The sequence below is a fragment of the Scomber scombrus genome, chromosome 1, assembly GCF_963691925.1.
Source record: "Scomber scombrus chromosome 1, fScoSco1.1, whole genome shotgun sequence".
Taxonomy (NCBI): domain Eukaryota; kingdom Metazoa; phylum Chordata; class Actinopteri; order Scombriformes; family Scombridae; genus Scomber; species Scomber scombrus.
Window position 1 is genome coordinate 2,221,373 of NC_084970.1, and position 124,313 is coordinate 2,345,685.

The 124,313-nt window shown below is 39.4% G+C and overlaps 9 protein-coding genes across 15 annotated transcripts in view; 3 read left to right on the forward strand and 6 right to left on the reverse strand.

The window, feature by feature from the left end:
- Positions 1-25,968: 25,968 nt before the first annotated feature.
- Positions 25,969-26,151, forward strand: LOC133999966 (cortexin domain-containing 1 protein-like). Its single transcript, XM_062439319.1, has one exon. The coding sequence runs from the start codon at positions 25,969-25,971 to the stop codon at positions 26,149-26,151; it is 183 nt and encodes a 60-aa protein (XP_062295303.1).
- Positions 26,152-44,670: 18,519 nt separating this feature from the next.
- Positions 44,671-61,157, reverse strand: fah (fumarylacetoacetate hydrolase (fumarylacetoacetase)). Its single transcript, XM_062419272.1, has 14 exons — positions 61,012-61,157; positions 60,378-60,488; positions 59,459-59,580; positions 58,816-58,865; positions 57,070-57,160; positions 56,052-56,149; positions 55,858-55,910; positions 55,529-55,628; positions 48,176-48,306; positions 47,370-47,445; positions 46,898-46,944; positions 45,896-45,997; positions 45,189-45,306; positions 44,671-44,993 (listed from the first exon to the last, which is right to left on the reverse strand). The coding sequence occupies exons 1-14, from the start codon at positions 61,090-61,092 to the stop codon at positions 44,917-44,919; spliced, it is 1,257 nt and encodes a 418-aa protein (XP_062275256.1). The 5' UTR covers positions 61,093-61,157; the 3' UTR covers positions 44,671-44,916.
- A 583-nt stretch (positions 61,158-61,740) lies between these two features.
- Positions 61,741-67,923, reverse strand: zfand6 (zinc finger, AN1-type domain 6). Of its 2 annotated transcripts, none has more exons than XM_062443307.1 (6): positions 67,859-67,923; positions 65,911-66,068; positions 64,594-64,696; positions 64,411-64,490; positions 62,876-62,974; positions 61,741-62,353 (listed from the first exon to the last, which is right to left on the reverse strand). In XM_062443307.1, the coding sequence occupies exons 2-6, from the start codon at positions 66,059-66,061 to the stop codon at positions 62,205-62,207; spliced, it is 582 nt and encodes a 193-aa protein (XP_062299291.1). In that variant the 5' UTR covers positions 66,062-66,068; positions 67,859-67,923; the 3' UTR covers positions 61,741-62,204. The 2 variants fall into 2 exon arrangements, with proteins under 2 accessions (XP_062299291.1, XP_062299272.1); XM_062443288.1 differs by having other exon boundaries at positions 65,893-66,068.
- A 1,606-nt stretch (positions 67,924-69,529) lies between these two features.
- On the forward strand, positions 69,530-72,640 carry mthfs (5,10-methenyltetrahydrofolate synthetase (5-formyltetrahydrofolate cyclo-ligase)). The gene is made up of 3 exons (XM_062420013.1): positions 69,530-69,727; positions 71,151-71,415; positions 71,522-72,640. The coding sequence occupies exons 1-3, from the start codon at positions 69,617-69,619 to the stop codon at positions 71,746-71,748; spliced, it is 603 nt and encodes a 200-aa protein (XP_062275997.1). The 5' UTR covers positions 69,530-69,616; the 3' UTR covers positions 71,749-72,640.
- An 840-nt stretch (positions 72,641-73,480) lies between these two features.
- Positions 73,481-77,826, reverse strand: mtfmt (mitochondrial methionyl-tRNA formyltransferase). Its single transcript, XM_062416539.1, has 9 exons — positions 77,558-77,826; positions 75,711-75,908; positions 75,394-75,516; positions 75,208-75,310; positions 75,052-75,127; positions 74,870-74,961; positions 74,695-74,773; positions 74,228-74,301; positions 73,481-73,951 (listed from the first exon to the last, which is right to left on the reverse strand). The coding sequence occupies exons 1-9, from the start codon at positions 77,716-77,718 to the stop codon at positions 73,772-73,774; spliced, it is 1,086 nt and encodes a 361-aa protein (XP_062272523.1). The 5' UTR covers positions 77,719-77,826; the 3' UTR covers positions 73,481-73,771.
- Positions 77,827-78,092: 266 nt separating this feature from the next.
- Positions 78,093-88,444, reverse strand: gpt2 (glutamic pyruvate transaminase (alanine aminotransferase) 2). The gene is made up of 11 exons (XM_062419140.1): positions 88,047-88,444; positions 86,979-87,068; positions 84,401-84,509; positions 84,061-84,194; positions 83,517-83,760; positions 82,912-82,991; positions 81,815-81,951; positions 81,142-81,316; positions 80,714-80,869; positions 79,336-79,448; positions 78,093-78,675 (listed from the first exon to the last, which is right to left on the reverse strand). Exons 1-11 carry the CDS (start codon positions 88,338-88,340, stop codon positions 78,504-78,506), a joined length of 1,704 nt encoding a protein of 567 aa, XP_062275124.1. The 5' UTR covers positions 88,341-88,444; the 3' UTR covers positions 78,093-78,503.
- A 6,098-nt stretch (positions 88,445-94,542) lies between these two features.
- Positions 94,543-102,459, reverse strand: c1h16orf87 (chromosome 1 C16orf87 homolog). The gene is made up of 4 exons (XM_062417271.1): positions 102,161-102,459; positions 98,481-98,580; positions 96,305-96,484; positions 94,543-95,041 (listed from the first exon to the last, which is right to left on the reverse strand). Exons 1-4 carry the CDS (start codon positions 102,224-102,226, stop codon positions 94,923-94,925), a joined length of 465 nt encoding a protein of 154 aa, XP_062273255.1. The 5' UTR covers positions 102,227-102,459; the 3' UTR covers positions 94,543-94,922.
- A 1,629-nt stretch (positions 102,460-104,088) lies between these two features.
- vps35 (VPS35 retromer complex component) lies at positions 104,089-120,294 on the reverse strand. The gene is made up of 17 exons (XM_062418909.1): positions 120,227-120,294; positions 118,317-118,415; positions 114,412-114,508; positions 114,036-114,159; positions 112,968-113,150; positions 112,449-112,668; positions 112,124-112,207; positions 111,167-111,276; positions 110,760-110,856; positions 110,412-110,560; positions 109,263-109,470; positions 108,081-108,236; positions 107,560-107,682; positions 107,287-107,466; positions 106,721-106,960; positions 106,223-106,366; positions 104,089-105,604 (listed from the first exon to the last, which is right to left on the reverse strand). Exons 1-17 carry the CDS (start codon positions 120,227-120,229, stop codon positions 105,425-105,427), a joined length of 2,397 nt encoding a protein of 798 aa, XP_062274893.1. The 5' UTR covers positions 120,230-120,294; the 3' UTR covers positions 104,089-105,424.
- Positions 120,295-123,821: 3,527 nt separating this feature from the next.
- The window catches only part of celf1 (cugbp, Elav-like family member 1), a 38,548-nt gene continuing 38,056 nt past the window's right edge, over positions 123,822-124,313 (forward strand). For 5 of the 6 annotated variants that reach the window (XR_009925172.1, XR_009925173.1, XM_062419165.1 and 2 more), the window contains exon 1: positions 123,822-123,995. The gene's annotated coding sequence lies outside the window, so the exon portion shown is untranslated. The remainder of the gene's footprint in view (positions 123,996-124,313) is intronic. The other variant, XM_062419188.1, reaches the window with a different exon arrangement.

The window sequence follows — 124,313 nt, forward strand, 5'->3', positions numbered from 1 at the left end:
TGTGTTGTTAACTCCCAGTGTATGTATGTGGTGTGCTATTTCCTTTCTGTGTCAGATCGTCTTGTCAGATTAGTGTCAGCGTTCCAGCGTCTGTTTTTCTCAGTGCTTATTCCTAGCGTCGTTGACCAGTTTTGTTTTTCGACTTCTGAGTTTTTGCCCAGTGTGTTTGTACCTCTGCACTGTTAATTGGATTTTCTGTTTTTTTGAATTTTGGACTGATTAAACGACTTGAGAACTCTTCTTCCTTGTGTCCCTGTCTTTGCATTCTGAGTCCACCTGGTCTGTGCCTGATACACACACACACACACACACACACACAGTGATACAGTCTTACTTTGGGAATGCAGAAGTGGGAGTGTTGAGGTAAAATATTCACTCAATTTCAGTTAAACTGGCATTTCAAAAATGTAAAAATATTACTGACACGTCCCCTGTGGCACTTTTAATCACCAGTAGCTCTATGGAGCTGTGTCTTTATGTCTGTGTCCCAATTTCAGCTCTTGTGCATGAGGATGCACCTGCATGTGAGTGATACAACATAAATTACTGCCAAATCATCAAAAGTAAATGCCCAAACCCAACCCTTACCTTAAACTTAATTTTTAAAAAGGGTAACGTCACAAAAAAGGAAAAGAAAAAAGAAAATAAGTAAAGCAAAAAATAAGACTAAGCTGGGTGTGCAATTCAACACCATGAAACATACTGTTGCATCACTAGTACTCTAAATTAAAACACATTTTCAAGGAAGAGGTGAGTGGTCCATTGTGGATCCAGGGTGTCTATCAAATTGAGCAAGATGGTCTAAGAATGGCTGCCAAGCCTTGTAGAACTTCTTGAGATTGTCCGTCATGTCATATCAGACTTTCTGATGAGGATTCTGTCTCATCTCTCCCCTCCTTTGGGATTCATGAAATGTTAGCCTCATACAAGGAGCTTGGAAAAGTCATGAGTTTCAAATGAGTGATTAACTTTTCAACCAACTTTTCAGGGAATTTCTTATACAATTCTATTCCAAAACCGTCTGGGCCCGCATTCTTACCATTGGCAAAGGTTTTTATAGCATCTAGAATCTTTTGAGTGGTGATGTCAGCATGAATCGCTTCACACGAGGCATCACTCAATTTAGGTGGATTAACATTTTCAAGCCAGGCAGTGACATCCCCCTTAGCTTTTGATGTATATAATCGTTGATGATATTCACTGAAGCGGTTGGTCCCATACCTGGTCAGACAATATGTTAATGTATTCATACTCATATATTCTGCAAGGTGTTAGAGTTAGCAGAAGATTTATAGGCAGTTTCTAATTGTGTTAGTTTTTTTTCAATCTCTAAGAGGCGCTTTTTCTTTTCATTTCTCATTGACGTTTCAAAAGAGATACTATGTCCTCTAATCACAGCCTTAAAGGCTTCCCACAAGATGGAGTCTGTAATCTCGCGATTATCATTGGTTTCCAAGAATCTTGGAAGAAACGAACTGATAGAATAAGGAATCAGAGAGGAGCGAAGGATGGAAGCGACAGCTATACTGCTGTTTCTTATGGTTAAGGTCAAGTACCAGTGAGATCGGAGAATGATCAGAGATTAGAATATTATGAGGGGGAGACCACATTTGATATCAAGTTGGAGTCGAGTAGAAAACAATCGATTCTTGAAAGAGATTTATGCCTCTGTGAGAAAAAAGAATAATCCCTGTTTGTGGGGTGTTGAAGCCTCCATATGTCAACTAGATGTGTGGATGACATTAAATTGTTTCCGATTGTGGAGGCTGCAGATGGTAACTGTTTTTTTTGGGCTGATCTATCCAGGAAGTTGTCAAGCACACAATTGAAGTACTTGCTGAAAAAGTTTGGGTCATCAAGATTTGGACCATATACATTCAAAAGTGTGACGTGATATGAATAAATGTAGGCTGTCACCAAGATATATCTACCATTTGGGTCACACACAGTAGAAACATCAAAATTGCCACTCCACGGGCTTTACTGGAGAATGTGGACTGGAAAATTTGATTAACCCAACTGCATCTAAGAAATTTTGCTCTCATGGGCTTAATATGAGTTTCCTGCAGGAATATAATGTCTGCAGAGAGGGACTTCAAATAGGAGAAAACTTTTGCCCGTTTGATTGCATGCCCCAATCCACAGACATTCCAACTAGTAAAAGTGATGCCACCACCTCTTAGATAGATAGATTACTTTATTAATCCCTGAGGGGAAATTTAAAATATTAAAGCAACAATACATGGCACAAGATTGAAGAAAGTTTGAAGAAAGACTAGGATGCATATGTAGGTACAGTGATGTTGATAACAGCATAAGGAAAGCAGAATAAAACAGACAGCATCAAGAAATTGTTCAACTTGGTCATGCGGTGGTCATAGCTGTAGCTAGCCTCTTCTATCTCAGTAATACGGTTTCTGAGACTCACTAAAGATACTTGGGTGGATGCGAGAGTCATCTCTAATGTGTCGAATCCATCAGTCATTGTTTTGTTCATACTCCGTATTGCCAAAAGGATGCTGTTTGACTCTGCATCGGTCCCCTTGCCCACCTCGAGGTCTGCCATGATATGTTCTGTTAGCTCAGATGGCGGTTGAACTTCAGTCTCATTTGGTCCTTGGTCCAGTGGCTTTCTGCGATATGTCTTTGGTTTTGGCATCTTGCCGCTTTTAACAGTAGGTTAATTTATCAGGTAAACTGGCGATTTTCAAATGAAATACAGAGTTGTTTTTAGAACATGGAGAGGAGCTCCGGAAAATCACGTCTACTCCATCTGGCCCCTAAGGGTTAACCTAACCTAACTTTATTCTTAAAACCAAGTTTGAACTCTCAAATTGCCCTTTGAAATTGTGAGGACTGGCTGAAATGGGTTCTCTCAAAGATAGAAACACACACGCGCGCACACACACACACATACATTACAGTTAACATGAAGTCACACTGCCTTGGCTGAGGAAAACTCCAGATTTCCATTTATATTTTAGAGTTTCAATTGTAGTCCATCACATTCAGAATCCCCCACCAATAAATTGCTGAAACAATAAAACTCTTCATAACGTGGTTGAGCGGGCAGGCAGCAAGACCGATGAGGCGTTTCTAGTGAAGTATGTGTGGAGAAAATCCTTCCTCCAGAAAACATTACAGTGAAAATGAATTTTATATTTACTATCTATCATGATGTCGGTAGAGGTAGAAGCATCATTTTAAACTTAATTTTAATCCAGTGTAACAGGTGCAATTTGTATGCTGGGATGTAGATAAGAGAAGTCGTCAATTGCCAGCAACTAGTCAGAGAATAAATCAAGGTCTTAACAACAAAGTACAATGTTTTCTTGATATTTGGGCAGATAGGAGCTTCTTCAGGATCTTCTTCACTGTGTCAGTCTATGTGTGTGTGTGTGTGTGTGTGTGTGTGTGTGTGTGTGTGTGTGTGTGTGTGTGTGTGTGTGTGTGTGTCTTACTGCATGTCACAAAGCCTCAAGTCATGGTAGGTGCTGCTTGGGAAATACACTTATTAGCTTCCTTTTTGAGAATTAGACAAAAAGATCAATACCAATCTCATGCCTTTAATTATGGAGCTAAAGCCCAGCGGCAGTAAGCCTATAGTTTAGCATTAAGGCTAGAAGAATGAGCTAACAGCTGGCCTGTCTTTGTCTGTCTTGTTTATTTAATCTGTACAAAAAGAGAAATGTAGCACTCCTGTGCAGCCACATTTATCCTCTTTATGCCTGTCACTGCTCCTGGCTGTTGTTCAAGTAGTTCCAGTAAACAACAAAAAAAAAACAACATAAATCATAATTTTACATTTCTGTTTGTGTACAGAGTAAACAAACCTGATGCATACTAATTAATTATCTTTAGAGTGTTGGTAGCCATATTTTAACAACTTTTTTAATTCCCTAGCTGTTTCCCCTGCTTCCAGTCTTTATGCTAATGTAGCAAATTATGGATATTATAAGATATTAAAAATAGCTCTCGTAACAAGGGCACCACCGGAAAACTTAATTGGTTGTTTGATTAACCAATAAATCAATAAATCATAATATTTAATAAATCAATACATTTCTGAATCATTCAAATATGTAAAGTTCATGGCTCTACGGTTCAATAGATCCCCTGTATCACTTCAAAGAATAGACATACACCATTGATTGAGTTTTATGGATTTTATTAACTACATACTACTAATAAATGATGTATAAATAAATGTAATGACAAACTTGCAATACAATATGAATTCAACAGATTGTTACTCGATATAGTGGCATGAATGAAAGATGATGGTGAATGATGAATTTAAATGAAGGATATGTAATTATGTGGAAACTAAGAAAACGTTTTACTTTTAAAGAAAATTTGAATTACTCGATCTGACATCAACCCTTGATGAAAGCAATAATTTGGATCCTACTTTTATCCATGGATGGCCTCAGCTGTCCGTCCTTCAGAACCACGCGTACACCAAGTGGAAGATCTCAGAGAGCGTCGCAGGTCCGGGCGGGGTGCTGTGAGGATGGTCATGTTCGGCTGGCCTTCTGTCAGACTGCCTGGTCCGGTGGTTGTCTGCTAGCAGACTTTGTCCCTCTCGATTATGATGAGTCGTAGGGTTGACAGACGTTTATCTGCCGAAAAGCTCTCTAAGGTTGATGAAAGATGGAGGAAAAAGTCCAATTTAACTAGTTCACTGTTTAATAACTTTGTGGAGAGATCTCAGCACTGGCCACACATTAAAATCCTCAAAAAGGGTCAAAAACAGGCTGAATTTAAAACTTCATGACGTGTTTACTTAAAGGGCCTTTTCTCTGTACGTTTGCTGACAAAAGTTACAAGGTTACAAAAACTTAAGAAAACTAAGTTAAAGAATAACTAAAGATTAAAATAATAAGATAAGGTGACTAAGGTAAGAATGTGTGAGGTGAAGAAAAGAAAAGATGGACAAAGCAAAACCTGAAACAACACAAAGCCAAGTCAAGTCAAGCATAGCCGGTTTCGGAGGGGTGCAGCTGGGTTTTGTCCTGGGGAGGGCTTGTGTGTCAGCCAATCAGATTCATCACAGCTACTTTGAGGATCTAATTTCCAGCTTTTTACCGCAAAACTTTTCATCATCATCATTCATTCAGTATTTAATCCTGATTATAAAATGCATACTATAACATAGTAACACAGAACACAGGATGTATCATTCTGCAAAGCAGCATAATAAATATGGCAGTGCCATACTGGCACTTTTTTCCATAACTTTAATTAAGTAATTAAATTGAAGTTGTTCTCTTATTTTGCTCAGACAGTGTTTATTTGGAAAGCCATGTTGCATTTATGTATGCATCCAGTGGGTCCTCACAATAACATTAGGCATAATGTGTTAATTCAGCAATAGGAGATATGTTATGTTGTGACCTAATAGTTTTGGTGTAAAAAGCCTGCTTATATCGGTATCGGGTGATATCGGTATCGGAAATAATATACCATAATGTAAACATAACACTTTCTCATATTAAGTAAACATTCTCATACCAACATTTGTGTTTATGAAAGGAGAAAGTATAATGACAATTCTTCAAATACCCATTTATCTGTGATTTTTGTTTGTATTTTCTTTTTCCACTGACATTCTGTCATTTTTCCATTGTTTGGAGGTTAGTCACACCAAGACTACCGTTGACCATGTCTCCATGACACAGCACTGCAAAGTAATATAAGTAGCTACCTTACTTGTTGGAGGTGTGCTGGTCTTCTGCAGTTCTGCAGCTCTCAACATCATCATCAATGTGGCTGTTTCTGCTTGTACTTTTCCTCCCTGCATTATTTCTAACGGATCCACTCAAAAAGAGCTTCAAATATCTTCGTCTTGTTATTTCGACCAGTTTTAGTTCTGCTTACAAAGCTCTGATAATTCAATCAGTAACACATTCAATTTCTTGTAAATTCCGCTAAGACTGACTATTAGAGGCAGAGGCTGATGGTTCCTTATCTAGTATAAGATAACTACGGAGTAGTTTTTTTTAAAATTGTGATCATGCAAACCTACTGTAGTGGAGTCCAAAATAAAAAATATAGCTCTGGAAATGAGCACAATATGCTACTTTCAACTGCCCCCAATGAAATGAACCCTGAAAAAATGTACCCATAGTTCAATCTAATGGCTTCAATAATTCATAGTGTTTTAGAAGACATGTAATCATTTCATTCTATTTCTGTGATAATGGCTTTTTTTTTCTATGGAAAAAAAGTTTTACTTTTTCTTGATATTTGAGTTGGCTTTTGGTTTTGGTCCTTGTGTCTTTCTACCAGCTGTGTATTAAGATGTGTTACTCTGTCTTTACTCAATATCTTGGTTGCCAGTTATTTTTTCTGTCTTTTGTCTTTGTTCACCGTGTCTGGTGATAGCAAGAGTTGGACTGGGTCCGACAGTAACAACAGTACTTCACAGTGCAGTTGTACCTCATAGATCTTTGATCAAACTGTGCCATTTCCTTGAGCACAAGATGACTGCAGTTTATTTTTTGCAACTGGATATCTATATGATGCCTCTGGCTTATCTTCACGTTGTTGTTGTTGTTGTCTATGTGTGTTCTTACTCTCAAAAAGCCCTCAGTATGATTCACACAAATGCGTTGAACTTCTGGTGGACATAAAACTCCTGAAACACACAAAAGGCTCTCTGTGTTTGATTTGTCTGTTCTGGGCTACTGTAGAAACATGGCGGTGCAACATGATGCACTCCTTATGTTTATATAAAGGGTTCATTAAGGTAACAAAAGCACGACAATTCTTATTTTCGGGTGATTATACATTAATTAAAATGCTTTTGAATACAATATATTCCATTTCTACAAAGTGCGTTCAACTAGATGCCACTAAATTCTACACACTTCACCTTTAACAGATTATTTAAGAGAATCAGGGTGGCTATGTTAGCTAAGTACAACACCACAAATGTCTTAAAGAAGAGACTGTCTGAAAACATCCCCATTTGCAGGGTTTGAAAGTTACTTGAAATGTAATAGGTTACAGATTACTAGTTACTCTATTTAAAATATAATAAGTAATGTAACTATTTCAATGACTTCATCATAGTAATGTAACTTATTACATTTGATGACTTTTCTAATGTTCTAACCAATGTTTCCAGCTGTTAGGGTAAGTGTTCAGCTGTTTTTCATGGATACTGAACTAATTAAATTACGTAGCGCTGTTACATGGAACTACACTGCCAACACTGCCCATTTGTATAATTTATGTGTTTCGTCCTTTCACCGTGCCTTTGCGTGGTAACTAATATCAATTAAAACACATATGCTTACCAGTATTTATATAACCATTTGTACAATTAGAACACCTAACTCTACCTCAACCAATCTGAAAGTCCCCCTCCACATACAAATGTATTTATATTTTTAATGTTTTATTTCTTGCTCCTACAATTGAATGTTAAAGCTTCACTGTGCAGAATGATTTCACCTTCTGACCAGCCACGCACCTATCAGAGTCAGAATGAATGGTGCTACTTGCAGCAGTGTGGACATTTTAGTGACAGTTTGTATCAGAGGCCAGGCATGGGAGCTATAAAGCTGTGCACCTTCAGACAGCAGACCTCCCTGTAGCTCTCTTATCTCATCTGTACTCTTGGTGGACTGGAGTATTATAGTCTTTTCACTGTAACTTGGTCTGTGGGAATTACAGGACCCGACTCCTTTTTTTCCCCCAGCTACCACTTCAGTGCTGGGGGAAGAAAAGAGAGAGGGAGTGAAAGGCCAATTCCTGTAGTGCAGAGCAAACGGGGGGGGGGGGGGGGGGGGGGGGTGGTTGAATGGGAATGGGACACCAGTCCTGCTTAAGTTTTTCTCTCTTCCCATCTGGCTCTACTCAACACAACAAAAAACAATGACTGTGGCAGTTACAGCAGATGTGGGCTCTGTCTCTTGCCCTATGCCTTTTACTTTCTTATTCACATTGACACTTATCCCCTTATTATTATTATTATTATTAACTAAACTTCAAATTAACACAGGGGATGTAGCTGAAGTCAATCATTTCCTACCTTTTTATCTAAAGAATATTGAGTAACACATATTAGTCATCATGCCACCATCACACAGCCCCTTGCATTATTTTGATTCAGGGTTTTCAGTTTGAATGCAGGTTGATGGTTTGATGAAGTAATTATTGAAGATAATTCTGTAAGGTTGACAGGAGAAAAACAGTCTCAATATGTATCAGGTCTTACATCTCTTTCATATGGCGCTTTTCACTACACCGTTCCAGCACGACTCGCCTCGACTCGCCTCGGTTCTTTTTGCGTTTCCACTAGGGAAAGTACCTGGTACCTGGTCCTTTTTTAGTACCTGCTCTGGTGAGGTTCCAAGCGAGCCAAGCCGGTACTAAAATGTGACGTCGACACACTGCTGGCTGCTGATTGGTAGTTGTCGCTGGAAGCGTCATGAGCCGTCCCACACAAGAATCAAACCCAGCATTTTTAAATACCGGCAGCAGCGTTACCATAGTTACATCCATACGGCTCAATTTTCTTGCTTTGTGTGGTGACAGAAAGCCTCATACAGCAGCAAGTACACCACTGCCTCAATGTCCTCCATTGTTTATGTGTTTTGTGTCGCGTATAAAACGAAGTCACGGCAGTTTCGCGGAGCCGTGCTATGACGACCCCGCCCACGTTGAGTAGGTACTTTTTTGTAATGGAAAAGGAACCGTGCCGAGGCGAGGCGAGTCGTGCTGAAACTGTGTAGTGGAAAAGCGCCATAAATGTCCTGTGTTTGTGGATAAATTGGTACCTAATGAGGGCAGGAGACAATTCATTTGGTCTCTAATAGTTAGACTCTTATCATTAAAGAAACTCTTGAGGTCATCGCTTCTGAGAGTTATACAAATACATGGATCAACAGTGTTATGACTCTTTGTCAGCTTGGTCAAAGTGCTAAGAAAAATCCTTTAAATCCTGTATTAATGATGAGTAATATTACAGAGGGCCTTCCTATATATTAAAACTTGTCAGACTAAGTGAGTCTCCTACACTTTGTTGGAACACCATATTCTTTCAAGTTGTGTGATGTTTACTTGCGGGTTTGTGAGTTATACACAAAGCCAACGTCTTTTTTAAAATAGAGATGGAATCTACAGTCATTTACAGTGAGTCTGCAGGCAGCACTACCAACAATATGATCAATCTGGGAGAGACTCAAATCTGAATAAGAGTCCTTTGTTGTATTGAGACATGGTGTTGAATTCAGTGCTGATGGAATTACTTCCTTAAATTTAGTTACAGCACTATCAGACGTACATCTAGTGAAGACGTGTTTGTCTAATGGAATGTAGTCCAGTAATAAGAATTCAAGTTATTAAATAATGGTCTGATAAAAAAAAGGATTTTGAATTTCAATAGCATGTGTCAGAAGAAGGTCGAGGGTGTGGTTAAAACAGTGAGTGAGAGAAGCTAATTGAATCTAATGAGGTAAACACAGTCCTAAGGCTATCGTTAGACGTCCACATGAATATTAAAGTCACCTACTATAATTACTTGATCAGTACTGAGGACTAAATTCGATTAAAAAAAACTCTGAGAATTCACATAAAGGTTCAACGTACAGGCCAGCAGGACGGTACACTGTTGCAAGAAAACTGGCTGTAAAGTTTTCCAGGTTGGTGGTGAAAAACCCTTTTGAAGAACTTTTGAAAGAATTATAATTGAGTTTAAGTCTAAGGTTGATTTTTAGGCTTGAGTTTAAAATGGCTGCAACTCCACCTCCTCGGCTGGTGTCTCAAGGAATGGGAGTATTAATATGACTGGGAGGAGTGGATTCATTTAGACTGACATATTCTTCCTGACACAGCCAAGTTTCAGTAAGACAGAATAAGTCAATATAATGATCTAAGATCAGATCATTCAGTAATACGGTTTCAGCTGACAGAGATCTAGGGCCCCATCCTGTGCTCGGCACACAGTGGATGGCTGGCGTGACGCATGTGTCTTTGTTAGTTTCAGACTGACGCAGTTGTCATTTTCTCGGTCTGTGCACCCATGGGCGTGTTGGTCTCAAAATGAAGTGAGGTCAGGCGCATTGGTAGCGCGTTGCTATTTTGAGGAAGAGGAAAGCGATTGCTACTGACAAAAAAAACCAACCCATGTCTGAAGTCACTGGAGCATATTTCACTGTTATTTTAAGAGCATTATTAAGATTTTACACTCTGCCTGTTACACACACAGGGACAGGCAGCGGCACACAAACATACAAAGAAAACCCAGAAAGTATTACATCAACATCATATAGGTTAGTCTTAATATGTATCAGATTTAATTCATTGTAAAAATAAGAGATTAAATGAGAATGAGCTTTCCACTATTGTGTATGTTTGTTAGTGGGGGGGTCAGCACCTTGGAGAGTGCCGCTGTGAACAGTCCTAACAACTGTATGAAGGGTTAACATGATTAAAACAGTTTTGAACCATATTTAACACATATTTTTGAGATGACATGGATCAGGTTTACATACTTTCAACAATTAAAACCCTGATGAGTTTACCTGTTACTACATGACTGAACAACATGATTTGAAGAGAACCAAAGTTGTAATTAAAAGATAAATAAACGAAAATAAAACACCACGATGTCTGTGTGGTGTGCAGCTGCATGCACAGTGACCTGACGGAGGAGACGTGAAAATATACAGCACAGATTGAGTTGTTGGTGTTTTTGTGGAGAATGGATCTCAGTACAACGTCTGCTTCTGGAGGAAAGACGCTCCGCTTCCACTTAATGATTTCATCAACAAGAAAATCATCTGAACATCTGTGGTTAAAACATCTGTATTAATCTGTTAATGAATGTGGGTGATTCTTACAGAGTCTGTTATCCTCCACTGGTTATACTGTAGGACTGATATGTTGATAAATCTAAAGCCTCTGAGATGCTGCACAGAGCACAGTGACATTACACACAGCTGTTCACTGTTTATGAAATCAGCTGATGACACCAGGCTGCTGCAGTATCACCACACACACCTTTATACTCATCAGACCGGTCACACTCAGAAAAATTTGACCATTGGTTACTTGTAAGGTAACAAAGTGACAATTAATATAATTGAATAGATTTTCATTGCTACAAATGTGATTAATAATATTGACTAAATTAACTAAATTTAAACAAAATAAATAAATACAAGATGGGTTTCTGGACAACAACTGTCTTTGACACAGAGGAAATAAGATATATTAGACTTTAGATACACACACACAGTACTTTTGAGTAGATCAGTTCATTGTTGGTTTGGATCCTAAAATAAGATTAGTTTACAATAACACCAACCTTATCCTTTAGAATGTTCATTTGATGTAAAGACTTTTGTTAAGTTGGCATTTTAATCTAGTTTATTATCACCAATCAGGGAGAGCATTTAGCACTTCTCTTATTTACCATGATCTGATAATAAATGGCATCTGGAAAACATCCCTAACAAATCTATCCTCTTCATCAGATAGTCTCCACTATCAGATACCAATTCTGTTCTATTGACATATTTATTTATTTATTTTGATTAGATGTGTTATGTGTTTATATTGATTGTAGTTGCTACATCTTATTGATACTACTGGCCCACAAAGATCAATCTGTCAGTCTTACTCTCCTCTTGTAAACCCTTTCTCTTTTCTCGTCAGTATTCCAAGCCAGAGAGGACATATTTCCATATTTCCCTCTCCGCTTTTCACTAAGCCTCTCTTTCCTGTGCCTCTCCCTTTTACTCCCTGACCCACCCCCCCACCCCCACCCCCACCCCCACCCCGCTTTATTTCTTTTCCTTTCCTCGGGCTGGCAGATGGGCTGTGATGAATGGGTGCGCTGGCCACAAACTTTCACCTCTATCACAAGAGAACAAGAGGAGAGGCGGGGCCCTTGGAGAATACTGCAGCACCCAAAGGACTCTAGACCACATTTCTATATCACTAAAAACCATTTTGTTTATTTCTCCTAACAAAGGTTCATGCTCTGAAAAGTTCATTCTAAAACACTATTCAAAAATGTATAGTTTACTGTATTATAATATAATATAATAATTATAATATATTGTGCACTTACAATTTATACTACATTTCTACATGTCTACAACATAAAATGCTACTTACATGTTAATGCATTAAGGCAATGAATATAATATAGTGCACATTATAATATATAGCCTAACAGGTATTCTTAGTCACTCTGATTACATTTTGCTGATAAGGACACAGAGGTCAAATCCTCAATATTGTTTCAGGAAAATTTAAGATCTTGAGGACCAGTCCTACATTTTAAGTCAAAGTGCACATTACGTTTTTTTTTTAATTCTGCAACTGCATTAACGTTTGCTGGATTGTGGTCATTTGCTGGTCATTTCTGGCAGGTAAGCACCTTCTTTAGATCAGTGGTCAAATACAGGTCCACTCATAAAAACACAACTCCATAGGGCAACTAGTGATCCAAAAAAAAGGTAGAAAAAAGCAAGTCCCCTTTAATAAATGTAATTAATGTAAAAATTAGAAAATGTATAAATTAATTGTAAAGAATCTTAATTAAGTCAAGGTAAGTTTAGAGTTGTGTGTGTGTGTGTGTGTGTGTGTGTGTGTGTGTGTGTGTGTGTGTGTGTGTGTGTGTGTGTGTGTGTGTGTGTGTGTGTGTGTTTTTAAGGTGAAGGACTCAGTGTGATCGCAGTGTGTTAATCACTCCAGTCAATTATAGCAGGGCTGTTAGTTGGGTGTCACAGTAAATTACAGCTTAAGTGATAAGACAGACACACGGCATTTATCTCAGTCCACAGCACTCAACTTCACTCGCTCATTCTGTCTCTCTCTCTTCTCCAGATCCTACCACCAAATTGACTTTCTACTTCACAATCTCACCTCAGCTTGGGGGTACATGCATCAGCACATTTTCAAGGTTGACAATGAAATGCTCACATTGAATCACAAGGGGGGGGGGGGGGGGGGCATCAACTTATGTTGGCTGGGGTGCTTCAAACTTCAAAGATCAAGGCATGTGAAGCTCAACACTTGCAATTCTACTTCAAAGTTATGACAGATGAATTTTGCATTTACAGTAAACCGTGTGAAGCCCACACTAAAAGGTTTTAAAAGCTTTGATCATAGGACATACTGTACATCAAGTTGTAAAAATGACCCAATTGCAGCAGTTAAGCATGTTTTACTGCTCTTAATGAGGTGAATCCTAACAGTTTCAAGGATGGACTGCCTGTTGCCATCAACTATAGGCCAGTTCATAGTTTCCTTGTCCATGTGATGTATATTATGCCCCTTTGCAGATGTCTGCATACTGACCAAATGTGTATATGTGCAGATTGTACCCAGTACAGACTATTCTCATTTAAGTATATGGCTGCAAATTGTATTTATTTTTCTTATTGTCAAAAAATGTAATTAATTATGAAGTGATCAAGCCAGGCATTGTGTGTGGATCAAAAGTCTGATATATATCTTATTCCTCTGTCCCAATGACTGTTGTTGTCCAAAAATGATTTAAAACATGTCAGTGAGTTTGGGCTTGTTAGTTTTGAGTCTCTGGAGAGTAGTTCTGTGTAAAGCAGAGACCACTCGTCCACTTGCAATTTTCAGGTCGCCCTCTGATTTTCTGATGCACATGTGTGGAACGCTTCTGTGTAATTGTCGTTTGTATAGAGGAGCATGAACATCTGGATGTCCTTCTACAAGTCTGCAGCTTTAGACGGCTGTAGATATTATATAATATGATGTAACATATAATTAATATAAAATTGTCCTAATTGTTCATATCTTCAGTTCTGGAAGAAGTATACATATCCTTTACTTAGGTAGAAGTAGCAATACAACTATGTGAAATGACACCATTAAAAGTAAAATGATTGCATTCAAAATGTTAAGTAAAGGGGTTTTTTAAAGTGTTATTTGTAAAAAATCTTTAAGGTGCATGCAAGGCTAGTGTGCGAGTTATATAGTGCATTGATTCATTGTGTATAGGCATGTTCCACAACTGCTTATTTCAATTCAAATACAGTACAAATAATACAGTTATTATCATCACTTCCCACTCCCTGCTGTGCTGAACATTCTACATTCCCATAATAATCTATTCCACATGAGATGGCTAATTGAACTAATGTGTGTGTCCCTGCCACATCAAACCCCTTGTTAGATGATACCTCTGTGCTGTGTCTGCAGGTTCTTCATTGAAGACGACTGCTGTCAGAAACCAGGTTTAGAACACGAGAGACTGAACCAAAACAGTAAAACCCAAAAGAATGCTCTGTAGAGCTGTGGAGAAGTGGAGATGAATCTTTGTTGATTCATCACAATGACTGATACCCTTGATCGATTGTTAGGATGGTTGGCAACACAGAGTCACTGAGGGTTAGTTCAGTGTAGCTGGGTTGAGCTGGCACTCTGAGTGAGAACAGAGTAGAACTAGGAAAGAGAATAATCATTTTCTTACCCAGCCAAAAGTGTTTTGTGCCAAGTCTATAAGTCACTGTACATCTCCCATGTGTCCCTGCCTAGTGATTTGCTGAATCACTGCATCATGAAGCCCATTCATCAGTTTAATTAGAAGTCTATAGACGAGCCATTACCATTGATCACCACACGACACGAGAGCAGCTCCATCACTCTTCTGACTTTTTCTTTTTCTTGTGCATACCATACATTTCTAACTCTGTCTCTGACTATTAGTGAACTGCATTCACTGCACTGAATTGTTTTTTTGTGACAGCGAGCAGTCTGATGCTGAGGGGAAACTCACGGACATGTAGAGTAATATATTTCTGAGTCTTTACTGGCAGTGGTGATAGAGACAGTCTATCCTGCAGCTTATCCTAATACTGGTCCCACACAGCCAACTGGCTCTGCCAAACCTGGATTTTCCCATCCAGTGATGAGAACGTTCAAGTGGAAGAGACACAGTTTATGTCAAACAGCCAATCAATCAATCTATTGAGACTTTTAAAAAGGGACTTAAAACATTTAAAACTTTTCTTTTTAAGATATTATTATTATTTTTATATACTGTTGATTCTCCTCGGAAAATTAGGTTGTTGCAGCGGCAAAAATTATATATATATATTTATATATTGAGCAAGTTATAAAATATAACACACAATTAGAATATATACAAAAGCAATAGATTAAAGCACTGCCGCTTCAAAGCTAGAGGGTTCTGGGTTTGAACCTAGCAGACGGCTGCAGCTCTTCTGTGTGGAGTTTGCATGTTCTCCCCGCGCCTGCATGGGCTCTCTCTGGGTTCTTTGGCTTTCTCCCACAGACCAATGGTCAGTCTAAATTGCCTCTACGCTTTAATGTGAGTTTGTTTGTTATAAGTTGTCTATATATGTTAGCCCTGTGATTGACTGGCGACTTGTCCAGGGTGTACCCTGCCTCGCACCCAAGGTTAGCTGAGATAAGCTCCAATTAAGCAGTAAAGAAAATGAATGCATAATTATAAACATTATATACACTCAGGCCAGCTGACAGTCTTGCCTGGGCCCGGGACGAGATAATCTTAGATGGGCCCCCACGCACCCGGATCTCTCCTTTTCCCTTGCTCTTCCTCTCCTCTTCTCTTCCTCTCCTCAGTGTTGGGGAAGCTACTTTGCAAGCATAGCTTGTAAAACTAAATGTAGTTCAGCCTGACAGTAGTTTGAACAAACTACATTTCTACCCCTGGAGAAATGTAGTTTGTAAAACTACAGCTAAAAAAGAAGCTTTAGCAACTACTTATACTCATTATACTCATTTAACTCAGCGTTAAATAAATCAACATGTGGTGTATATGAAACTAAATATAATAGCCTACAAAAAATTCACATGCCAGCAGAAATATGCCTCTCAACTCAGTATTATTTTTTTTAAAGAAAAAAAGCTGGTCAACATACTGTAGGTTCACCATAGACATGTTGGGTAATATAAAGAGAAAATGAAAATCCTACCCCAATACCCACATGTAAATCAGAAATGTAAATCAGTCTACAAAAAATGTAATAAAAACCCCAAAGAGGTAGACATATTCTAGATCGGTGTGTCTTCAACAACAATGTTGGCTTGTCATGACATGATTCATGCCTTTTATCAAAAAGAGTTCTGGAACACAATAATGGTAAAATAAAAATTATATCATATAGGTCTTTTTTTAATAAAAAATATTTCATGTGCAGGTGGTCGAGTGGTTAGAGCACATGCTATATACGCTGCTAAATAAAGGCGTCTATGCCAACAAAATCTTTAAAAAAAAAATAATAATATATCATGTTATTGACCAAAATTGTAGTTTGTAAATTGAGTAGTTTAACTACAAAAAATGACCCAAAAAGTAGTTGAAATACTTGACGCAGCACAACATATCCCGCATCACTCTCTCTGTCACCTGACTGCAGCTGGCTCTCTCCTCTCTGACGGAGCTACCAAACTCAACTGTTTCTGTCAAAGATAACGTGTTGTGTCAGGTTTTTATACAAGCTAATGGACGTTAACATTAGAGCTGACCGATAAGCTGCCGGTAAACGTTGGCTGCGCTGTTTCTTACCTTGCTCTACGTTGACTTTACTAGTTCCAGCTTCACCGTCACCACCTTTTTTTAAATATTTGTTTAGAAAATCTCTAAGGCCTGTATTTTCTTCTTCTTCTCTTCTTCTCTTTTCTTTACTTTTCTGAGCACCGGACTTGTGCTGACCGGACATTTTTAGCGTACTGAACTTCAAATGACAACATCAAATTTTGATTAGTGGCCAAACCATTTTTGTGTTGGGGGTGGGGGGGGTTCTTGACCACTATTTCAAGAGCAATTAGGAAGAAAACAATTAAAAGCTTTTATGTAACTCAAATATTACACATTTTTTCCACAAATAGGCCTATTTTGAGAAATTATTCCCCCCCCACCCCCACCCCCACCCTGGGCCCGGGACAACAGACCCGTTTGTCCCCCCCTATCGGCGGGCGTGTATACCCTACCGGTCAAAGTTTTAGAACACCCCAAAAATGATGCAGTTTAATGTGTCATTGTACTCTGAAATGAAAGCTGTAGCTCCCAAGTAGTTCACACGAGGCCAGAGGTCTTTGTTAGAAAACGGGATTTTATTTCTAGGTCGAACCAACCCGTGAGAACTGGGTTTAAAGAGAAAAATAAATCAAATAAATACAATTCACAATATGCAAATGTCCGTTTTTACAGCAGCACAACAGGTGTTACATTACACCCAAAAACACTTCACACACACCTCACATACAGCCCGCAGCTCAATATTAACTTGCACATTTACAAACTTAACTTACATAAACATATTCACAACTTTACATAGTATGCAAATCACTATCACGCACAACCATGCAATTGAATGCAACACAATACAATCGTTCACATTCTTCTTAGATATAAATAAATGATAAACATACCTCGTCCACTGCTTACTACTTAAGGAGGGAATCTTCTTGTATGCTTATTGCTTGTAATTTATAGTTTTTTCTTCTTCTTATTTGCTTTTACTTTTAACTTTTAATTTATAGCTTATAGATTGTGCTGCTTCTTTCGCGCTGTTTGGCTAGGTACGTCGCTTAAAGGTGTGGTGTAGGAAACATATGACGGCGGCAATTAGTTCCGCCCCAGTGCCATTATAACCAGTAGGAACCAAAAACGGGAGGTTAACAAACTAAACAAACTGCCAATGTGTGGCAGTTACAAAAGCAAAGAACAAATAAACAACTGCAGTTAAAAAAAGACATCATGGAATCCATTTATGAACCAAAATGTATTCTAAACTTTTGACTCATCAAAGTAGCCACCTTAGGCAGATATAACAGCTGAACACACTTGAGCACAATGGAAATCAAATATTCTTCAGAAAGTTCTTCCCAACTCTGTTGCAGAAGTTCCCATAAATGTGTGGTACTTGTAGGTTGCTTTGCTTTCACTCTTCTGTCCAGTTCATCCTGAACCAGCTCGATGGGGACTGTGCTGGCCACTCCATGTTTTCAAGCTTACCATCTTGTTCTTTTTTCCCTAAGGTAGGTCTGGCATAGCTTGGACTTGTGTTTTGGGTCATTATCATGCTGTAGGATGAACCCCTGACCAACTACGTGCATAACAGAGGGTACTGCATGGTGCAGCAGAATGCTGTGGTAGCCAAACCTGGATCCAGAAAAACAGCCCCAGACCATCATGCTTCCTCCTCCATGTTTCACAGTTAATGTCACACACTGAGGAACCATCCTTTCGCCTACTCGACGGCGTACAAAACTCCTGCGTGATGAACAGAATATTTGAAATTTTGATTAATCAGTCCATAACACCTTCTTCCAGTCTTCAGTAGTCCATCGGTGGTGTTTCATGGCCCAGGCAAGCCTCTTCTTCTTATTCTGACGTCTTAGCAATGGCTTTCTTGCGCCAACTCGATCTGTCAAACCTGCAACTCCAAGTCTTCTCTTCACAGTTGAAACTGAGACTTGCTTACTACGACCGCTATGAAGCTGTGCTTGAAGCTGTTGTCCTGTGAGCCGCCTATCACGTAAGCTGTTGACTCTCAGAAACTTGTCTTCGGACTCTGTTGTGGCTTTGGGTCTGCCAGACCTCTTCCTTTCAGAGTTTCCCCCAGTTTCTGAGTGAAACTGTACTCACTGACACCTTGACTTTCTTTTTTTTAACCTCTGGCAGTTCACCACTTACCTTTGTACCATTTCAAGCTATTCATTGGACTTGAACTGCTTGAATTTCAATAAAAAACTGGAAAAATTGGGGTGTTCTAAAACTTTTGACCGGTAGTGTATATATACAGTGGGGAGAAAAAGTATTTGATACACTGCCGATTTTGCAGGTTTTCCCACTTACAAAGAATGTAGAGGTCTGTAATGTTTATCATAGGTACATTTCAACTGAGAGAAGCGAAATCCAGAAAAATCACATTGTATGATTTTTAAATAATTAATTTGCATTTTATTGCATGACATAAGTATTTGATCACCTACCAACTAGTAAGAATTCCGGCTCTCACAGACCTGTTAGTTTTTCTTTAAGAAGCCCTCCTGTTCTCCACTCATTACCTGTATTAACTGCACCTGTTTGAACTTGTTACCTGTATAGAAGACACCTGTCCACACACTCAATCAAACAGACTCCAACCTCTCCACAATGGCCAAGACCAGAGAGCTGTGTAAGGACATCAGGGATAAAATTGTAGACCTGCACAAGGCTGGGATGGGCTACAGGACAATAGGCAAGCAGCTTGGTGAGAAGGCAACAACTGTTGGCGCAATTATTAGAAAATGGAAGAAGTTCAAGATGACGGTCAATCTCCCTCGGTCTGGGGCTCCATGCAAGATCTCACCTCGTGGGGCATCCATGATCATGAGGAAGGTGAGGGATCAGCCTAGAACTACACGGCAGGACCTGGTCAATGACCTGATGAGAGCTGGGACCACAGTCTCAAAGAAAACCATTAGTAACACACTAGTTACACAAGTTTGCCAATGACCACCTGGATAATCCAGAGGAGGAATGGGAGAAGGTCATGTGGTCTGATGAGACAAAAATAGAGCTTTTTGGTCTAAACTCCACTCGCCGTGTTTGGAGGAAGAAGAAGGATGAGTACAACCCCAAGAACACCATCCCAACCGTGAAGCATGGAGGTGGAAACATCATTCTTTGGGGATGCTTTTCTGCAAAGGGGACAGGACGACTGCACCGTATTGAGGGGAGGATGGATGGGGCCATGTATCGCGAGATCTTGGCCAACAACCTCCTTCCCTCAGTAAGAGCATTGAAGATGGGTCATGGCTAGGTCTTCCAGCATGACAACGACCCGAAACACACAGCCAGGGTAACTAAGGAGTGGCTCCGTAAGAAGCATTTCAAGGTCCTGGAGTGGCCTAGCCAGTCTCCAGACCTGAACCCAATAGAAAATCTTTGGAAGGAACTGAAAGTTCGTATTACCCAGCGACAGCCCCAAAACCTGAAGGATCTGGAGAGGATCTGTATGGAGGAGTGGGCCAAAATCCCTGCTGCAGTGTGTGCAAACCTGGTCAAGAACTACAAGAAACGTCTGATCTCTGTAATTGCAAACAAAGGTTTCTGTACCAAATATTAAGTTCTGTTTTTCTGATGTATCAAATACTTATGTCATACTTATACTACATACTACATACTTTACTTACAGTAAAAGTACTGCAGTATTATGAGTGATGTAGTATGCAGTATGGCAGTAAAAGTACTACAGTATTATGAGTGATGTAGTATTCAGTATTGCAGTAAATGTACTGCAGTATTATGAGTGATGTAGTATGCAGTATTACAGTAAAAGTACTGCAGTATTATGAGTGATGTAGTATGCAGTATTACAGTAAAAGTACTGCAGTATTATGAGCGATGTAGTATGCAGTATTACAGTAAAAGTACTGCAGTATTATGAGCGATGTAGTATGCAGTTTTACAGTAAAAGTACTGCAGTATTATGAGTGATGTAGTATGCAGTATTACAGTAAAAGTACTGCAGTATTATGAGTGATGTAGTATGCAGTATTACAGTAAAAGTACTGCAGTATTATGAGTGATGTAGTATGCAGTATTACAGTAAAAGTACTGCAGTATTATGAGTGATGTAGTATGCAGTATTACAGTAAAAGTACTGCAGTATTATGAGTGATGTAGTATGCAGTATTGCAGTAAAAGTACTGCAGTATTATGAGTGATGTAGTATGCAGTATTACAGTAAAAGTAGTGGTTTGGTCCTCTGACTGATATATTATTATATATGACATCATTAGATTATTAATAGTGAAGCATCAGTGTTAGAGCAGCATGTTACTGTTGTAGCTGCTGGAGGTGGAGCTAGTTTACACTACTTTATATACAGTTAGCTAGTTTAGTCCAGTGGTTCCCAACCTAGGGGTGGGGCCCCTCCAAAGGGTCAGCAGATAAATGTGAGGGGTGGTGAGATGATTAATGGGAGAGGAAAGAAGAAAAAAGTGAGTTCTGATACACAAATGTGTTTTCAGTTTTTAGACTTTTTCTCTAATCTTTGATTTTTGCTGAAATATTGGATCATTTGGACATTTATTGAACTGAAACCATGTGTGAAGTTTAGAGGGGAAATTCCCTATTTGTTGGAGCAATTAACAACTCAGACATCTGACATATTAAATGTAGTGGAGTGGAAATATAGAGTAGCATCAAGTGGAAATACAAGTATCTAAAAAAAACTGTATTTAAGTACAGTACCTACTTAAATGTAACTAGTTATGTCATATCTAGAACTGACTTCTACCTGAAGTCAGAGTAACAGCTAGCACACTCTACTCTTCTAAAATATTCATATATATTAATTATGTTCATATTTCACACCTATGACATGTTTATCTTCATCAGATGATGATAATTGAGACAAACAGATGTCTGGAAGAACCAGAGACAGAAAGATGACAAATGATAAAGTCAGATTGTTAGAAGGGGAGGAAATGATTAAATCTGATTATAGCCTAATTTCTTCAGAGTACTGCTTTTGTGTTTTGAAGGCCTTTCAGTTTTATCCTAGCAGAGCATAAGTGAGTTTTCTAACAGTGAGTGAAATTCCAAAGCCACAAGCTATTTCAAGTGCTGTGTGGAAATATTTCATGAAGATTGCTGAGTGTTCCTGAAAGTACATATTGAAAGTAAGATATCACAGCACTCTTTAAATGACCTTTTATGAGTTTCACCCCATGTGTTACCCACCGATACTCAATCATTTTGGCTTTTCCTGATTTAATTTCAGTCTGTCTTTTAACACAGATAAAGGAAAATATATGTCCTTGGGAAGCTACAGGACAGCCCTGTTACGCAAGATGTCTCAACAACTATTGTATGGATTGCCATGAATTGCTGGACATTCATCATGATGAATTGTAATAGCTTTAAATGTTTAAGTTTTCCTCTACCGTCTCCCTCAGGTCAAAGATTTAATTTGTCCAATACCACATATTTGCAAAACTAAAGACATTTCCATCTGCCTCAGCTGCAGTTTGTGTTTTCTGTTAATTAGCAAATATTAGTATGCTAACATGCTAAGCTATCTTAGCATGTAGCTCAAAGCATCACTGTGCTCACAGCTTCACTGATCACAGAAGTTATCATTGCTGGAGAACAATATGTGAACATTTGCCATTCATCCAGCCATCATTTTGAACTTTCAGTCCCTCCAGGGCCATGGTTAGACCGGGGAAAAAATGAACAAACAATTCGGAAGTGCCAGTTCTTTTTCAGGTTCAAATACATAGCGTGTTTGCACTGGTACAAACTGCCTCCAGGAAATGGCCGTGTATACACACTCTAAAGTCTGATGACGTTACTGTGTCAGTGGATAGACAGCAATAGGCTAGTCACTGTGACTGAGACTTAGCTTTGCAGCTTGGCACCACCTACTGACCTAGAGAGACTCAGAAAGCACCCAGCTACACTACAGGGGAAAGTTAGAAATGTGTGTTAATGTGTTAACAAATGCAAGAGTTGTTTCCTATTAAACTAACCCCACTAAGAAGAAGAAGAACGTTGTGTGGAAACAAATCACAGACATTGTTGGTTCATCAGTATGGAGGTTAGCCAGAAAACTGTCCAGTTGGAGCAGAGTATGTCAATTATGAGTTCAAAGCAACACATGCAGAGCTACATGGTAGGCTTGACTGACTGACACTGTAGCCCAAACCCTGATCTTTCCCTAGACATAAACCTTACAAAGTCATTTTTGTGCCTAAACCTAACCAGACTTTGACCACAGTGGTGTAAGATTGTGCTTTTAAAACGGCAATGTTCTGTGGATAGTAGAGTCATTACTGATGAGGTATGTGTGCCATACTTTTGTTGGCTCAGTGCAGAATTGAGAACACTGGAACTAAAGAAATCTTAATGCTGTAGGTTAAGATAAGCCACTTTAGTCAAGCACTTTATAAGACTGATTTCTTTATCAGTTCATTTGTTAATCTGCCAACAGACTATTTCAAAGAGGACACTATGGCTTCTCACTTGTCTCGTAATCCAGTTTAGTACACCTGTAGGGACGACTGAGTAATTATGTAAAGTGAATTGGAAAAGAGAGATTTTCTCGCCATGACCTGCTTCAACAAGCTGAACTAACAGACACTGAATAGTGCTTCCTATTGCTGTCTGAGGACTATATGCATCTACTTGATGAGCTCAGTGAAGCAGACTAATTGCAAACAGACTATTTAAAAGTAAATGTTCAATGGCTACGAGGAAATAAGAAAAGGATATCAAGATACAGTATGGAGAAAGAAATCATGTCTCAAAAAGGAAGATGGAAGTCTGAAAAAAAACAAACTGTGATGGATCATCAGTGTAGATCGATGAGTGATTATTTAATTATCACTGGAAAAACTGAAGTCTTGGGTGATGATTTCGGGAGAGCAGGTTGACATATTGTTTTAAAAGGAGCTCAAACCTTTCAGGGGAAACTGTGAGAGAAATATCTTCTCCTGAGTGTCTCAGAAAAAGATCATTTGCAGTTCAGGCTGCTTCTAACTAAAACCTCCATGCCAGTTGTCATCAGGTTTGAGCACTTTAAGCAGCGTCAGCAGATAAGTCTGGGCCCAAAGCTACAGTAAAAGGTAAGAAGGCTTATATCATCAAGTATGATTTAGTTTAAATATATGAGGAATATAGATAGATAGATAGATAGATAGATAGATAGATAGATAGATAGATAGATAGATAGATAGATAGATAGATAGATAGATAGATAGATAGATAGATAGATAGATAGATAGATAGATAACCAAGAAGAACCAACAAGAAACATTTCTACAATTTATAATAGAAAGACTAATAAACCACATATGGAAATTTTACTAGAACACACTTTTCAGTTATATTAATTTCAGGAACCTCCAGTATTTATCACACCCACACAATTACCCACAACCAAATATTCACTCAAGTTTTGAATTAATAAAACTGTAGTTAGCAGAGGAAGAAAATGAATTCATTTGATGGATTTATTACTGAGGGGAGCTACAGTATGATGTTGTTCTGCACTTTTGCATGCTGACAACATACAATAGTTTTAAAAAATCTATGTCTTATCCTTCATTGTCGCTTTTACTAATATTCAAGAATATTACATACACAAACAGAAAAATGCCCCTTATTTCCAGCATTCTCTGTGACTTCCTCCATAGATCTTCTCAGCTTAATTCCAGCCATGCTCTATTTATTACTACATTCTTTTTCCAGTCAGGACAAAGGAAGAGGACAAACTGAGCAAACAACAGCTGTGAAGGTGAGAACACCTCTTCCCTGTTTATTCCACTCCTTCCATCAGTGCTTCATTCAGGACAATGTAGCTTATCTCTGTGCAACAGAGGATGGATTTATGGACCTCTCCAGTCAAGAACAATTTACCATAAAAAAAAAACAAGGCTTTAATTCCTCAGCTTTTCTATACTTGCATGCACTCTGAATATTGATGATGCCTCATGCTGTGAGATCAAATCTACTGTTCTCTACTTATCCACATAGACACTGTTTTTTTAATTTGTGAAATAGTATTTGACCAGTATTCTGGTTGGTTGGGTGCTGAGTTTACGTAGCTTTTGAAGTTGTTGAATATAGATTATTCTTTCATAAATGTCCGAATGTGCTCTGTGGAGGAGTGAGGGCTACTCCTGTTCACTTGAAAAACACTGTTGTGATGTCTATAGGTTAAGATAATGTTGGTGCTGGTGTTCCTCTATCCATACTCTTATTAATGATGCTTTTGCATCTAGCAGCTGTGTGTGTGTGTTAATATGCTGCAGTGCCAGGCTATGCAATACTGTTAATGTTCATCTTGGTTCCTATAACATTATGACTGATGATGTATGAGGCGTGTATGGTTATGCTGCATGCAGGCAACTGTAGTTATAATGGCTTATTTTTATTAACATCTGCGTTTCAGAACCTATACATTATGATTGGTCTTTGACGGGTTAGGCCCACCTGTTTTATATGTTGTTCGTGATAGTGATATGTTTATGTGTAACTTTTTTTGTGTGGCTTGTTGTCTTTATGTATCTTTGTGAAGACTGTTGTGTAAGGACATTTAGAGCCACTACAAAACAGTCATATTTCTTGTATGCATAAATATATTTGGCAAATAAAGTTGATTTTTTATTCTGAGAAAGAATTTTACGTTTTGTTCACCATCATGTAAAGTTTGCCCACAATTTGTATGTTGTGTAAAATACAGGACATAGAATCCTTCAACACTAACATACCAGATGACCAACCTCTAGAGACTCTTGAATATTACGTGAACACAATTTAAGGACCATCCACAGACTCTGTAATCAGTTTAGCATCATTTCTGTTCAAAAAACATCTACTTTTTAAATAAGAAACCCTAGATACAACCGAAAGCCGCAGCCACAGGGACAAAGATTGCACCAAGCTATGCAATTTTTTTGTTAGAAGATTTTAAGAACTTTATCTTTTCAACCGTGACACTAACCATTTTTTTTAACCCACACCACCACCTGGTTAAGATATACTGATTATGTCTTTATGATGTCCTGTTAGAGAAGTTCCATCACTATCTCAATAATGGCCTCAAATTTACAATGACCCATATTTAGTAGCACAAAAATAAATTAGCCAAACATCAAAGTTGTTAAAGATGGTAGCAGCGGCTGCTGCTCCACTCCTCTCACATACTGTAATTGGAAACCAACAGTCATATTTAGCGTTGTGAACTATTCACAAAGGAACCTCAAGTTCAAGTGCTTTTGACATTTTATAATGGCTTCTCTGATGATGTCATGGCTTTGATTCCAGTATGCTCCCATACATCTGTCCTCTATGAGACTCATATCCATCTTCCTTCCCTCTGTGTTTATCTGCAGTTGGGTTTTCAGGATGATAGCAGGGTGTGTAGGTGTGGCTGAGGACAGCACTAGCAGCAGCAGCAGCAGCAGAGGACAACAGCAGTCATGGAGGTGGAGGGCACAGCGGAGCCAGCCTTTGTGGACGTGGACCAGGGTTTGACTCTGGCCTGCATCGCCTTCCTCTGCCTGCTGCTTGTGGCCATGATCATCCGCTGTGCCAAGGTCATCATGGACCCCTACAGCGCTATCCCCACCTCCACATGGGAGGAACAGCACCTGGACGACTGATGGCGTACGTGTGTTCCTCCATGCAACTATGCATGACAAAACCCCCGGCCAGGTAAAAGAGGGTTCTTCAAAAGTTCTGTGAGGAGAAAAGGCTTCTGTATGCCTCCACAATCATTTCATTCAAAAAAATGAGTGAGCAAAACAATCTGGTAGACCAGTTTTTTAAGTTTATTCATTTTGAAAAAAGGTTCTTTATAGTACCGTAGAGCTTTCTGCAGTGTTAAAGAGAGAAAACCTCTTTCTGGCACTATATAGAGTGTTTTTTGTCCAGAGAAGAGAAATGCATACAAATCAGACATGACCAAGCAACCTTCACATGTAGCAGAATGTATACTTGGAGGATCAAATAATGATTGCTTTATCCACACATATACAAAAGAGGAGGAGAAGGAAAGCAGGCAGCTGCTGGGATTCTGGCTGCCAACAAGTCCATTGATGGTGTGACACTATTACCACTACAGAATAAAGCACAGAAACTTGGCTTTTTGTATCTACCTAGAGATGTCTTCAGGAGCCCCAGGGCTGCCTTACATTCCTGATGGACAAACACACAAGGTCAGTAATGGCTGATCGTCAAGTGGACACCAACAGACCGCACTTTCCCTTTACATCTGTACAGACTGGAATGATACATTAACAGAGGATGAAGATGAAGAAGAAAAAAAATATACAAGACTGGTAAAGTTATGGGGCTTGTACAAGATTAGAGAATGTGGTTGATATGGAGACATCCTATAAATGAAAAAAAAAAGTCAAACAATCCACAGTCTCTAATTGTTGGTGAGCCATTAGCCTGCTTATTACAACTTGGGTCTTATATTTTGATCTAGCTGCAGAGATCTGGGAACATGCTCACATCAAGTCTGATGGGTCAACAAACACAAGCAGTCAGATGATCAGACAGGTTGGAATCAGGCCCCAGGTTAACCAAACTTACAGTAAATTACAAAATATTAACAAACTGTTTGTTGTAAACATCCATCACAGTTTCCAGACCGAATTCCTGAATCAAATGTGAGCTACAACACTTCTCACAGTGGTTTTAGATCGTCGGATTTAACTGTTAGCTTGTTTACAACCTTAATGCTCATGTTCCCATATCCCAGCAGTTGCTCCATAACACAAACGGTGGCCAAAACTACAAAAACAGCCAATTTTTTAGTAAACCAGGAATACACACAAACCTTGAAGAGACAGTTTGTTCAATATACATGTTATGTGATGAAAACATAAATATTAGCATTTCTGTGTGAAACGTGACAATAAGGTCATAGGTCAGGGTTAGTGCTTTGACAAATCTCAGTGTATGCTACAGCTAGCATGGAGCCTATCACTCTCAACATTCCGTCATTTTGGAGGAGTGGAGGCATAAATCTAACTTTAATGTTGTCATCACATAATGGTTAAATTGACAGACAGTCTTGATTTCCATAAGACAGGATCAGTTAAAAGGGACACTCCACTGATTGTCCATGTCAAAATCAGTTTATTAGTGATGGGCAGTACCAGTAAGCTTTTGAAAACAGTTGAATATAGAAAGCCAAAGTCCAATATCACATCAGTGCTGGCAGCAGTTCCACTACCTTCAATAACTTAATGCAATCTCTGACTAAGTATTAGATTTATTCGTTTTTAGAAAAATGTTCTTGGGATTTATGTGTCCACATAAACCAATTTTATATTCATTTTAAAAGTTACTTTCCCTGAATAGACAGACCAAATGAAATGCACCACGTCGTGTTGATGAGAGTAATGTTTTAACATAGATTTTTAGTCATTTGCATCACTGCAATTGTCAATGTGATTTTGAAGTAGATTTTCTTACTTATTGAACACAACCTGAACCCTGATGATGTTATCAGAGTTATGACAAGTTACAAACCTGGGGCATGGAGTTTGAAAAAAACATGGGTGTCTACCAATGTGGTAGGATCTTGGGTTTTTGAAACTTAAAAATCATAATCTCTCAGCCTCTGCTGCTTTGATCTTGACCTATAAACTATATGAAAGTGCAAACCCAAATCACTGGAGTTTCCCTTTAAATCATACAAAATATCAATTAGATTAGTTAGTGTTGTGTGATTTCATTGCAAGCCACACAGTCAGGTTTTGTATATTTTATAAAGAATATGGTGTTTAATTAGTCTCAAAACCCGTACACATAAAAACCAGGCGTGTGCATGTGATATGAGCATACAGAACAGTATCTATGACATTTAGACTCAAAGCCCATACACATAAAAACCAGGCGCGTGCATGTGATATAAGTGCACAGAGCAGTATCCACAAGCTGAAAACTGTCCTCATGAGAGAGAATTTCTGCTTCGTGAGCACGCAGAACAGTGACCATGAGCAGAAAAACATTCTGGCAAGGGAGCATTTCTGCTCTGTGAGTGAACAAATGCCATAAATAATGATGTTTAGTGGCTTGAGAGAACAAAGAGAAACATAAATAATAATATTTAGTAGCTTATTCCTTTTTTTAACCACTTACACTGATGAAAAAGTATTAAGCACAGCAACAGCCTTAACCCTGTTTAAACCCACTTTTAGATTTTGTGACTGATATCTTTCCATTACATTAGAGCAGGTCTAGATTGGTACAGTATGTGTAACCCTCTGTCCAAAGGAACTTATTTTGTTTTTCATGTTAATTTTTAAAAAAAAATGGAAATAAAAGTACTTTTCCATTCTTGTCTTAAAATGGGTGAGTGGAATAGAAATTTAGAAGAAAAAAAAAACTTTTATTGTTAAATATATATTATCTGCATCTCTACAAACTCATTCAACAGCAGCATGTCTCCCCCAGCAGCACTTATCAGGTATTTAATAAACTCAAGCAGATATCTTTTAACTTCACAGTTCCTATATTTGTTATGATCCTTCCACTCCAGCTTGACAGGACCAGTCAGGATCTAATGTTATTAATGCTATTTAACAATGTCTGCCTGTGGAGCTGCATTAGAAAGATGAAAAAAAGGGAATTTGACATTATAAAAAAGACTATAACTTTGAAATATATCTGCTTGAGTTTATTTAATACCTGCAGCGATCCCACTGCAGCAGAAACAATGGGTGTTTCCTTGTTCAAAGAGACGCTGTGCACTTTTGCGCATGAAGCACAGAGAGATCACTGCAGCTATTTAATGAAAAAATGTATGAAATGATGTTCATGAGATGCAGTAGAGAATGATATGGATATACAATAAAGCAAAAGACATGTTTTCTGGTTTTGGTTTAAATGTTTTTGGTCTAATGTGGTGTGGATGGAAAAAAATAAAGGTTTCACAAATCTGAAAGTGAGTTTAAACAGCATTAAGGGTCTCTGCTATGATGGCTAACACTTTTTTAATAAGTGTAGGTGCAAAAAAAAGAAAGAAAAAAAAGGGAGAATTAGCCGCTAAATATCTTTTTTGTTTTAATGTTCTCTTAAGAAACTGCCTGTCTGACTATGTCAGTGATCAAACCAAATAGCCAATCAAAGATCACAGTCAGTATTATAAGTGACCATTCAAAGGAGCAGACCGTCTTTTCCAACATCACCTCCAAAGTGTCTCCTACAAGGATGTTTCCCACTCAGGGACACTGTTCTGTGTGCTTGCAGAGCAAAATAAATGCTCATTAACAAGGACAGTTTTCAGCTTGAGGATACTGTTGTGCACACTCATATCACATGCATGCGCCTGGGTTTTATGTGCATGAGTTTTGACATGTCATAAAAGAAGTACGACTTTCTTATAGACACTGAATCTCAAGCAAATTCAAGTCAGTCAAGTGCTGCGTAAAGAGTATCAATTGAGCATTTACGCTCAGACAATCTGTGGCCATTTAGCCTTTACAGTAGCAGTCATGCTTGATTATGTGTTACTGCTACAGCATGTAATCTCCTGTTACTGAATAAAATGCACACACACAAAACTGCAAGACATCTCTCTCATACTGTCACATCACAGCTCATGGCAGTATGAGATATTGCACCTACACTCTGTTGCTTCTACTCATAAATTGGCCTTGTTTGCCTTGCCTGTCTCAGCCATTAGTTTAGAAAAAGCTGAGGTGTTCTTGTTGCTGTTAAATGAATCTGTCTCTGACTTATATATCTGCACAGCATTCATTGCATATGAAACGATTGCCAGTTTGCATGTTATGAAGTGCCTAAGCTTACAGTAAACTACAGAAGGGCCATTTAGCACAATGCTGAGTTCCATATCAGCTGTAGGACCCTTTACCTTCCCTTTCTTGGACAAATGAACTTTTTGGATGGGACAATGGCCCATTATGCTTCTCTTAAGGCAGCAGGGTTTGTTTTAGTTTTTTAAGGTGGTGGTGGTAGTCAGCATAAGTCAGCAGTTTACTGATATGGTTAACTTAACAATTGAGTGGAGGTTAGGAAATAACCTCTTGTTCACTATGCTTTATAACAATGAGATTAGGCATCATCTAAACTGCATTAAAAATGTGTCTGCTGAAGAAAAACATTTCCAGTGGACATTTGACCACTGAAACACTGATGGGTCCATGAACATGACACAGCTGGAACCTGACATACAGTAAGACATTAAGGATCCTAAATTCAGTGCTGCATCTCAAGACTTTGTTAGGCCTCCTAAGAGTCTCTAAACTAGCTAGCACATGAATGAATGTATGCATGTATGACTGAATGTGTGGTATTTTGGATCTATGAGGTGATTTGTATCTAAAAAGTGACAGGAATACAGAGTGTTGACAATAAAGATGATTGTGAATTACACAACTACCATGAGTACCTTTCTTTTATGTGCTTCATACTTGAACAAATGAAACAAGAAGCTAATCTCACATTATTTTAGACCTGTAATTGGGTCACACAAAAAGCCTGATGAAATTTCATTCAGTGCTTATCCATGGGGAACTGTCTGCCAGCCCTTTTTCATCAACTTCTGTCTCACATAATGGACTCAATTGTACAGAGATGAAAATCTCCAGTTGCGCTTAGAGTCAAGGGAATACATACAGACCTATTTCTATCCTCCCCATACTCTCAAAAATCTTGGAATCATTTGTTGCCACCCAACTGAAATCATACATGGATTCACACAACATTCTAAACGACATGCAATCCGGTTTTTGTTCTGGATACAGTACAGTTTCAGCCACTCTGAAAGTCTTGGATGACATCAAAGAGGCTATTGACAAGAAGCACACCTGTGTCTCTTTGTGTATTGACCTCTCCAAGGCTTTTGACACTGTGGACCACTCACTTCTTATCAATACCTTGCTGGCAGAAAAGCTTCACGGTGGTTCCTCAGTTATCTTTCCAATCGTTCACAGGTTGTCAAAAATGCTAACTTCATGTCTGACCCCATTCTTATAACAAAGGGTGTTCCCCAAGGCTCAGAGTTGGGTCCTCTGCTCTTTCTAGTTTACATAAATAACATCTGTGACAACTTTAAATTCTGTAATGTCCATGTGTATGCAGACGACACCGTCGTGTACTCCTGTGCCCCCACCACAGAGACTGCCTATTCCAATCTTCAGTCTGATTATCACTCCTTACAGTCTGTTCTGCGCGATCTGACATTGCTTTCCAAACAAAACTAAAACCATGATTTTTACTTCTGGGAGAGCAGAGGTTCCAACACTCTCTGTCACTACTCTACATGGTGTTCCTATTCAATCTGTTGATTGTTACAAATGTTACAAATGCTGGAAAAAGTCTAGAAAGCACTTAGTTGCTGGCCTTTTTCTGTCCCAGGTTGACTTTGGCGATACCATTTACAGGTTTGCCTCACCATCCACCTTATCAAAACGTGATCCCCTATATCACTCAGCCCTGAGATACATCACTAACTCTGCTTACAGGACCCACCACTGCACTTTATACAACTTGGTTGAATGGTCATCCCTCACTGTGCGTAGAGTACAGCAATGGTATATCTTGCTCTACAAAATGATCACAGGTAAGTTCCCTTCGTACCTGAGTCGGAAATTCACACTTTTACAGAGCACTCACAACCTAAGGTCCCTCATTCAGCTTAATTTCAAAATACCTTCTGTCAGAAGTGAAAGTGAAACTTGTCTTCATTGAACAATTGACCTATGGCTAAGCCACGCCCCCCTCCACTCACTCGGACAAACAATCCACATTCAGTGACAGGCGCTATGGCAGGTGTCACAGTAGGAGACATTTCGCAGGAGGCCTGTTGGACTTGAGCTCTCTTTACTTGCTAATCTTACACTATGTGTGAGCTGAGTCCGCATGTTCGTTTAATAAAGCAATAGGAGAAGATATTCGGTCTCAACACGCTATTTTATTTAGCAGTAAATGGATAAAGCATACAGAGCTCTGGGTCGAGATCTTCCCATCCCTGACGAACAACAGAGTGTGTCAGTTCAAGAAGTCTGACTGATTATGCTTTCCCTGACCCAGTCTTATATACAATACAGAATGTTTATGCAATGTGTGATGTGCTGTCTTCTCCTTATTGGCTGTTGATCTGACTCCATCCTCCACCTTCTCACATTCCAGGATATGTGACTTCCATGTGACCTCCTTAAGCAACGTCCAGTGTAGTGTGATAGTTCCTATCTCTGAAACTACAGAATCACAAGACATCTTGGTATCTATACCTACAGAGCGGTATCCCCCCCCCCCCCCCTACCTTCAGAGATAACTACTTACTAATCATCATTATTGATAGGCAGGGTTACTTCTGCATCATGTCTTACAAAAGGTCAACTGTCTTCAGTACTTTTCTTCTGTCATCTTGGGTGCATTCATATTACACAACACACTTAATGCTTTCAAACTGTCACACATAGCACCACATTATTATATGAAACAAACAATAAAGTAATTAATCCCATTAGCTGATACTTTAGCATTTGTCAATTCATAGCATATATTTACAGGCCATTGATGATTTTTGGAGACAGAAAGATCAGATATCATCTAGAAGTCACCAAAAGGGTCTAAACTACGCATTGGAGGGATATATTAATCATTTTATTGTTGAGATGGTCAATAAAAAGCTTCAGTTACAAGCCAAAATGTACAGGTCCCAGTGCAAACGTGATAAACCGCATCTCGTTGCCATCACCATCTCAGACAACATTGTTGACATCAAAGTGCCACTGAAGTTAAGGTTTTTGGCTCAGAATATGAGAAAAATAGTCTTTTTTACCATCTTTACCAAAAGTGTCTCTCCGTTAGTTTGGTGCTACAGTATATACATTGAATCTTTCAGCATAACGTTTGCCAACCTTTGTTATCTCAGCTATTACAGATAAGTCGATGAAGCTAAGCTCCAGAAGTTAATGTTAGTTTAACTAGAGCCCTTTGGACAACAGCTAACAATGATGTACGATCACCAAAGTACAAAAACTAGAACAAAATAGGCCAATGAACTCCCAGTAAACAAAGTGACATGATGAACAACGCAGCTAGGAGTTAATGTTAGGCTAACTTTAGAGATGTTAAAGATAACTTTATATTTCTTTCCAGCAAAGTGACAATATGTTGCCGCAAATACGATGTTGACTTACCTTAGAACAGATGTAAACATCCTTGTTAATTTTATTCACGTTGAGTTGATGATGTGGTCGTGGTCTACCGCACAACTTTATCCAAAAAATACACTTTTCTCGGTTGAGATGTGGCTTAATAAAGGGTAAAAAATACACCCCGTCGCCCAGCCTCTCAGGATACGTTGTGTCGGAGTTGCATGTACCCCATGATCACCGTTTGACCATTTTTAAACTTAAAATCTAAGAAAAACCTCATAAAACCGAACGAAAACTGACTTTCTGCAATGCATTTCAATGGACGTCCAGGCAGAGAATGTCTGTGTATGGGAATGGCTATACGCACTGTGATTGGCTCATCGTGTTTGAGGGCTGTACTTAGCCATAGGTCAATTGAGATGTGCCTATTTATTGCTGCCTTTGTTATGATTTGTATTTCTCACTTTACATTTTGTTTCGCACTTTATATTTTGTTATTCTGTTGTTGTCCTGTTGTATGTGTTGCTGCTAACTGACCCAGTCTTGGTCAGGTCTCGCTTGCAAAAGAGGTTTTAATCTCAATGTGACTTCCTGTTTAAATACTCTGCACATTAAAGCATCAACAGGGCTTTGGAAGTCAAGTTGAAGGTACATACAGTAGCCTGTATTACAATTATTAGACTACCTCTACATTATGTGAATGTTAAACAGTGATTTAATTTGACAGTGAAATATTTCTCTTTTGCCTTTAACCTTGGTTCTGAGCTGGCAGCCTCCTGTCTTCTTCAGCCCTGTTTCTATGAAAAGGTTGGCCTGACTCTCATGTTGAGCATGCTTGTGGGGGCACAGGGCATCATTTACAGCATTCAGTATGCAGTATGCAGTTGTGTGTGTGCGCGTCCTGCTAATATCTCTTTGGCATTTTCATCTTACCGCAAATTCTGCATATTTCACACCTAGTCCTGTGTGTGTGTGTGTGTGTGTCCGTCCGTGCGTGTGTTTGAGAGAGCTTTCATTTTAGCTTGTGTATAATGTTTTTTTGCATATGTTTTTGTCAGGTGGAAATAACAAAGGAATTGCTTTGAAGTTTTATTGTTAATCTCTTATCTGAACCTTTATTTAAGGTACATACACACATTTCGACATTCTCGTCTAGAATGCAATGTTGTGCAATGTTGTATTGGCTTCTCAGATGTCTGGCTGACTAAACCTGCACCACCAAGGTTGAGGAAACCTCTGCCTGCGATGTGACTGACAAAACCACAGAGCCTTGCTGCTCTTATCTGAAGGATATCTGTCACATGGTTTCCTCTCAGGTGTGAAATTGTCTTCTAAATCTTCCACAGAGACACACAGGTGTCCCTTTGACAGAGCTGGGGTACAAGAGGGGGGAAGGAGGGGAGGAAGGGAGAGGTTAAGTCTTAAATCCCTGTAGCTCTTGGAGTGCAGAAAGTGCCTGACTAATTATTCTGAGGAGGGTGCTCTGAAGCAGCCAGGAACGTGACTCTCAGGCAGCATGGGGGGGGTCGGGTGGGGGTGTGGAATGGATGATGTAGTTGGGAGGGTATTCAGGCCAAAAGAGTGCCACAATGTCCTGCTGACATTTGGCTTGACTAGAGGCTGTTGGGGTAAAAAACATATGCATTACATAAAATTTTCATTTTAATACATTTTGATATGAAGATCAATATCAATTTGATATGCTTCCAGTTACAAGATATTATAGAATGTGTATGATCCAGCTGAGGCTACTCACACATAGCTAGTCTAATGCTAACAATGACAATACCAACATTGTTTGCAGGTACAATGTATTCCATGTCCACTATTCAGTTTAGCAAGTTGAATATAGATATCTCACTCTAAGTCTTCAAACTAACAACACAAACAGACCTACAAACAAGGTAGTTTTTTTTTCCCTTGCAGTGAATTTTATTTGATTTTTTCCCCTGTGCCTCAAGGATCCTTTCACATTGTCGAGCCTGGGGCCACTGAGCCACATAAGCCCATTCATTGAAACAGGGTTGATGCAGATTTCTTCTGGGATGGCCACATTCCTGAATGGGCAGACCTGGCCTCCAAGGGCCCACCCATAATGCTGGGATTGTGGTCACTGCTATTCAAAATCCTTCCATGCACTGTATGTAAAGATGGATGTTTAGCTACTTTATGTGCTAACAGGGCAGGTCTCATAATTAAGTAACATTTAATTTACTAAAATATTGTGACAATAGTCTAACTAAGTGAGAGTACCAAAGCTGTGGAGCAGGTGAGCCAACTCTTAACCACAGCTGTCAATCAACACCCACATGGCAGACATCAAAGCTACTATTAGTCTTCAAATCTTATTAGTGTAGCAATACTTTCCAAAATGATATCCAGCATGCTTATTATAGGGCCTGAATTTAAAGATTGAGACTATAATGACTCATTGGGGGGAAAAAATGATTGACTTTGTATTTCACACCTTACAAGACACATAAATGGGAGAATGGGAGTCCATTTGAGCAGCTGCCAGTGGTCCTTTAAGGTACTGCTGCACTGACTTCAGCCAGCCACCAGCTGCTGTTAATAACATGCCCCTCCAGCCAGCTGAGACAGAACGGAGCATTTCTGTTATTTCTCCAAAGACCTTTTTCCTTTATTTTAATGAATGCAAAAAGGGTGAGTGTGTGTGATTTCAGGACTTGAACGTTACTCAGTGTAAATGACTTTAACTTATCAGTAGAATCTAAATTACAATCATTAAAAATTATGAATGTGAGTTAAAGTATTTTTCCATGGCCTGCAAAAAGCAGACTCTTCTTTCTCTATGATCAAAGTTTCAGTATAAACTTGTTGCAACCTGATCCGATAAACACATTTTGGTAAAAACATTAAGAAAAGTTCTCAGCGCAAACCAAATTAGAAACCAAGACTTTATTCAGTGTCTTATTTTCACAGCCTGTCGGTCCAGTTAGATAATTGCCTCTTTCCAGTGGTTAATAACTTGCCAACAGTTTTCCAAGGAGTGGTTTATTTTCCGTCACACAGCCGTGACTAATCATGCAGAGCACAGCACAACCCTCCATTTCCACTGTCGCTCATTTGTCTGCAGCAGTCACATCGTTTCTTAGTGGAACGTATACCACGTGTCACTTTGGTCAAGCTGGTGTAGTAGTTTGTTTGGATTGTAACTATCATTTAGAACATTATGGACCTGATTCACTAAAGGTTTGCGTGTGTAGAAACGTGTGCGAACTTGACATCACCCGCAAAGAATGTGCAAGCTGATCTACTAACGCAGAGCACTGAGGTTTACGTCTTTCAACTGTGTAAGATAGTACGCGTTGTCCATTTAGTACGTTTACCATAATGAATGTAATATTAGTAGTTTACCATAATGAATGTAATATGAGACGTTTCAACCCCAGTGTGTAAAATACAGGGAGGAGAAAATGTAAATATGTTATTTAGCACACACATTGTGATTTACCAAACCTGAAGGTATTATTTCTGACACTAACTGCGTCTATAAATAAAACCTTTGAAGGACAGGTATTAACCTGCTGCTCACTGCACACAGATGACTGCTGTCCCTGTAGAGAGGAGGAAACGGAGGCACAATGACAGAATATGCAGAGAACTGATTTTTTAGTTATATATAGTTAATATTTTTGGAATGACAGATGAAAATAATAAAAACAAATCACCTATCCAGTGATGCCATTTTGGAGCTCTTACACGAATTAAAAGCTGATTTGGAGCCAATCACAAGAAGGAGTCACGCAATTCCTGCCATGACAAAACTACTTGCAACTCTGCATTTCCTCGCTTCTGGGTCATTCCATCCTGTTGACAAATAAAAACAACGAACAATAACTTTAACCTAAAGAAAATAAAATTACATTGTAATTGTGTTTCCCTAATTCCTTTTTTCGCCACCCCTGGTTTAGGTGATACTTTTCTTTTACTCAGGGTGCGCGGCCCTCGTCCAATGCCAAGCCGCTCTGCCGTGGGACTTTCCAGGCCACTAGGTGGTCCACTGGGATGGAAGGACCTCGCTACAGCTTGTGCACCCTCTTCTATTCCTCTCTCCAGGGTATTTATGGCCATAGTTAAACCAGAGACAGCACTGACCAGCTGCCTGGTGGCACGAGTGTCCCGCTGGGTCGCCTGCGCCAAAGAGGACACAGTTCGAACCTCCTGGTCGATTGATGGCAGTCCATCAACAACAAGAGCTTCAGACTGTCACCTTTGTTCCTGTAGCAGCTCTTTGTCAATGTCCTCATGAGCAGGCCGCTTTTCAGGGTCTGTGTGGGTGCACGCACATGTGGGCCGGGATGTGGATGGCCAAACTTCTGAGGACTCTTTAGAGAAAAGAAGATTTCAAAAAATATTGATGTTAGCAATTAAATCGTGTTAACAGATAGCTAACGTCCGGCAAAATGTTGCAACATTTATTTTTGATTTGGCAAATAAATTACCTCTTTTTAAGACAATTTGTGTTTCTCTTATTGTGCGCTTACCTTGTTCTAAGGTGTCAAACCCAGGTAATCCATTCACCTGCTCATCACAGAGAGTGAACTGCACCTGCTGTTCAATGCCAGTGAGTGACAGCTCTTCCACCGCCCCCCACCTGTTTTGTTTGCAGAGGCAATTTTTCCTTTTGTTCTCCGCTTTATATTTTGCCACCTTCGTTTAACTTCTCCTGCTGTTCTCCTGGTGTTTCCAACAGCATTTACTTTGTCGCAAATACATTCCCATATAACGTTTTTTCTAGCGATGTTCATATTTTTTTTGTTGTAATTTAACAATATGTTTGTTGACCTCCTGCACTAAAACCTGTAATTCAATCTTATCAAATTTCATTTTCCAGCTTGCGGGCTGGCTGATCGTCTTAATTCTCCGTGGTGGAAACCATTAAGACACACAAAACCCTCATTTAAATACTGCTGTCTCCACCCTGTTGCACCTGTTTTCATTTACGCAATTATTACTTATAGATCACCTGCAAAAACACACGCAAACTAATTTACACATAAATACTATTTAGTACCCTTTATTTGGGATCTCAGTAAATCAGGCCCTATGTTATTTAAAATAATCAATCATTTCCTCATTTCTTACCAGTAAAAACATGATGCACTCTTGATTAAATACACAAACAAACACACACACACACACACACACACACACACACACACACACACACACACACACACACACACACGTTCAAAGTAAAAGTAAAGTTCAGCTTCAGGCTAATGTTGTACTTCATGCTTCATTTTCCTTAAAGCAACCAATAGGCAACAGTAAACAATCTAGATTGATATCTATGAGGGGAGATACACATTAGGTAGTGTATGCAAAGGTGGAAGTGAAAGATGAACCAGTATAACAGTGACAGTGACAAAATATGACTACAGGAAATGTTTCTGGACTGGGAGAGTATCACATCTCAGAAGATGGGAACCGCTACCAGTATTAAACCAGTATTAAACCAGTATTAAACCAGTATTAAACCAGTATTAAACAATTCAATACTGTGAATTTTTGGGTCTCCCTCCCCCCACATAAATCTCTCCTGCTCTAAGGTAAACTTTCTGTTCATGTACATCAGCAGATGTGTCTGAAGGTATTTCAGTATGTGTATCACAGTTCAATGGCCACCACCGGCTTCTCTGCCGTTCTATTAATGACAATCGATACTTGGTAATTAGTTGGCATTTTTAGGTGCTCCTGCTTCAGCAGTTCTTCCTTCTGAGCAATGAGCTCACGCTAAAATTCTCCTCCACAGCACCCCAGTCTCTCATCAAAATGTGTAACAGCTACGTTGGTCCACATCGCAAGACATTAGTTTTACAATAATGGTTCTAAAACTGAGGTGCCTACCTTCAAACAATCAATCTTTATTTATATAGCGCTGAATCACAACAAAAGTTGTAAAGAGACTCAACATTCCCACATGAGCAGCACTTGGCAACAGTGGCAAGAAAAAATTCCCTTTTAACAGGAAGAAATGTCAGACCAGGTACAAAGTGGCTGCCTCGACCGGTTAGGGTTGAGAGGGTGGTAATCGTGTGTATGTGTGTGTGTGTATCTATACATATATATATATATATATGTGTGTGTGTGTGTGTGTGTGTGTGTGTGTGTGTGTGTGTGTGTGTGTGTGTGTGTGTGTGTGTGTGTGTGTGTGCAAGAAACTCAGAAGTTTCCTGAACAATCATCTGAGTAAACAGAGAAGTAAGCATGTTGACAAAGTATCACTTTGAAAAGATCTACAGTGAATGAAGGAAAAATAAGTTTGGAGTATTGTCCAACAGAGACGATGGTAGCAGATATAGAGTCACAACCTGCAACAAAAGGGAAATTTGTTTGGATAATAACTATGTGAAAGTTTACATGATGCAAGATGAAAACATATGTTTTTGTTTATTTATTAAGATACTGTGAGAGCAAGTTTGGGGGTCTGGACATATATGAAAATCTCAATTGTAAAAAAAGAAAATGTATTTTGTATCACATTGTCACAGACAAACCTAATAGGTTCATGCAGGTAGTCTGCTGTGTGATGGACAAGCATGACAGCCAATGTGCTGAAATTGACACCATATGCATGTCGATGAGCATGCGTCAATGAAGTTTCTCCTAGTACGAGTTAAGCAGAACATCATTATTTTTCAGTCTAGCACTGGAAGCATGCATGCAACACTTTACTTCGCGTCCCATCTGGCTCGTCCATAGTAACAGCAAGATTCTTTCCCCAGTCATGGATTGGCAATGATTGGCTGGTCCTTCATTTCTGAAAAGGGTTTTTTTTGTGACTTGTTATGAGGTTGAATTGATCAACCATTGGAGGTGGTTGTACAGTGTTGTTTGATGTGTAAAATTGTTCCACATAAGCAGCTGCAGCAGTCTTGGGGCCTATCTGACAACCAATATTTAGTGAGGCCCTTTCACCAGCACGTGCAAAAATGCGACAAATGTGATTTGATAAAACGTATTATATTTATTGTGGATACATTACAGTTACAGGTAAATATCCTCAGTCCAGTCATCAAAGTAAACAATATAACTACACTCTTAATGTTACAAAGTGAACTATAGGAAAGCATGCCCTCATGTACTTGACTGACTGGATTACATCAATTTCATTTGCTGGTTGATCCTCATTGTTTCATAGTGGAAACTCTGCAGAGGAAAGTTATTAAATGTTGCGCTCCACATTGCTAGGAGCTGCTTTAATGCCATCCAATTTCAGGAACTATTGAACGAAGTGTTAAAATCCTCAACATCAGACAGCATGCTGACATCAAAGCAGCCTGCTTCGCTGTGGAACAGGATTGCTACAGAGGAGAAGGTGAGAAAACACTAATTCAGGAATAAAGCAGTGAAAATAAGAAGCTGACACAGTAGGAAAACAGCAGTTTATCTCATCCAGACATGCTTTTCTACAGACTTTGAGAAACTAAGAGATCTGCTTTTTTTAATGCCAATTTTCCATGCGGAAGAAAAGGTTTATCAAGTATAAAATACATCTGAAACATGATTTAGAAAAAAACATAGTTCATAGATTATATTACATTTATAAACTGAATTAGTGGATGATGGAATCAATGAATGAGGTTCTTATTTTTGCATCATACCACTGAAATGGTCCATCCAACATGGGATTACATGACAGTACTACATATGATTTAAGAACTATGATAGACACTCATAATCCAGAGAAAGAGTGTGGAAGCTATAAATGCCAATATTTCATACTCATCACAAATTGAACCTAAACAGCAGCAGCACAGCTCACATTGCAGGCAGCAGTAGACATGCAGCTGCTGTTATTATTTACTGCAATTATTATTTCCTAAATAAAATCATCCAAAACTAGAAGCAGGACTGGTATCAGGTCAGCTGCAGCAGTTAACAGCATTGATATGAGAGGGATTAATACAATAAAGGATGGCATCCACGAGGATCCACAGTGGTGTCCTTGCTGTTTGGTGGCCTAGATGAACTTGCATTCAGAGTAAGCAAAACAATGTATGCGTAAAAGGACTGCCCAAAAAAATATTATAAATTAATATTATTTTCTACTTTCAAATAATTAATTTTTTTGAACCAACATCAGTTTACATCAGTAAATATCAAATATTCATTTATTTTCAGGATTTTAACCCTTTAAATACCAGTTTGTTTACATATAAAGCCTGTTTTTTTTTAAGTGAAAAAAACACAAAAATGAATTATATTCTATATACTAAATGCAAAGTGAATTTTTTTTATTTATTTTTTTTGGGGGGGGGTGATTATCACAGTCTGGGATATTAACAACAACATTGATTTTGATGCTTTTTTTTGTGCAGTGTCAGATTTAAAAAAGAAACTCCCTCTGGGATCCCTAGGGACAGAAATGTCCCCATTGAAATCCATTAGAACTACATTTGTTGACCCTCCAGCCAAAAAAAAGACTTTTTTATACATTCCTGTCTTCTGGGCTGTCATTTGGGAGACAGGGCTTCAAAATATGTTTTTGTTTTGTTTTTCACCAGGTAGCATCATTAAACTGTATTTTACCTATGGGAGAATTCCCCACTCCTGCTCGTTCTGTATTATGAAGCACAGCAGACCAATGAAAAATGTGGTTGAATCCATAATGACCTGAATGTGTTGGTATGGGTGTCAGAGTGTGTAATGTATGTGTGTATTGAAAAAAATGTGTGTGTGTGTGTGTGAGCGTGTGTACATAAATGTGTGTAAGTGCAGATGCAAATGGAGACTTTATATTGACTTGCAGCTCTCCATTTATAGCATTTTATGTCTGCTGACCCTCTCTACCTACCTGACAAAGTGCATTGCAGTTTCTTCCCAAAGCTTTTCTTTTGGAAGCATCTCCTGCAGTGGCGTGCACAGACATTTTGGGGGGCAGGTGCTCAGTGAAAAATAAGGGCACTTTGTGCGGCATGTGGAACTGCCGGCTGCCTTATTATAGCAATGTGAGATTTTTTTTAAAAACAAAAAAACCTGCAAGTGTTAATTATGTAGCCTAATGTAAACCTACACAATACTAAATATTCAGCTTAAGTATACTGATTAGTTGTGTGGTGGTCATCACGTCATATCTATTATTGATTTGGGCTAGCGTCGCAATAGCTTGGCAACTGAGGCTTAAGGGGCAAACAATACACTCCACTTGATTCATTTATGTATTACCTGGCTGGTGGGGCAGGGGAAGAGGTGTGTGTGGGCTGCAGCTGTGCACTGCTGCTGCAACGCACCTCCGTTTGTGTCCGCCTTGCGCGTTCACGTTGACAAAGGAAGAGAGGTGTGTGCGGAGGAGGGGGGGGGGGGCTCATATTGCAGCATTATTATTCATCACACGCTTTTAATCGTCGAGCATTTATAGATTATAATGTCAACATGGGCCAACAGTACACTGTTAAAAAAACAAGCAAAAAAACCCCAAACTTTCAAAAGGGCACTTGCTTGGTCCAGAGGGCAAAGGGCAGGTGCTATAGCACCACCTAGTGTCTATCTGTGCACGCCACTGATCTCCTGTCTCACTTTAGAATGGAGGAGACAGTTCCAAACAGAGCAACCCTGCACTCTACTGTCTGACACACAAAGGGCTACAGTACATGTTCAACATGAGGGGTTTTATACACTGTCTACTGTCGCCAAACCCATACCCTAACAGCATATTCCAACACAAGGCTGACACTATCACTACGTATCATCAGATTTGATTGAGGTTAAAAGATTCTCTTTTCATATAGAGTTCTATAAACTACACCTATGGTCCGAGAATGGAGTTGTGGGTTTGAATCCCAGCAGTTTTGATGCTCTGTGAAAGGATGTTCTCTGTGTTCCAGATGTTTCTGAACTGCCTGGAGCAGCTGCAGATCAAAGACACAAACAGGGAGCAGTGAAAACATGCAAACAAGTTCCACGTGCACTCAGAAATGCATGCAAAAACAGCTGGACAAATGGATTAGAACACACACACACACACACACACAGCCATATTGTCTCTGAGTTAATGCAGCAATAAAAATCACTTTTCTGATGAATTCTGATGAATTTTAGTAAGTTCATCCAAGTCTTATCTGTACTGCAGACAGACCGAGAGCCAGAAATACAGCATGAAAGATCCAAACTGGCCCAGCTGCTATGGTAAGAACAGTTTGATCAGGTGGTTTTAATTCTCACTGAGTATTTATTTATCACATTTTACCTTTCAAAAAGAAAATCAGTCTGCTGATTTGCACCTGCATAATTATATAAGCCTATCACCATTTAATGCTTTTCACTGAATGTACCTTTAATGGTGATAGGCTGATATAATTATGCAGGTGCAAATCAGCAGACTGATTTCCAACAGAAGCCTGGTATTGTTCTATATTTTTCTTCATGACAGTGAATCCCATGAAAAGACAAAACCAACAATGTGTTAGCTTGTCCCACTGTGTGTCTCTCAACTAAACCTGTGGTTTAGATTAAGTTCAGCTAAGATTTAAAAAGCTAAAAAATAAGCATCAGTGTCTAAATAACTAACAGCTGTTCTTTAAACCAGTGCACAGGCAACACAACCTATTCTTAGCAGAAGCTAAGCAGGTGACACAGCACCTTTTTTTGCATGCTGTATAAACAGAGTGATGGTACAAGTGCATCTGTTTTCTATTTTCAGCAGCAGATGAATCCACATTAGGTGTTCTAGTGAGTATTTCTGACAGCAGGATGGTGTGTGTGTGGAACTGAGTCAAAATAAACTACAGTGTGTGTGTTTATGGTAATGAGGGAACATGTGACCCAGTGCAGCAGTGTGGCTCACTGATGGGTTTTCATAGTTTTTGGACAACAATGTAGCACTATGACACACAGGAATATAATATGACAGGCTTAGCTAGAAACATATAAAATATAGAATACGCTAACCTGCAAAGTAATCACTAAATTGTCTCTCTAAATGAAGTACTAAAAGATGTCATTAAAGACTTCAAGCATTTTATGGACACAGTGAGGCGACCGATAACAAAAGACACGAACACAATGAGATTTAAAAATGTATTCTTTTATTATAAATCAGGGGCCAACACACATAAAACATCAATAATACTGATCCTGGTATGCAGAGAATTTCAGTAACAAGGTCACTGTACAAGTCTACAGAGTTCTGAGAAATGCACATCAATTATTAACCAAAGCTGCTATCACATCGTTTTCACAGAGGAATGTGGTGTGTGTGTGTGTGTGTGTGTGTGTCCACAGTAAAATTCCCACATAAATAACAGTGTATGTGTTTCAGTGTTGCAGGGCAGGGAGGATGGTTCCCATGCAGGGTCCGAAGCCCACTCTGTATCCATTTCCTTCACAGTATCCTAGACAGAGGATGGAATATTTATAATCATTATGAACATGTAGCCTGGTTCTAAACCTCTAAATTGCATACACAATCACTCTGGTGTAGTGATACTAACAGCAACTACTGTCCAATCTTAGTGAGTAACACACATGCCTATTAGCAACAGAAACACGGTGACATAAGCCAGTGAGCTGCTGCTGTGCAGTCTAACCTGTGATAGTGACTTCATCCCCATCCTTCAGGAAAGTTCTGGTGTCTCCTCCCCCCATGTCAATGGACTTAGTTCCCCTCCATGACAGCTCCAACATGGAGCCAAAACTCTCTGGATCCTGTTGGTATACACATAAGTATACTACAAATGTTGTGTACATATAAAACACAAGAGAGGCAAAGAGGGCAGAAGGCTGAGAGGCAAACAAAGTCTATTGTTGGCCCCTTTACGCATCATCCAGCATGGAACTAACTGAATTGTCACATACATATTTAAAGCTCTGGTGTGTATACATTTCATTTGATTTCACCATCTTTTGAATTATTCTGATAACAAAAGTTTTTGTTTTGGAGGAAAAAAAAAGATCATTTATTCTAAGTGTTACAGCATTTGGGTGAACTTTAAAAGTTTACTGGAGGAAGAAAAGCAAAGGGGAGTTTAACATGTGTGTGTTTGTCAGTTTGTGTCTTTTCTGATTTGACCTCTGTCTTGTGTAATGTAATGTAATGATATGCTTGCACCGATATTCAGCTTCACATTGTTTTGAAGTAATGGTTTTGCATGACTCCCACCTCACTAATTGTAAGTTTCTATCCTCTGTTCAGCTGCTTAATATTTTTACTTGTTCTGATTCTACATGTTATTTGTATTATTGTTGTTTTAATAGCTAATCTGACACACACAGAGTTACACATGCAGACACTCACGGGTCCACTGATGGTACCAGAAGCCAGCAAGTCTCCTGGTCTGATGTTACAGCCGTTAACAGTGTGATGGGCAAGCTGCTGCTTCATGGTCCAGTACATGTACTACAGACAGACAGATGGAGGGGAAAGAACAGGCATAACAATGAGGAGAGAAAGACTGTAAGATATCATATTGGTTCTTCATTTGATCAGACCTGCTAATCACAGAGAGTACTGAGGGAGTCTGCACTTAGGGGCTGTGTCCACCAAAGCATTTTATCATGAGGCCGGCATATGTTTGTATTGTTTGCAATGGGAGGGCCGCATGCTACAAATGCCAGCAGCATTGCACTTTCTGGTCACCAAAAGTTGAAACCTTAAAAGCTGCACCTAGCTGTCAAGTGACAGTGGAAGAGTGGCAATGCAAATACCACAAAGACCAATCATCCTACAATTGAACAACAACAACAACAACTGTGGATGCCAGGTTATCAGGTTCTGTCCAACTTCAGCTCTTGAACCAAATGATGGTACTCACTGAGAAGTTTCCTAAACCCACACGTCATCTCTCCCTATGTGCTTCAGCCTTCTTCACATCCAGAGCAAGTTATTTATTCAGCCCCCTCAGTTCAGCCTCTGTCTCTAACAGGCAGTCTTAGCTCCTCTCTCTTTAAGGTCACTCTCAACAAACCCACTCTGTTCTGATTGATCATCTTTCTGGAAGCTTAATGCCAATGCAAACCAAACATATGCCGCTTTATTGCTTCATCTTAAAAGCATTCGAATGACTAAATAACAGGAATTATTGTGAAGAATTTAGAGCAAATTCTTAATCCCTTAATTATAAAAGTCATTAACAGATTAGTTCATAATGACCATAATTGTTCATTGCAATCCTAATATTATCTTTCAGTAGCACTTATTAAACAACTCCTCAAAATGTCTGTACATGCATACAGCATATTTACTATAATGTAGAAATGAGTGTTATGCTGGGTGTGGCTCAATACACAAGATTCCTACCTTGAAGTTTGACTTGCAAATGGTTGCCGGCTCTGCGTTGCCCTGTCCTAGAAGAGCAAACAAAAACATATCTTCATAATATATCACATTACACCTCACTCTGTTCAGCCAGGAGTCACAAGCATTGTTCATTTAAGTCTTGAACTATGATATGTATAGTATCATTCAGTCCAGGGATGGGAGGTAACTATTTACTGGTACTGTAGGTCAATGCAGTTCTGAGGTACATTACTTACTTGTTACTTCCACGTCATACTACTTCTATATTTCATAATTAAAATTTAGATCATGAAGCTTTTAATCTAAATGACAATTCTCTGAAATGATGGAAACATACCTCTCTCTCTCTCTCTCTCTCTCTCTCTCTCTCTCTCTCTCTCTCTCTCTCTCTCTCTCTCTCTCTCTCTCTCTCTCTCTCTCTCTCTCTCTCTCTCTCTGTGTGTGTGAGTGTGTGTGTGTGTGTGTACCGTACCTTTTAGTGACACAAACAGGTTGATGTTGAAGGTGTACGGATCTTGGTGCTGCAGGTAAGGGAGGGGCTCAGGATCCTGCAGGGAAAAGGGGAAAACAGAAGCTAGATGAGACAGGTGTATAAGGCTAAATGAAGAGAAGCAAAACAAAACACACTGTCTATCGTAGTGCCGATCTCACCAATACTGAAACAAAAATGTCACGCTTGTTCTGAGGGTGGAGCCATAGGGAGGCATGTGCTGTCAAATCGATAAAGGGTTTCACAACAGTACCTGCTGAAATCTACCATCAGTGTAAATGAGTGTATCTGTACCACTGCTGCTGCTCACCACTCAATACACAATCAATGTAAAGAACTTAGAGAACTTTGTGCCCCAGTTCTGTGTAAAGTGCAATTGTGTATAACAATAATAATTGATGTTAGCAACAGAAAGAGTTTTGGCAATGTGTCTTAAAGTGCCGGCCTTAATGAAGATGAGAGCAAAAGTCTAAAAGACAGAATGGTAGAGTTGTACCAATATTTAAAGAACGGCAATCTAGAGACTGATTGGCTTGAAGAACATGGGCAGAAATATCATTGGTCAGGTGATGCCAGAATTGTGAATGAAGAGATTTTTGACAGTGTGGAAAAGCAGACCTGAAGAGACAAATGGACAAAGAGGAAACAGAGGAACTTTCACCAAAGTCAAAATAAATACATGTATTTGTATATATTCATTATTGATGCGCTAACTAAGTTTTCATACCTGAGTAAAAAAAAACGTAAGTATTCAGTATTCTACTGGTAGAAGTTGTAACCCTTCTAACCTGGATGACGTTGGACTCTGCAAAGGGTAACAGTGCCTCCATGGGAACAACCCATGGTGAGATGGTTGTCCCGAAGTTCTTCCCCAGGAAAGGACCCAGAGGAACGTACTCCCATGACTGGATGTCCCGGGCTGAAAATAAGCACACCAATTTAGTACATAAGTATGCAACTCATGGTGAAGACCAGCAACTTGAACCCTTTTGCTATGCCAGGAAACAAAGAATCTTCTGAAAGGTGGATGACCTGATCTATAGACATGATGTTGATGTGTTACTTTTGTCTGTCTTGGTGAATAATCAGCAGCTGGTAGAAAACTCAACACCCCCTGTTGGAGAACTGAACCCCAATCTTCCACCTGACAGGCAGAGATACTGACCATTATACTAACAAGGAATATTCTGGCATGTCGGTGGGTCAGTGGCGCTGTTTGGAATATTTACAGGGAATATTACAATAATTGTCCAGATATTTAAATAAATAAGTATTAAGTCAAAGCCAACAAAAAGCTTGAGGGTCACAATGTTTGTACCAAATTTTATGCCAATCCAACAAGCAGATGCTCAGATATATCAGTGTGTTGGTGCTAAAGAAAAAGTCAGAGGATGTATCTTCTAGCAACCTTCAATATCTGTTGTTATCTTGAATATAGCTGTTGATCAATCATCGCAATCAAACATTAATCTCAGTGTGGCACTATAACAACAGTCAGAGAATCATCAAAGTAGGATTTATCCTCTGGTAACCATAAATGTCTGTCTTCAATAGTAATCCATTCCACAGTTGTTGAGATATTTCAGTGTGGATCAAAGTAGTGGGTTGACTGACAGACCTGCTGACTGATTTTGCCATGCACTAAGGTTCAATAAGCTAAAAGCTAAAGTTCCAGATTTACATTTGGACTGTTAATGATTGACTGTTATTTGACTTTTATTAATGCCAGCAAAGAGGTGTTGTGTTAAATGTCTATGTTAAAGTCACTCCAACCTCCTTCCTATGCTGACTTTGTCACTCTATAGCCAATACAAATAATTACATGATGGTCTTAGATATTTTCTGAATACAGATTAGCACTTCATTGTATCCCTTGCAGTGTGGAGTAGGTTTTGAACCAGTATTTAGACCATGGTGGGTCAAAATGTAACAGAAAATTTAACATTTTAAGCATTTTAGAGACTTTATTCCTGGTGTTTTCTGATCAGTGGAGAATGTGTTGGGGGACTTAGACACATGACCTCAGGATATCTGAAATCCTGGTTCCTGTACAGGCTGGAAGAGTAAATTAATTGAAATTGAAATTGGATTCTTTGTGAAGAAGAGAATCTCATGGTAGCTGGATTGTGACTTGTAATCCCCTGAAGAACAGTGTTGGTTCAAAATACAGTGTCTCTCTCCAAATCTCAATGCTGCAACTCTAAAAAAATATTTGACAGATCATTTGTCATCATATCTGTCAGTTGTGTCACTTCTGCTCAGTAAATCATGTAAGCATCTGTGCTGCCACAAATTGGAGGTCATAATTAGACTTGGTTGAATTTACATTTCCAATGATATGTCAGTGTGTGTTGTCTAGTCAATGTATTGATCAACACAAAAAAACACAGATTCAACCTGCAAAAACATATTAGTTATTTACTTAAACATGCCCATAAATAAATCAATACACTAGAATAATCATAAGAAAGTATGATGTTAAAAGTGAGTTTCCGGAAGGGACTTAAAAGAAAATGCTGAATTTGCAAGTCTCAGATACTTCCATAGTAGTGGTGCACTGACAGAGACAACACTGTCTTTAATCCTCAACCTTCATCAGGAGCAGTCAGGAACTTCCTGCCTAAAAGACCTCAAACTGAGTGCAGGTTGATAAGTAGAGAGTCATACACACCAGGAAGTGCTTTAAACATAACGAGTAGGATCTAAAGGCAGCTGGCAGCCAGTGGAAGGAATAAGAAAAGAGAAGTAATACACTCTCTTTTCTCAAAATTTGGAGTCTGTGAATTAATTTCTGATTTAATACATTAAGTGATCATTGCAGTAATCTTATTGTGAGGAAATGAAAGTGTGTTGGATTCAGTAAATTTAAAACCTAAAATTGAACGAATTCTGGCAATGTTCCTGATATAGTAAAATACTTTGCCAATATGTATTTGAGATTATTTTTAGAGGTTGAGGAAAGCTGAGGAAAGTTTACAGACATCTAATCTTTCAACCAAAATTAACCACTATTTTTTGCTTTCAAATGAAGTATTATGGATAACGTGGTTCAACTGTGGACTATTAAACCTCTGATCTGACACACCTCATCACAATGCAGTGCCGAGCAGAACATGACCATGTTGAGACGAATGTGGTCACAACCAACACGAATGATGGATGGAATCAACAAAAACAAACAAAGGTTCTAAAAATAACAGAATTTTACTTTAGGGAAAGTGTCATTCTTACAGCAAATGATGCGATTTGATTGCGCAACAAACCCTGATTCACACTAGAGACCTTTAGACTGTGTTTTATTTTTTGGTGTTAATGAATAAAAGTTAAGGAACAAATGTAATCTGTTGTGGGGTAACACTGTTTCTACACTCAAAGCATTTCAGCTGCATTTTTCAGTCATCCATCTAATGCGTGTCTGACAGAAGAGATGCACTCCTGTTTCTCCACTGGCCAAGAAAGCCCAGCAGCACCTCTACTTCCTCAGGAAGCTAAAGACAGCTAAAGAGCCCCAGTACCCATCATGTGCTCCTTCTATCGAGGCATCAATGAAAGCATTATGACCAGCTGCATCACTGCGTGGTTTGGAAGCTGCACTGCCTTCAACCACAGAACCTTGCAGCACATAGTGAACACAGCTGGGAAGATCATTGGTGCCTCACTCCTCTCTCTCCTGTACATTTACAACATCTGCCTAGCCAGCAAAGCCACTAGCATTGTGGGTGACCTAATCCCTCGCTGAGCCTTTTCAGTCTCCTGTCGCCTTGGAGAAGATTGCGGAGCGTCAAGGCCTGCTCCACCAGACTGTGTAACAGCTTTATCCATCATGCTATCAGGGTGCTGAACTCACTCCCCTCTGCCTCCTAAAAAGTCTGGACTGTAACTTATCCATCCAACCCCCTACACATCCAACAGCACACACAATACAAATACACACACACACACACACACACACACACACACACACACACACACACACACACACACACACACAGTACTAGCAACTTTGTACAGATGTCCTGTACATAGGGCAGAATTGACAGTAAAGTTGACTTTGTTTCAAAATTGTACACAGTTTGTTTTTCACCTGCACTCAACACACATTTAACACCAACCAAAGTGTATTTTTAGACTTCAAGTCTATTTTTCTCAGTTTTGCAAATGTAACTACAGTGATTGTGTGTGCCTATTAACACGACTGCCAAAGAGAAGCCTGCAGATGCCTTCAGCTTCCTTTCACGTGAAACTCACTTCGTATGCATTAACAGTCAATCGAGTTGACTTTGTCACACACCTCTCTTATAAACCACAGACTGTATCTCTATCCTGTGCAATCATGCTTATTCAAGTTGCTAAAATCAGGTGATGCCATTTTATCACACAAAGAACTGTACATAGGTCAGACTCAGATTAAAGCCTCTCTCTAACAGACTGCAGTCTCAGGTACTGGACTGAATGAGACAACTTTGAAACGTGCTTCATTAAATGTGAGATCTTTAACAGGGAGGGCTGTGCAAGTTAGTGACCTAATTACAGATCATAAACTGAAGTTCTTATTTTGACCTGGAACTTGGTTGGACTCAAGTGGTAATTTGACACTAACAGAAGCATCACAGCTGATTTCTAACTTTTTAAAACATTTTAGGTCTGAGCATGCTTCTCTGACCATCAGTGCGTCTTCCTTGAAATTAATCTTGATCCTATAAGGGTCAACTTTGTCAAAACCATCCAAAAAAATAGTACCTTCCTTCTAACTCAGCTGATATCTTCGCTACCAAATTCTATAATGTCGTAACGATGTGGTAATCAGCTTTAATCGTGGCATCTGGCAATCAAACTCTTTTAAGATGATATTGCCCCTGTTCAAATCAAAGTGTTGTCTGATGAAAGAATGAATTGATGAGGAGGAAGAAAAGAAACTGCCGAAGAGCTGAGCATATGCCATAAAACCCAGCTTGTAGACCTTTAACAAAAATCTATTAATTAGCTGCTCAGAAATGAGAAAAAACAAGGCAATCATATTTTTTAGAATATAATAAAGAATTATACACACAACTTAAGGGGCCTCTTTTCCACTAGCTAAACTCCAGAACTTTAATAATAAAATATAAGAATAATAACATTTGGCATTCAAAATAAAGCCTGACCTGAAAAAGGCAACCCTGGCATTGAAGCACTTGTGCTGGATAAAGTTGTATTGTATTTTTTTTTAGTGTCATTGATTTTCATTTCTAACTTTCTGTCAGCATTTTGGTGTAGAGAGAAGGGTCGTTGCTGTCTACATTACCCAGTGTACCTTGTGGTGCGACACAGATTATCATCGTAATGCAAAAAAACATTCAAATAAAATAAAGATTTTTAATGTCTATGATTTATTTTTCAGTGCTAATATTTGTTTCAGTGCCAATACAACTTGTTTTCCAATACTAGTGTTTCAGTGGCAGTGTTTCTTTTTCCAATTCAGGCTTTTTTTTAATGTCAAATTTTATTTTGGATGCCAAAAAGAAAGAGTTACTGTTCTGTCTCCATACAGATACATGTTACAAGTTCATACCTGACGTAAAAGGGACCTCAGAACGTACAGTTAGTATGTGGTGTAGAATTGGGACATAGTTCAGTTCTGCTGATGTTCAAGGGAAACACTGAGTCAGAGGAGGGGGGAGGATGAGAGAGGAGAGAGTGATATGATAATGTGGCTTGCAGCACTGGTGTAAAGTGAAAAGCTCACATTGGGATGCACCTAGCAATGTAATGTAATGCACTTACTTTGAAATGCACAGTAATGCCAGTTGCCCTCTACATCCATGCCTCCCCATAGGTCTCCTCTGTGAAGCTAATGAAGCAACAGTGAGATAATCCTACACAGTAAGAGCTTTATCTGCTCAGTGTATCTCTTGCCCTCACATGGCTCATTAGTCAAGTCTTTCCCTCACCAACTGTGAGCCTTTAAGAAATGACTTTTCAATTAAATCACAGTGCACCACCGAGAAGAGAGGAAGACGAAGTATAGGGGCGTTTAACTTAGCCTGCTGTTCCATGGTAGAACTTTTGGATGGCAAATATTCATAGAGAGCCTGTGATGAACTCAGCACAGGCTGATCTCCTGAGGGCTTCAGCAGTCAAGTACAAAATGAAAGCGATGTCAGTTCACTTTCAAGCTGCACATTCAGCACAAATGTCACAGACTAAAAAATGTTTAACACTGTGCTGTTGTGAGAGAAAAAAAAGACTTGGCCTATTTGCACATAAGTATCTGTGCACCAGTATGATTCAAATCAATCAAAACTCAAAAATAGTTTCCTCTGAGTAGATTAGTAAGGGAAAAGTTTGCTTCTGGTCACGTTGTGTACAACAGAAACGTGATTTCAACCTCAACAAAACTCAGCCATCGTAACACGTTGTTTATATCATATTTGGCTGCTGTCTCACTCTATGTAACGTATGTCAGCTTCAGTGTTCTCACACAGACAGTAAGACAATTCTTGCTTCAGATCAGTCCACATCTGACTTCACACATTCTCTCTTACAGACTGCTGATGATCCAAACCAGGGATTCCTGAGGGGAGCTCTGACGCAAAATTAGAAACTGTTTAATTCCACTATACTTTTTCACTGATCACTAGAAATTGAAAGGATGACTTTTGTAATCATATGTTAGAAGTGTCATTAGTGTTAGGCTATCATTATTATTATTATTAGTAGTAGTAGTAGTAGTATTATCATTATACACAGTTGTCAACGCCATACCATGACACAGATGAAAAAAAGGAATGTTTTTTCCATAAAGTTAGATGTCAAAAAATGTCTGTCTTTGCCTGGTGCATGCTTTTTTAATTTTGGTATATTAACATAATTTGCTGTCAATCAGTGAAATATATTTTAAAAAAACAACAGGGACGTCATTTCATTTGATAGGTGGTTGATTAGTTGGACTCCTGCCTTTGGAGGAATTATGTGGTGAGAAACAGTTTGAAAGGCTACAATAAAACGGAGGGCCCTTTCACACAGTTCAAACCAATGTTCATGTTTTGTTATAATGTATACATTTGATTCAATTGGTTTGTGTTTTTTCTGACGATAGCCTGCTGGAACTTCCTGTTATTAGTCTGAAAGTCTAAAGTTTTCACCCTACAAAAGAACCGAACCATGGTTCAGTTTGATCCGGACTGAGGCCACCTCTTTTCATCAGACCTTCATTGAGGAAAGAAGAGGTAACATTACGGAGTATAAAAAAGAGAAAACAGCACCACACATCTCCAGAGATGTCCCAGCTGAATCAATAATCCATACAGTAGAGTATTACCACTCATGTTTTGATGGGGGCTGACTAAAACCACTTCAATATGACTAAATAAGAAGTGACTGCATCAACATCTATAATGCAGAGCTGAAATAAGGAACAATGTGCTTCTAAGTGAAATGTCACTGCTAATTAGTGCTGCTGATTTGGCAGCATGTTGTCAGCTTCATCTCACTGTACAGTACAGTCACGCTAACTTGACTGATATCAGCATCAGCTTTGTTGTCTGGATTATTGTTGGTTGATTAATCGTTGGTTCTTTGATAGTTAAAGGTTATTAAAGAATATAAAAGGTATGTGGTTGGTTCATTTGGGGTACCCTGTACATTTTCACTCATGTAGTTATCTTTTGTGAGATTAGGATTATTAGTTGGTGCTTCCACTGTAATGTTTTTGTTGGAGTCATGTTGTCCATAAGCAAGTCAGGTCTTAGAGATTGTGATTAGTTAGGCCAAGTTTTATTTTATTTAAATTGACTTTGGCACAACCACTTAGTCCTGTCCTCCCCCACATTTTGAGAACCTTTTTGATGATACCTTAGCGTCTGTACTGTTTGTTTGTGAGGACCTTAAAGAGAGTATGTCATCTTTACCACAGCTGTGACCACAGCAGACATTTTATTTGGCATGTGAGAAATGATGGGAGCCCTGGTAGCATGATGGTTAAAAAGTATACTACATAACAGCAGCATCCACAGACCTTTGTTGCATGTTATTATCCATTCTCCGTCTCTCTGTACTATCAACTATCATAATCCCACATTTTTTCCATGATGTGTGGGAACTGTTAACCATTTTCAATCATGTACAACGAGACTGTTGGTGTATTGTGCAGAGGCTCTTACCACTCCAGTCATTCATGAGTACCATGCCAAAGATGTGTTCATGAGCTTTCTCGATGGGAATTGGCTCCCCGAGCTGGTTTCCACCTCCAACAAAGAAAGCCTAATTAAGGAGAAAAACACTTTTTTAAATATAATAGCAATGGAATGCTGATGTATGGTGTTAAGCAATATTAAATAACACACAGATTGAGAAAGTTAACTGAGAGGGGGCAACTCAGGCCCCTTCTCTCAGAAAACTCAGATGTTGAAATGAAGTTTCATTTCTAGAGTTATTCAAACATTACATACTGTACACACAAGCGATTAGACAAAGTAAACGATGTAATCACCATCTCCAGCTCAATGTCCAACTGCTTTGACGGGCCAAACACTGGTGGTTTTGCTGAGAGAAAAGAAAGAGCGAACACGGTTACCACCTACTGTACAAGTAGCTAGTCTTTGTGTACTTGGACTGTTGTGTTTTTAAAGTATTTTTAAGCCTTTCAGGTAGAAGAATTTTTCTAATGTTCCATCACGATCTTACTCTGATCAGGTCTCATCTGGCCTGAGGGTCGGCGAATGGGTGTGCCAGAAACAATCACCGATGATGCTCTACCATGGTAACCAACCGGAAGTCTCAACCTGCAAAGAACAATTATCAAGTTAACACAATTAGTTTTAAATTTGCGTTTGCTTCTCATCACCTACATCAATGTTTCGCTGTGTACAAACATGACTAGGATACAAAATATTAGACAAATATGAAAGTACTGTGGCCACCAGATGCTCCAACAGACCTCTATTTAAAAAAAACAACTTAACTTCTCTCTAGGAAGTCATCCTTTTTTTCATCATTATTGTCTAACAAATTAAAACGATTAACAAATGGGTGGAAAAGAACACATTTGTGTTAATGCAAACAAAATGAAAAGTATGACAGTATACACAACAAGAAGACTTTGTATTCAAATAAGTAGAAATGTTTAAATTGAAGAGGTCACCAAAGACCTTTCAGAAAAGTGATGAAAGCAGGGATGGTAGGAAGAATTGCAAGCTCCTTACCTAAAGATATTTGTGGAGTTATATCTCACAGTCTAATATAGAGCAATGTGAGTTAGTGTGTAGTGTGCAGCTAAGAGAGATATAGACAGATTGCACATTTCACAGAAAAAAGGCAGCAAGATTGATCCTACAGCACTGCTTGATCTGACATGGTGGGAGACTCATCTTCTTAACAAAGTACAGTGTGTCTGACTCAGTAGTGACAGAGCAGTCCAGGCAGCCTTAGTATTCCTCCCACTAAGGTCTGAGATTAAATTAAGTCTGTCTGTGTTATATGACTGAGATGTGCCACAGGGATGCTTTGAAAGTCCTGCTGTGTTTAAATGCACACTGATGCTCTGAGGCCCAAATCAATTAGAGAAACTTTGCAGTGTCCCTCCACATATCACTGTTTGCAGAGAGCCTTGAACAATTGTTTCAGGATGTTTTTTTTTGTTCTTCTATTCCCTCCATTGACGATTGGTCCACAACTGTTAATGTAATGTTTATTAACAGTGTACCAGTTTGGCATCAGAGCATTTTCCTTCCCCCGGAACATGGTGCCAACATTAGTGGCATGATCCCTGGAGGAGTAGAAGTCGGTGTAATCGCCTGTGAAAAACAGAGAGTGGAGATCATGAGAGGAGCAGCCTGGAAAATATCATTGTTTTATTAGTGAAGTAACCTGACCTAATTACGCAGGGAACACACCCAATCTCTATGCAATCTCTATGGAAACACTTCGCCGCCACAGCCGCTGTCTGCCGCGAGTTTCCATAGAGATTGCATGGCAACTCGCTGCTTTTCACCACTTTTCGGTGTGTTCCCGGCGTTAGCCGGGTCATGTCCAGTAATAGAAAACAGAGAAAACAGTGCCCCCTGGTGCCCATGTACTGTACCTTCAATCCATTTAACCCTTTACATACTGTTCATATTCTGACTCATAATTAGTCTCTACACCAATTCACATTTAAAAATTAATAAATGTTTGATTAATCCTTAATAAAGTGTATATTCTATTTATTTATGGAAAAATCACTATCATATGGTCCAGGGGGACATTTATAGAATATAAAGAATTCAACAACATGTTTGAATGCTGATTTAGAATATTGTTATAAAAAAAAGTCAAATTTGAACATTGGCATACATTAAAATGTGTACCAGCTGCACAAACATTAACAGAAATGATGTGTTTTCTTTCCATTTTTGTATATTCGGGGTCACATAAGGAAAAGTCCACCTAAAGGAAATGCACATTGGGTGTTTTTACAGCTCTTAAATGTATGTAAGGGTTAACTATGTGACTGCTATATCCTGCATTTATTTATTATCATTGTGCCTTCTTTAATGGTGGTTGTCTAACAAGGAATTCTTTATTTTTTTCAAAATTAAAAATTACAATTGAATTCTCTGATAATTACCTGACAACGATATAATGTACATCACATGGCCAAAGGTATATGGACACTCCTGGCAACAGACTTTATTTTATTTCAGCTCTGGTTTTGTTTTTTCCTGGGATTTATCCTTCATTCTAAATGGAGGGAAATATCAATACTACAACAGTGCTATTTTAGACGAAGAAGAATATGCTTCTAACAATTAACTGGCAATAGTCTGTGTCTGTCCTTTTCTTGTGTCAACATGACAATTCCCCTGGGCACAGAGCTAGTTCCATTAAGAAATGTCCTACCATGTTTACTGTGAAGGAACTTGACTGGCCTACACGGAACCTACACAGAGCCATGACCTCAGCCCCTTGAAACCCTGTGAACTTGAAACACAGTCAGTGAGCCAGGTCACATGAGTGTGAGTGTCCACCTACATTTGCCATTTTTAACTGAAAATCAATGATTGTATACTGTGAAGTATATATAGTATAGTATAGATGTCAGTTTTAGCATCTTTTCGCACTTCTAGCATCTTTTAATTACATTTCTTCAACTGTAAATAGAGATCATTTGCCTCATAAACAATGCAGAGGAGGGCATGGCATTGTGTTGCCCTGTGACGTGTTTCCAGCCCAACAAAGTTCCACTAATGAGGGGATTAGGGAAGCCTGACAGACAAAACCCAGGGCAAAAAAGTTGATAACTTTTCTCTGTGAGTGCATAATAACAACATCTCTACTTTTATTTATGTACTTTAGAGAATCATTCAAACTGTAACTATGAAACTAGTAATCAGTGGTAATGACACTCTTGGTTCCTGTTGACATGTAGCTTAACAACAGTTTTAACACACACAACACAGAAGATGCTCACCGATGTCTGCAGGAAGATGCATGATGGCTGCACTTTGAGAGACAAATGCTCTGTAGAGACAAAGACACAGAGACAGTCCAATGACCTTATGAAAACAACATTTTAGAAGCTTGATAAAAAATGCATTAGATCCATATACACTGTTTATTAGCTCAGTTAGGACATTTTCATCTCATAGTTTCATCTTATGTCATATCAGCTGATCTGTTGATGTTGCATGATGTGATTGGCTGGTAAGAACTGCACAGCTCTCATGTGAAAGACTGGAAACTTGAATGACAATAAAACCACAACCCCTCATTTCACCTTTTTGCATAAACTGAATAATCCTGACAGGAATATTGCAGCTTTAACAGTAAAACAAGTTTATTTTATTTTTATTTCTCTTGCTCAGTCCATATCTTTATCAGAAATCTCCGATGTTTAATTATGAGTTCTTTATAAAAAATTGTTTATGTTTTATGTTTCTGTTGAACAATGAATATCTGCAGACGTATCGTTATCAGTTTTTTAAAATCCTTAAATATTGAAAATCCTGCATTGGAAAAAAACCTTTTGTGATATGACTGACTGGGATATGAGCAGAGCCACTCAAAGTATTATCCTGGTTAAAATGGTGAAAACGAATATGTGGATAACTGACCTGCTCCGAAGACTGACATCATCTCTCAGTGTGCTCTCATTGGCTGACAGCAAGACCTGTAAGGTCCTCCTACTTTCCCTCCAGGCCTCATATCCCAGAGCCATGAAAGCATTCAGTGTAGGCTGGCAGGGAGATGAAGATAAAGATTAGAGTATGATTTTAAATGACATTACATATCATTGCACTGTGCTTGATTTTAAAGGTATGTCTACTTTTTAGTCTCACTGTAGTGATGCACACAGTGGCAAGGCTGAGGGGCTTACAGGGGGCAGTTCTTGTGACCTTTTTGCTTTTGAGTTTTTTCCAGAGTAAAACTATAAACTAGTAAACTCATAAACTCATAAACTCATAAACTCATAATCAGTTTGTCATATGTTGCCCAATCTTAGTGAATGATGATATAAAAGTATATGGCATACTACCACGTGATTAACATTATGAACCAGGGGCGATTCTAGGACCTTTAGGGGGCCTCAGCTCCTAATGAGAATTTGACATACAATGCCCTGCAAGTGTTTCAAACCCCCTGCTAAATGACTCATTTCACTGGATAACGTAAATTACAACAAGAAATATCAATACATAGTTGAGTGGTCTACTATAATGTATAATAAGAATGTTTCAGAATGAACACTTCTACAGAGAGGACTCTAAGATAGTTAATGAACCCTGAGGGAAACACAAAATTAATGACAGAACTAGCCAAAGTACATTAAACCTGTTAAAATAAAACCAAGTGTTTGTTCCATCTCTAACAGACAGGCTTGCAAAAATAATTAAAGTCGTATAAAAATCATTTTTAAAAAAAACAAAAAACAATAGTAATTTATTTATTTTTAGGGGTGCTGGGATCAAATTTAGCGGTGCTTGAGCACCCATGAAAAGGGTCTAAAATCACCACTGTTATGAACCAACATACCTGAGCAAAGACATCCTGATGTTTGGACAACACAGGCCCTTGAAACAAGGACATTATCACACTGAGGTCCAGTATCTGGTCTCCAATGGCAACCCCAATGCGACGTTTGGGCTGAAGAAATAAAGCAGACCACAACAGAACTTGAGATGATCCATGCTTCTACTACTGCACTGAATCAAGAGGATCTGTTCTTTCAAGTTTGAGGAATTGAGTTAAATCAAGAAGCCTGAGTAACTTAATCATATGAAGCTCATGATGTGCTCTTTTGAATATTATATTAGTTTATAGTACACCTCCTGTCTTTAATATACCAACCTCAATTTTAATGCATAGTTTCATTTACAGTGTAAGATGAGTCTTGACATTAGTATTTAGGTGTAGCATGATAAAACTGGAAAGGACCAGGACTAGTATACTCATACCTCAACTATGACTAGCAAGCTTAAAAAGTATCTTTATTTCTCCCTATATTTTTTTCTATATTCCCCAGTAGACATCATCTCTCGATGTACCATTTTTTTTTTTTAAGTTTTATTTTGAAAATTGTGATTAGAAGTCCTATTCTGACTGGCTTCACAACACATCACTGCTTGTAGTGTGTTTTATTTGTATAAAAGAAGCAAACTCCACTTACATTATCAGCTGTGGAGAATACTCCATAAGGAAGGTTGTGGAAGGAGAAATCCGACGTCGCTTGGACTTGTATGAAGGACATCTTCTCTTTGGCTGAAGTATTCCGCTCAACCTCACTGAATTACTGAGTGACTGAGCAGCAGCAGTAAGAGCTTCCAGATGTTTTAACTGCAGCCTTTGGACCATCCCGCCTCTCACTGCACAGCCAATCACATGCTGCCTGTTGTATCCACCCTAATCCACAGCTCTGGATGTTAATACAAACCAGCCTGGTAAATGACTAAGCACAATTCCACTGATCAGACTTATCTGTTCTTAAATAAAGTTTCGATGCTTAATGTCCAAGCAGTTTAATGAGAAAAAGGAATGTTAAAATTAGCACACATGATTCTGTTTTCTTTATTTTTGAATTATTTCTAAATAAAAGTTATAAATAATTACAGTAAGAGAACAATTTATCTTGGATTAGATAGACATATACCTTGAATACCTAAATGCCTTGAATGTGAACTGGCATTGACTATCAGTTACAAAATATGCCCTTTTAATATTTTTTGACTTTTCTTTAAGCTATTTTCAAATCTTCTGAAAGGTCAGTATCCTGCCTCACTGTCAAAATGATCTTGTGTTTACAATATATATATGTATGATGCTTTATAGCAAATCTTCAGTGTTGCAATCTGCTGCGTTGTTGAGCATGTGACAATAAAACCTCTTGAGTCTTTTATATACAACAGAGAACAGTTTAACAGTTTATTAAACATTTAAAACTGTGAACAAACATAAATATGCCACAATATCTCTTGGCTCTTCTTTCGTGCACCCATACTGTAAACTCTGTAAATATTTCTCATAATCACTCATCATAGAAATACACACACACACACACTGAGTAAGATCCATCACACACTTTAAATTAGAGAATAAAACAAAAAGCTGATTTCTATTGATGATGTGAAGGCATTTTTTTTTTTTAAATGAAATTGCATAGAAAGCATTCTTTATAACTGTACATAACAACACAGCCTGCTGAGGAGCCCTGACACGTCTGACAGTTTCTAATCACTAACTTGATTAATTGAATAATGCATTAAAAACTGGGTGATGAAAAAAGAATCAAGGTACATTAAACTTAAAGTTGTCCATCATAAGAGTGGTTGATGTTTATTTTCTGATGAATGGTTCTGAATAGTTTTAGATTTTATGGATCTTCTCTCCTACAACGGCGGGGTTGTCCTTCCTTATCCTCTCTGCAGCGTCAGCTTTGTAGTCGAAGGGACAGCTGTGAACGTCCGAGTATCGATGTGTGCCGCAGAACACCTGTCCACATCTGCAGTCAAACCCTAAAATAGACAGTGTAAACATTAAAGAATTAAGTTGCTGATTTTCTAGATTTGACTGTAATAAAAATACAGAAAATTGCCAGCACTGTCCTTATCAGGTATGTGAATCCAATCCCAATTTTCAACTAAAGCTGTAACGATCGGTCAATTCATTGATTAATCGAGCAACAGAAAATGAATAGACAATTATTCTTATATTTGATTAATCATTTGTCAAATTCTTTGATTCCAGCTTGTCAAATGTGAATAATGGGAATGTTGGGTCTCTTTAAAATGAAACCTGAAGAGTACGGTTTAGAACCTGCTCTATGTGTAAAGTGCCTTGAGATGACTTTGTTGTGATTTGGTGCAATATAAATAAAGATTGATTGAATATTTTCCTCTATGACGGTAAACTGAATATCTTTGGGTTGCGACATATTTTTGACATTTTAGACAAGACATCTTATGGACCGAACAAAACAGAGCTGCTTAGTGTAGTAACTATTTAAGCTGGTGTGAGTGTTGTGTTCTGGGTCGTACCTGTCAGGCCCACTTTCTTGCGGCAGGTGAAGCAGCGGTTTTTCTTGGCTTTACTCTTCTCTACTGTGTCTGCAGGTGAGTCCGCTACGACATCACACACTGAAACAGAATCACAGCAGTCACATAATTACACGCAAACGACAAAAAGGTCATCAAACTTTTACTCAGTGTTCTCTGGTCAAATCATTTTTAAATTAAATGTCACATCTCAGACCAAAACAAATGTGTGTGTTGCTTACTCAATAAAGTTGGCAGGAAAAAAGAAGAAAGTCAACAACTCGCGAAACTCAGATGGAACTAGGCAGTACTGATCTAACATGGATCAAGATAGTGTTACTGTATTACCTATTTCTCACCTCAAATGTTTTCAGCAACATATTTGAGTGTAGTGTTTAGCGTGGAGGATGTGGAGGACTGGTTTGATTCTTTGCTTCGGTCACCATCACTCTACTCTTTACATAACAAACAGCTGTCTGTTGACTTCCAGTGAGGCTCAGTGTCATTTATTGCACCTTTAAGGGACAGGTTAATGACACAGAGCAATGACTCATGCATTCACAAGATGTCACTGTTTAAAGTTTGATATTTCTTGCCTCTGGAGTAATCTATTACAGATGTTGACCTATACCATGACAGTAAACCCTCAACAAACCCTAATAATACTGGTCTAGTATTAAAGCAGGACATATAATGTGTTTGGTGAGTTGAGTTTAGTGCAGTAAGGTGAATGGTGGAGAAGGACATGGACAGTCAGCATCAGAGATCTGGTCCTGCCTGATTATATATGGTTCTTATGGTTTACACACACACATCCTGTCAAATGTAGTATTCAACCAGCTGATACTTGTTACACTGTATGTGGTCATTTGTCACCAATAAACTATTCATGCAGCTACTAAATATGAATGTTCTTGTCCATGAGGCAAAGAGATCCAGTGATTATTATTATTATTAGATAATGGTAACATGGGAATCTGTGATATGTGCATTAGGAGTATAATAATAGTAAAATAATACAATAAATAATATTATATAGATAGCTTTTTTCTTTTGCTGTATATTGACTATTTTTAGTTCATTATGAATGAAAAGTTATAGGGACTATTATTATTATTATACATTAGGATTTGTTTTTTTTTGTTTAACAAATATCTAGCAAAGGACTAAAATGATAAAAACACATAAGAGTACAGCCACGTAAAGTTAATATGACCTAGTAATGGGTCGGATGGTGAGATACAAAAACTAATAATGAGTAATTAGCAGGTTGATAAGATACACAAGTATTTAACACCATCCTGTCTATTATTATTTCACATCAGCTGACTGAGCAGGTAACTCTTTCAATCTGTTACATCTGACCCACATGAAGAATTTCAACTGCATAGCAACAGGAAATACTAAATATATGATGATATGAAAGTATTTAGGGAAATCTAAAATTGATGTTTGTCAAATGGAGAAAATATAGCTCAACACTTCTCTGTTATACTAAATGACAGTTAAAGAAGAAGAAGGAACAGGTCAAACCATACTTTGTAAATCATTAGCTGAAAGACTGGTCTTTGCTCTTGAGGTATTTTCTTTAGGTGAGGTCACTGAGGCTGATGCTGTTCTACAAATAAAACACACACAAAAACAATATCATTCATACATATAGTATAGTGTGATATTACTGAGTTTGTTTGGACAGTGGTGTGAGGGTGAGGCAGTAGTACCTGCTGTGTCCATACTCTGTGTCTGCTGGTGAAGTGACTGTAGTCCTGTCAGAGCACTGTGTGAGGACACACTCTCCAATACTGCTGTCAGCAGAAGAAGAACCTGGAATGAAAAAGCACATTTCACTTTAAATATGCCCATTCACTTCCACTCAGTCTGTGGGTGCACACTGTACATAAGGTCCTGATAGTGATTAGGTAAATAAACACCTGCATAGTCTGCATTTATATTACCTCTACATATGAATATATTGATACAGTGATTATTTGCATATGCATGGGCTCACGCTCAATTTGCATAAACGCGGTAGAATGCTGAAGAAGCAGCATTAGTCTAGTGCTGAAATGAATAGTCAATTCATTGATTAATGAATTGACAAAAAAATTAAACTGCAACAATTTTGATAATCTATTACTTCAGTCATTTTATAAACACTAATACCAAATAATCTCTGTTTCTAGCTTTCAAATATGCAGATTTAATGTTTTTTGTGCAATATATAACAGAACAGTGCATCTCTAGGTTTTGGACTGTTGGTTGGATAAAACTAGAAATTTGCATTTTGGATAATATATAATTGATATCTCTTACTATTCATTTCTTATTAACTAATTGAGAAGATAAAATGCAGATTAACTAATGATGAAAAATAATTTTCATTGCAGCCTCATTCTCATCTGCTGGTGAAAAAAAACTGATTGTCACCTGAAAACTGACATACACACTCATAAAATACAATTTAATCAGGAGCCAGTTTCAGCTCATGTTAACATACAAGCTGCAACTCCTCTCACATTTATTCATTTAACTAAGAGCACAAAAAAAACCACAGTTGCCACTAATGCGTGAGCATGTGAGAGGACTGTAGAACACACAAATGTATGTGAAATGTGTGAGTGACCATTTGTAAAATACAGGATGCTGGTATCATTTATGACCTGTGTGGATGCAATGTTTTCATGTTTCAATAAGTCTTCAACAGTGTGAGATAATCAAACCAGCCTACAGAAGCACAATGAAGGAATTATGAGCTAGAAGGAATGATTACAACAAGCAAAAACTGTTCCAAAGCTCATATGGACACCTGACTTTTGTTTTAAAACAGACCTGAAAATGTGCAAACCTATCCTTTAAAACAGCTTGTGGACACCTCCGTGGAAAATCATTTAAAAATAGCATACTTACCTGACTGTCTACAGTAAGATAACATATGCTCAGGGGAAAGGTCCCCGTACTGTACTGATATATGTCTATATTTTTATGTCAACTGTGCTTCATATTCAGCAGCCCATACATACATGATGTTTCACTCCCACCTGTGGAGCTCACTTGTCCACTGCCATTCTGTCTCTGTAGGAAGTCCTTGTAGCACGATGAACACATGCCATTATTCCTGGGGTTCCCATAGAAACCACAGCCTGTGGTACAGAGCAGAGGAACCTGGCTGCGGTTGGTCTCCTGGGCCATGTCCTTCCTGTGGGGACAGATGGGGTTGAGGTGTGCGGGTCAGAACTGTATCTGCATCACAAGACCAGTTCAAAGAGAACTCAGGAGGAAGTACAGATGAGCTTTGACTAATAACAGGCTGGATCACACTGTTTTAAACTATATTATAGAGGATTAGAGATGAGTGCACCTGTACACTGTTACATTTAGAGCTGCGTGTCACGTTCTTCTTCCTGTGTCTAATGTTGGAATGTCATTATCAATATTCAAAATGCCAAAAATAAAAAATCTACATTTTACATTACACAATATAAAATGAACAAATGAGTATTTAAATCAGGAAATATCTGATCAGAGAATAAGAAAACAAGACTAGGAGACTAATGGAAATTGCACGTCTGACTTTATGTTTAAATCTGACATTTAAAAACACAATGAGTCAGATACATGCTGAAACTATTTCAGAAGAAATGAATGGACTTGTTATGTAAAGGCCTTTAAAATGTGAAAAACTATTTGCTGTCAACTTTCAGACCGTATAAACATAACAGGCACGACTCAGCCCCCATCTGTTTTCCTGTACATTGAAAAAACTGCCAGAAAAAAACATTCATACCAACTTTATTGGAGTAAGAACTTTTATCTCAAAGGGGGAAAAAAGTTGTGTTGTTTTTTTTTTTTTACTATCTTGCATACAGTGGTGTTATAGGAACAAGGAAATCAGGCTGAAATCAGGAACCTTCATCTGCTGAGAGGATTCATTTTCCTCAAACTGTATCCTAAAAAGAAGAGCAAACAGCCAGTGAGTGTCTGCTGCTCCCTAACACTGACACTATTACCACATGTCTGATATCTTATACTGGGACACAAGACACATCTGAGTATCAGCTGACGGACTCTGACCTGTTTGTGAATGGAGGGTCAGTCTACAAAGAGATGGGGTGTCACAGGAAATGACCCTGCACTATTAATAAAAGGTGAAACAGATGTTGATCTGCCCTACGTCATTTTCATTGTCGATGACTGCTATTGAATGCACCGTTCTGACAATCTTCTGCTTAAATTAAAGAAGAATAATCACCTCGGTTCACTTTAAAGTTGTCTGCTATTTTCTGCATTATTATAAATGACATTATGGCATTCTTAATACTGATGCATCAATGCATTAGTCGTAGCTGGTTGATGTAAAGTTAGTTTTAACTACTTCATGGTTACGTAATTTAATCCAACAGTAACCAAACTCATGTCTGGCCTCGCTAAATCTGAATGTTCTGCTCAACAAATCTGTAATCACTCCATTGTTATCTTTATGTAAAGTACTGACATGTATCAATGCACTGCTATGAAACTCACTGTCTCTCTTCCATAGTGCTGCTATATGAAACACAGCTCAACTCAAATGAAGGCCAGGATGAACTGCACCCTGCTGGATGTACAGCCAGTCTGAAGTCTGGTGGTGACATTAACTCACAAGAATGTGAATGAATCAGAACTGTTTGTGATCACTGTTAATGCCACAAACATATAACACAAATAACCACGTATTAGGTTACTGTGTTATACTTACAGTACAACTAAAGAGTTTAGATTCTAAATAACATTAACAATTGTCAGTCAGTAATCAACACTTTAGTGTGTGTGTGTGTGTGCGTGTGTGTGCGTGTGCGTGTGTGTGTGTGTCTATTCTACAGTTAAATACCCTTGCAATAAGACAGAGAACTTTCATTTCCTAATAAAAGCATCAATATTCAAAAGCAACAAATAAGCGCGTTAAAAAGCTTTTCAGTTTGTTGTGAAGAAACTTCGTGTTTGACCGACCTCAATAATTGTCCTCTATCTCTTCCTTGTATCACTTTTCTTCGTTTCTACACAGTGACAGGAATCACCCGACAACAACCGCATCGATCCACTATTTAATTACACATAACTGCACTCCATTGGCTAGTTGCGCCTCGAGCCACGCCCCCAAGCCCATACTCCCATATTCATTGGCTGGATGTCACGTCAATCATATAATATTTCAGCGGAAGTTCAAAACGCTTGATCGTCACGTGATTCATGTAGATTTCAAATAGTTGCAGTCAGAGTGATACAATGGACGGCTCTGCTTCAAGGTAGTTGTTGGCGGGTAATTTGAAAGTCTAACTATAGAGAGACACAACTGCGACTTTGATCATTAATTAGTAGTCAATACATGCATTGATTTACTGTGTGTGTGTGTGTGTGTGTGTGTGTGTGTGTGTGTGTGTGTGTGTGTGTGTGTGTGTGTGTGTGTGTGTGTGTGTGTGTATATATATATACACATACATACATACATACATACATACATACATACATACATACATATACATGTATACATGTATTATGCATACACACACTCACTCACTCACACACACACACACACACACACACACACACCCATACACTCACCGGCCACTTCATTAAGAACACCTGTGCTATCTAATTCAATCCAATACAACAACTGTTATAAATTGTACTTTTTTCAAGTTTACACATTTTCAGTTTTTGTTGACATTGTCAAAAAAAGTGATAATTCTACTTTATGTTTATTACTGAGGATGCATTAAGTGGTGGTGGCATACTGGGGGTGCATAATATTTTGTCCATTCCATGAACATACATCACCCACTATGACCTCAGTAATAAACATAAAGTAGACTACAATTATCACCTTTCTGACATGTCAACAAAAACTGGAAATGTATAAACTTCATAAATGTAGAATTGATTGCATTAGATTGCACAGTGAGTGTATAGTGTTATAGAATGCTTTTGGTTAACTTTGTACAGTATAACATTATTCTAAGATAAGTTAAGATAGGATATTCCTTTATTAGTCCCATGATGGAGAAATTTGCATTATTACAACAGCAAAGTGGACAGTAAAAATAGAAGAGCGTCAATAAAAAGAATAAGAACAATGAATAATAAGTACAAAAGCAATAAAAAACAATAGTAGTAAAAAATATAATAACAAATAATTGTGACATTATGTACAAAAGTAATAATAGGTGCTGAGTGATAATATACCTGATATATAATGATATTGGTATTGCACAGATTTAAAGTGAAATATATGTATATATATGTATATATTGCACAATTGAACTGAAATTAGTAGTATACATGAATATTTCTGATATTGAATTACGACAATAAAATAATAATAAATAAGTATAAAAATGACACTATTTCAGGACACAGGACTGGCCTGTATTGGACAGTACAGGATAAATAGCTCACTCCTGTCTGTAGAGGGCAGCATTACACAGCCCAGTGTACAGCCTGCCGGAAATCCAGCAGAAGAAGAAGAATGGTGTAAACAGAAGAAGATATGCAGTGTGAATAGCATAGACATAATATGTGTATGGTGAGTACAGGGTAAAGTGCGGCCTGTACTGTTGATGATAGAAGTGTTAATGTGTAACTAGTGAACAGTAGAATGAAGCAATGTGTTCTTCTCAGTCCAGACAGCTGAAGTAAACACTACAGCAGCTCCTATGAGCCTGTTGTTCCCTCCTCTTCTCTTCTCTAACTACAGTGAGCACAGACACAATGGCAGCTTTACGTGCAGCTAAACAAGCTCTGAGAAAAGAGATAAAGCGACGTGTTGCTGCTGTGACTGACCAAGAGAAACACCGACAGTCTCTAGCGGTTTCACAGAAGGTAAGAGACGCTTATGATGCTCAAGTTACAACATATATGTGCAAGAAATGACAACAGAAGACACACCGTTTTCCTATTCAGTACTTTATCTTAATAAACGTAAAACGTAAAAAAGTGTTGAAAGATGACCAGATGTTTCATTGAGTTCAGTACATGCAGTGAACGTCGAGGCTGTCATTAGGATCACATGTCTTCAGTAGGTCTTCTTTTAGATTACAAGGCATGGTGGGAATGAGCACTTCCGTTCAGAGCTTTAAGTTGAAGGTTTATTGAACTAAAGGGTTTTTTGGTGTTTGAAAACAGAGCGAAGTGTTTAGTTTCCTCATCAGATGTTTCTAAAGTTTGTAGTTGAGTATCAGCTGTTGCATAACTACTGATAAGCTAAACAACTATGAAGTCTGGCTGTGGTCACTGTGGATTCTATCACACCTTTTACTAACTCAGCATCAGGTAACTGTTACCTCATCTAATGAATGACAGTAGTAGCTTCACCTGTGCTTATATACAGAGACTTTATACTGTTAAATAAATAGAAACAATAGACAAGAAAAATTGAATTATAATATAAACAATGCTGCAGATCACTTTATTCAGACTGAGGTTTTATTTGTGTAATTTGGTCATAACATTTTACTCATCATATGTTCCAACTTTGACCTACTGTACTGTACTGTACTTTACTGTACTGTACTGTACTTTACTGTACTGTACTGTACTGTACTGTAGCTGTGCACACTCCTGGTTCACATGTGCACTGACTGATTATTACTGTTTCTATTTGTGTTTCTTTCCACATCTGAATTTATTTTTGCAGTGATGCTGTGTTCCAAGATCTTACTGTGATGAGTAACACTACAGCCAAAACTACATAACAATGAACCACAGTTGGTTTCTTATGTTCAAGATTTGATGTTTGTTGAAGTGTGTTTGAATTAGTTTATTTGTCTGTAGGCTCAGTTTTAATCGTCCTGATGTAGCTGTTAAGATTGGAATCTTTAAGAAAGTTAAAGTTAACTTTTGCATCACAATATGATTAAAACTCAGTTGTCACTTTAACATTGTGCACAGAAACTATGGCTTTAGTTTAAGGATGAATTAAGTTTTGGCTTCTGTGAACAAATTCAGAATCACTGAAGACAAACATCTTTGGCAGAATGAGTGGCGGGCCCCTCATGTACCCAGCCACCACATGGCAGCTTCATTCTATTTTACCCACATCCAGGGTCACTGTGTATTTATATTGTACTGTACTGATGCATTTTACCAAACACATTTGTAGTTAATCACATCACTACAAATAATCACCACACAGTGATCCTTTGGGGGCTCCTGAGGGTCTGTGATAATCCAGACTGGCCCTTGCTCCTGGGCTCTGGTAACATCACTGGTTCTAACTTTCTTCTCCTCTTCATTTGCTTTCTAGCTGTTCAAACACCCCAAGTACGTGTCCTGTAAGAGGATTGCAGTGTTCCTCAGCATGCATGATGAAGTGCGCACTGAGGAAATCATCAAAGATGCGTTTAAAGGAGGTAAAAGCTGCTTCATCCCCAGATATGAAAGCAAGAGCAGCCATATGGACATGTTGAAGCTCAACAGTCTGCACGACATGGAGACGCTGCCTCTGACATCCTGGAACATCCAACAGCCTGCTGACAATGATAACAGCAGAGAGGAAGCACTGGCTGGAGGTCACACACACACACACACACACACACTGTAGCTGGTTTATATTTATTAATAAGGACAGATATTTACACAGACCCTTATCGCTGTTTGTCTGCTCTCATTATCCAGGAGGTCTGGACCTGATCCTGATGCCAGGCCTAGGTTTTGACAGGTCAGGGAATCGTCTGGGACGGGGGAAGGGCTTCTATGACACCTACCTGGAGCGCTGCATTAAACACCCCAAAGGAAAGCCTTACACCATCGCCCTGGCCTACAAAGAGCAGCTATGTCAGGAAATCCCCGTCGATGACAACGATGTGCTCATAGATGAAGTCCTGTATGAGGACAATGAGTAGCTGGTGGTCAATGAACTCCTAACTGACTATATTTACATGCCAAAGCCAGTTTAAGCTGGTTCAGTTAGATTTTTAGAAATCTTCTCCTCCTTCTAACCTCAATGAATCATCCAGAATCTATGAATTAAATGCTCACTTCAGGAGGGTTACTGGACATCACATGTCTCCTCACACACAGTGGTGGCTTCAAGTTTCCACATCACACTTGTTTAAGTTGCAGACTGGACCATGATTGGTTCCAAACTAGCTGTGATGTCACAAACCATGCTCCTAAGTATACACCTTGAACTCAGACTTAAGGTGAAAACAGCCCTCTAGTGCCAAGCATTCACCTGAGGGAACAGTAAGAACAACATACAAACATGTTTGAACAAGACACGCCTTACTTTTTTATGCTCAGACTATTCAAAATAAATACAACTCTATGAAACTTTATTTTTGCAACTTAATATGATGAGGATGAAATGATGCTAATGAATTCTCATCAACTGAGTTTGCAGTAATTACTTCAAAGTATTGTAATTGCAGTAGATGCAGAAGTCAGACTGAATTACATATATTGTAAAATGGATCCGTTAGCGGGATTTATTTTTTTAATCAGCTGAATCAGTCAGACTCAACCACCTTAAATGTTCTCCTGCACAGGTTTAGTAAAGTCATCATTCTCGGGTGAGCAGGACCTAACAAAGCTCACTGCCTTAGCTTGTGTCTCTGAAAAGGTGTTTGACTTTAATCTTTATACATTGTGATTCATCAGCATAAAACATGCTGATTTGAAATGTGAATTTCTAACATGATACAGTCACTCACGTCTCTGAAATAATCTGTTGCATGGCATAATATATTTTATCATTCCGAAAGAAGAAATAAAAACTGGTGGAAAAAGTCATAATGTGGTCCCTTTTTTTTATTTTTATTTACCACCAGCACCATTATCAAAATATCATAGATTGCCGTGGAACTTACTGCTCACATTTATTCTTCCTAAAGGATGAATCTTTTATGAATAATTCTCATTATTTTGTACATTGGCACTGCAGAGTATAGAGCCCCTGCAAGCTGATAGTAATTATCTCAACTACTTTTGCATTAAGGTTTTCCATGTGTATCATTGCAGCTATTAGTGTTACAATAACTAGCACAGGTTAGTTAAAATAGCTCTCTGCACTGTGTTATGATCATCTGCTGCCAGAGCTCTGACATGATGGAAATCTGTGATTATGTCATAACTTTTAATGGATCTAAAACTACATGCAAGTGTGTGTGTGTCCAGTTTCTCAGAGATTAAATGTAGTCTTTGTGACGGTTACATTTGATTTTCATTGTTTTGACAGTTACTTAAATTATGTGTGTTTTGACTCTTAAAGGCACCATGAAATGACACTCTTTTCTTGATTTGATGTATTTTCAGACAGGATGTTGGGGCGGGGCATATTGCAGGGAGGGGATCATTCACAAGTGTAAACCAATAAGATTTCAATTTGGGACTAACACAATTGTATTTGATGGATAGGATAAAACTGTATGAAGTTTTATTGGTTGAAATGTTAGGTTACACCCACTATTGCAGGATGATGCCACCATTTAAGATTATTCTGTTTTACAGGAAGTAGGAGTCATGTGAGGTCATTTCATGGTGACTTTACAGATGAATGCTGTGTAGAACAAAACCGGCCTGAAATGTCATTACATGTTATATCAAAATAACATTTATTTCAAAGAAACACATGTATGTGTGTGTTGTCCTGTGCTTCTGTGCACAGAGGACACACACACACACACACTGGCTGAGTGGAGGTGGAGGTTCATGGCCGGTTTGTGTCCAGGCTCTGTGGTCCTAACAATCTGTCCATACATACACATGACTGTTGAATTAAATCTTAAAAGTCATAGTCATTTTAGGATAATATTTATATAAATACACTTTAATGACTGATTTCAGTATCTGTCCATCAGCAGCACATTCATTTATGGTTAATACAGTAATACTGTACTGTACATGCAGACAAGAGGAAGAAATGAACTATCTTGATTTCCCTCTTATCTGATCAGCCTCTGTTACTCCTTTACTACTGATGAACAGGCCTGCAGCCGTCTGATGGGGCGTCACTGTCTTCATTGTCTGGTGCAGGTAGCCGTTATAGAAGTCAGCTGCTGTCAGCTTCTTTTTCAGGAGCACTGTCTTGAAGCCCACCCACCCATCCTGCAACAGAGAACCCAGATCAACCGCTGATCAGCTGAAGGAAAAAAAGAAGTGAAGTGCTGTTGTCACTTCATTTAAAACATTACAGGACAAGAAGCACATTGTGTTAAAAAGAGGAAGTTAGAGTATGAATCTGTTGTACTGAATGTGATTTTATGTATCGCCCTTTTTGAAGAGAAATGTTGTCATGGTGATAGGGATGGATAACAGTGTTACAGGTGTACAGATTTAGGCCAGTGTCAGTACTAAAGAAGAGTTTAACAGAGCTGGACAGACCTTACACCTGACAGCCAGGGTGTTGGACTCCTTCAGATAGCTCACTGAGCCTGGGACTGGTTCCCTCCTTTCATCTGCACACATGTGAGTAACAGTTCAGGGTCCTGATGCTGAGGTTACACAGTACCGGAGCACTAAACACGCAACTTTCTAAACAAACTATGCAGCCACTGTCTTCAGGGACAAAGGAACATGTGACCCAGTGCAGCAGAATGGCTCACTGATGTGATTCTAATAGTTTTTTGGTCTATGACACAGAGGAATAAGATATATCAGACTGTGGTTAAACACACAATACATCACAAACCTGGATGAGGTTCACATGCCCCAGTATTCTGTCAGAGTAACCCAGCTGGCATACTCAATATTTTCAGAATCAAGATAAACTCTTCTTTTTTCTAATAGCAGGATCTAAACCTGATCAGAACTAGAAAAATGTGCATTAAATCAGATTGAAACTAACTTACCTGATAATGAAATGTGACATTTTCCTACAAAATCAAGAAGCTTTATTGTGCTGCCCATCCATATGGTTCTTAAAGGTATCTGACGGCAAAGAGAGAGAGAGAGAGATCATTACAGTCATATTCAACAGAGTCTTGAATGGCTCACACTGAACAGTCCAGAATCAGTCCTCATTACCCTGGATCCAATGGCACGATACAAACGATCAATTTGGTCACAAGTGTGTTCCTCCCACACCATCCAACTCATGGATTTGTGGATTTTGGGGGCTGTTGGAGGGAAAGAAGGTGTAAGTTGGAAGAATTTCCTCTTGATTAATATGTAACAGGACTGTTTCTTTGTAGTTCAGAGCTACGTACCAAAGGTTGCACCTGTCCGACTCTGCTCCCTTTTATTTTCTATTCTCTCTGTCAGTGTCCTCAGCGTGTCCATCAGCTGTGGTTTAGAGAATAATACGGCAACTATGTTACCATTGTGTTAGTGAGAGGATGAGGCACCGGGAATGTTTAACTCACCAGATGTGCTCCTTTAGTGGCCAGGGTGGCTCCGAGCTCGTCGGCAGTGCAGTTCTCAGGGACAGGATGGAGCTCCTGGGTGAGGATGGGACCCACATCGAACCTGGAGTGTGAGGACATTTTGGTTTTTGTTAGTATGAAAGGAGAAAAACAGGAAGCACAGTGGGAGGATTTCCCTCTGCTTACCTGTGAGGATGAATCTGCATGATGGTGACTCCTGTCACTGTGTCACCGTGCATGATAGTGTGTAGGACAGGTGCTGGACCTCGCCACCGCGGCAACAGGCTGGGGTGAACGTTCAAGATCCCACTGTGATCGAACACACACACACACACACACACACACACACACACACACACACAATCATTATTTTAACATGTGGCAGATCATGTGACTTAGTTCCTTCAGCAGAGCAGAGAAACAGTTCACAGGTTATAGAACATCACTTATAGACAAAAAAAAAATGCTAGAACATCACTTATAGACAAAAAAAAAATGCTCACTATGGAAACTTGTTGATTAGTCTCTCTTGGAGTAAACAGCCAAAAGACACCACCACCCCAACATCAAACTGTCCATGCTGATCACCCAGGGGCCAGCTGTGGAGCGGCAGCTGGTTCTGTTGCGCGAACCTCCTCACTGGGATGTCAGCAGACAAAGAAACAACTTCAAGGGACTCCACTATCCCTCCACAGGAGTTCCTACAAACACAACGTGTAGGTTAGCAGAGTAAAGATGAAGGTTTAAGGTTCTATATCATTTTGGAAAATGAAATAGTCAGGAAAACAAAATAAGCCAGACTTCTTAAATGTCTAAACACAAGCAGGTGTACAAGAGTTCTGTCAAAATAGTCTAATTTTGGGAAAAAAAACATGATTTCAATTTGAAACTAGCTGTTCAGATATTACAAACTGGGGCCTGTGGCTGGTTCAAGCTCAAATAGTAACTAACAGTGAAGACCAAACCTGCAGAGAGAAGCTTTACTCCAACTTTATGAATGAAAACATTGGAGGTTCACTTCATCTTTAAACTGAACTGAGTTGAATGTCCTAAAGTTTTTCTACCTCCAGTCTATAATATTGGATATTTGCTGATACAGAATCTGATCCGATATTTTAAATAGCAGCAGCTATGATGATTTAATACATATGTTACATATTGAGATAACAGCTGTTTTCACAAGCTTATTTAATCCAAACATTGAAGGTCCTAGTTCTTATATTAAACTGATCAACTGGAATTCTTGACAGCTATAGAAAAGATGTTAAAGTTCTGCTACTGGTCTACAAATGGTTTAGGTCCAGAATACATGAATGACATGTTAGAGCTCTGAGATCTACTGACTCAGGTCAGATAGTAGAGCCCAGAGTTCAAACCAGACACAACTGGAACAAACTACCAGCAGAACTGAAATCAGCCCCAACTGTTGACATGTTTAAATCCAGGTTAAAAACACTTCTCTTCTTGGGTTTTATTTTTATTTTTCAAATTGCAGGTTTTTATGTTTTTTGTTTCCAGAGAAAATGTGTCACTCTGAGAGAACACAAACCAAACAATAGCTATAATTCAGTTACTCAGAGAGTTAATGTTAGTTAGTGACAACTCATATGATCTGCTGCTATCAACATCTGTCATTTAAAAGTGAGACTCTGGTTTGTATGCTGGCTCATTAGTGAGGTAGCTCACTGTGTTCACTGACTGAGTGACAGGAAAGGGTTTCCTCTCAACGGAGGTGACAGCTGTAGCCATAGCAACGATTGGTTAGTGATATGTAATATGTCCCACTAATGTTATGATGCATATCATCTCCTGACACTCTGCTGTAAGTACAGTGTGTAGTATGTATGTATCAGCTGTGTTGATGATGTAACCCAACACACACACTGGTCACAGTGATGTCCTGTCCCTGGACTACACCGATCCTGCTCACACAGTGATGTCCTGTCCCTGGACTACACTGATCCTGCTCACACAGTGATGTCCTGTCCCTGGACTACACTGATCCTGCTCACAGTGATGTCCTGTCCCTGGACTACACCGATCCTGCTCACACAGTGATGTCCTGTCCCTGGACTACACCGATCCTGCTCACAGTGTTGTCCTGTCCCTGGACTACACTGATCCTGCTCACACAGTGATGTCCTGTCCCTGGACTACACTGATCCTGCTCACACAGTGATGTCCTGTCCCTGGACTACACTGATCCTGCTCACACAGTGATGTCCTGTCCCTGGACTACACTGATCCTGCTCACACAGTAACACGCATGTCTACTAAAAGCATCAATCATGAGTTGATCAGCTGTTTGTAAATGACAGGAACAGTGTGGTTACTGCTGCAGGAGCCGCACCTGTCGGATGTGAGGAGTTTTAGAGACTCCACAGCGAACTGATCAGAGCCGAAGAACAGGAGCCTCCATGGGGGAGCAGAAGAAGACAGCAGCCGCCTCCACACAGCCAGAGGCCCGCAGTGATGCAGGCGGCACAGGACGCTCCTGCAGGCAGTCCGCATGCTGACCGGAAGCAGTTTATTTCTCCCGAATGTCTGGATTTACCCAGTGGAGAGAATGTGTCTACATACTTCAATGTTCCAAACACACTGACACTGACACTTCTGTGGAGGCCGCCATGTTTCACACTGCACTTCTTCTTCTATTGGTGGCTGGCAACCAGCTGTTAGGTGCAATTACCGCCACCTACTGGACAGAACTATCCAAAAAAACAACACCTCTACCCCTGTACTGGTGTGAATGCAGACAAGTGAAACTAAAACTCTTTCATGGCTAGAGAACAGTGAGACAAAGGTGGGGTTTTTTTATACTTTAATGTTATATAAGGCAATACTAACACAAACAAAAAAACTTATCTTAGTAACTCTGTAGTTAATGCAGTTTTACACAGAGGCGTTCATAAAGACATCTTTAGGCATTAGTGTAACAAGCTGATGTGTGAAGTCCTTGGCCAAGCACGAGAGAGATGTTAGCGGAAAAAAACAGATGGTTGAATGCAAGATTGTCAGTGGTTCAGCTCTGAAGCACCGAGCGCAGATCAATGAACGTATATGAAGGAACTACTTAGATGAAAACAGGACCAGTCTGCCTCCTATTTGGCTATTCTGTGTGTTCTCATATTCAGGGCTTTGGGGGGGGGGGGGGGGGGGGGGAGGAACACATGTCTAGACAGGTAGAAAACCCTGCGCCTCTTCAAATGTCATCTAAGAAGGCACAATATTTCTGTAACACAAAACTCAAAGCGATATTAAAATCCCAGAAGCTCTGTAGAGAAGTGCTGGAGTCATTAGTCTGGTTGTGTTGAAATCTGTCTGTGATGGTCCTGGCTGCTGCTGCTGCTGCTGCTGCTGCTGATCTGAGGCTCCTGTTGTGAATACTCCTCAAGAAATCTGAGGTGGAATTTCTTCAGCTTCTCAAGGAGGACTTCCAGCTTCTCTGGACTCGGTAGGATGGTCATTCTAGGAAACGAAAGACGTGTCATGCTCGAATTTAGATAGGAATGGTCATCTCAAAAAATAGCATTTTATTTAGGTTCAGTGAGCTAAATTCATGAGTTTATTCATTGGAGAATTCAACTTTAGTGAACGTTAACACAATTTCCCAAATGTTTATTAACCCATGTTGGATTATTGCTGTTAGTAACTGTTCCACATCTGTGATGCTGTACACTCAGAATGTCATGGGAGAATATACCACAGTACAAAACTCTTAACCCTTACATTCAGGGTCGAATTTATCCCATTTTTACAACTTTTCCTTTTAGCCAGAAATTTGATGACTTATCCTCATGTGACTCAGAATATACAGTGTATATATAAAAAAGGAAATATTTCAACTGTCTAAAAGAAAAATGTGTGCAGCTGATACACATCTTTGTTCAAAAATTCTGACACCACCATTCAAAAACACTGTTTATTCATCATCATCATCATCATCATCATCATCATCATCATCATCATCATTCATCGAAAGACTTATGTTCTCTCTAACAGCTAATAAAGCAGACTGCTTCATAGAGTCACCAGGCACTGTGGCTTTATTCCTCTAACAATTCTTGGTAATGAAAGAATATTGAGATATATAAATCGAATAATAAACACTGAAAGTTCATATCTAACCTGAAGTGATAGGTTCCCTCCCTCTGGCCAAATCCACTTCCTGGAACCACACAGATCCCCGTTTCCTCCAGCAGTTTGAGACAGTACAGCATATCAGGAGCCATGGACAGAGACTGCAGCAGACACAGAGACAGCAACAATACAGTTTGATTCTTTTCATCTCATATCTTCTGTGTTGTCAGTCCCAAAATGATGCTTCTGTTCTTTCTGGACGCAGACTGGACACATGTTCAGAGACATTCACTGCCTGTCTCTTAGTGCAGGCAGTGATCAACTCTTCCAGACCTTTGACTTTATTCTGAAGTGTATTTTGACACGTCGCTGGGAGACACGCAGTGGATAGCTACCTTTAAAAAGAGATGTTTGACTGATTGACAGTCTAATTAATTGGGGTCTGAGGTCAACTGAGCATCAGATTAAGACAGAGGGGTAGTAGTATCACTTCTGAGGGGCGTTTCTGTGACTGTGACTGTGCCAAGATATTTCTAATGAAAAGGCACGGACCTCACATTTAAGTTGTGAAATTAAGTGCATCACAGGTCAATATATGATGAAAAAAACAACAGGTTGTAAAAAAACACCCCTGGGATGGAACTTTGGAGAAACAATGTTTCAGTCTGCCAAACAGTTTGTTTCAAAGTGAAGTGAAACTAAAACTAATGTGATCAGGAACAGGTCAGTCAGCAGGGATCTGTTTCTATCATCACTGAACTCACAATGCAATAAATCAAAACAATAAGTTCAACCCAGATTAACTGGTAATCTATTTAATGAAACATCTCAATGATAAAACTCCACAGAGACATGCAACGTGCAGTTGATGTGCAGGATTTTAAAAACTGTGTTTAATGTGCATTTCTTCAGAAAAATAAACGTTCTCTCTTTCTTTTTAATATATCTCGAATTTCTTTATGGAGCGAGTAGTTTTATGTAAATATGTATTTAAATAAGCCAACAGACTTTCTGTCATGATATTAAATACCTGACTTTCAACCCATGACCACTTGTGTAAGTGGATTATCAGACAGAAGCCTATTTCTCAGTGGCAACAACAGACTGCAGTGAGCTTCAGAATAAGAGGGAGAGACAGAAGACTCAGACCTGGACAGAAGAACACTAGAGGGCAGCATGAGTGGAATATGTCTGGGATATAAGTCAAAAATCCAAAAATGTAAGGCATTTAAATATTTGATGAAATTTGACATGACAGTACTTGATGCATGTGTACATGAATTGTACAGACTCAGTCTGTCTCTGTATATTGTATCACTGTGTGTTTGATATATCTGTGAAGTAAAGTTCTGGAGTTTTTGCACAACTTAACAAAAAGCACAACACAATGAAAATTCCACATTAAAGAGAGCACACAGTAACAGACCTGGGCTTCCTTAATAGCTCGTGGTGGGATGAAGATCTGAGGGAAGGCGTACATGGCTCCTTGGACTGGATTGCACTTAATCCCAGGCACTGAGTTGAGGATTTGCTCTGTAAGCCTGGCCTTGTGAGCCAGGGCATCCAGGACTGAGCTCTTCTCCTGGCCAACATAACACACAGTATACACAGGTTAGAACAGGTATGCATAACATATATTGAACATACCACACAACAATAACTGGTATAAAATACAGTATATATGGCAGTGTTATTGTAGATTTGTCAATCATTGTGTATTACAGATAAAAGGATAAAGGACATCAAAGAAATATCAGAAATGTTATTTTATAGAAATATTTTGACCTGTCCATTTGATTGGACACTGTGAACACCTGCACTTATTCTGACCAACCAGAGGCCACAGACACACACCTTGGTAAACTGAGCATACGAGGGCTCGTGCACTTGGGGGGGATTTACAATGACGTTCATGGCTGCCTGTCCAGAGACAGGAGGGCAGAGGCGAACTGACAGCAGTTTGATCAGCTGAGTCTGCACCTGTGGATCCATGTTCAACACTTCCATGTAACCTCCACGGAAACCACACCTGGGTGAGAGACAGAAACCAAGAGTAGTGTTCACATAACATGCAAAACACACTTTACACTAACAGTGTAATGATACATGTATTCATACAAAACCACTAATGATCAATTTAAGTTCTTTATAAATATGCTGCACTTATCTTAAAATCATTTACTCATTAACTCTCTTACTACGAGTTAGATGAATAGATTGATATGGCTGCTCTGTTTGAAGACTGGTGTTGATCTTCTCATCTAACTTGACTGCAAAATGTGGAACTATGGTTTTTGTTCCAGGAATTAACCTCAGAATCGTCTCTGCTAACTTACCAGGCTGAGAATGTCAAGAAACTGGAGGTCTTAAAACAGAACATCTTCAATAGAGGCCTACCTCTAATAATACCCAAACTTGCATACAAGCCTAATTCTCTTTTAGGTGGACTTAGAGGTAAGTTAAGCAGTACAAGTACACACTTATTATCCTGTAATGAGATAAGGTGTTGAACTCAGAGGATACTCACTCTCCAGTGTAACCCTTGGAGGTGGAGTGGAAGGAGACCAGCTCCACATTGTTGAAGTACTCCGTGCCCATGTCAAACAGGACCTTCTTAAAGGAGTGGAACTGACAGTCTGAGGAGTACACGTTGTCCTGGTAAACCTGTGAAGACACCAGCCAGTGATGAAGACTGGTACAACACAAAACATCTGTCCAGTTACAACACAAAACATCTGTCCAGTTACAACACAAAACATCTGTCCAGTTACAACACAAAACATCTGTCCAGTTACTGACACAAAACATCTGTCCAGTTACAACACAAAACATCTGTCCAGTTACAACACAAAACATCTGTCCAGTTACTGACACAAAACATCTGTCCAGTTACTGACACAAAACATCTGTCCAGTTACTGACACAAAACATCTGTCCAGTTACTGACACAAAACATCTGTCCAGTTACTGACACAAAACATCTGTCCAGTTACAACACAAAACATCTGTCCAGTTACAACACAAAACATCTGTCCAGTTACTGACACAAAACATCTGTCCAGTTACAACACAAAACATCTGTCCAGTTACAACACAAAACATCTGTCCAGTTACAACACAGAACATCTGTCCAGTTACTGACACAAAACATCTGTCCAGTTACTGACACAAAACATCTGTCCAGTTACTGACACAAAACATCTGTCCAGTTACTGACACATGCAGTCTGTTGCAGCCACTGTGAGCTGCACTAACATGTAACCTACATAGGTGAAAAAGAGCTGATGGTGTTCAATAGAAGGAACAGTGAGACGGGTTCTTAACAACACATTATTACAACCCCTAATTGGAAAAAAAAAATCTAACATTTGGAAAATAAACTCTGAACAATTTAGGGGGGGGGGGGGTTTGGTTCCATAAAACCAAAACTGTTATTATGGAATCATTCCACTAGAGGGAGGTGGAAAGTATGTCATTTGTAATTTGGGAGAATTCACAGACAACCCTCCACATGTGGCTCAATCTGAATATGACTCAAGACACTGACGTAGTTTGACTGTTTTGGCCTTCCGCCACAATGTAATCCAGTGTTCCAAAGTATTATGTGCTGGCAGTGGAAGTTACCTCATCAGCCATGACGAACAGATTCTCTTCATAGGCGAAGTGCAGCACCTCCTCAATACACTTCTTACTCTGCACCTGACCTGGAGAACACAGAGGGGATGTCAAAGATGGCCTGGAAGTAAATACCATGCTGGTGACATGGCAACACATGTGTTTTCATGTCCAAGTGCAAGATATTAAAAAAATATGGCAACGAGTAATATAAGTGTTTGTCACAGTAAACGTATTGCATGATGATACATTTCAGACCTTAACATAGACTGATAGTGACCCTGTCCCAGCCAACCATCACTCTGCTGAGCAGGAGCAGTGGAAGGAGGAGAGGGGGTAGCTAGCACTGATAGTAAAACAAATGTTGTAGAATAAGCCCAGACATGAAAAAGTAGTCAAAAGAAACAAAGGCTGCAGGACTAGTTCAGTTTGTGTAGGATAGGAGCAGGTTAAGCAGGAATTACCATAGCTGATTGGTTAAACACAGACACTTCATTCATAAAACAAGGAAGTACTTTAGTTTTGATATCAGGACAAGACCTCATTTTAATGCATTCAGTTGAAAGTTCCTACTATTTGGTCCACACACACACACACACACACACACACCCTACCAGTGGGGTTTCCAGGGTTGATGATGCAGAGGACTCTGGGCTGGCAGTGCTTCTTGGCTGTCAGGTAAGCTCGCTGCAGTTCTTCAATGTCTAGCGCCCAACAGTTGGCCTCATCCAGGTAGTAGTTGATCTGCACTGCTCCCAGCTCTGAGATGGCTGCAGAGTACAGCGGGTACTGAGGGATGGGAATCATCACGCCCGTCCTGGAGCGGTCCTGACCCGACACCAGCAGCTTCAGGATGCTCTACAAACGACACATATGACTCACGTGGTTCATTTCTTTCCAGAAGCCGCTCCCTGCTATCAGACTCACACATTGCTGACCCAATCAGACGTATGTTAACACAACTACATTTTGTCTCATTTAGAAATCACACCACACACAGTTCAGCACTCCATGGATCACTATGATATATTGAGTGGCTGCTCAAATCTGGATTTCTCCCACTTTAGTAGAAGTTCAATCACTTTATGACAAGCCCTTTGCTTCTTGGTCAGCTCTCTGCTACCTCCCTCTCATCATCCCAGCAGCAGTGTTTCATACCATGATGCCATCACTGGCTCCTGTGGTGAGGTAGATGTTGTTCCACTCAGCAGGGACACCCTGGTCTCTGTGTGTGATGTGTTCAGCGATGTCCCGACGGATACACTCCACCCCCTGACTGGCACTGTATGAGCCTGAAGCGAAAACACACAACATGCAATATACACATACAATAGTTTTCACATGCAATAATAACAACCATAAATAGGAATTATAGTTTATATCAAATTGTAGACACTTATCAACTTAACTAACGAATGCACTGTTGTGTTATATCATCAAACCAATCCTCTCAAACAATCACACACACACACACACACACACACACACACACACATACCCAGGCTCTGTCCACCACAGTCCTTAAGGATGCGCCTGGCTCGCTGTTTGGCATCATCAGGGAAAGAAGGACTATCCATCAGCTCTGGGAAACAACACAGAGCCACCACCTGCAGAACGGCCCAATATATGATCCATCAGTTCATATTAACCCTTACAGTACATACACCAATTCACATTCAGAAATTCCCCCATCAGTTATTAATACATGTTTGTTTAGTCTCATGGAGAAGGAGAACATTTGATAGAATATGATGAATATAACGTGTTTAATGCTGATTTTTTTTTCATAAACATAGGTCAAACTTGTATAATTTGCATAAATAAAAATGTGTAGCAGCTGCACAGAATTAAAAAAATAAATAAATAAAATCCTGGCTCAAAGAAATATGTAAAAGGTTTTTTATAGCTCTCAAATATAAAAATTAGTAGAGTAAGTATGAGTAGTATGTAAGGGTTAAGACAAGTTCCTTTCAACCGTTTTCAGAGGGAAAATTGAATGTGAAATGGACTTTGCATTCCCATGTTTAAATGTCAGACCGAGTGCTTCAACCGTTCCTGCTGGTGTATATGATGGAGAATGTACAGTAAGGTCAATGCTCATCTACAGCTGCAGTTTGCTCTCTCTCTCACAGAGAAATGAATCTCTGAACAGCTCTCTTCATGTAGGCAGACAGTGAAAAGAGGACAGGAGGACAGGAGGACAGGAGGAGGTGTTGCTGTCTCACTGAATACACACATGTCTACTCCTGAGCTGATACAAGGACTTTACTTGCTATTGTTGTGGTTGTTTGCATACCATCATGTGGCCTGGTAGGTTATAATACGATGGGCGTATCCACAGCCACACAAAGGAAACACACATGGTTGTTACTGTGACTGCTCACTGAGGCCAAAACATGCAGCTGAGGGTGGAGTTTGGCTAAATCCAGAAACCCAAACCAAATACCAGACCAAGAGCTCTGACACAATGAGGTGGATCAGTTTCTTTGTGTTGACTTTTAGTTAATGTCTTTACATTGCAGGGCTCGACATTAACTGTTTGAGGCATCGAAGTACTTCCAGACTTTTTTAACATTATCAACAGAAATACTCTTACTAATCCCTCCACACAGTTAGCCCCTAACCTTCTATCTCTCACCAAGTATACTGAGTTTGTATCTTCTTTTAGTGAAAGAAATATCAGACTAGTTATGAATTCCTCCATACTGAACAATGGAATTAGACCACTGCTGCAACTGCACAAAAGTAACGGGGCCAGACTGTCAATGCTAAAACTCCCTAAGGACGTGGGGAAGCATCTGAATTCTTCCACTGCTGTTTTAACATCCTGCCAATCCTGGACATTTTTCAGCCTGGCTTCAGACACACAGCACTGAGACTAAAATGACATGGATCTGGATACTGGCTGAGGTAAAACATCCATCTGCTGGTGCTTCTTGACCTCAGCTGACCATAAAACACTATTTGACAAAGAGAAAAATAGATATCTGACTACTTGATCCAAACTCTTGAGGCTGATATTGAATGATATCACTGAACGTTTAACTGGTGACTTTTTAATATACTGTACATACTAAACATAACACCTGCATATGTTAAGCTCAAACACATCATGATGCTGAGTGTATCATACTAATACTGAGGCTATGTTAACGTGGAAAGAAAATGCAGTTTAAAATTGTTGTTGTTGTTGTTTCTCTGTGTCTTTCTCTGTCAACCCAACCCCCACTCAAAGCAGATGGTCGCTCACCTAGAGTCCAGGGCTGCATGACACTTTATCCCCTTTGTCTTTGCAGCTGTCGCCAAGTGTTGCTCATGTGGGAATGTGGACTCTCTGCAGTGTAAAGAGGCCTGTACTACGAAGCTGGATTAACATACCCTGGATATCTCTCCGTTACCTGGGTTGACTTAACCAGACATTCACAATCCTGATAAACGGTACTACGAAGCTGGTTTATATCAACTCTGTAATTCAACCCAGGGTTTTCCGATCTTCGATAAGAGAAAATCCAGCTTCGTAGTACAGGCCTCCGAGATGTGATTTGGCGCTATATATAAATAAAGATTAAAGAAATACAATTGAATGAACTGTGCTGTGAAGTTCTGGAGATGTTGTTAATGATGGATTTGACATTGATACAGTTTTAGAGAGCTGTTCAGATCAGGTTTTGTTCTCAATGCCACATTTTATTTTCAATGACAAAATGTAAGTGTCACTGCTCTGGCCTGATAGGTTTAAGTCCTTGGTGTTATAGTAGGAGTTGAGTTGCAACTGTTGCTCAGGAAACGAACTGCTTCACACCAGTGTACTGTCCAACCAGAGCTGAGTATATAATTAGGTGCTTACCCTTTACACACACAAGCTTAAGGCTTGTACTATGAGCCTATTAACATTGTTAACTACATTACTACATTCACCTCAGTCTCTGTATCTGTCTACTCTGCACATTCATTAGATGAGTATGAATGTTTATGAAATGTTTCCTAAACCATCCAGTGCCCATATGTGCTCTGTAGACAGAGCTGTAAGTGAAACAGTAGGTCTGTTGCCTCTTAATTCAGTGTCTAATTCTTACCTGACGGAGGAAAGTGATTGGCTGCTGGCCCATGGCATGGGCATCCCCAATGTTGGCTTTGATGACTTCAGTGAAAGGCTGTTTGACTCCCTGAAGAGAAAACAAACACATCCTTAATCAGAACATCATCAAGCTCATTTGAGGCTTTTCATACTTAATATAATAGAGAAAAACACTTTGGTCATGATTCATGAAGTGTGTGCTGGGTGAACAGCAGTCAGGTTCAGCCATGGTTCAGTGTTGAGGGTTTTTCATTGGCTGGCACAGTGGAAACACAGGCCTGTATGTTTTATTTCTTTTCATTCATTTAAGAATAAAATAGATTTATAAGCACTTCAACATTTTATCTGAGGACAGATACCATTCCTCGCATTAGTAAGCAGACTTACAGCTTATATTAATAATCCTTTGGCTAAAAAATACTTACATGAATGTATGTTCTGTGCCGCTCTTTAGAGATGTTCTTTATTTTTTATTCACTCACAAAAACAGTGACAGCTTCATTTATGGTTGAGTGGAAGTACTGCTGCTCTAGTCTGAGTCTGTCTGTTGAGTTTCTGTTAAACTCTGATCTGATCTTAAAGATCTGATCTGTTCTGCTTCAGCAGGCTGAAGTTGTGGAATTACATGAGTGTTAGAATTCATATATTATGTCAACATGAGCTGTTCAAACAACACGGTGACGTCATGGATTTATTATTGTCTATAGTAGATTTAGACTGTAGAGATGATGCAACTTGTGCAGCTCTGACAGCTACATAGTGCGTGCGTCTGCATGTGCTTGTGGGCGCGCACGTGTGTGTGTGTGTGTGTGTGTGTGTGTGTGTGTGTGTGTGTGTGTGTGTGTGTGTGTGTGTGTGTGTGTGTGTGTGTGTGTGTGTGTGTGTGTGAAAATAAATCAGCTTTTTATAGCCTCCCACGGTCAGACAGAGCGCGGGGCGGTAGTAAACGGAATCCGTCAGCTGTTGAAGACATCAGTCGCACAGATCCATTATCTGCTGTCATTCAAATAAAATAATAATCATTTTTGAATCCACTGTGCTCGTACTGTTAGCTAGAGCTACTAACCTGCTGCAGACCTCTCTCCAGGTCCCCCGCCTTGATAACGATGGGACCCCTCACTGCATACTCCACCGCTTTCACCTGCGGGTTTAAGGTTTCCATGGTCAGGGTCCGCTCTCTCATCCTGGAGGGGTCCCCTGCCTCCACAGGGACCTCTGCTGTGCTGAACCGTTTCAGTCCACACTGCAGCGGAGGCCCCTGCGTTTTGAGTCGCGTATGTTGCCGCAGACATGAAGAGAGCGTCTTTGTCTGGTGGAGAACAGGAGAAGAGCGATGGACTATGTGATGAAGACGAAACATGTTTCCTGTGGATGTGTTCGATGATTCACCAGTCAATACAACACTGCTTCATAATCCCACTATTCCGGTTATGTGGCCATCACAGTGAGTGAAACGCGGCAACATGACGCATCTTCCGCTAACTCGCTCTCCTCTGTCAAGCTGTGAAGGCTTGAATGTAACCGGTGCCATCGATGGATGAAGAAGAAACGCTGTGTAGAGCTCAGCCTGCAGCCAGGCTCTCCTAGTGGTCACTTGCGGTATTGCAGCGAAAAGCGTTTCCCCCATAGAGCACCATTATAAAAGAGATGTCTGTAAAACTGCAGACAGGACACCTTGAACTGAAAACAAGCTCAGTTCTGACTATTTTTATTATTAAAGTTTCACCCGTGGAGGTTGTATATTTGTAAAACTGTCCTCGAGCCCAGAAAAGTGTATTTTAAATCTGTGACGTCACCACGATGACTATAGGCCGAGCAGGAAGTTGCGGGCGGGGCCAGCGGGACACATGGCTATATTATGATATGCAGTATGCACACACACGCACGCACGCACGCACACACACACACACACACACACACACACACACACATATACACGTAAGGGCGTAAACTTAAGGATCAAAGCACAGGTCGTGGTGGTGGTCTGTCTGTAATCTACCGCAGTGTTCTGGATTTATCCCCTCGGCCCCTGCCTGAACTGTCTTCTTTTGAATGCCTGGTATTTAAATGTAAGCCCCCTTTCCCCATGACAATACTTCTCATTTACCGGCCACCCAAACCAATCCAAACCCTTCATTTCAGAGATGTCAGCCTTCTCTCAACTTTTTGTACAACTCTTCTATTATTATAATACTTGGAGATATGAACATCCATGTCAACTCCCCCTGCCGTGTTGCAGATGAATTGATCCAAATTATTGGACTGTTCTAACCTCACACAACTTGTTGATGTCACAACTCACTCTAAGGGGCACACTCTGGATCTGGACATTACTGACTCTGCTCCTCTCAGCAATCTACTCATGTATGATCTTTGTCTGCCAACAAGGCCGTCCCCCACATCAAACCCAAACGCCAAATATGCTTTAGAAATCTGAAAAACATAAACCCAGAAAATGATGTCACTGGACCTCCAGCATCTCCTTTCTGCAAAATTTTCATCAGCCAATGACTCAGTGGATTTTTACAATAAAACCCTGAGCACCATTCTGAGTCGCCACGCCCCTATCAAGACCAGAACAGTTACCTTCTCTCGTTCAGCCCCCTGGTACACCAACAAGTTACGGAAATGAAAGACTGGACGTGGCCTAGAACAACGTTACAAAGCTTCAGGTTTCACTGTTCACAAGTTAGCTTATTGGAACACCAAGAGGCCTACTCACAGTTTGAGATCTCCCAGCCCCTTAACTGCTTCCCAGAAGTCTCACAGCAAGCGGTTGAGAATATCATCAGGAGGATGAAATCCTCCACTTGTGCCCTTGACCCCTTTCCTACAGCCCTAGTGAAAGCAAACATCTCTGCCATAAGTCCCCTGATCACCACTGTAATGAACCACTCCCTCCAGGCTGGCTATGTTCCATCTGCTCTAAAAACCGCCATGATCAGGCCACTTCTCAAGAAACCCGCTCTTGATCCAGAAGTTTTTGCCAATTACAGACCAATTTCTAAACTCCAATTCCTCTCCAAAGTACTGGAAAAAGTAGTTGCTGTCCACCTTCAGGCCACTGTCTCATATTTTACTTTTTTACATTCTGTGTTTCCTCCTAACTTCTAATTTTCTAACTATCAAAAATCCAAATCAAATATTTCATCTTCTATGCCAGTTTTATTTTTCAGTGGAACATTTTTCAATGCAAATACTTGTTTCAGTATCAATACAACTAATGTTACAATGCCAAATGTTATTTTCAATGCCAAACATTTTTATTGCAATGCCAAATTCTTTTTTCAATGCCAAAGATTCTGTTTTCAATGCCAAATATTAAAGTGAGCGTCCTGGCTCCATATTCATGTAGCTCTGACTCACAATCTTCATAGCTGTCGCCCAATGCATTAGAGTCTACGACCTCAGCTATGGCAGCCAACAATCTCATATGAAGCATTCTCTTCCCTGTCTTCAGTGGCTGTGACTTCTCTTCTCTTGGTCCTAATTTTGCAGTTTTTCTGCCTCTCTATCTCTTTTCTTCCTTACCTCAGTCTTCAGCTTCTCTTTTTCTCATTCTCTCTCCCCGGCTTCCCATCTTTCTCTCTCCTGCATGGCCCTTTCTGCACCTCTCTACCTTCTTTCCCTCTTTTCAACTGTCTGTCTCTCCCTTTCCTGTCTGGCCCCTTTCTTCAGCTGTCCCTCTCTCTCTGTCCTGTCTGTCTCACTCTAGCAAATCTTCATGAGCAGGAGTTTTAGCTTGATGCCTTGAACACTTATACATCATAGCTTTAGAATATGCATTCAAGGAATTTGCTTGATTTCCATTTTCATAGCTCTCATCTGCAATGCTGCCTCCAGCATGGGCTCAGCAACCTGCTCTATGGTAGCCTTTAACACACCATTCATTTATTCGTTCACTCAGTCACTAAACATTGCTGACGAGCCACAGTTAACCACACTTGCACGCATTCTTTCATGTAACCAAAGCTCCAAGATGGGTTACCAATGATCAGATCATTCATCTGACCAGTTTCCTTTTTTTTCCCCAAACGAGCCTCATATGGCCACATGCCATCTGTCCATTCACACATAAGGGAAGAGAACAGAAACACAAAATTCCAACTTTCTGCCTACCAATGGTTCCTACTGGCTGAGAAAACATTTCCTTAAAAAGTGATGTGGGGTCTGAAAATGGTGTGTGTGGCTTATCAGGTTAACTCTTCTGTTCCACATTTTCACTGGTGTCTTTCACTGTTGACAGTCACTCTCTCTTTTAACTTTTGGTGAGTCAATTAGTATAACTTTATTTTCACACCTACTACCTGCTTTGGATGGATTATTAGCCATTTTTGCACTTTACAACATCACACACACATATAGTCTCAGCAGAGAGACTAAAGGTTTTTTCTTACAGTTTAAACCTCTGGTAGGTACCTCTTTGCTGAGTGCAGCCCAAAAGTGCTTCAGAAACCTCTAATACCACACACACTAATACCACACACTCTGCATTTACGATAAATTATTTTCAACTATATTGATTCTGATACAGCATCTATATTTGACTAAAATTGATATTCCTTTCTGATCATTGCCAGTATTTTACTTTTGTATTTGCCAATCTCAAAATTAAAAATGTACAGATTATGTTTGATCTCGATATGGTGAGGCATAAAAATCAAAGTCAGCACGTACCCAGTCATTGTTTTGGTGAGATCCTATTTAGTGACACCAGTTTGTTGAAGATTTTAATCTGCAGTCCATACATGAGTGGAGAAAGTGCACAGGAGTCCAAGATGTTGCTGAAAAGGTTTATTGAGACTTGATCAAAGAGAATGAAAGAATAATCAGTACACACTTTGTCCTGATGCTCCCTCCAAGCCAACACACATATTGCAATAAATTATCCATTCCCAAATATGGTCAGACCCAACAGATCTACAGCATATAGAATATTGGAAATTTAAAACAAGGGGAGTATAAATTCACAATGTCTAGGAACTCAGCTCAGCATCCTTTCCCTCCATTCATCAGGGTCAGCAATATCCAACCTCTGATTGCATTTACCTCTACTCCATTCAGAGAGACACCTTGGATGCCATAGCAACACTATCAGGGTGATCCTGTTTCCCCAAAAGGAGTAGACATCTGCATCTACTGTGTAAAGGGGAGATAGTGTGTCTCATGGTTAAGATTCCTCCCAGTGACCCCAAGGACTTAGTTTGGCCCAGTGTATACCAAATTATGATACCTAAGTTTGGAAAATTCCGTTACAAATTACAAAATAAATGAATTTTTTTTAGAACTTTACTTTCAAAAATATAAAGATCTTTTGAGAAACAGCATGTCCAAATTATTCTTTTTCAGTCATCAGGGTCAGCCACCTCTCAATTGAAGTACCTTAAAATATTTATATATGTATATATATACACTACTCACAAAAAGTCAGGGATATTCGGCTTTCAGGTGAAATTTCAGGATGAACCTTTACAGGTGAACTTAATGTGACCTTCTCTAAACTTTTGAATGCACATGTCCAACAGTTCAAAGTTTCAGTACTTTCTGCACAACTTGCTGTTCTCTAACAAGGAGCTTAACGGCAAAATTCACAACAGGTGTTTGATCCATGAATCGACGAATACATTTCCTGGTTCAATTAGAATTGGTATTTACACAGTCCTCCTCATCATGCTGTTCACATTTCGACATCATGAGACCAAGACGACACCTAACAATTGATCAACAGTACTTCGCCATTGCGAGGCTTCAAACAGGATGTTCTCAGACGGTAGTGGCCACTGAGCTTAGAGTGTCATCAGCTGGTTGCAACAGAGATACAGAGAGAATGGAAGATTCACAGAAAGGCATAGAAGTGGACGTCCATCGGCCACATCCTACACTGATGACCGCTTCATTGTGAACAGTGCCCTGCGGAACCGGATGATGGCTGCTGGAGACTGGGGTACCTCAAATGGAGTGGCCTGCACTTTCTCCAGACCTGAATTCCGTAGAAAACCTATGGGATAACCTGAGTCGCCGTGTTGAGGCTCGTAACTCTGTACCCCAGAACCTCAATGACCTGAGGGCAGAGAAGAGTGGGATGCCATGCCTCAGCAGACAATAAGTCGACTTGTGGACAGCATGAGACGTCGTTGTCGAGCTGTAATTGATGCTCAAGGGCACATGACAAGTTATTGAGACATTGACATTTTTTGTTGTGTTATACCCACCACTGTTGTTGGCTTTTGTTTCAATAAATAGTTTGAGATGAGGAAATCACCATTGCATGATTCTACTTAAATGCCCTACTTTCATGATATAATACCACTGTAGCGTGAACTTTTTACATTTTCCATACATTTCACCCGAAAGCCAGATATCCCTAACTTTTTGTGATTTATATATATATATAAAACATTTTGAACTTTACTTTCCAAAAATATAAAGATATTTTGTGAAACAGTAATGGAAAAACATTTTTGGTTGGAGGACAGCATTCACATGTGCTGACATAACAGATGAAACATTTGACTTCTAGTGTTTCAATCAATATTGTGACTAACTTTGCCGGTAAAAACACAAATACAAGTTACCTACATAAAAAATATATCCAAATAGTTCAAGAGTAATGACATCAAAACCAAACATGGTTACAGTTGGCCCTGGTCTCCTATGATGGGAATTATTTGATAGCAAGTGCAACAAAAACATGACTGAATCCTTTCTGTACAACTTTCCAATCCTTCAGACTAGACCACCGCTTGTGTAAGTCCACTTCTGTTAAATACTATGGGGCCGATTTTCAGAAGGATTAAAGTCTGGTCCAAGGACTAGAGTTGTTTCTCAATGGATATTTTCACAGAATCTTGTCTTTAGTCTAGGACTAGTCTTAATCTCTGTCTGAGAAACTGGAGCTAAGAGTCAGGAAAATAAGCAGGAAGCCACTGAGGGAAACATAGAGGACATAACTGTTTCATTGCTGCTCTTTTGTCTTCTGTTATGAATGGTGAGCTCCTTTTTCATGCTTTTTGTAATTTACGTTTCTCTGTCTCCCTCATTGGTTCTCTGCTACAGTGTGTGTGTGTGTGTGTGTGTGTGTGTGTATGTGTCTGTCTGTCTGTCTGATGAAGCCATGGTGCAGAGTTTAGAGCTGCTTTCCTCAGATGTGAAGTATCAGTCACTGGTTCCTCAGCTGCAGAGGTTAGTGTATGAACAGTTTGCATCTCTAAACCAAAAGATCTCAAAGTAAATGAGACCATTCAGTAGTCAGAGATCCTGCTGTTCTTCTGGTTAGCCACTTCCAAACCTCAGTGCATACTTTAGTAAAGAGTCAAACACTATCCGACTGTATAAATATCCTCCTTGGTCTCATTCACATTTCAAGTAAGATGAAATTCATCTTAAATAAGCCGAGATGAAACAGTCTACTTAATACAAGTCATGTAGTGAAACCAGCAGTAATAAAGGACTTTATGTCTCCAGTGCTGCAGCTGCTAATGCTCATCTTGGCCAGTGAAGTGAAAGTTGTAACTCTATCAGTATCAGAATGTACTCTACATTTCTGATAGATCACTGATCAATGGCAATCCAAAAAAAATTCTTTATTGCATTTTCAACAACCGCTATTTCAAAGTGAATGACAGAGGCATCATCTTCAGTTCACAAGATAACACTTGGTTGATAATGTCATGGTTCCTTCTGTTAATGTGGAGCTCAGGTCTGCTGGAGATGATCACTTGATAACAGTCCGTTTATTTCAGATGAGTGTATCATTGTTCAGTCTCTCACTCTCCTAAATGAAACCCCTTCTCTGCATCTCATTAGGTCGTCCAAATGGAAACACGTCCAGGTCAAAGTTCAGCTTCAGCCACTTCTGGCCTCTTTGGTCATCCTCTTGCCATTTGGTAGTTTTCCTACGATAGGTCCTCTGTGCTGGGTATCCACTTATTCAGCCTTTAGTCTATAAGATGAGTGTTTGACCCAGGATCTTGCGGTTGATCTCAGCCAATGCCACCGAGAACACAAAAGCTTTCTCGTCAGAAAGACTGGCGTAAATATCCACTTCCTTCTCCTGTTTCTCTGTGAACACAATTCAACACAATCAATCACAGACACAACACTGACACAATGGAGTGTAGCACGTATGAGATGGAGCTGTGCTGTAGGCTGGAGGGGAAATATATCAACATCACAGGGTTAATAAGGTAAGGAGCAGAGGCTTTCACACTATGAACCGACTATTGAGAGTTGAACAGGGTATCTGCACATATTTTAAGTACAAATTTAATGACTTTTACAACCTTTTTAAAAACCTCTTTAAGATAAAAATAATATCATTGCTGCCACAAAAGAATACGACAAATTAGACTGCTGTAAACACAGTTATGAGATTTATTGAAATTGAAGGGAGGCGAGAAATACGCACAACAATAAGCACAACATTAAGTTCTATTATCATTTATATATGGATAACTTTATGTATTTATTCAGTGTAAAGCTTTTCTCCTCTGTCATAACCCTTGTATTAAAGCTGCTCATCAAACAGTGTGCAGGAAGTATTTAGATCCTTTACTCATGTAGAAATTATAATGTCACTTCAGTAATAGTTTGCATTACCACATGTGACTGTTGTACTCATATATAATATATTATGAGACATATAATAATAAAGCAGGATGTGTCTGTTGTAGTGGGATGAAATGGAGCTCATTTTGAAGTCATTTATAAAGGACTGTAACTAATGATTAGTTTCATTATAGTTCCAACTGCTATTATATAAGTTGATTGGATGGTTATATAAAAATCAAAAAATAATAATAATGATAAATAACAAACTGAAGAAATATAATTACTCCTACAGTTCCACACATTTTAAGACCTTCAATATCAAAAACTAAATTGTAAGGATCCGCAGGGACCCTGTTGAAGGGGGAAGGGAACATCAGTGTTAGTTATTGTAATATGGCCCACCGAGTAGTGGCCAACAGTAATGGCTTTACAAAAACGGGGGGGGGGGGACAGTGTCAGTGTCAGATTTTGAACACCCTTGATCTGATGTCACAGAGGTAGTTCAAGTGAGGCCAGCCATCATACCACCATGCATCCACGTGCCAACATTTTGCAAATCACCCACACCTGTTGGACCAGCTGAGTGTAAGTGATAGCAGGTTCAAGTGTTAGTCCAGACTGACAGCTACAATAAAAGATGAAAAGCTTTAAAAGTGTCCTGCTGTGTGCTACATGTATGAAAGGATAGCTCTGACTTAACACTAATAAATGAATATATGCACATATTACAGAGAACAGCTAGAATGTGAAACAGTAAATCATCACTTGTTTTACCTTTCTCCTCTTCTTGTTTCTTAAGTCCTACTGTTTTTGGTCTTCCCCGTCCCCTCCGGATTGGATCTGATTGACTGTTGGCCCGGGATCTTCTCCTGTTCTCCATGTCACTACTTAAAGGAGAGTCGATCCGGTCTCTGCGAATGCGTTCTGTCCTCCTCCTCTTAGAGTCCAGCTTGTCTGAATAAACAACAAATCATCAACATGTGTGTGTCAGCAACAGTTCTACATCTACATCTCTCAGTTGTTCAGCATTGTGTTGACTGAGCGCTGTATCCCTGCTTAGGAAAACAACCAATCAGAGCTTTGTAGAAAAAAATAAAGTCATATTCCTGTGACAGAACGACAAAAAAGCTGTGTGAATGAGATGACTGAAGCATTATATTTGAGGCTGTCCTCCACAAAATATGTACCTAACATGTGATACATGTGTTTTAATAATGACTCTGGAAGCTTGCCAATGTTCATGTATTGTTGAGCCTCTGTGTGACCAGGTTAGAGCAGCCATACGTCTTCTACACATACTCCTAAAAAGACTCCCAATCTCATCATGAGGTGCGGCTCACACACATTGTGTGGCTGGGAGGTAGAAATGAAGTGAAACATAGGAGCTGAAATAAAAAAATGCAGTGTGTGTTTCCCCAATGTTCCACACACATGTAGGAGAGCAGGTTCCTATTCAAATCAGCGTGCACGTTCCTCAAAGCGCTTGGAGGTCTCTTTCATACCATCAGCCATCAGACTGTACAACGCCACAGCTCCCAGTACCTCCCAGTACCTCCCACTCCCACTAATAAGACTGAGGCTGTCAATTTTGAATTTGCTACCAGGGGGATCAATAAAGATGACCTTACCTTATACATGCTATACATTACAAAATAAATGATGAATGAATATTACTTTACACAACATTAAGAAGAATCACACAAACATTTAAGATATACTATGCAGGATTTTCCTTAAAAAACAATGTACAGACTCATACAACAGTAATCCCTCTCAGTCATTACTGATGATGATCCACTACAAGTGTGTGGCAGTGTATGTAACTGCAGAGACTCTGTCCTCTCACTGTCATTTAGTATTATTATTTTGTTGTGTTCAGGACGTTTGTGGGTGTCAGCCTTTGAGCAATGGGTGTGTAGCCCCCAGCCAATAACAGTGCACAGTGTGTGAAGCTGGGACTCATAGCACAGCCACCGGGGGTGTAAATCACAAGTTTCTTCACCATTCGATATTATATTGATTCAATGAACAACAATTTGATGTTTGCCGATTTCACAAAGTCTGTCACGATACGAGTTCGATTCGATTCGATTCAGGTGGCAGTGATCGATATGAGACGATGCAGGTAGACTGGGATCCACCTGCATTGGGAGCTGGAGATGTGTGCGTTTACCACACTATTTTTTACATCCTATAAAAGAAAACCGAAAGAACATTAAGTTTCTATTTTTATCCATTAAAGCAGGATTTTTGCTTCTATTTTAAAATTGCAGTGTCTACCGTGCTGTGGAGGAAAAAAAACACACGACAAAAGACGAGCAGCAGCACGTGTTTGTGTGTGTGTGAGTTTACAGTAACGTGATGTCTGAAGCATCTGATGACAGACTGTGTTATAACCCTAGCAGTGAAACTCCTCGCTCTTCTAGACTTGTGATTTTTAGTTTTTGTAGAAAAAAGGCTGCTCAGGATAACTTCGCATACTTTTTTTCTGGCCGTTGCCATGGCACCGCTGGTATTTTGTTTGGAGGTGTGCGGGCTCGAGCGGAGACAGACGTGCCAGGGAAATTTCAAAAATAAAAGCGCGTCTTAAATGATCGCTGTCTGATCGATGTTTTCATTTAGCATCGATGCTATTGGCTCGTTGCTCATTAAATCGATGTATCGATGTAGATGTGCGTATCGTTACACCCGTAACAGCCATCAAGTTACATCACTGGGTTTTTATTTGATTCAGTGCGTTTCTGCCTCCCTCTGCTGTGTGTTGTCTGTTTGACACCCTGCTCACTCTCTTCATTTATCTTCTAGCTTACATGAACATCTCTCTCTCTCTCTGCTCAGGGAGGAGGGGCCTACTGACATTTCCTGCTTAGTATACCTTTAAACACAAGGTGGAACTACAGTTTCAGATATAATCATGATCTTTAAGAGCTTTATGGAAGCTGAACCTTACCTGCTATGGTTGGAGACGAGCGTTCATTTATCTTGGCATTTAGGAGTTTTCTGCTAATAAACACATAACCACACGGGCAGGACTTACACGCCACTGGAATCTAGAGAGAAACAAACACAACATACACATGTTCATTTTCATATATTGGAGACAGTGGAGTGGAGCTGACAAGAAAATGAAGGAGAGAGAGGAATGAATGGTGACATGCAACAACAGTGCAACCACTGATGTTGTGTTTATGTGGCCAACAGGCTACTGGGTGCAGCAGACTTAACCACTTAAAGGAAGGATGGAGTGAACATGTTAGCTCTGACCTGTGGATGACACTACAGAACAACTTCTAAAAGCAGCACAGTGAAGAGAAATCTTCCTCTCAGACTCTGAAGGTGTTGTCATCCAATAACATTTCGAAAGCCCAGAAGAGCTGCACAATGAAACGACTTTATATCTATAAAGAGCTCATGTCTTATTGAGAGAGCCAACCTCCCCTGTAGTTCACACCCTGACTAATGGATTGTGTCTTGTTCATTAGGCTGCTTTGAAAACATTTTGAGTTGTAGGCTTATTCATAAATTCCACTTTTGAATCCAGAATCATGACATCACTGTGTTTGTAGAAGTATTAATATAATATAATATTATAAAGTAGTAGGCTATTTAACAATTTAGGTAGATAAAGAAACTATGATATAAAGCTTACAATACAAATATTAGCGGCTGAAACTACAAAGAGACTTGTCCACACTTCTCCCTGTAGAGTTGCACAATGAAATGACTTTATCTCTATTAAAGCTAGCAGAGAGCTAAGTGGAAGTTAGCCTCTTGGCCCACAGAGCATGCTCAGTATACACTCATCCAACCAAACTTTATTTAGAAGTAAAACTTACACCCTGCAGGTTTTAGATCTAAAAATGAAATGTGTAACTGACAGGACACTAACTATTTTAAATGACAACCTGACAAATGGTCACAACATGTTACACAACTTAAAAATAAAATGAGTTAAAACTTCATTCATCATGAAGTCATTTATGTACTAAAGATGTTCAGTGTACACAGTGGAATAGACTCATAGCAGTAGCAGATTAAATGAGTCTATTTCTTTCTAATCAAGTGCAGTACCCTCCACATTATGCTATTATAGCCATATCTCATCTTTTTAATCTATGTCATCTTTTTTAGTTGCGTGTGTCATGTTTTTATTGTTTTTATAGTCCACGCATTTGTTACTTCTAGGCTGGATTATTGTAATTCATTATTATCAGGCTGTCCTAATAAATCTCTAAAGACTCTCCAGCTGGTCCAGAATGCAGCTGCACGCGTTCTGACAAAAACTAGAAAGAGAGATCACATTACTCCTATTTTGGCTTCACTGCATTGACTTCCCGTAAAATCAAGAATAGAATTTAAAATCCTTCTCCTCACTTTTAAAGCTCTTAATGGTCAGTCTCCATCATATCTTAAAGAGCTTATAGTACCTTATGTACCTACCAGAACACTGCACTCCCAGAACGCAGGCCTACTTGTGGTACCTAGTATCTCTAAAAGTAGAATGGGAGGCAGAGCCTTCAGTTATCAGGCTCCTCTCCTGTGGAACCATCTCCCAGATTCGGTCCGGAAGGCAGACACCCTCTCTATGTTTAAGGAGAGAGGGTGTCTGGATGACAGATTCCAGTCCCGGACCTTCTAGCTTCAATGTTTATTTTCAATGTGCTTCTCTCTCTCTCCTATCCTTCCTCTCTCTCTCCTCTCTACCCCAACCGGTCGAGGCAGATGGCCGCCCACTTTGAGCCTGGTTCTGCCTGAGGTTTCTTCCTGTTTAAAGGGAGTTTTTTCTTGCCGCTGTCGCCAAGTGCTGCTCATGTGGGAATGTTGAGTCTCTTTAAAATTAAAACCTGAAGAGTACGGTTTAGAACCTGCTCTATGTGTAAAGTGCCTTCAGATGACTTTGTTGTGATTTGGCGCTATACAAATAAAGATTGATTGATTGATTGATTGACCTGATTGACTGATAATCTTTAAAACACAAATGGAGTGGCACCTGTACTCTCATTACATGTAATATATAATGACAATAATAGCTTTCTATTCTATTCTGAATATGTATCCAGTGAAATAACAGCACCCTGCTGACAGAGCTGATCATAACCATATTTATTTATTTATTGATCTGATATGATCAGCTGATTGTTTTACTAGAGAACACTTTGAGCGTAGCTTCATTCATTAGTGTTACACTCTGTTCACGCTGATTATTCCAAATGTGAGCTCTGGATGGTTTGTGCAGCATGTTTGATTCTCCCCAAACAACCAAGGGAAAAAAGCATGTGTGAGAAAGGGAGAGGTCGATGCATGAACTAACACAGGCTTGTTACTGTGGCTTGTGATACACCTGTAATAATCATACCCAGGTGATAGTATATCATGGTTCAATAATAAGGCTTGCCTGATTGTCTGGGGCCAGTAAAATGCCACGCTGGAATAGTAAATCTAGCAACTCTAACAACTGAAAAAATAAGAATTTTTGGTGATGAGAAAAATATGTCATGTTTAAATGTGTCATTCACCGTGTTACCATATTCATAAATGTATTTTTATGACTTTTCCAAAACCTTTCATGACTTCCAGGCCTTTAAAAAAAACATGCTTCCTGTTTTTTCATGCTGCTACAAGTAGAACAGGAGATTTTGCAGAAAACTATCATTATAACATTGTGGTACAGAAGTTACTCACACTCATACTATGAAGCTTCTATACCAGCTGGACTTGTCTCCAGAGTCACAGGCCATTGTCACACATGAATTTAAACACTGAGTCTCTCATTAATACAACACAAGTCTAAAAAAAACAATTCATTTTCTGTCCATCATGCACAAATATAGGTCAATGACAGCAGTTGCTGTATTGAGATTTCATATTAGCGCCCCCCCCCCCCCCCCCCTCCTCCATCTCCATCTGCCGACTGCAATCTCTGCCAATAACACTGAATGTTGTGGAAAAACAAACCATTCAGCTTTTCAGTGAAGCTGATAAAACGTTGATCAGATGCCGATATTTCTTAAATATCCTACCACAGATCATGTCAGAGTACCAGCTGCATTACTGTTATCATGTATCCATATGTTGTAATTGATTCGAGGCTTAAAATCCCTGCAGCCATTATATGACGACATCATATGTGATATATTGTGTAATGTATGTGAAGACGATCGGGCCAAATTCCAATACTGAAATGAAATGATTACTTGTTTTTGTGTTACGCGCTATAAAATAAATAAGTAGGTGAGATATTGGTGAATTGATTACCTCTCATCGGAATGCAAACTCATTTTAGAGACACGTTTACTGGCAAACTGGTTCCTCTGACTTTCGTTTGAGTGAGTGTGTAATCTTAGGAGACGAGTAAACTAAGTGTTTGTTGAGTTAGATGTGTTGAGTAACTTGCAGGGCGAGGACAAAAACTATAACTACCTAGAAAATATGTGTAGTTGGATCAATATTTCAGAGAGCTTGGATGAGTTAGAGGGGTTTGGTGATACACTGGTTTTACCGTCTCTAGAGCTGCTTCGTCTATACTGATATTTGTGTTCAGTAACGTTACATGAAGTTACAGTACATAAGAGCACACGAGTAACACTATCAGTGCCAACGTTCATACATGAAAATTATATATTTTCTCACCTGTTGGTCGCATTCAGGACAGGATTTAGTAGCCATTTTGACTTTCTTTGTTTTATTTGCCGACATAACGTTAGTGTGTTTCCTCCAGCCTCACGCTGATAGCTGTCTGTTGGTTACAACTGCTCTCTGTAATACATGGACGGCTAAAGGTTTACTCCGGCGTTTCCTAACAAACACATACAATAAATACACAGAGCGGTGTAGTGATATGACAACACCCGACATACAACACTCCAGCACAGCACATATACATTAAAACTGCTAGATACGAGCATGCGCACAGAGAGTCCCCCTGCTGTTCTGTTGCATTCAAGTTCCTTCGGAAAAAGCAGCGTTAACATTCTGTTCTCCTCATCCTTCAGTTAAGTACTGAAGCGGCGACACATGTGCGGGGGGCTTTCTTCTTCATTCTCTTCTTGCGCTTGTCCTTCATCATCATCATCATCATCATTATTATCATAATTTTTTTTTCTTCTTTCTTCTTCTTCGTCTGTTTTTTATTGGCGGTTGGCAAATAATTTTTAGGTGCATTACCGTCACCTTCTGGATCGGAGTGTGAATCAAAACAGTTACTGTACATTCATTTCTCCTATTAAAGGGACATTGAGGTATTTTTCAACCTGGACCCTATCCCATTTTTCTTTAGCTTTCACTTGATCCAGTCTGTTTGTTATTGTGTCTAACCAGAAGTCTCGCAAGATTTGAGTTGTTGCTAGAAAACTTTGGAAACCTGAGAGTTGGAGAGAGACACTTTTACTCTAATGGTTATTCAACAATGATCAAAAACATGGCACCTCACCCCATTTCTAGTGACCTCAAGGTGTTCATCGAGGCTGCCGAGTCTCATTATTTATTTTTACTTGCTGGCCAACTTCTCTCCACATTCATTCTTCAAAATGCGAAGAAATGTTCCTTTAAGGTTATGCACTGATTTATAAATGCTCTCGTTTCCCTGAATGTTGATAATTGCTACTTATGCAGATTGAAAAGGAAAATGAACACATGAAACTGTATTTCAATGTGAGGGATGTAATCAATAATTTTAACATTTTCATATGATGCCCTGCACTATGACACAGAGATGTCTCTGTCACCTTGTGTTTATCTGCACAGAATGTGTAGTAACTTCTGCTCTTGATAAAGAGGGTAAAGGAGATTACACACTCTAAGAGCTGGTACTAGATAGTCTTCGTCAAGAGTTCCAGTGGCTTACCTAACAAATGCAGAAGGGAGTAGATACAGCTCCAAAGACTAAAGCAACATCTTCCCTCTTAGGAGATAAGTTCCTTTCACACAGTACTGTTTGCAGCTTCCCTAGCTCGTACCATATCAAACTTCTTGACTTTATACTGACGTTCTCTGAGATATCCAATCTAAGGACTAGTGGAAGTACTGTAATCTCTGTTTTCAGGGACGAAGGAACCTGTCACCCAGTGCAACAGTGTGGCTCACTGACATGTTTTAATAGCTTTTTGGTTTATGGGAGGAAGCCCACACAGGCTGGCCAGGTTCACTGTCTGTCATCCAGATGTTTACATAGGATCAGTATACTAGGCTAACAGTCTGTCAACTGAGTGATTCTTACATCTTTCAGAACACACAAACACATACATAAACACATCTGTCACCTGCACAGCACGTTGCTGTTAAACTGGGACTACACCTTTTTTTTTCTATATCCTATGGGCTACACACAGCATGGCATGGCTATGCCAACAATGCTAGCCATTTTACCCTTTTACTAGACTGCTGGGCCGGTATTTTGTAATCTTAAATGCAAAGTTTCATGTTCATTTCATTGCAGTTGCCCAAGAAACACATAATGCATAATGCAAGATAATAATATAAGACAGGCACTCAGTATATTATTGATAATAGTTTATTATTTTGATATGCTGTGTATGTAAAATTAACAAAATGCAACTATGTATTGTTAATAATTTCAATTTTATTTCAGCAAATGACAATGATAATTGCTATTTAATCTGATCTTTTCTTTATGCGATTTACAAGTGGGTTTACACAGATTCAAAAAGGGATAGAAACTGGTCAATACTGCCTCCAACAAATCAACAATGAGAGCTAAGAAAGAGAGATCAGCAGACCCAGTCACATGCTGCAGCAAATAATTCCCCAAATCTTACCCGCAAACATGTACATCATTACATGATCAGTATGGCAACTTGTCAAATAGCATTCAATCCTGAGATCAGTGTGACCCCGTTAACAAGCAGTGGATTACATTGATCAAAACAATTGTGACAGTGAGACACTGAGTAAGAGTAAACTGAAAACCAGGCCTTATGGTACAAGCATACTAAATTAACCAACACATGAATGTGTCCATCCACTCACAGGTCCAGAAACACTGATAGCTGAAACAGAGTCCATAGAGAGAGACATGTCTGGTGTTATTAAGAAAAAGCACTGCTGAAGTATGAGAGCGTGTGATCACTTTTTGGACAAATATGACAATTCTCTTACCTACAAATAACTAAATTTGACTGTTTGTAGTTTCTTTGCTGCCCACTTGGGATGGTGGATGAATTGAGGATCAAGCAAAACGCTGAACAATTATTAACTTAACTGCTGTTGCTAACATGCTGTGTTCTAAAACATTCAGCAGGTTTTGATGTTTGTCCCTCTGGGACCAAACTTAGCATGTGCTTCCATTTGTCCGGTCTTCAGTTCACCAGAAACTGTTTCATTTGACCACAAAGTCATCTTAGAGAGCATCACTTCTTGATTATTGAAGGGTGGAGACAAGCCCATAAGTAACACCACTACCAGATTCTGTAGTCTTTATACACTCAGCTAATACATTCATTCTTCAGTTTGCTAAGATGGTAACAAGTGCTGGGTTGATGACTTAGTGGAAACACCTATGACAGCTAGTAAGTCTATTATCAACAGTAAAATGATACAGGTTAAAGACAAATTGGTCGAGTAGGAATTCGTAAAGGAATGATGCCTAAGACTTGCCACAAGTGCACATTGTGTTGCTCACACATGCTTCTTATAATGCAACATCTCCAATCTGTTACAGAAAAAGGTTCTGCTAGTGAGGGACAGCCAGGAGTTAATGATGCAGAACCATGAATAATAATACAAATAAAAAGGAGGAGAGTTATTTTTACTTGGGAAAATAATGACAATTACTTTTATCCCTGACGTACAGGATGGGATGTGTGTGCGGTTGTATATTCATATTATAGTGAAACATCTATGGACTGGAACCTCACATCCTTCCAACCTGCAATAGTTTTAAAGGACCAAGCCCTCATAGACAGGGCCCTCAGACTCTGGGGATTCTCTCTGCAGGCGAAGATGCTCGAGTGTGTTGTGGAAGTGTTTGTTGATCTGCTCCGTTTCCTCACTCGCCTCCAGGTTAGGAAGATCCTCCCTGATCTTTTGGATCAGTTGGTTCAATACCTGGACAGTCACCTAGAGGGGTGCAGGATCAGAGACAGTCAACAAAAGAGGTCCTGGTTATAGTGTGATGTACAAAGCTTTAAGGACTATGTTCAAAATCATATGGAAGCAGCTGTGTCAACTTCTACTTGTGCCGATACTCACTGGAAGCAAATCAGAGAGAGAAAAAAACGGATGTTAAACGTACGTAATTAAAGGGAACATTATTAAAAATATAGACTAAAATATTCTTTAACCATTTACAGTACATGGCTCCATATGATCAGGAATTTCCTGAACAAGTAAGACACCAGACTGTGACTGATAAAGATGGGAGAGGGTACAAGATCATCAGTAGGCTACTGAACAGGAGCCATTACACAGCTGCAGCAGTGCTTATGAGGTACAGGGGGACCCACACTACTAGTGAGAGAAGGTACAGTGGCTGGCCCTTTATCCCCTGGACATTTTTCACGGACGTAAGAAGAAGAAACCAAAATAAATATGTTTTGGTGCATAACAAGTAAACAGATTTTTGAGTTTTCAGTTTATTTCTAACCTTTAAATAAAAAGTCTTAACCCTACATGTAACGGTCACATTTCTATACTTGATATTTGTTATGTATAAATGCAACATTCATGGTGTCCTACCGCATCATTTTCCCTCTCATAGAAGCAGACGTATCTGTTGAGGATTTCAATGAACAGCTGGACTTGCAGTGATGGGTCCATGCACTGGTTGGCGATCTTCAGGGCTTTCTTTAAACACTCCATCACCCGTTTACCATCACGGATCTAAAGGCACGACATCAGTAGTTAGCAATGTAGTACTTCCTGTAAAAGTGTTCTGTCTTTTTCAAGTTGACAGTACAGTACACTTTTATAACACCTGGCTCACAATTAAGGATGTTCTAGATTAACAGCAAAGAGGCATAGTGCAATATGAAAAAGCTAGTGCCAACTCAATACAAAGAAAAGTCACATCTACTGTTTCACCAACCAGCTGGAAAAATAGAGGTGGTCAGCAACTGAAGTAAACTAATTACACTAAACAGAGAAAAATATGTGGCTGTTGAGTCTCTCCCCAGTTTTGCTTACACGTCCAGCTATATATAAGTAGACACAAAAAGTCTTCAAACTTCAACTCACCTCTTCACCATTTTTTTCGGTGCTGCGTCCTGACCAAAAGAGGTGTGCACAGATACTGACAGCTCGGCACTGGTCAGGTTTCTTCAGCAGCTTGGAGGCAGCCAGCGCACACTGAGTTCTCAGAGGCTCGTGGTTTTCCTCGCTGAAACACCGCATTCGCTCAAAGGTACCGATGATCAGGGTGATGGCTGCCAGCTGGGCTTTGGAGTCACTGATCTCATCCTCATACAGAGAGAAGGCCTGGTGAGGGGTAGAGGAATATGAATGACAGGGGATGTTAAAAAGGAGAGAGCGGGAAGTTTGAGTGTTTACAAAATTTGTGAATCCTCAAGAAACAAACAATGACACAGATATTACCATGGTTACCCCTCGATGTTCAGTTTTACTGCACTCAGATTGCTCAGTGCTACTTTTGCTGTAGTGTATGCTGTAATGTAACTAGTTCATTTTTAATGGCAGTCACTTAGTAATGTAATTAGTTATTTTTGACAGCAACGTTCCTCAACACTGTGCACTGCGTAAACAGTCAACACTGAATACTGAAGAGTTTAATTCAAACCATTTACCTGTGACATGAACTCATAAGCTACAGTCTCGTGGTTCTCGAAGCCAATCTCTCCTGCAGCCAGTGCCCCCTGCAGGAAGAGTCGCAGAGGCAGCTCAGCGAGCTCAGCCTTTATTAGAGCACTGATGGTCTGGTGGGCGAAGGAAAAGATCTTTTGACATTTCTTCTCCCACTTGTCGTCCTAATGGAAGGAGGAAAAAAAAGGTATGATTTCATAGTTGGACAGACAAAACTACAAATCCAGCATGTGAGTGAGGAAAGGATGTTTACACACCGATGAGGAGTTCTCTTTGTATCTGAAGGCCAGCTGATAGGCAGCGAACACCAGAGGAGGGAGAGTGTAGCGAATCCTTTGGTTTCCACCCGCACCAAAGTGTTTGCGTGCTGTGTTGAGAATCTGACCACACATCACAATGTTCAATCAACAACAGTAACGTCAGCAGAGACAGAATTCATCATTCAAAGTCATAGTTTGGGATAAGGAAGTTATACAAGCATTTTGAATCTGGTAACATTTCCCAAAGCATGCTGTTAAGTTTCAGATGTTTTCATGCATTAGTTTCAAGGCTAATCTATCAACTGTGTGTAATGCATCACAGTACACTTCAAATCTGCTCTGGCCAAGACGGGAAAAATCATTTGAAATAGGAAACATTACAGCACAATTTGCATTAATACTACAGCAGTAATAACAGCAAATAGTACAAGAATAATAAGAGTAGAGCAGTATATGATGTAGTATTTCTAGTACATAATCACTGACACACTGCTTTTAATGTTGATGAAAGGACCCACGAGATACTGTTGGTCCGGATCTTCAGAGTGGAGCAGGTGAATGAAACGACCCACGAGGCTCTGCTCCTCAGCAAAGTCTTCAGGGTCGGGATCATCAGCTGGTTGGTCTGGCTGGTCCTGGATCAGTGTGGATACCAAGTTCAAGATGGCATCCACCTACAGAAACCAGAGAGGAGGAGGAGAGGAGAGAGGAGTGTTCAATTTGACTTATTTTATACAGATATATTTTCTACTTTTGACTGATGTGGGTAAGTCTTCAGTATGTGGAGATTTAGGCAGGACTTTGTTAAAATAAGATATTACATGGCAAGATAAATCAATATTTGAGCAGTACTATTACACTCACAACACAGTGTACATAACATAAAAAATGCTGCATCACAGTGCAAAACAATGCAATTGGCTAACTAGTACTATTACAGCTATGCTAGTAATCAATTCAGCAATCTCTTGACCGAATCAGAAATAAAACAAATACAAAGCAAATATATGATAGATATAAAATTGAAAAACTTATAAATCAATAATACTCATGGACAAATAGTGTCCAAGGCAACAATGTGAAAGGAGCAGCAGGAGAGGCAGGCACATGAGCTCTCTGTCTTGGCTAGTTACACTAAGAGAAATACTCTGCTCTGCAACTATTGCTGCTAAAATAACCAAAAGGGGGCGCTGCAGGGCAGGAAATTATGTTAACACTCAAACAAAAGGCAGAATGCACAGTACATCTAACGAAGCAAATCTACTTACAGCCATCACTATTGTCACCACAGTGACTGTGAGAACATTAACACTCTAAAGTATCCAATTCATTAATGAGGCAAGAAAAAACAGCAGTTACATGGATGATAGTCCAGTTTTATAACTGTGTGTATAACCCAACACTGCTCCATTGAACTGATGTGTTTCAACAGCTTTTGTGGAAAAAACTTCAGACACAAATTATGATTCAAAGTATTTTTACACATCTTTAACCCTTACATACTGTGAAGTTGTAGAATATGAACAGTATGTAAGGGTTAACCACACCATGTAAACATACTGTAGAAATAAATCATGAATGTAACCAGGACTTTGTGTACTGTCTGGTGATGGAGTTGCTGTATTTACTGTTACTCTCAGTAAAACGTCACCATGTTAATGTGGACATGTTTGTGTTAAAGTGGCAACTGGAATTAAGACCTGCTCTTGGGACACGATGGTGGTGTTGTAGTCCAGTGTGTTGGTCAGCACGTAGCAGCTCATGCTCTTGCGTGACTCATAGTCAAAGTACTCGAAGAGCGGAGGGAAGTGTTTGAGCTGTAGCACTGTCAGGATGTTGTTGTAGGTGTCCACAGGGATCTTCAACAGTCTGGTGAGTTCCTTTGACACTGCACTGCTGGTCGCTATGCTACAGCAGGGAGGAGAATACAAAGGGTTAAAGTGTGACACGTGTTTAAATGTCAACTACTAACCCTGTTCTACCCTGTCTGTGATCTTATTTGTGAAAAACAAACGTGTACATAGAGTAAAGGGCCTTCCACACTAACAACGATAACTATAACTATAACTATGATGACAACGATGTGAGTGTCCACACTGAGAACGCTAACGTCCTGTAAACAGCGGTGTCCAGTACTTGCTGTAGCTCCAGCTGTGTCTGCAGCTAATTATTGATAAGCTGTTACTGCTGTACGTTGTACGAGAGTTCAGAGGTGTGTGCTGATTCAGTGTGTTGATCAGAAGTATTTCAGACAGTAGTTGCTGTGATGTTTCAGTATTTACAGACCAAACTGACCTGCAGCAGATTTTGAAGCGCGGTGTGTAAAAGTGCACCGCTGCAGCAGTGACAAACTTTGAGCACAGATTATGGTTAATCAAATCGCTCTGAAAGTGATTCCAACAATAACGTTCTCCTCTATCGTTATCGTTATAGTTGTGGTGTGGACTCTTCCATCCGCTCCAATTAAAAGGACACTTAAACCTATACATTTATAGTTATCGTTCTCAGTGTGGACGGCCCTTAACAATGGTCTACTACATGGTTTCCACTGTCCCTGTGTTTTCAAGTCACCGCTGTGTGAATATGATACTCGCCCTCTTTTACCAAGACTTTTTTTTACTGAAAAATCCCTAATTATATATCGTGTAAACTTTCTAGTGATGTCACAGCACAGAAAATTCACCAAACAGATGTCATGGTTTTATGTTTTAAAATAACTTCTAGCTCCTGAACAGCAACTCTGCTGTCTGACATTTCTCAGGCCTGATCGTGTGGAAAGAATGTGTGTAAAACATCAAAGAATGGCCATATTCCTTCAGCCTCAGAGTGTCAGGACATTGGGGACTTACTGTTCCAAGTTTAGCTTGTTGAATATCTCCACAGTGCTCTCCAGGACCTTATCTACATAGTCCACACGATCAGGGTAGCACTTCATCGCCAGATTGATGAGAGAAACCTGAAGAGAGACCACGTCCTCTGATGGCATGTCCTGGCGAGACTGAGGAGGAGGAAAACATCAGCAAGTTCACTACAATGTTTAAACTGTTTCATTTGACATCAAAATACATAGAGATGACTTTTTCCTTTAAAAAAAAAAAAGTCGATCTGACCTGAGACATCTGCTCTACTCCTTAATTATTGTTTCTCCTGTATCTTTTACCTATTAAAATGACTGATCAGCCTGGTCTGTTACCTACCTGAATGACAGTGGCCACTTGCTGAGAGAAGATATCGAATAGTTTGATCTCAGTTGGAATGCCGGGGCCATCTTCTCGATGAGCAAACAGGGCAAGTCTGAAAAGTCAAAGAGAACTAAGTTCATTCCTACTTTTGTTCTTCTTGAAATGCTAAACACTGCTGTCTGCCATGTAAATATAAACAGGTGTGGACAAAATGATATAAACACCTTTAACCATCATCCAAAACACCATCATAAACTACTGCTTTATATGTCAAGTATACACAACTTGTTTAATTTTCCAGTAAATTTAAAGGGTTCCAAAAATTCACAAAACTTAACTGCTCTGTTATGATCAAAAACAAAAAGTTTTTAAATGTAATTGAGTTCATTAACTTAGTTTATTTACATTGAATTCTACTGTACCTGTCAATGAGGGCTATGATGATGTTCTTGACATTGACGTGTTGATGGAGCTCAGCACAGGAACGCAGGAAAGGGTTCAGAGTCTGAAGGTGGAACTCATCAGGGAACACCTAACAAAATAAGAGCATGTTAGCTTCAGAGTGTATGATGCATTTATCTATGAGGAGTAGAACTTGACCTTGTTCAATTCACTACACTAGATTCAATGGCTGGCTGGAATATTATTTTACAGACATTGAGAATGTGTCTTTAAATAATATTTTAATATAAGCTTAAAAACAGAACTTTCATATGACCTAAAAAGTTGGCTGCTGTGATGGAGCAGTACATCATTAAAAAAAGCTCCAACTGTTATCAAAGAAAGTGACCCAAATCCTGAGCTGTCACCAACACCACCCTCAATAAGACAGCAAAAAAAGCTACCACTAAAATAGACTGGTTTGGTGTTGAAGAGGTGAATAAGACAATTGTCCTCTTCTGTAAAGCATACACACTGGAGCAGGGCAAGAGAACTGAAGGGAAGCTACAACTAAACCGTGGCTGAAAAGTAGGACACTTTAAAGTGCTACTGCTGTATATAGAAGACACTATCAGGTAAGTGGATGATGGTTTTTGTGTGTTGGATAATAGCTGGAGACTAACTGGAACTGTAGATACAGTATGTGACCAACAATTTCTATCCAATAAAAAAATATGCTCCATTATTCTCAAATTTAAAATCTGTGTATCAGCTGGTGTGAAATCATTTGGGATCATTTAAGTAAAATGGGCCAGAGATGTATGTCTCAGTCTACGGCCTGCTGTGATAGACTGAATGTGACAGTAGGAATTTAATAGTAAGATTGACAAAGTAGACATTTTTAATATGGATCAGTTAAGTTATGGCCAATACCTGATCCACTTCAAATATCAGTATTGACACAGTAGACACAGAGTCAGTGGATCCAATATGTGTACCTGAATGATGCACTCCATTAGATACTCCTGAGCCAAAGAGTCTCTGCAGTTCACAACCTGCTCCAGAACTCCAGCAAGAACAACCTGAGGAGAGAAACAGAGACCAAAAACCATTTTACAGATGGATAGAGTGTGTGTTAGGATTTACAGCCCAACTCATATATCACTCAATCATACATACAGAAAGCATTTTTATTACATATTTGACCCTTTCTCCTAATTCAAGTTTAACGTATACGTACACATGTTTTTGTTCTGTAATTTTTTCCAGTTGTTTTATAATTATTAACATTGCCAGTGTAGAGGTAACAACAGCCATACAAACCTGTTTGTACTTTTCCACATTGACACCCTCCAGCTGGCTAAGGCGAACTAGGTTGGTGCCCACCAGAATCCTCAGCTCTTGTCTTTCCTTTTCTCTCTTCTCTCGATCTCGGCTGTGACCCTGATGCTGCATTCTGACCCATAACTTGTTCATTTCCGCAAAGTTCAGAAGGACAAAGTCGATGGAGTCGTTGATATCGCCGGTCATCTCCTCTGTTCCTCTGTGGATTAAAGGTTTATAAGTTTAGTCCATGGATGCATTTCAAAATATTCAAAAGGCAAGGTTAAAAACACAGCAACACATTTTGAATCTAAACTGTATGCGTAAAATGCACATTATGTTTAAAACTTATTCCCTGTGTTCAAATATTTATAAAAAGTCTTTTAATGACTTTTCCAAAACCTTTTGCATTTTGCATTTTCCCCAAAAGTTTTCCAGAAGTGGTTTAGAAGATTAAAATCAGTTTAAAAGCATGCTATGGTTATGTTCTCAGGGTAAGTAAAAGCTTGATTGACTTACTCTGGCTGCTCTCCATCATCTGGCAGTATGTTGCGGGTGCACTGCAACAGATAGTTTCTGAGGAAGAGGCCTCTGAGTGGATGCTGCACACCGCGACACATCTCCACCAGGTCCTTCAGAATGTCTTTACGAGACTGAGGGAAGGAGCGGACGTACACCACACCCACTGTGATCAGCAGATAGCTGGGAAGAGAGGGACAAAGAAAAGGGGCTTGATCCAATTATACTTTAATATTTGTCAATACTCGAAAGTATAACCCCCAAAATAAAACCTGCATGAACTCTGACATTGATTCATATAGTCACAACACAATGGCTCAATTTATTGAAAGCTTAGATATGTATCATTTCTGTACTTAGAAATCTGTCCATACAATTATCTTTTAAAAGTTAATTTGTTTGCTGCACACGTTCTTTAGTACATGCCTCACATTTCCAACTGACTCTGTATTAAGTTGGTGGATATTTGATGCTCACTAATGAGTGTTGGTCAGAACACAATACTACACTGTGATATCAGTTCCACCTTCTTTGTTAATAGCATTGTGTTGTACAGTTGGTGACAAAGATCAGTGTGTGTGTGTGTTTGTGTGGTTCCATAGAAACAAATTTAAAAGGAAATGCAATATGGAAATCAGTTTAAAGAAATATTACAAAAAGGGGAATTAAATAACATTAACAGTGACATCTGGTGGCTTTAACCAGACATGGCAGCTGACCACCAATGATGCAGCACTTAATTAGCTAACTTTATGTAAATGTAAATATCAGACTGAACATGAGTTACAGGCAGTAATCATCAGCACTTTAAACTATCCCAAAACACAGAGCACATATTTAACTCAAGATATCATCTACTGGAGACTTCCAGTATGCTCTAAGATGTTGGGGAGCCACTCTGTTTACTTGACCTTTAAAATAGCTTTTTCGTGAAGCCTATCATTTTCTTTTTGATTTCAACCTCTTATTGCCGATTGTTAAGGCAATATACATCATACATCAAAATCCCGCACGCAGGATGAATCTCAGGTACAGTGGCACAGTGAATGCAGTAGATGTGGTACTTACAGCCTTGGGATGATGTTGCCTGCATACTGGACCAGCTCATAGAGATCTGCCACCTTGCGTCCTTTGGCAAACTCATCAGTTAGATAAACCTCTAGGTAGTGGAGTTCATCAGAAATAGCCATATCTGAAAGAACTGTTAGGGACCATGAATCATCCACATAAAACAATAACTTCTACTTATGCTTACACATCCAGATATTTTCAAGAGCTGACAATTTGCCTTCCACCCAAAATTTTTCAGTTTTTGGACAAAATAATTAAATCAAGAAAATAATCGTCAAATTAAATCAATTATGAAAATGGGTTAGTTGCAGCCCTGCTTGTACCCATTTTTTTCTTTCGGAAAATGTCCTCAATGCATAGCTGTGAAGGATACAGAGCTCATAGTAGCTCTTTGGAGAAAGCATGGAGGTCCTCAGCTCACCCAGCATGTTAGAGGCATGCTTCAGAGCATCCATCAGCTTGTTCTTGTCCTGCAAACAGAGTCCAACTATAAATACACAGTGTCTCCACAACATCAATATCTCAACATTCTTCAAGAAATGTAACATTGTAAAATTCTCCCCAAAACTCTTTCCGTCGGGAGCCCCGACTGGCGTTTTCAATGCTGCTTTGACAGCCCAGTAGGCTGTGGGCTCTGATGGGACAACACACCACCTAACCTGCAAATGTTGTCTATTTCAGAACATAGATCAGCTTAACATGATGACTAGATCCCCATTTCCAGTGTAAATTGTGAGAGAGATTTCTCCACAATGAATAGGGTTGCTTCAAAAAACCAGGCGGGGAGTTCCGGTCCTCTGAAATGAGGCCAACATGGAAGTAACTTAGAACTGCATTCTATCAAAAGGCCACCAGGGGGCGACCGTTTTGGTGTCAAAAGTACTTCCAGAGGAGAGAACAGAGGATAGAACAGAGGAGAGAGCAGGGGAAGGAGCGGAGGAGAGAGTGAAGGAGAGAGCAGAGGAGAGAGCAGAGGAGAGAACAGAGGAGAGAACAGAGGAGAGAGCAGAGGAGAGAGCAGAGGAGAGAGCAGAGGAGAGAACAGAGGAGAGAGCAGAGGAGACAACTCTACAGAACCTCTCAATGTTTCGAGATCTTAAAAACATATCTGGTGAAACTCCTTCTTAATAAGGAACATTATGACAAGTGGCCAGTAGATTTCACCAAAGCTGTGGGTAGGATTGGCAGTGTGTGGATATGATATTAGGGAGTGTGACAACCCTTCAGGTATCAGTTAGTTAGCTAGATAAACATTTTAATGTTCAATGTACATTTAGGTGAATTCTAAAATTCCACCCATGGACTGCAACCAGGCTTTGGTGGTATCTATTCTTTCATTCCTGAATACATTCCCAACATTTCACCCATGTATAAAGAATGACAGTATAACAACAAATATTTGCTGCAGCTAATGCAACCTAACAAGCCCACATTGACACTATGATTGGTCAGCTGCATGGAGGTGAGAAAGGGTCAGGGTTTCAACTTCTCTCTCAGCTCTTTTTCATTCATCAGAACTATTTGTCTTTTTTTATTAGTACAGCACTGTGAATATCTTTCAGGAAAAACTGTGTTGTTATCCTCATCTTTATATGATAACATACCTCCCTCCCTCTCTATGACAACTGGATCTTCACTCCACCTTTGAAAGTGGTGGTTCAAAACAACTGTAAACACTGGTGGCTCCTCACATTGATGGCAAACACATCGCACAAATGAACTCTGATTAAACATAAAACTGAAGTCTGAGCTGTTTGTTCCCCACATTTATTTCAATTAACAACAGAGCACACAGCTTGTGTGAATATTAAACTTTATGTATAACCTTTCATACAGGTCAAATGTAATTCAAATTACTTTATAACTAGTGCAGTGCCCGTCGGAATTGTTGTTTGTTTATTCAAAGTCTAAAGACAGTCCAAAGTAGCCTGGGCTATTCAGAGTGTTTTCAGTTTCATCAATTTTTTTGAGGGTCTGAAGTGTATTTCACATTTTAGCTGCCAAAGCTCTGCTGCCTTATACCCTCTTTAACTCTGGTCCTGTGCTGCCTTATAGCCTCTCTAACTCTGGTCCTGTGCTGCCTTATAGCCTCTCTAACTCTGGTCCTGTGCTGTGCTCAGTGTGCTGTGTGAGAGGGGGAGTGGCCAGCGGCTAGACCAGCAACAGCAAATATGTGCTTCTTTTACCCATATATTTATCTATATCTTTTACATTTCTTATCCAAACAACGTCACTGCACTTATTCGTGCCCGTAGCAAGACACCTGTCACGTTTGAAATCAATCGGATGAACGGTTCGAGAGATGTGGGAATAACAGACAAACAGACAACCGGACAAACAGACAGACAGACGTTCCTGTCATTTATAGATAGATCACCAACCAACTGACCTCTGGTGGCCGTATTGTGCACTACCATGTACGTCCAGCCTGTCTGTGTGAATTTAAGTAAAGCTTTGTCTTCAAAATAATCTATAAATCTATACAATGAAAGTCCAATGTTACACATTTCTACAGGGAGAGATTGCAATGGAGAGATACAAAGCTTCACTGGTTTGTTGTGTTACAAATCACAACCTCTTGTCTTTGTACTGAAGCTGTGATATGTAGCACAACCAGCTATAGACGCTGTAAACAGAATAGCATTCACACACATTAACAGAGCAAAGGAACATGTCACGAAGTGATAATGATGATGATTATTATTATTAGTAGTAGTAGTAGTAGTAGTAGTAGGGCCCAAGCAATTTTAGTGTCAGGGACTGCTGGAAGACATGCTATCAGAACTAAACAAAAGTGTCAAAATTGTCAAAAGTTCTATTGTAATTGTCAGCATCACATCATGGCTAGACTACAGGTTTGTGAGGGGGCAGTGCATGGAGCTTTAAAACACTTTTGTTGTATCCAAAGCACAATCAGGCAGACTTAAAGTGACCAGACCATCAGAAGATCAACACATCCAGCTTAGCTCCCCAAGACATATAAAAGCAACTTCATCAAAGATACAGAATTTTCTAAATAAAGAACACAAAATTCCAAACAGCAATAATAGTGAATAGGGGTGTGACGATACACTCAGCTCACGAGACGAGATATTGGGTTCCGGTTGTTATAATTTGGAAGTGTGACTCATTTTAGTTTTTGCATCATTAGGCTTCCACAGCTGCGCTAGATTCCCTGCTCCTCCTACTTCAGTCTCTCAGTGTAGAAACCTGAGGTCAACATACCACTGCTCCTCTCCTCATCTCCTACTTCTGACTGAGATCTTCTCAGCAAGTAGAAGCTGCAACAAAGTTAATGATCCACACGTGATATTATAAAAAGAAGACATGACGTGCAAATGAGCGATAGAAAACCGATCGTCTTTTTTTTTTTTTTTTTTGGTGCGCCCTTTAATTATAGCTTTGCGAGACAAAATTCACTTCGACGAGAAATATCGCGCGTTTTCGTCTCGCGAGATCTCGTCAGACCTCTAGTAGTGTAAAAAGAAGGCTATGAAGGAGTAGCTACTAAACCATTTCTCAGGAGGGGAAACAAGACCAAACATGTGGAGAGGGATAAGAAACACCAACATTTCACAATGGATGACTGGAATAAAGTCCTGTTTACTGATGATTATAAGTTTGGGTGTATGTAAAAAGACCAACAGGAGAGAGAATGATACCACACTGTATCACTATCACAGGAGACCAGCCCTACTCCATTTGTTGGAGTAGGGCTGGTCAATATGGACAAAAATATTATCAGGATGAAAATGTAATATCAGTCAAATTAAAAATTATCATGATAAATGTCAAATCATCATTTCTGTCAAGTTTAAAGGCTGATTTTTGTTCTCTAAGTGAAAGTTGAATAAAGTGGATGGTTAACTTTGATTTTAAAACATCAAAACAACATGACACTGGCAAAACAGCAGAACATTTCACAGATCTGAGATAGAACATTAAACACCATTACAATGATATAAAGTTAAATTCAGTTAAATTCTTTTTCAGTCCTTTTTCCTCAAAAATAAATATCTTCATAGAAAATGAAGTGCTGCAGTATGATACAGCACATATGTAAGATGGCTCTGAAAAATTGGTCACATGTCCAGAAACACCCAATCAAATGTAAGCATTTCAATTCCTAACTAGATTATACAATTGAAAACAACCACAGTACATAACCTACAGAAATCACCTATGCAAACATGAACACAAAACATGGCTCAGAACCAATGTTTGAAACTATTTTCACAACCATAACAATATTTTTTATAAAAAGTGAAACGGTCGTACCAGACATCGCTTCATCTGGAACGACTGGACCTTCACAGCCTGCACAGCTTCATCCAGAAGCTTCTCCTGCTCATCCTGAGGAGACTGCTGTGTGGTCGGCTGTAAGAAGAATGGATACACAACTTATTAAATGCTAGAATAAATCAACAATATACACATATATACAGTCACCGAGCACTTCATTGAGAACACCATACTTATTACTTGGAAAGACCTCCCTTTGCTCTCTAAACAGCCTCAATTCTTGGTGGCATGGATTCCACGAGATGTTGGAAACACTCCTTTGAGATTCTGGTCCATACATCACTTCATTTCTGATGATTTGTTCATGCTGTTATTCTCCCATTCTACCATTCCAAATGTGTTCTATGGAATTACATCAGGTGACTGCAGGGCCCACTGAAGTACACTTCAGTCAGTCATGTTCATGAAACCAGTTTGAGACGACTTTTGCTGTGTGACAATCATGCTGGAAGCAGCCATTAGAAGATGGTAAATTATGGGCATAGAGAGTCACCTGATCAGCAACAATACTCAGATAAGCTGTGGCATTTAAACCATTGACTGGTATTAAGGAGATCAAAGTGTGCCAAGGAAACATTCCCCACACCATTACACCATGTCAGCAGAAATGGAGATTTGTCAGACCAGGATGCATTTCTCCAGTTTTCAACTGTGCTGTGTTGGTGAGTCTGAACAAAACATGAATGAAAATGCTTGTCTGTTTCAGGTTTATGTGGGTGCACATTGACAAAATATTGTGGAATACAAATGTGCTGAACTTAAGACCTGCACTGAGCTGGCGAGCAGTAGAGGCGCACTCAATCTTGGTACCAAGATCTCGGTACACTACTGGACTGAGGTCGCCACATCCTAAGCTGTGCCTTTTCTCCAACTGGGGCACATGACGAGTCACCAAAATATCATATAAGCTGGTACGTCCCTGGCAGTTCCACTGACTTTATTGACATCTACCCAGACAAAGCACATTGGAAGTCCACTCAGTCAGGGTAGAAAAACAGTAACATCTACAATAAATGAAATGTTATCTTTTTTAAAAGAGCAGCGAGTTTATGCAGTAAGGCGCCCATTACATACATGCAGCACACACTGATGGATCACTGTGCAATGTGAACACCTTGTTCCTGCTGTTTACATCAGGAGGAAAGATCAACAGTAGCAGCTGTGAGTTTTAAACCCTTTCTGAGTAAAACGCTGTGTTTTCTGTCAACCTTGGCAGTGCGGAAAACACCAATTTACTCCCGATTCTGGAACCCTGGCTGCCCAAATTTCGCAATCCGCTCCCCTGCTACATCCATCAGATCTAACGTAGCTAACGCTGCTTACTGTTTGCGGAAGGAACTTGCACCACCGCATCAAATGTAGATTGATGGACGTGTTCTGGCCTGTAGAAGCTTTGGCATAGCAGTGGTGTGTGTTTGTGTGATTTGCCAGCCAGCACACGTAATGTCCACCTAACATAACAATTATCGTCCAGTAAAATATGACACAGCAAAGCGGAGGAACAAGCTAATAACAGCTAACGTTAGCTGACTTCCAGTCACCTGTTTAGTCGCGGACATTTCTGGGGGGACATTAATACGGGTTGGCCTTTTCGACCCCCGCACATGTGGTGACATCAGGACATGACAGCGTGAATACAATAAACGTTCAAGTTAAGCAGTTCACTAAAAAACGCCTGCTATCAGTCGGTAGTTAGTTAGCCTAGCAAGCGGCTGTCTGTCGGCAGCGTTAGGCCATAGAAGCCCACATACAGCTCGTGTTTTACACCAACTGAAGCTTCACAGTTGACTTTAGTTGTTCTGTTCGCTGAAATTAAATGCATACGAGATACCCTAAACAAAACAAGCGAACACTTTGCATAATAGTGTTTTTGTAGAGCAGCTTACCATGATTGTTAGATGTGTATCAGGTCAGTCGGAGAGGTCTGCCTGTCATGTGACTAACAGCAGTGTTGCCTTCATGGTCTGTCTGTACACGTCTGTACACAGCTGTACACAGTGGACAGGCGTGTCCCACAACTTGCAGGATATGGGGGACTTGGACATCATCATTAAGCAGATATGTGTTTTTCTCTTTTATTGATCCCTCAAATTCATATAATCAATCAATTCAGCAGCGACTAGAGTCAAAGACATCGACGTGAGCATCAGAACATGACAGATCTTCACAAATACCCGACAAAATGATTAAAAAAATAACATTTTATCACAACATGATGTTAATTTAGTGGACTAATAGGCTAGACGTTTATCAGACGATCACTTAGCGTCTATTATATGAATTTAGACGTCTACTAAACTTGAACTTTTCACCAGAGTTTAGCTTAACCGTTTAATGTATGGCTTAAAGATAACTAATAAATATCATGTCATTATTCATAAATGAAAACAATGGAAAACAGAAGGAACACAAGACAATAAATGTAAGATATCAAATTTAGGGTAAAATTCCAAATTCTTGATGAAAACAACAACCACAATAGTACAGACAGACACACACACACACACACACACACACACACACACACACACACACACACACACACACACAGTAGTGTCGATTTCAGACAGTGAGTCCATCCCAAGTCTCTTAAATTGCATCCACGTTTGACGTCGTTCACTCTGAAGTGACGTCTGTTTCTGATGATGGGATGCAGCAGCACAGATCAGCTGTAGCGTCTGCACACATGTGCACTGTACTTATTATACTAATAAAGGTGCGCAGTGTTTCCTCTCTGCTGCCTATTATATTACCTGTTTGGCAAACACATGTATAATGATGTTTGTACCATAGGAACCCATGTGCTTCTTTTTGACAGACAGACTCTTCCTCACGTTAATTTTATCCATTAGCTACGACATATAATATCCATAAATAATAATCCATAATAGGGAAATCTTAGTTATAAATGAGTTGTGTATGGTTATTTTGTTGATCAGACAGACAATTAACATATTTTTAACTAGATGGTGAATCAGAAAACAAATAAAATATAAAAAGTGGTAGTGATCTGATACATTTGAGTGACATGTTTTGATGTATCAGATCAGTCCGATCAGTTGCTGAGGCCAATAGATAAAGAGGTGGTCAGCAAAAGACCTTGTGGAGGCAGCTCTCGTGCACCCTCGCTCTTTACCAAACCCCAGGGAACAGCTGCAGGCGTTGAAGCCAATTTGACATAGCGGCCAAACGGTGTATTGCAACATCATGTGATGCTGTTGGGCCTAAAAAGACTTTTTCTTATAGTCTTACATTGTGAAAGAGACGTCTGTCAATCTGTAGAAGTTATTTAATCACCTGTCACGTGCTATTACTACACCTTATACATGTTAAACAGTCATAGTAATGTAGTAATGTTGCAATCTCAGGAAGCTGATTAATGTACCTATTAAACTCAGTCATGTTGTGTTGCTATGTATAACTTTGTAATAACCTTATGGAAACACTGCTAATAAATATGTTCATAAGAAATATGGTTAATAGAGGCTAAATTACACATCTAAGCACCATAGTCTGGTGAGAAGGATAATAGAGAAATAAACTCTAAGGTTGATTTCTATGGCCAGTGGCAACAGGATGTTGTGTTGCTATGTCAACCAGCAAGTTATTACCGTAGCAACGCGCTGGTTGACCAATCACCTTTAGTCATATGTGCACTGTTTCATCGTGTAGTTTTAGGACTATTATAAAGTCATACATGGTGAAACCATGACTGAGCAAATATAGCAATGAAGTGAGACCGGATTACAAGTAGTCACTCAAGATGCTCATCAAAGATGTATGCAACGCTTGTGCTAGCACCCAGTGATATAAGTGTTAACTTGCTGTGTTGAGCTGTTAAACGGGGTGGTTGTGATAGCAGTCAGGAGAGACAGATGCTTTCTGGGTAAAGAGAGAAGGAGAATTTGAATGACAAATGACACTGTCAACCTTTTTTATAGGGAGTATAGCTCCACCTTGACACAATCATCACAACTGCCAGAAAACACTGGCTGGCACAGTGATATAAGACTTGTGAGGATATTGCTGAAGGAACGTTTCACATAGTGAGACAGAGACACCCAAATGAATGTCTGAGAAAGAACGACATGCTACATTTGAGTAACAGATACCATTTTGTACTGATGAACAGGAGCCATACAGTAGACTTTGCCACAGAAGACTGCTGTTTGTTTATCATTTCAAACTGCAAGTCTTTAAAAAAAAAAATGTTATTATGATCATCTCTTTAAAGGACAGGTTCACAATGTTTCTAATCTACCTTAAAACAGCAATACCTCTATGCTGCATTATGGCCATTTTGATATGAAGAAATTCTAGAAAGGTGCATCATTGTTGCTATGTCATAAATGACATGGACAGAAATAAGTAAGCTATGGATAGAGAATGGAAAATGTATGAACTGTGCTAACTTGTGTGATATGATAAAAACAAACAGCAGGAATAGGAGTCAACAATGTTATGTAGTACTATGGATTTAATTTGATTGGAGAAGGCTGCAGACAGAAACAAAGGAGCATATGGAAAATAAAGAATTAATTAATACTTTTTTAATTACAGAAAACCACTGACTTTCAAAATACAGGTGTGGTTTTACCCCACACTACTTTATTTATTGTTTATTATAGTTTAGTTTAGCTTATCATTAGTTTTACAGGCTGCACTTTTACATGTTCAGTTTTAATTTATGTTTCTGTTATGTTTAACTTTTAAAAACAAATAACTTCTGAAACATTATTTTAATTAGTTTCAAGCTCTCAAATTTTTCAAAATTTAATTTAATTGTCATTCTTATGCTGGTACATAAAAACGAAAAACTGTTTCACAAGTTAAAAACACTTTAAAAGACAGAACAGTGCAATCATTAACATTCAAATTGTCAGTTAAAATTAAGACACTATATAAATAATATTCCATAAATAGTTAATAAATAAGTTAGTTTTAAAATGTAAGTGCATATTGCATATCAATGTGTGTATCAGCCTAAAGAAACCAGTTGTGAAGTATATATACTGTGTTATTCCTCACCTTATCTTTTATGATGATGACATTTCAATGAAGTTGTTGATATAAAGTCTTTCGTTTTTCTTTGCATTTATTCAATTTGTGTTTGAGTTACAGCTGTTATTACTTTGAACCTGTAAAATTGTGTCTGTGGTTATTAAGAAATAAAAGCTGGACCACATGAGGAGCTTGTAGGAAATAGAGAAATGATTGCCCATATTTCCTTTTTATGGACCGTACCACCTCACACTTTCACACAGGGAACTTTCGCGTGCACTTTCATTGCCATCTCAAAGATCACTTAATACCAAAGAGCGTTTATAAAGCAAAAATATTTCTGCTGAAAACCCCTCCCAAAATTCGACACACTTCCGTTTAAATATATCTTGAAGCACATGTCACGTTTAATGTTGTCTGGCACCATTCACATTCCCCCTTCTGTGTTGCTGCCTTATGGAAACGTCCCAGCAGGAGCGAGACTGCCATTTTATCACAACTAGCTAAATCTCTAAAGTGAGACTAGTATATATTCCCCTCTGTGGTCAGCTTGTTTTCCAAAAGTACAGCAGCAGTACTAACGTAATATTGTAAGCAAACATCTAAAACGACATTTTGTTTTAAAGTCAAATTATCTGTGGCGTAAAAACACGGGTAAGTTGGTGATTTTAACTTAGTAAACGCTCTTCTAACTACCTAATGTTACCATAACATTCCCCTGCTGCTGTCGGTATGTACATTCTTATTGGTTGTGCAGGCTTGATGTGCTTTATAGCTCTTAATCTCCTGTTATGGCCTCAATGTGGCAATATTATGTTGATCAAATGACGTCATGGTAGAGTTGGTTTGGCTTGCATGTGATATTGGGTGCTGTTCATTAGTAATGGTACGTGGCTTTGCTACAAAGCTTTAGAAATGTAGTTAACGCTATTTATATCTGGAAAAGGGTATGCACGTGATGTCACTGAACGC

Coding starts and splice junctions, on each gene's coding strand:
- fah (XM_062419272.1), bottom strand. CDS start 61,092: ATGTCCTTCATACAAGTCCAAGCGACGTCGGATTTCTCCTTCCACAAC. Junction 45,998..46,897: donor TTTGCAAGTCAAACTTCAAG/GTAGGAATCTTG, acceptor GTCTGTCTGTAG/TACATGTACTGGACCATGAA. Junction 44,994..45,188: donor GGATGAAGTCACTATCACAG/GTTAGACTGCAC, acceptor TCCTCTGTCTAG/GATACTGTGAAGGAAATGGA.
- vps35 (XM_062418909.1), bottom strand. Junction 113,151..114,035: donor GGCAACATCATCCCAAGGCT/GTAAGTACCACA, acceptor CTCTCTTCCCAG/CTATCTGCTGATCACAGTGG. Junction 106,367..106,720: donor CCGAAAAAAATGGTGAAGAG/GTGAGTTGAAGT, acceptor TCGTGCCTTTAG/ATCCGTGATGGTAAACGGGT.
- mtfmt (XM_062416539.1), bottom strand. CDS start 77,718: ATGCGGACTGCCTGCAGGAGCGTCCTGTGCCGCCTGCATCACTGCGGG. Junction 75,517..75,710: donor CTAATCAACAAGTTTCCATA/GTGAGCATTTTT, acceptor GTTCGATCACAG/TGGGATCTTGAACGTTCACC. Junction 75,311..75,393: donor ATGCAGATTCATCCTCACAG/GTAAGCAGAGGG, acceptor CTCACACTCCAG/GTTCGATGTGGGTCCCATCC.
- c1h16orf87 (XM_062417271.1), bottom strand. CDS start 102,226: ATGTCGGCAAATAAAACAAAGAAAGTCAAAATGGCTACTAAATCCTGT. Junction 98,581..102,160: donor GTCCTGAATGCGACCAACAG/GTGAGAAAATAT, acceptor GTTTCTCTCTAG/ATTCCAGTGGCGTGTAAGTC. Junction 96,485..98,480: donor CTCGTCTCCAACCATAGCAG/GTAAGGTTCAGC, acceptor TTGTTTATTCAG/ACAAGCTGGACTCTAAGAGG.
- gpt2 (XM_062419140.1), bottom strand. CDS start 88,340: ATGTTTCGTCTTCATCACATAGTCCATCGCTCTTCTCCTGTTCTCCAC. Junction 84,195..84,400: donor CTGTGGTGGACAGAGCCTGG/GTATGTGTGTGT, acceptor TTTTCGCTTCAG/GCTCATACAGTGCCAGTCAG. Junction 83,761..84,060: donor GAGCCAGTGATGGCATCATG/GTATGAAACACT, acceptor TGTCGTTTGTAG/AGCATCCTGAAGCTGCTGGT.
- LOC133999966 (XM_062439319.1), top strand. CDS start 25,969: ATGGAGGTGGAGGGCACAGCGGAGCCAGCCTTTGTGGACGTGGACCAG.
- mthfs (XM_062420013.1), top strand. CDS start 69,617: ATGGCAGCTTTACGTGCAGCTAAACAAGCTCTGAGAAAAGAGATAAAG. Junction 69,728..71,150: donor CTCTAGCGGTTTCACAGAAG/GTAAGAGACGCT, acceptor TTTGCTTTCTAG/CTGTTCAAACACCCCAAGTA. Junction 71,416..71,521: donor AGAGGAAGCACTGGCTGGAG/GTCACACACACA, acceptor CTCATTATCCAG/GAGGTCTGGACCTGATCCTG.
- zfand6 (XM_062443288.1), bottom strand. CDS start 66,061: ATGGCCCAGGAGACCAACCGCAGCCAGGTTCCTCTGCTCTGTACCACA. Junction 62,975..64,410: donor TTCAGCTAATGATTTACAAA/GTATGGTTTGAC, acceptor ATTCTGTTTCAG/TGTGTGATGTCGTAGCGGAC. Junction 62,354..62,875: donor CAAGAAAGTGGGCCTGACAG/GTACGACCCAGA, acceptor TGTCTATTTTAG/GGTTTGACTGCAGATGTGGA.